This window comes from Rhipicephalus sanguineus, chromosome 7 (assembly GCF_013339695.2).
Source record: "Rhipicephalus sanguineus isolate Rsan-2018 chromosome 7, BIME_Rsan_1.4, whole genome shotgun sequence".
Classification (NCBI taxonomy): Eukaryota; Metazoa; Arthropoda; class Arachnida; order Ixodida; family Ixodidae; genus Rhipicephalus; species Rhipicephalus sanguineus.
In genome coordinates, this window is record NC_051182.1 from 45683205 (window position 1) to 45827383 (window position 144179).

A 144179-nucleotide genomic window follows, 5' to 3' on the forward strand; every position below is an offset into this window, starting at 1 on the left:
TTGTCCGGCATCCAGCGCACCTCAAAGAAGATTTCTGGTTACTTATCACATTGCTTTATTCTACAAATATTCTACAAAAGCCCCGCGTTACACGGCGGCGAAGGCATCACGCCGTCCAACTGGGAGGCTGCATGCTTTTACTAGCCCCGGACTCGAGAACAGCTATGGGCCGTCCAACGGGCCCGCGACGCAAAAGAGACTTGGTATTTCTGTTCCGACGTGGGAGCGGCCCTGTCGAGTCCTAATCCGAAACGTGCTCTGAACCCATTCCTTATTACGTATAACAACACGATTGTAGATGACGACCCCGCATTTCTGAAAGCCAGCGGCCGTTTCGGCCGTCCGCGAGTGCCGTTTTCGCTCCTTTGCATCGCATATTTGCGGCGCTTCGCGCTTGGCGCGTTCCGAGGTTCGTCCGAAGTAACCCGGTTGCGGCCAAATATGACCGAATTACCGAGCGTTCGGTGCCATTAAACAATAAACATGCTTGGCGGGACCAGAGAACACGTCCTAATTATCTGATTTTCCGAATTAATGAGTGTGGAATTAACGAGCTTTTACTGTATGAATATGGCAAAAACAGTCCATTGTTGTCAGTCAACAAACAAAACTGGAAATTCCATTCTATAAGAAAGGGAACAATGGCGCACACAGGGTCTTGATTTTTAAGTTGGCATTTAGTGTGGCACAAAATATATCCTAAACAGTTGGACAAAATTTGTTTTAGAGATGCTGAGCAATGTAAAATAAGTACCAAGTTTTCAAGTGAGTTTTGCGCGCTGCTGGGAATACATCTATGAGAAAGGAAACACAGCACAACATCTCACTTTTCAATGCTTGTTAAAAGTTAATTGTGTGATACAGCCAGCGTATACAACGCAACTGTATAAAAAAAACCCTGCCTTTACATTGATTGAGGCTGTATATAGCGTTGATGACTTAATGGAGTAGAATATAATTCTAGTCTGCTTCGCAATGGGCCTCTGCGCTGGTGCGCCTTTTGCGCACGCGCACCGAAATTTTTCTGACGGCTTTATTAGCGGCGAACAATCCAAACATTTCATGTCACTTCAACCACACCATGTATTTTTGTGTTTGCTACACGACTGGTTGGATTACAGGATTGTAACTTCTTGGTGTGCGTGCTACAGCGACGTGCTGTCCAAGACTACGGTATCGCCCGCGGAATCTCCAAATGAGCGATGAGTTATGTTTGCACTCTCAACGCTTCACGCAACCAGACGTGTTCACTTCGAACAAATGTTCTCGGTGATCGGGAGGCCGGAGAAGCAGCGCGACGCCATGTTTTGCTCAGGAATTTGACGCCCTCTCGTCCCGGCAGTGGGGTTGCGCGGGGGTGGCTGGTCATAAAACACTTGTCACTTGACGGCTGCTCCGCCCACGACGGTTCAAACGTGGCTCCGGGCTTTCGGTGCCATTGAAAACGAGGGGGGGGGGGGAGATGGAGGGAGACGACGGCACCTCGGAAGATGCGTACGCGTTTCGGCCCCTTCTGGCCGGCGGCTATTCTTCGTCAGTCAGTGGCGGTTACTTTCCCTCGTTCGGGTTCCCGGCATCGGCGGGCGCGCACCCCTCCTCAGTATTCAGTCTAGAGTCATCGGGAAAAAACGGAGTCGGATACCGAGACAGGATGCCGCGATTCTATGGATACGGAGATTCGACGACGATGCCACAGTGAGAAGGCAGCTGTCCTGTTCTTCACCGGACTTGATTGTTTTGACTTTTGAAGAGCGATCCGCAGATGAGCGCCGATGTGTCCTGACAACTCGCAAACTTTCCGCTGGATTTTTGTGTTCGTATCGCGTTCAGTAAGTCGTTTCTTTCCTTAGTCGCATGTTACTTTCCGTGTTTTTCGTACGTGAAATATGTGCTGCGTTTATTAACGTCTACATTACCGCGTATTTTCTCTAAAATTGTTACTTTGTGAATACCCATGTGGTGGGCTTTCCTGTGCGCGTCGAAGCAGGTTAGTTAAGTCCTCGCCCTTAGCGATGTTTCAGCATTTGCGTTTGTTCTTTTGTTCTTTTCTCGTGTTGTCGTGCGCCAGCTAAACATCCGTTTTTGATTTGCCCTTCGCCGCTCGTTTCGCGCAAAGGAATGATGGATCTGTAACACACAAATTTTCATTAGTTTTGAAGTTGTTGCAGTCTTTCAAGCTCTTGCCGCAGTTACCTTTTAATTAACAAATGGGCTATGAACTTTCCGCTAGTTCAAGATGGTTATGGATTTCGGCTGTATCGAATGTCTGTTCACATGTAGATGTTCATTTATTTCATTTTGCATTACGCTTCGCTTTTCACTCACTTCCTTTTGAACCTTCGGTGAACTGACAACTTAAATAAGCGCTAACAGGGAGGCTGTGTGTGTTTGTGAGTGGTCCCGTTTCCGCAATTTCTAATATAAGAGCGTTATTCAAGGTAATTAGTGTAGGTTCTGTGCAAGCGGTCAGCAGAACAAAGCGTGAAATGCGAAATTATTTTCTCTTTTTTTCCATGTTTCTTTTTTTTACTTCCCTTGACTACGGTTTTATTATGCGAGCCTATTTTCTTTATATGCACATACCACTAATCGCTCTTGTGTTGCACTCTCTTTGTAATTATTTGTTGTTTCCATTGTATCACAATTTGTGTTATTTTGTATTCACCTACTGTATATGCCCTCCTGCTATGATCCCTTTGGGATTGGCAGCATTTACAAATAGATAAATAAATAAATACTTGCAGAATCTTTGCCATATGTATACATGCAGAATAAAGTTCTGTGTACTCTCAGCTTTTGTACGCTGATTATCCCTGCTGCTTGCCTAAAAGCAAAAGCTTGGGCAACATGCATTTATTCACGTGCACAAAAATCTACCTCACGTTAAACTACACATTCAGTGGAAAATGTTTTCATTTCCAGCGTTAGACGCTGGAAATGAAAGAACGATGGTGCAGCCAACGATAAAGGCTGGCAAAAAATATTGGAGCTGCCAATATTTATACAATGTTGGCGATACGTACGACGAACAATGTTGGCTACAGCCATCCTTGCCATTATTGGCGATATGTTGGACGGACAATGTTGGCTACAGCCATCCTTGCCATTATTGGAAAATCATTGGCATCCAATATTGGACCAATGCACATTTAGGTGTAGCAAACCCCCAAAAGCCAACGCAGGACCAATATTTCTGCCAATGTTTACCAACATTGTTCCGAGATTGGTCCAATGCCGGCGTGCTGCCTGGGATGCGTTGTTTTCCCGTACGCTCTCATGTTGGAGCGCAGACATAATCAGAATTGACGCTGTTTAATTTCTGACAATTGTCATGGCCATATCCGTGGGACGCAGCACAATGTTTGACGCTGATGAATGTCATGAACTAGAAACAACAGCCGGCTTTGATGGCAATGTTTTATGCCGCCGCCGCCGCCGTTGTACGTCCGAGCTATTACGCACATTTAGAAAAAAGGAACTAGCAAAGCTGACACTAAAAGCGCAATGCTGAAGAGACAGCGGAGCTGATGGGCTCCTATGTTGCCCTGGCTTTTGCTGTTCTTTGAAGCTTTGCAAATTTTCTCTCTTTCAGCCTCTATATGTTCCTTCTCTATTTCTCTCTCTTCCTATCTTTCTTCCTCTTTCATCCCTTTCCTTGTCTCCATCTCTCACTCTATCTCCCTTTCATTAATCGTCTTTCTTTCTTTTTCTGGATTTCCTTCTGTCTATTTCTCTCTATCGTTCCTTCTGTGCAATGCTTTACTCGCTCTGCTCCTCCTCTCCCTCATCCTCACCACCACATCTCTCCTCCTCTTCACGCTCACTCCCTTTCCGACTCCCTTGCCACCCTGCAGTATACAAGGCTATGCTATGCTCTGCTGGCGTCACTAGATAGCCGAATGGCTAGCACGCTCGCCTTCGGATCGAGGGTACGCGGGTTGGGATCCCGCCTCGTGAAGAATCGTTTTTCAGCAAGAATTTCTGTGTTATCTTTCATTATATCTCTTTCTCTCTCTCTCTCTCTCTGTACTCGTTCTCTCACCCATCAGGGTTACTACAGGCCACGCCGGAGAAATCGGCGCAGGTGTTCAGGAGCGATGAAGAAGAGGACAAAGAGAGCGCGTGGCGGCTGATGATGATGACAGTTTTGGTTGACGACAGACATTTTACCTTAAGCTAGAACAGCTTTGCTGGTAAAAAGTAACGGGGTTTCAGTCGGAATCAAACCAATGCATTTTTCGTGGCAGCCAAGTGTTCTACCACTGAGAAACGGCAGTCGCTCAGAGTAGAAGTGAGTGATGAAGAAATGACTAGCGCTGTAAATAGGTGTGGACGTGACGCTGTTTTGTCTTTTTTTCTGTGTTCCATGTACTTCAATTGCACTACCTTTATTTGAATTATGAAGCCATCATCTGTCACTGTTGCCTTGTATGCGGCGGCTGCTGCTTAGTACAGGTGTTTATGACAGATTTTAGATGTGAAGCATCTTATAGCGGAGTTCAACCCGGTGGTGGTGTGCGGCGTGACCACCTTAGTGCGCATGCGCAAACCCTCTCCACGACCTCCTCTTCACACACCCTTCCCCCTCCTCACTTCCCCTCTCCTCTTTCCTCCTTTCCCATACCCCTCTGAAACGAGGGCTCTACATGCCGAAACGCTGCTTCGCATCACCTCATGGCCCCTTTAGAGGGAAATGGTTGATTTTAAAGACGATAGTCTTTCTTGGGGAACATAAACGCAGAAATTTCGGTCTGTCTCTCTTTCTGTTTGTCTGTCTGTCATCATTCAGCCTACTGGCCAAAGTTGAACCACTCTCTGAACGCCCAGCCATCTTGAACTGGTACGGCCGTTCATACTTGTGAGCATTGTTGATCAAAAAGCGAATATTACGCATATCTGAGGCGCAACATCAATACGTAAGTATTAGGTGGTGTGTTCCTTTACTAGAAAATACATAGATAAGTAATTCTAATGACCCTAATGTTTCTTAGGCTGCGCTGAAAATGCTAGTGTTTTAGACGCGAAGCATCTTATGGCGGAGTTCAAACCGGTGGTGGTGGTGTGCGGCGTGACCACCTTTACTGCGCATGCACAAACCCTCTCCACACACCCCCTCACCACTTCCCCTCTGCAATCCCTCTCTCCCTCTTCCCTCTCCCCACTCCCCCTCTCCGCTACCCTTCCCCTCTGCCCCTGTCCTCCTTTCCACTTCCTCTCTCCCCTCCCTCTCCTCCTCAGAAACGCGGGCTCGACATGCCGTAACGCTGCTTCGCATGGGCTCATGGTCCCCTTTAGCGGGAGATTGTGTGATTTTCTTAGGCTGCCCTGAAAATGCGACGCTATGAGCCAGATGCGGCGGTTGAACTTAGAGGAGGAGGACTCGTGTAGTGCGGCCGGCACAAGACTATTGTATTTCGACCATATTTGCAGCGAAGCACGCAGATACGCGGCCAATTTTTTTTTCTGCTGCTACCATGTCCTTGTATCTCATGAGGCCGGAATAGATAATCATCTTTATTATCATTATTGCCATTATTAATATTATTATTATTGTTATTGTTGTTTTTATTATTTTTATTATTATTATGATTCGTTTGGCTTGTAGGCTCAGTCATATTATCCTAGGAAAGGAACGGACAGATAACGTAGCATTGACGACAGCATGTGACAAACATTAAAGGGCCCTTAAATCAAAAACAGTGAATCGGTTTAGATTGATAAATTGTACTTTGAGAACTCTAATGTGGTTATGTTCACCATCATAGCTTTTATAATAGACGAGAAAATCAAGATCCAGGCTTGATTTTCAAATTTTCCGCTTAAATAGCCATGCGTGACGTCACGGATTTCAAAGTGCATTTTTCGTATTTTGGCCACACCGGCTGAACGAAACTTCCTAAAACTTTTTATGTTAAGTTAAGACGCCTTTAACGCGCTTTTCTGCCCTGTGTGCGAGGTTTGCAGATACTTGTCATAAGCCTGTTCAGTCTGGCAGTGTCCCAGTGGTACGGGGACAATGCTCTACTGCGAAGGCTTAAGATAAGCCTCGGTGAACCTCGCACGCACGGCGAAGAGGCGCACATAAGCGCTGTGCCTATCGGGCCTTCTCACCCTTCAAAAAGATGCCGGTCAGGCTTCGAACGTCGGGTTTATAAAAATAAGCCCTGGTTGGTGTTTTCTATTTTTTCTTAAGATTAAGGCACGTCTTTCGAGACGTATCGCGGTACTACTACAAGTTACCCAAAGCGTATCTAAGATAGTATCTAACATGTATTTTTGATGCTTCCCGGCATTGCAGTCATCATGGCTGATATTCACTTTGCTTGAAAACGAGTAGCAGAATACTGCTACTTCTTAGATTACCGTCCTGGCTGTCCCGGCTACTGTACAGATCACTGCAAAACTCGTCAGCTACTTGAACTATCTTATTCATAATATTAGTGAATGTGCCTTCCTTGTCCATTAATGCGTTCATCTGGTTTTTGCCTGTGCCCAGTTCTCTCCTCACCGCTTTGAGGCTACTCCCTTTCTTTATAGCATGTTCAATTATCTCAACGTTATATCTTTCTACGTTCGCTACTTTACGGTTATTGTTTAACTTCGAATGCTCTGCGAGTTCTATATTGTCTGTTATGTTTGAGGCTTTCATGCTTTGACGCTTCTTAATGAGGTTTTTCTTCTCTTGGGAGAGCTTGCCAGTGTCCTGTCTAAGGACTGTACCTCCGACTTTCACTGCACACTCCGTAATGAGGCTCGTCAGGTTGTCATTCATTGCGTCAACAATAAAGTCGGTTTTCTCGGTCAGAGCCGAGTATCTGTTTTGAAGTGAGACCCTGAATTCCTGTACTTGCCCTCTCAGAGCTAGCTCGTTAATTGACTTCTTGTGTACGAGTTTCTGTCATTCATTCCTCAAGTCTAGGCGAATTTGAGACATCACCATTCTATGGTCACTGCATCGTATCTTGCCAACCACTTCTGCATTCTGCACGGTGTGAGGGCGTGCGCACAGTATGAAGTATATTTGATTCATAGTTTCGCCATTAGGGCTCCTCAACGTCCACTTACGTAAGAAGTAGCGGTAGCCGAAAGGAAAGGGACATCCCACTAGCAACAAAATGGGAAGTAAAGAAAGTCTTAGAGGCAATGCAAAGAGGCAAAGCCGCTGGTGAGGATCAGGTAACATCAGATCTGTTGAAAGACGGTGGACAGATTGTGTTAGAAAAACTGGCCACCCTTTATACCAAAGGTCTCTTAACAGTTATGGTACCATAAATTTGAAAGGATGGTAATATCATCTTAATCCATAAGAAAGGGGATGTCGAGGACTTCAGAAATTACAGGCCGATCAGCTTACTGTCCGTTGTCTGCAAGCTGTTTACAAAGATAGTAGCTAATAGAATTAAGAGAACATTTGAATTCAGTCAACCAAGGACCAAGCAGGATTTCGTGCAGGCTACTTGACAATAGACCACATTTACACTATCAATCAGGTGGCAGAGAAATGCGCGGAACATAACCAACCCCTATATATAGACTTCATAGATTACGAGAAGGCATTTGATTCGGTCGAGATATCAACAGTAATGCAGGCACTGCGGAATCATGGCGTCAGTGAAACATATATAAACATACTGGAAGAAGTCTGCAGCGGCTCCACATCCACCATAGTCCTCCATAAATAAAGCGACAAAGTTCCAATAAAGAAGGGTGTAAGGCAGGGAGACACGATCTCCCCAATGCGAGTTCTTACACCGCGTGCTTATCTCCACACCGCGTGCGTACAGGAGGTTTTCAGGGCCCTACATTGGGAACAGTTAGGGATACGAGGTAATGGAGAGTACCTGAGTAACGTGCGATTCGCTGATGACATTGAATGAATGAGTAACTCAGGGGACGTGTTGCAACTCATGATTACTGAATTGGGCAAGGAAAGCAGAACCGTAGGTCTGAAATTTAATATGCACAAAACTAAAGTAATGTTCAACAGTCTTGCAAGAGAACAGCGCTCTGCCATAGGTAGTGAGGCACTGGAATTTCTAAAGTAACGCGTCTACTTAGGAGAGGTAGTAACCGCGGAGCCGAACCAGGAGGCACGCGCCACGTTTCAATTGTCACAGACACGCGCTCGCGAACTTACACAACACCCACACGCACGCACGCACATAAGCACACAAATGGGAGCCTTGTTCACAAGTAAAATGAAAACGTATCCGAGCAGTTCACTTTAAATTCGCTTGAATTCTCCCTGAAATGTGCTGAGCCAAATCACTGGATTTACCATTTCCTTTATTCACGTCATAAACGTCTTTATTGTGTGTGTATTAAATTTTTACTTTGGTCGGCACAGTGTCTCGTGTTTTCTACCTTCAGCTACACACGGAAGGATGCTGTGCTTGCCTTTAAGACGCTTAAAACGCACTCTTAACGCCATTTAATTGTCTTTCGCGTGTTTAAAACTTCACTGGCATTCATTTCTGTAGCGCAAAAGAAATTGAAGATGCAGACACAAGGGAGGACACGTAGACAGGACGGGCGCTAGACATCAACTGACTTTACTGCAAGGAAGCATACGAAAACCCGTTGCACAGTCGCGCACTCGCGACATCACACTACGAGGGTCTCTTTCTTGTGTGTGTGTCTGACTTTTTGGGCTACCAAAATGAATGCCAGTGATCACAACCAACTAACCCGCATTACCGCATTAAACCCTCACCCGTGCACTTCAAACTACCGCAGCTGAGGTTGAAGTATGGCGAGAAGTTGAATTAGCCGACATCTTGCTTATCGACGCCACGATATACCACCTACCTGCGACCAAGGCGTGACAAACAGCCCTGACTGCCATGGAGATGAGTGAATTACTGCGCACTCAGAGCTCGTCTGGACAACGCTGATCTGGGACAGTGTGTTGATGCCGCCTACATCATTTCACACCGTGATTGCAGCATTCATCTAGCATTTGCAAAGTACCAAGACGGCGACAGCAAGAAAGGGTAAACTTCTCACATAAACCTGTACGATACCAAATGATCTTAATCGGATGTTTGATAACATACGCCCAAACACCCATCTTGCAAAGTCTAACGCAGAGCAAGTACTGCCGATAACAATGCATTGTATAAAAGCATGACATGATTTTTTAATTTTTTTGACATGACCCATCTCTTACAGTAGCGTAAGCATGAGCATGAGTTCAGGTAAACATGCAGCACAAACACATAGTATACACAAGCAAACAACGCACTGAAGAGAGAATATTGCTTGCCTGTAGACCGCACTTACTGCTGTCTTTGGCCAACGTAACAACGGATGCAACCCGCTGAACAATTGCCAGTCTCAGACAAGCGGTACCCACAGGTTTATGAAATAGTAACAGCATGATATCCTACACGGGGACACACAAGAGAAGCAACACGGAGAAGCGCTTACTAAGGCCCTATGTTGTCATCAAACCGAATGAACGAATATAGCTTCGCGGCAAACTCGATTGAATGAAGTCTTTTCTTTAATAGATGTGTAAAAAAGCAGCCTTATCTCTCTGTTTTCTTTACAGACTGGTTTGGCACCGGACAACAGACTCAGCAGACGCTACCGTTCTTAGCTAGGGGCGGTGATAGTTTGTGGTTCCTGTATATGCTCCCGCGGAAACACTATGCTTTCGCTTTTTTATGATTTCAGCAAAAGATGGCACTGATCGCCTACCGCAACTTTTGTGCTCAATCTGTTCGCACAATAATTACCTTCGTATTCCCCGCTTTTGCATAACAGCAGGTTCGCATTGCTTCACGTGACCGTCTACCTGGCCTTGATCACACGGACATGGAGTCATGGGAAAAGACCGGCCTGCCCTCGCGGACTTCTTACATGCTCTGGCTTGGCTTGGTGGTAAATAAAATGCAGCGGTAGCTTTTGAGTGTCTCTAGGTTACAGTGGTAGATTTCGAAGGACCGAAAAATTTCGTTCTCGATTTTACGAACTTCTCCATTTAACGAAATAAGTAGAGCGTAGCGATCGCTTCGTTAAATCGGGCTTCAACGGAGCTTCGGCATCACGAGCCTCTGGATTCTGGCGTCGGCGCCACTGGGCCTCCGCTCAGGCAGGTCCTTTAGCAGGAGTGGCAGACGAACTCTGTACACCGGTGCGCATCAGTCGTTGCCCAGGAAGAACTGGCTCAGAGGAATAATAATCTTCAATGAAATTTCCGGAGATGTTAGCTTGGTTTATCGCCTGGCTTGCTACTGCAGGTGACGGGTGATGACTATGACATATACAATGATCACATCCCAGTAAACCACATATATCACATCAACATCCAAAAGATGTTCTTGGGGGAACCTTAGACATATCCATCAGGCGATCTTTTTTATCAATTTTACCAAGAATCAGCGTTGCCACAACCAGCAATCGGCCGCCCAAATCACGTTGAAAAAACGTTGACCACACGTCGCACTTGGACATTTGTAACATCCTCTAGCAAAAATCACCCATAGAAAATCCAATAGCCTATCGGATTATTGAACATATTGGTCTATTGGTATCATATTGGTCTATTGGTATCGTATGGGTCTATAGGTGGCATGCTGGTCTATTGGACCTCTATTTGTTTATTGGTGTATTTGTCTATTGACACTCTATTTGCGTATTAGTTGTGTATTTGTATATTGGCGTATTAGTAGTATATTTGTCTATTGGCATTCTATTTGCCTATTAGTACTGAATTTGTGTATTGGAAATCTATTGGCCTATTTCTCCGCTGGGAACTCGTAATTTTGGCATATTAAATAATGGGCATTTGAGGACTGCAACATAGCAGCGCCTCTATAAAATGAACAAATTCAATTTGAAGGGAGGCATGTGCTATATTTATCATTATTACAGGATAACTTCATCAAATCGGCGATCTTCCCCACAACAAGCTTTCCAGGCATGCTGTGCTTTCCTGTCGAATATATGCCACTGCACCGCTTCTCTAGGTAGTGCCTGAAAAAAAAAAACATAAAATACCAGGAAGTAAGAAAGAAAATATTTAGATGTGCTACTGAAAGAAAACTAAAGCATTAGAATAAAAAAAAAATATGCTCATACAAAACATTGTAGAATCGGCATAAGGGAAATTCAGGTAACAGCTTAACATGACAGGGGCGTATCTTAAATTCGTACAGCAGATTAAATTACGCTTGTGTCCCAGAAGCATAACCGCAGTCACGTGTGTGGACTTTGGACACTTGTGGGAAAGGCGAAGCAGTATTAGCACTAAACTGATCGCAGCGTGTGAACTTGGGGACTTCACGCAGAAATCTTCATTAAATATAGTGCCTCTCTACTGCAACCATGTGTGTCATAGAATGGCGTTCAGTGAGCATAACTAGTAATTGATGATGGGTCAGCCACACAGGTTTTTATTGCCAATAAACTCCTTCCCTCTCCCATAAGTGTAGTATTGAGGGTTTACCAAGGCATGATTACATAGATTCTTTACATAGATTACATAGTCTCTTTAGATTATAGCGAAAACAATGCGCAAGTCGATAACGTGCGTCTATGCCAGCGTCTGTATATGCGAACCGCCCACACGATGTTCAAAACTATTGTACTGTGGAGCGGAAAAATTAAAACAACCGAAGGGGCAAACTTAAATAAAAACTATGCCAACTTCTGACTTATTCCATACCAGTTACAATGCTAGGGCCGTGAGAGCTGGGCGTATGCAGCGACAAAATCATTTTGCGTGGCTAGAGGTATTATTTCAAGACATCTACAAAGAACCGTAAGTGAACACTGATTTATCGCTCTTGTCCTCGCTGTCCGGTGGGCACGCTGGCAGATGCGCGAATTAGTAGCACAGCAAGAGAAACTTTTACTGACCAGGAAATATATAAAAAAAAATTCGGCAGATCCCACGTACCGTGGGAGTCGATGTTATGCGAAGCATACGGCGGGTAGGTGACTGTGGCGTAACCTTTTTTTACTGAGCGACACGTCACAAAATGACGCTAAAGATTTGTATAAATTTTACACGCACACTTGTATATGTTGAAGAACCGCATATGTGTTATATAACCAGTTGTTTACGGTTGGGTAACGCTGCCAATGGCAACGTGGCTATTACCAACACCAGAAGTGGTAAGCAGATATGTAGCGCTTATACGTGTCCCCAGAACGCACGCACGTTTCACGAACCCGTGTGCATGTGTGCAAGAAGTTCTTGACAGTTTTTGAACAAGGGCATCACCACCGTGATCAGTGAGCACCAGAAGCTGGTCACGACTTGTTATAGGATCCGGTCGCGACCGTGGTGACGAGGGGTCCATGTGTAGTGAAATATGTGGTATAGTAGAGCTGTTGGAATTTGTGGATGCCTCGGTCATTTCGCCGACAAATTGTCTGTCGACAGAGCCGGCGACATGTCGGAACCTGAAGCCACCCTTCGCGTTGGTGAGGTATAGGTCGTCGAGGCTCGTAGGCCTGGATAGTGCTACGTAGACCAACATCAGTGGATGGTGTTTGTCGTTTTTGTAGACTACCTCGGCGTATGTGGCCTACGTACGTCTTTTACAAAACGGCTGTCAATCAATCTGGCGTCATCCTCGGTCAGCATGAGGCCATCGCCCAGCCTCGTAAGAAATGAACAGGACACTGCGTCGTTCTGGCGGACTAAGTGCGCTTTACGGTGCGGTGATGTGGATATCATATGTAACTTTCGTTAATGTATTCCTCCGGGGTCGAGCAATCTAAATCATAGGAATACAAACGTAATGTTTATTAGACTGCTATAAAAGCGGAGCCAACACTGGAACTACAGATGTTAATCTGATATGACGCCTGTATCGTAGGAGTAGACATCGTAGGAGTATCATGTAGTGTTTATTGCTTTCTTGTAAAATTAGATAGCCAGCACCACAACCACAATTGACCTGGCACCGATATTACGCCTGCGTAGGCTGTTTTTCCAAACCAATTTATAGACCTGGCGTGGCTCGGTGGTAGAATACCTGATTGCCACGCAGAATGCTTGGGTTCGATTCCTGCGGGGATCCTAATTTTCATTCTTTCCATTTGTTGCGTCGACGCTGCCGATGTTGGTTTTCCTTAACGCCTAGCATTTAAGTTAACAATGTTTGTTCTCGCCGTTCCTGGGTAGATATAAACTGTCAATCACCTGTGGCGCATACCCGTACACCGCGGCCCGTGGTAAACGGGTATGTGCCACACGTGTCTAGTGGAAAGGGTTTGACGACGTACGCGACAAGATTTTAACGTTATTCATCTCATGACCCGGCAGTCATATTCGTCAAATCCTCTTACCCTCCCATGCAAAGTTTGGTCTACACCAAGGTAAGGTGGCGATCATGAGAGCACCCAGACGTAGGCGGCTAGATAGATAGATAGATAGATACGTAGATAGAAACGCTCAAAGTGCCAGAGGTTCGCTAAGAAATGCTTCGTATTTAAAACAGTTCACTTACCTAACATCGGCAGGGTATGCGCTCCGAAGCAACCACCTTTGCGAGCAGCATCCTGTCAGCACACTCGCTACCACTTGCTGCTGTTTTAAAGTCCGAGACGCTTTTAGCGCTGAAACGTTTAACTTCTTTGACGCTCATGACCGACCTTGCATTGTCGTCGCGATTACACACGCGCGTTTTCGTGCAACCTTGAATAGACGTAAACATACAACATTTCTAAGCCTGACTTCGATCACGAACATGCCGCACCACACACTCGTGACTCGACTGAAAACATCCGCTGCGGCTGTGGCTGGCTGTAGTCGGCTCGCTTGCTGGCTGGCGCTCTTGCCGTGGCCATACCACAAAAACCAGGTTTTATTTTTTGCTATTGTATTGCAATATTTTGCTCTATTTCCAACCCCTCGAAAATATTCAGCTGCTGACACATTGGAAGGAGGGTTATGAAAAGCGTAGCGAACCGAAATTTCAGCAAAAAGAAAAAGAAAACAGAAGACATACAGCACCTTCACGCGACAGCTGTTATCTTCAATGAGCTCTTTTGGCAAGCCTGTGTCACTTTGGTTGCTCGGCGTTGGAACTTGGTTGCCCGTGATTTTGAAGAAACGCGAACAGCGCTGTTCGCATTTGTCTTCTCTGCGCTCTTAGCTTGGTGACAATGAAAAGACGCCAGTCTCGTGAATGTATCATGGATAACTTGTCTTATTACCAGCCAGGCTACCTGAAGAGTAATGCGACCAGCGGAGCTGGTAGATGCCGTACAGTTCGCGTTTGTTTCCATAGCGTGCTGTCGAAGGGCTGAAAAGAACGATGTGTACATTATGTGCACACATTCAAGCAGGAAGTGACGATTTCTTCCTTACATTTGACTTCGCTTATTTTCCCACCCCGTTTGCACCATGCAAGGATAGCAGTACAAATTGCTGCCTTTACGAGAACGTTGAGTACCCCAGTTAAAACATTACCTACTGTGGCGTTCCCTTTTCAACTATGATAACTTTCTCTTTCTGTAAACCTGTTTTTTGCGGGTTTATCCCACAAATATAATGCATAACCATAACCTTGAGTACAGATTGAAATTGCACAAATATACAGGCGTCTGTGTAATTATTTTGGTGAGATTTATGAAAAATATGGCTGCGATATGTTGGAACACTGCTATGTAAAACAGCTGCCGCTTTGCTCAAATACAGAACAAATCAAAAACTGCCTTTTGGCTGAATTCGCTACTGCATGACCCCGTAAGTGAATTACCATATAGGTGGCCTTTTAATACCGTGCATAACCCTGTGACTTTGGTGGCGTTTCACACCTGCTAGTTCTATAAATGACAAATAGCTGCTATTTATTGGTTCTATAGGTGACACAGAGACGTCACCTATTAAAGCCTATTGGTGCCTACTGGTTCTACAAGTGAGAAATAGCTGCCACCTATTGGTACTAACATATACATATTGGTTCCATTGGTGACAAACCGATGTCTCCTATTAAACCCTATTGGTGCCAGAACGTGTCCATTGGTTCTATAAGTGACAAATAGCTGCCAGCTATAGGCACCGATAAAAAATTTATTGGTCCTATCGGTGAGAAATAGATGTCGTCAATCGGTCTCTATTGGTGACAATCGAATTCTAATAAGACCTATAACGCTCCAATAGAGTACTTATACAACCAATAAGATTTTTCTATAAGACCAATAGAAAATTCTATTGGCATTTTTGCTACTATCAACATCCTGTACTTGGCAGTAAGGTCAGATTTACGCCGGCCCCATGCATATGTGCCGTACTGTAGAGATGCGCTAGCTATGTACGTGGCCTTCCCCTGGAATTTCAATTAGTAAGTGATGTGCCCAGAGTTCTCAAAGCTTACATTTGCAAATAATGCAATCTATATATACTTGCATGAGCTGCTAATGTAAGCTCTTAGAACTCAGTGGGCGCATGATTTACTAATCTGGAGTAGTTGTGTAAAGTTATTGGTACAATAAACCGTAGGAGATATTGGTAATCAGTTTATTCGTCATAAACGCTATCACATGTAAAATGTAATAGACAGTAGCATTTAACGCTTTTCAGCAAATGGTGGTGGCTGATAGCTGCCCGAAAACAACAATGACCCTATAAATAGGCAACTTTACTTGATGTACAGGCACACATTTGCAAACATAAGTTGGCTTGTTTTCAATGAGGGTGACCACTGATTTACAAGAGTCCTATTTGTAACGAAAATTTACAAGACAAAACTGGTTCTTAGTGTGTCTTCAAAGAAAGGCTATCTTGATTCACAAAATACTAGGGGTGTGCGAATATTCGAGTGTCTAAACGCGAAAAAGGCCTAAACGCGAATCTAAAACGCGAAAAAGACCAATATGGTGCAACTTGGTTAGGGTGGGGTGGCTAAAACTAACGCTAACGTCGCCGTTCGTTAAACTTTCATCGACACTTTGTTTCAAAAGCGAGCGCATGTTGATCTTAAAAGAGATTTTGTCATTTGCGCACGTAGAAAAACAGACAAGAAAACTGTCAAGTCCTTCACAACATCGCTCCCGAAACGAAGGCATGGACTTCTTCCGTAGTTCGGTCGCATATGCCCGCAAGCGCCGTAAAACGACCTTACTTTGGCCTGCGAAACCCTCGGCGATTGGCTTTGCATGTGAAAATTTGTTCACGCTGGGCAGTTGCCACTGCCACAGCGGTGGGGAAACCGGAATGCTGACCTTTCAGAGCATCGGACAGCCACCATTCCCTCTCCCCCACCGCCACGTCAGCCGGCACATCGCATGGAAAATCGTACCGTCTGTCTCGCCCTTTAAACAACTCTCATCGTTCCGGCGCGCAGCTAAACCCTGCTGTGAACGGGCACCCGGGGCCTGGAGCACACATGGCGATGAAGCACAACATTACCGTTGTCAGATGAGCCGTATTGCGAGACCACAAGGAAAGAAAACTAGCTGTATGTATACCGTACCCATTTCTGTTAAAAGGTTAGGAGTGGCGCTGCTGACTGGTAATGCGGCTCTGCTGACTGGAACATGCTTGGGCGCCCATAAAAGCTGAAACAAAAGCCCCTCTCGAACAAGTGCGTAATGAAGCTGTCAGCAGGCCGTAGCGTCCCTGATTTTTCTTTTGTCTGGCCGTGACTGGCGGTACACATTTCGTATAAATATACTATTCGATATTCGATATTTTCGGCCACTATTCGGCACTATTCGATTCGAATTCGATTCGAGATGAAAGTTCACTATTCGCACACCCCTACAAAATACTTGCAATAACAGCCATGTTAAAAAAACTTGATGCTAAAGAAAAAGATGCACAAGTGAATACTGAACACGAGTACAACACTGAACAAAAGTGTCTCTCTGTACTGACGTGGCCCAACAAATGCATAGAAAGAGTAGCATCTGGTATACAAGTATACATATTTAGCTTCAGCGATTCAGTACATAAAGAACTTAATCATGTACAGTCGCGCTCAATATTACTTGCAAGACGGAAGCACGTGGCCTCACGAGCTTAAAGATCACTTATGGCTTCCTCTAGCCCTTGTTCGCACAAGTAAACGCGTTCTATCACATGGAGATGATCACAAATAAGAATATACCATTCAGTTGTGGAAATGAGGGAAAGTTGAAGCTATGCGCAATCTTCGAGCTAGGGAGGCCACGCACATCAGTGTTGCAAGTCATATTGAGCTCGACTCTACATTGTGAACAAATCATATAAAAAAATGAAATTACAAAAAATATTGAGTGAAACCTTCTGCAGCAAGAAAGTTGCATAGCATAGCAGCATGACAGCTTGCCACCAATATTGACATTGTTGATAAAAAAAAACTGTTATGAAAAAGAATGGAGGACTGTAAGGCATTAGCATTACAATGCAGCACTAAATAATGGCATGCGAGATATATACACTGCCACAATAGTGAAGGAAAACGAAGCTTGAAAAAATGTACATAAATGAAGAACGATGACGAAATACCTAGAATATGGCACAATGTCAGGTGAAGTACTCCTACAGAAACGTAATGTAAAAGCTGTTGTAGTTGGGTAGCAATTTAAAAAAAATTACACCATCTCCCGCTAAAGGGGACCATGAGGCGATGCGAAGCCGGAGCACTTGCACGATCGCGTTCCGTTGGCGTTCGTTGGGCATGCTACCGACCTCGCGTCGTGGAACGCGAAGAGGGACTACGCGCGTCGTATCTTCCATCTAGCCTGCCCGTTAATTCTCACAGGGCGAGCGGGGAACGCGGTCGACAGGCGGGCGAGAGGGAGCAGCGTAGGAGAGGAGAGAGAAGGGGAGGGGACGCGCATGCGCTCGAGCTCATCGCGGCGTTGCGCAGGAGAGAATTTCGGCATGTCTAGCCCGTGTTTCAGAGGAAGAGTGGAAAGGGGGAGGGGAGAGGGGTATGGGAGAGGGAAAGTGGAGAGGGGAAGGGGAGAGGAAAGTGGAGAGGGAAAGTAGAGAGGGGAAGGGGAGAGGGTGAGTGGCGAGGAGGTGTGTGGAGAGGATATGCGCATGCGCAGTAAGGGTGGCCACGCCGCACACCACCACCACCACCGGATTGAGCTCCGCCTTAAGATACTTCGCATCTAATAAGTAGCACATTTAAATACCTTAAACAAATGAGTGAAAATGCATGCTACGGCTCACCAAGCAGTCACAGATATTGTAAATAGAATTGACTAGGTAGCAGACAAACAATACGGCAAGAGCATACATTGCAAAATACACCGTGTTTTTAGGCAATATAGATTCGTTAATAAAATCCTATGACAATAAGGCTCCCATTGTTTTTGCACACGAACTCTATGTCAAGGCTGAAATACTTTACCACAGCTAAAATGAAACTTTTGTGACTAATTAACAATTGACTTGAGGGTAGTTGGTAATATTAGAAAATTTTGATGTATGGCAATATATGGCATACCCTTTCTTAGAAATCACAAAAGGTGCACATAATTTCAAATGCTCACAATCGAATTGTAAGGGTAATACTGAAACCCATCGCATCCAGCATGCAGGAGATGCAACCATTTTTTTTTGCATCAGACCAAAACTACCAGTGATAAGAAAGTGACGAAATTTTAATGAAGGCATATCATAATTGGCCGTATCTTTTCATAGAAAGCGGCAAATCACTACACTTGCGCCAGCGGATCAGCTCACCTTTGCAAGCAGCGGTTGGTGCTTATTTGTTTATTTTGAGCTGTGTGCCAGAAAAATGTAATATCAACCTTTTCTTTGTCTGTGAAACATAAAATTCGGGCAGCCATTGTGGCACTTCTCACAGACGAGCGAAAGATTTTTTGCGCCTGTTTATAGTTTAAAGAGAAACTGACTAACATCGCACATCCCATCCAAAAATAGGCTGCCCACTAGAGTATCTCAGAATGTGTGCCGATTTGCCTGACCACATTCTGATCCAGCATGCCTTGATTAAAATTTGGTCACTTCCTTGTCACGTGTAGTTCCGTTCTCATGCAACAGAACGTTTACTGTGCGCCGGGCGCAATCAGTTTCGATTTCACCCTTAAAGTTTGATGATGAATATCTAACTACGTGCAACTTTCGCGATTTCTAAAAAAACGTGTGCCATAAATTGAGACGCACTACAAGTTTCTAGTATAAAAGACTGCCCTGAACGGCATAATTAAAAAGTTAATTAATGACTTTTTGTTATTTAGTCGCATCAATATAGTTTTAGCTTCTGAAAAGTATTTCTATCCATCTAGACATGGAGTTCATGTGCAATAATGACACGAGTGCAACTGTCACAGAATTTTTATAAATGATCCGTATTGCTTAAAAAACATTTTATATTTAAACAGGGTAGACTAAGAAGCTACAGAGCACGACTAAAATTATTTCTATGATCTCAGATGGTTGGCAGCTGCTCCGAAAGTTCACTGAACCCAGAGAGACCAGTAAGAACATTCATACTATATTAATTTCTGGGGCGTTACGTGCCAAAATCCCGATGATTATAATGCATTTCGTAATGGTGGGCTCCGGAAATTTCAAACACCAGAGGTTCTTTAATGTGCACCGACATCACACAGTACAGTGGCCTCCAGCATTTTCACCTCCATCAAAAGTGCGATTGCCACGGCCAGTAAGTACATTCACTGTACTGACAGATCGGTGTGACATATTAAGTACTAAAATAGGGAACAATTCACAATGCACAAGTAAAAATGCGACATGAGAAATGTGCAAAAGGAGAAAAAAACTGACTTGGCCCAGTGAGGTGGGCGTTTACCTAAACCTCAATGTCATAACCATCAATTCTCAAAGGTCTTGAAGTAGAAGGAGGGAAGCACTGACTGAAATGAACTGGGTATGTTGGTCATTTGAATTAATATGGCATCCTTTCTGCAAAGACAAATCACAAATGTCTTGCAAAAACACCAGCTGACATTAAGGTATCAGTTCATGTTGCAATGACAGTCACTCACTGCAGGTGCAGCTCTTTGTGAATGCTTGCTAGTTTCCATAAGATGAAATACCAAGGTCTGATGGTGTGCGGTGCATGGATGTGCTTCTTTATGTGCACACGCTGGATCTTACTCCGCTATGATACTCACTTGCTGCTGTTTAAGGCATCCAAGGATGCTAGAGAGCTTTTGCGAGATGCAGGTAGACAAGATGCCCACAACGAAATTCGGCGTGCATGGTCAGTGCATATGACAGTCTGTGCTCCATCCGACGATGCTACTTGTGGCAATTCCCTCTATGATAGATGCAACTCAGTCACTGCAGGTGCTTGCGCTCACAGGTGACCGAGAGTTCATGGAGCAGCGACCACCTTAACCCTGCACAGTTTAAAGACAGCAGATTACATATTTCTGTAATAAGAGACGTCCTATGTATGCATTGTGCAAGTTAGCTCTTGTTAGTAAAGCACCTACAGAGTCACTGAACCATAAAGCGCACAAGACAACAAGCAGTAAACATGAAACACGCTGGTGGCAATTAAGAAGCTTAGATTTAAGAGTGCACAAAAATACATGCAATACATATTCTAGATCACGCATGAGCAGCTTGCGTGATCTAAATTTTATGTGAAATCACAGGTACGAAAGCTTGTTGGGAGACAGAGACTGTATTTACACAGAGGTATCACCCCCTAGATCAATTCCACCTCAATAATTTTGTAGGTCAGTCAACTGCTGTACTTGCTAAAAATTGTACAGACTCGATAAAGCTAATTCGGTTCCGCAATGCTTTCATTGTTTTTATTTATTACAGCGTGCATCAACAAACCCTTAATGCAGCTACTGCAGTGCTATTCTAGTGTTCTTGGAAGCAATCAGTTGGAGACCTTCTGCATACACTAGCATAGTGTCCAATGCATGTTATAGAGAGCTGACTCTGCACAGTCAACTAACTGGCTGGTGTTTCGTTGTGCAAGGGAGCTTTGTGCTGCATTGTCTCACTTATTCCTGTTTACTTAGCCTTTATAATTCTTAACAAACGCTGCAGCAATCTGACCTATGAAATTATTGAGGCAGAACTGATAGATAATTTAGGTATTACCTCTAATCAACATCCTTCGATATCTCTATTTCAGTAAAACTTGCAATATGACAAAACATTTCTCCATGCTGCACACATGTGTTGTAAATTATGTTTTGCTTATAGTTGGGTCTGAAGGTTTGAAAGAACTGTTGTAGGCATGTTTCTTGTGCACTATAAACTTCAAGCATGTCCAACAGTAACATTCCAAAATGTAAAAGGAGAAGGTCTGAATTACTGTCACATTGTGTCTAACCATAAAAGAACTAATCAAAGTTTTCATGCAAAGTGCGCAAAATGAGAAACTTAATGATAAACTGTGAAAATTGAAATTAGGCAAACTGGAAGCAGACAGATGTGCATATCCCAAAATACGCTTTCCAGAAAATAATACTATGGTGGTAATGATGAGCTGCAGATAAGCTAAGCTGCCTGCCTGATAAGCTGCCTGCAGGCAATCTGGCACATTCCCTTCTTTGTTGATATGTATGTGCGCAGAGTGTAATCTGATATAGCATTCATGCTGTCCGTCACAATCACTGCTTTAACCATTAAAAAGAAACTGTGATACAGTATGTCTATGCTAAATTGAATAATGTTGTTCTTGTTTAAAGCATGCTACAAGTTAAATTTGGAACTAGAAACAACATTTTACGTGGTGTTTTTGCAAGCACAACATCTTCCAATTTAGTTCTGCCATACATGAGTCGGATGAGGCCCCATGAAATGCACTTGCACATTCCCCTTTCAAAAAGATGACAGAGGGCATCCAAAATATGGTAGTACTCGTATAACAAAGTTAGAATGCTCTTTCAGACCCTGAGCAAATTCGATATTGCAACTATTTGTTGCTCACGACTTCTAAGCCCTGTGAAATGGAGCATAAAAATTATACCCTTTCATATTAGAACTGAGTGGCATTCCTCACTAGTTCCTGTTTGGTCAGAAGCGTCCAAGGTAGAAACCACCTTAAAAAGTCACAATGACGTGTTCTGGAACATGATGACTCAGGCTGCTGCGCAGGCCCTGCGAACAAACCCAAAACACTACCTTCTCATATATGGCTCTCTTCCGAAGTGAACGACCTCGCCTCGCTTTTTTCGTCACAATGAGCAATTACTTAATGAAAAATGTCTGAGGATTTACGTGCCAAACCACGAGGCACGTCATAGTGGAGGGCTCCGGAAATTTCGACCACCTGGGGTTAACGTGCACTGACATCGCACAGCACACGAGCTTGCAGCACTTCGCCTCCATCGAAATGCGACCGCCACAGCCGGGATCGGCGCACATCTTTCGAGCAATCACTAAAGTTTCATAAGCGTGTGAGCAATCGAATTAAAAAAAAAAAAAACAGGACTACCACCATTACGGTGAAGTTCCGACGGCGTCGTACACAAGCGAGCTAATCAGACGCCTTAAACTCATAACTGAAACAGGCAAACACACTACAGCCCATTATCTACAGATGACCCAACGCGTAATAAGACATCAAGACTAGCATAAACTATAGCGGTCGGCCAATATGTCGAATATATCGAGTAAAGAACGGGGCCTATACACACGCATGCTGTGAGGCGAAGCGAAGGCACAGGCCCTGCACTTCGTTGCACAAGAATGTTGCAGAGAGGAGTACAATCAAGAAAACCTAAATAACACGCGAAACCCACTCATGCGAACCAAGTTTCGAGACTTGAAGCGTTGGAATGAGCGCAATACTTTCTGCGTGTCCCGCTCTCTCTGTTATATCAAGAGAGTGGATGAGGCAAGAGAAATGAATGTCATCAGAATGTCTAGTCCCTAAATGCGCAATGAAAAGGCATGTCCAAACAATGCGGCAAGGTAACAGCTCAAGTTTACCTGCCGCGTCACTGACACAAACAAAACGAAAACCGCCGTCAGACACACGGTAAACATACGTACACAGTTCTTCGAGGTACTGTACATGCAGTCAGTGTAACTTGGCTATGAGCACTGTGCTCACAACGCAGCATGGAGCGTGGGCAGAAGGAACGGCACCCACAAAAACGAATTAGACAAAAGCAGCCCGCCAAAAGCAATAACCGCGACAACAGCGCCAATACCGTTAAAAACTGCTAATGCGGCTAACATGTAAACTAAAAAAATTGTTTCACACATGGCGGCCGTGACGTCATTTTACGTCGGTTTTATGTCTTGCTGCCGAAAAAGTGGCATTTAAACTTACGCCAGCGCCGCGCCTACTGAATTTAATCACGCATAGATTGAGGCCATTGTGCTGCTCAGCAAGGAAAGCTTCGGGTCTCCTTGGTATTGCTTTGAATACCACGGGATCGTGATATAAAAAAGCATAGCCTCTGAGAGTGGCAGCTGAAGCTCGGAGGGCAGTTCCTTGCCTGCGCCCTGAACTTCGATTTTTGAGCACTGCAAGGTTATCGTAGACAAAACATGCTTTCAACACATCGAGCTGTGTCCAATATTTTCTTGTAATGTGACATATTATTGCGACAACAATAAATTGTTCCATTTCGAGAAAATACTTCAGTGTCTCACTTTGTTTCTATCGCATTTAACACTCAAGGTGCGTTTTTGACGTCATCGTTGCCGTTAAGTTGCGTTTCAAGTCCAATGACGAAGCATGCGAGAGCAGCCGACGATCGATACTGAAACGGAGAGAAAGCGCCGGTCGTCTTCTGTCGCGGGAAAGGTCCATGAGGGGTCCCGGGAAGGGGGGGGGGGGGAGGGGGCGTCGCTCCGGCTGAAACAGCGTACAGTCGCGCGCGATATGAAGGTTATCGCGCGAGCGTCGACCGGCCTAGCTTCCGAGGGGCCTAGCGGCACGTTTCGGAACAGTGAAAAATCAGGATTGGGCATTCTTGGCTGTTCCATGCTACAGCAATCGCCCCTACGACGAGCTCTACACCCTTTCTCTCTATTTTAAGCTTTCCATTCGTTGCGATGTGCACTCTTCATTGGCTCTTATATCCGCGGACGATAACAAATGGGCTGGGAAAATTCTGGTAAAGCTGCTGCTTGGCACTGCTTTGTTTGAACGGCTTGCTAAGTTGCACAAAATATATCGCGTTGTCATCAAAAGAAAACAAATGAAAATGTGCCTTCCTCAGACGGGAGTGATCGCAGCTTAAGGAACAGCAGAAACAATGATTGAAGTTTGCCTGATACCCCCCTCTCCTCGAGAGAGGATTCTGGGCCGTGGCGCTGTTGTAGTTCTTGGTCGACGCTCGCGCGATCACCTTCAAATCGCGCTCGACTGTACATTGAGCGGCCAGGCGCGGTCGCGCGCGTGTTATCTTGATATGTATTATACGATGGCTCATATACCCTTGTCTGTGCTGTGTTCTCATCGCTCAATTTGCGTTGAAGAGATATAACGTACGAAGGTCGCCTCGTTCGCTGTAGCGCCCGCGTTTCCCACGCCAGCCATTTTGTTGAGTTACGTCACGTCGAATGTTAAACGAGTTACCTACTGGTCTTAGTTCGCATTGTTTCACCCTTGCGACTAAACTGAATTTTCTCATGCAACAGGTGATTAATACATAGAGAGAAATGGCTACAGAGAGTACGGGTTATATACCTCTCAAGAGGAAGGTATATAACAGCTGCATCTTTCCGGTACTTACCTACGGAGCAGTAACCTGGAGACTTACAAAGAGGGTTCAACATAAATTGAGGAAGACGCAGCGAGCGATGGAAAGGAAAATGATAGGTGTAACCTTAAGAGACAGGAAGAGAGCAGAGTGAGTCAGGGAACAAATGGGGGTTAAAGATATCATAGTTGAAATCAAGAAGAAGAAATGGATATGGGCCGGGCACGTAGCACGTCGGCAGGATAACCGGTGGTCATTAAGGGTAACTGACTGGATTCCAAGAGATGGCAAACGAGTGAGGGGGAGACAGAAAATTAGGTGGGTAAATGAGATTAAGAAGTTTGTAGGTATAACGTGGCAGCAGAAAGCACATGACCGGGTTGATTGGCGGAACATGGGAGAGGCCTTTGCCCTGCAGTGGGCGTAGGCAGGCTGATGATGAGTACGGGTGTAGCTGATATAAAATATATGCGCTCTGTTTCCAGGGGTCCATGCAAATTTAAACAGACACAAGAGAAAAATTTAACTTGCAGTTTAATTTTGTAATTTGTAAATTACCTGTAAGCCTGAACACTGTAAGCACTTTCGTAATTTGTAAATTACCTGAACACTGTAAGCACTCTCGCCGAGAGAAGGTGCTCCGGAAAATAGAAAACGCGCAAAAAAAATATATATATAAATATAGATATATATAAGTATGAGAGGTGGCACTTCAAGAAAACTTCATTTATTACGTGGTCGTTTCGGTCAGAGCCTGACCTTTCTCAAGGACTTATACGGCAAACAAAGGCAACCACTCCTTCAACTATATATATATATATATATATATATATATATATATATATATATATATATATATATATATAAGAGTGAGAAGTAGGACTCACGTACGAAATGTAGTACTCATCACGTACTCATCTATCGTACCGGACCCATCGATCTTCATACCCAAAGTACTGTATATATATATATATATATATATATATATATATATATATATATATATATATACGCGTGACAACGTGGCTTCAAGTTCCCGTGCCAACTTTCGCTGACGTCAGAGATATTGAAGGGGTCGACCCACATAATTGCTTATTAATTGGTACAAATGAATTATATTGTAGAAGAAGCCAGATAATAAAATATGGGTGGTCTCGATTGTCAGACTTGAAGTAAATCAGTGTGACCAGAAAGTGAAGGAAAAAACAACGTTATAATCAGTGACCTAACGTCAACACGGCTTCGGCGCGAAACTCAAAAATAAAACTTTTCATTCGTCATATCGTCAAATAAGTCTTTCATTCGTCCATTACGAGTGCGTTTACGAGTGCTTGCAACACCCGACCTCTGGGTAACGTTCTCTAAAGGTTATCAAATAAAATCTATGGGCCGTGGAATTGTAAAGCTTCTGCTACATATATTAGAGGTCATATTACAAAATCTAGAAGCCATCTATTTTTTTGTAGAAACAGCATACCATAGACGTGCACAAATTTGAGTGCGAAAAACGAGCATATCTGGGACGTCTCGCAGATGTCATTCATAGATTTAGACATTTGGATCTTATTCGTACACCGCAGAGATATTTGTGGTTTACTGGGATATACACAAAAATTGTACGTACAGTCACAAACGCACATATATACACAAAAAAAAAACAAGGCGTTGATGAGTAGCACTGGTTTATTAAACAGAGGAACAGTTACGACAAGTTACGTGCTACTGGCGGAACCAACCTAAGCGCCGAGACAACCAAACGTCTTCTTCTTTTCCACCTGAGTGGTACCCTCTGTCTTTCCAAGTAGCACTCATCTTCTTCACTACACACAAAAGAATCATTCGCGAACTTTCGTTAAGTAGGGCGTTCCTCAAGAACACCGACCGCGCTTTTGTGTTGCTCATCGCACAGCCGTTGCCTTGCCACGGGCCGATATTTTTTAAGTATATTGCGACAAAAACAGCGTTGTGAGTAGCGCGGCTGGCTCGTACAGTCCGTTGTGCGGCACACTGCATTGATGCGTAGATACGTCGCACCGCAGACGCTGCACAGAGACCACCGCTCCTGCAGCTCTGTGTTTCCTCGGCCGCCACTCTCTTCCTTCGCTTTACTCTTCACGCTTCCGCCACCCTTCTCACGCTCTCCGTGCAGTCACTCTCGTTCATTCTCCACTGCGTTCCGCTTTCACTCCACTTCGCCGTCCCCTGAGCCATAAGACCGTTCGCTCCCTCAAGGCGATAAAGTGAGACGTTCGAATGGGGTGCTTAATAGCTGCGCTCCGAAACTACTGCCGCCGCTGAGAAGTAAAACAGTGACAACCTCGGCTTCTACTCTGAGGGTTGCGCGGAGGTAATAAACTTGGTTCCCATCAGCGGCGATCAAAAGGAACAGAATGGTTGTATGGAACTAGACAATACACGAAGAGGTTTAGGGCTCGAGTGTTCCTCAACCACGGTTGATGCGGATGGTGCCTCTTTTAGATGCTCCCCTCTTACGGGGCCCCTCAAAGCAGTAGTGTAGCGTGGAATTTCAATGTGCGGTACAGCGACTCAGATTGAAATTTAAGGCTAACATGTCGCATAGAAATAATGACACAGCATGATAAAAAGGCAGCAAACGTTCCCTTCTATTGTTAGGACTGAGCAGGAAAAAATGGTGCCCAAATGCAGATTCTACGTCATGCGTAGCTCTATGAGTCCTTGTCATATGAAGAGTATGACAGTGTCACTATTTTCGCACCATTGAATTATGCGCTAATATATAGTGACGCAAAAAAGATTTTTGACACATTCAGGTCGGCGCGCTTGTAGCGCGTTTCGTCAATGAAAAAATGCGAGCGCGCTTTGGCGTATTTCTAACTTTAAGCGCTTTGACCCCGTCGCGGATGACAATCCAAAACAGACTGCGACGTCAATTTGAACTCTGTGTGTAGCGTCCGCTCTAAATTAATGCGTGACATAAAGCGTCGGTGGTCCCATAAGACAGCATGATGTCACGAAGTAAGAAAGAAAAGACTATTTTTACTTACATTTTTTTTTCGCTGAGGTAGCAGCAGCTCACTCCTCGTCCATGTTTACATGACAACGTGATAGCCGCCGGCTTAATAGGCCGACAGAGAGATATCAGCGCACATGCTGCGTCTCCCCAATCTTCTTTGAAACAAGACACGGTTACGCGTTCTATAAGCGAAAATGTTGGGCTAAGGGTCACGGCGGAGTTGCAGCTGCTGTCGAAAGTCACACTGCATCATTCGTTTCGTTTTGATAACATATCAGCTCTAATGAAGAAAAAAGAACGAAGCGCGTTCTTTTTAAGGAACACAAAAGCTAATTAGGATCACCGCTATCGGCGTGACGTATATGCGATGTGGTATGGTATAACTGCCCATGCCATTCAGCGGTAGCTTCAGAACGGACACAATATGTACCGAGTGTCTATTACACTTGCACTGGTCGTACTGTGCACAGCGCGTGCAGTCCAAGCCAAGCTAGGTGCTCCAGGGGGACCACGGAAGCTGCCATACGATGTGCCAGACACTTTCGAGGTACTGTATTCGAAATGGTGTGCCAGCGACTGCATCAAGCCTTTCGCAATGATTCATGAAGCCCAGCTATAATTTTGTCTTCTAATCGTTCGTTTGCAATTTGTGAGATCACTAAAACAAAAAGGATAAGATGAGGCTGCCGCAGCAGTGGTGGCATGGAAGCTATGACGACCTGCCGCTTAGAACGAGGACGCGGGTTTGGTGTCCGGCGTGGGCGGGCGCGCCTAAATAGGGGCGATATGCCAAAAAAAATTGGTGAAGCTTGCACTAAGCCACGCGAGGCTTGAAACAACGCAACTGCGCGAATATGAAGACTGATCTGGTTGCTTCTAGCTTGTTTGTAGGCCTTAGTTAGGTGATGTAGGTTGTTCCTACATTTCTTCTAGGTTGTTGCTAGGCTTTAGCTAGGTGATGCTAGGTTGTTTCTACGTTGATTCTCAGAGCAGAGACGTTCGAGATTGGATGTCCAAACTGCAGAGACAGAACCTCGCGCTGACACAAAGCGTTCGCACCTCTCAGAGATCTACGGGCACATCGTCGTTGGCGTAGGCCGTCCATCGCTTTGGGGTCTTCTCGCAGCCGTCGTTGCCTTTCCCGTTCCCAAGTATTCTATCGTTGTACGTACTCGGGGCCTTCGGCTCACCGCCTTCGCTTCGCAGCCATGAGTTGGGCTAACTGTTGCCTTCTTCATTTTTATTGGCCCAGTGTTGAGTAGTACAATTTAGCAAATTTCTGCGGCACATACCCGTTTATGATGAGTAGTGGGATTTACCTATTTTCTGTGGCGCATACCAGTTTATGATAATGGCAGTATTTTGGTTCGCCGGACATAGAACGATTTGCTGAACCGCTTCGCTGTTAAAAAATCAAGACGAATGGATTTTCTCCTTCCTTACCCCTTCATTGAATGTTTTGCTTCCCCTCAGTGAACGCTAACTTGAAGGTTCGTCTTCTTGTTCCTCTTGTTCTCTTTTTTTATCTTCGTGTTGTTCTCAGTACAATGTACTGGTCGTCGCCCCTCCCCCTTTTTGAAATCTTCCGCCCCTCACGTGGTCTTGCATTGCCTCCGGGATCGGCCCAGCTTTGATGAAGCGGTGTTATGTGATGACATAGTCCAATGCTTCAGAACTTTTGGCGTCCACTGACGTCATGATGACGTCACCTGACGATGTCACGAAATCGATCAAGGTCCGCCGTCCCTTCTGGCCGATGGAGCGTAGCTGCAGTTTCAGTACCACGCGTCACATTTTAAGTGTCACTGTGGGATGATATTAAATGCTTTCGCCCTAACGCCCATTCTCGCTCCTTAAAGAACCCTAGGGTATAAAAAGGAATCCGGAGCGCACTACAAAGGTGGTTGTGAATATCATTAGTTTTGGCACGTAAACTGCCCCAATTTATTCATTTTATTTTTGCTACAGTTACGAATGCAACTTTTGGAATATGTTTTAGAGAATGCTTACACGGTGAACGGACTCGGTGTCCCAAAAAAGCCACAACACCTTGCACGCACTGAATTTACTGTAGTATTTTGTCAGAATGACTTTGACTTTCAACGCATCCGCTGAGGGCAAGCTGATTTCTTATTGAAAATGGGGAAAAATAAACAATTTTAAGGCGGAAGGCCTTAGATGCCTCATCAAAGGCGAAAATTGACCTTCGTCGGCGTGGGCGTAAAACCGAGTGACGCATGAAATCACCATCACGCGATGACGTCGTCATGACGTCACATAACGTGATGTCACATGGTGAGTCATCACATGGCATCGGCGCTTGGTCAAAGCCAAGGTGGGCTGACGATCACTGTAGGCAGTGCAGAAACAGGTGAGGTGCAGAAACCTTGCAATGCCTCCAATACTGCAGCCAGTGGGAAGCCATGTTAGGTGCAGAAAGTTTTCGTAAGGGGCCGGGGGACGATCAATACACTGACTTGAAGAAAAAGAAGATGGCTTTCGCCTTCGAGTCGTATTAGGCGAATGCATAAAGGATCCCGTGAGTTATTTGAATGAAAGCTAGACGATATAACCTAGCAAAATATGCTCTTTTTAACGATAAGAGAGAATAGCGAAGAGGGGAAGAATCATTGCGTTGCTTTTGAAAGTGAACGTAGGCTTACGCGGGCAACCTATGGGAAACTGATTTCGACACAAATGATCGGAGTGCGTAGAGTAGGTGACGTTTGCGACGTACACCATATGCAAGGGAAGCCACACCCCGTAAACAAATCGCTCACCAGCCATACTTCCTGTATGATATCCTTCAACTTAAGAATCACTTTAATAAACTCAAAACAGGGTCTATTTAAAAGAAAACCGCACGCAACATTGATCAGAAGATGTGCCAGAGCCATGCACTGAGCTACCACTGCAAATGAATCAGTGTGCGTAAGATGTGTTCCTGCGGTCATAATGTAATGCATTGATAACAATAGGGTTAATTTTGTGCGGAAGATGTCATTCGGACTGATAACTGAACTCTCCCCGAGGGACAACATATCGGATGTTTGATTGTAAGTAAGCCGGTTACGCAGGTGATCTCAGCATTCCCGTCATCCGTCGCGATATCGGACTCGGACAACGACACCATCTTCGACTGCCTGGTTGCGAACAGAACTGAGATTGACTACGAGACGAAGACGGCCACATACATGTGGACCACTGGAGGAACGGGAAATGTGCCCAAGTAGGAGTCACGCAATTCTTTAACACACATTCGCTGGACTACAATAAATCTATATGGTAAACGTGCTCCAGCTCGAGTGGAGTGTGGGACGTCCTTGAATGCATGCTGTTTCATTGTTCTATGGGTGAAACTACATCGACAGAATATCGGGCTTTTCAAGTGTAATGGGCGGAAGCATTTTGGCCACATCGTTTCAAGTGCACAAAAGAGTGAGAGAATATGGCACATAATGAATGCACGTATATTCGAACGACAGTTGGACGATCGCTGTAGTAGAAATACGTGTGTAAGGAAATAAATTGATGAGTTCATTAGTGCACTCATAAAAATTATTCTCTTTCAACCGTAGCCCACGTTGTAGAACGGCAATTCTTGCTACTTCTTTCGAAAGAAAACTGAGAGCTCGTGTATACTGTAAAGTAAAAATAGTCGTGCGACCCGTGCAGCACATAATTAGCACAACACACTGGTACACGCGAAACCTCGTGTATCGAGTGGGCTAATGAATTGGTGCAAATATCAAGAATCATTGATTTCGAAGAAAGAAAGAAATACGAAAAAAGACGTGTCGGCTGCCCTTACGGAAGCCTTCTTCAATATGAAAGCGAGGGCGAGTTTAGAATAACAGAGAGCTGGGCTAGTTGGTAAGTATTCATTCTATTACTTCATCTCCCGCTAAAGAGGACCATGAGGCGATGCGAATACGGAGCATTTGCACGATCGCGTTCCGTTGGCGTTCGTTGGGCCAAAGCCTCCTATGCTACCGACCTCGCGTCGTGGAACGCGAAGAGGAAGGCCACGTGCGCCATGTCTTCCATCTAGCCTGGCCGTTATTTCTCACAGGGCGAGCGGGGAATACGGTCAACAGGCGCGCGAGGGGGGGGGGCGTAGGAGAGGAGAGAGAGGGGGAAGCGACGCGCAAGCGCTGGCGCTCATCGCTGCGCTGCCCAGGAAAGGGGAGGTGAAGAGGGGGATTGAAGAGGAGGTGTGTGGAGAGGAGGCGTGTGGAAAGGGTTTGCGCATGCGCAGTAAGGGTGGTCACGCCGCACACCACCACCACCGGACTGAACTCCGCCATAAGATGCTTCGCATCTAAAAAGAGAAAGCGTGCGAACACGGACACAAGAAAGAAGTCAGGACACCACAAACGCCGGCGTTTGTGGTGTCCTGACTCTTTTCTTGTGTCCGTGTTTGCACGCCCTGTCATTTTAGAACGAGAGCGAGTGAAGCGATATTTATCCAGGTTTTAAAATGCGATACAAGGAGCGGGTGTAGATTAAAGGGAGGGTTCCGTCATTTTGGTTCAGTGTAATATCCGTCGTTTGAATCAGAAATGATTCCAACTGGTGTCTTGAAGACAGAGTTTTCTGTTTTTCCAAGATCGAGGCGTTATCCCAGTCGATTCGATTACTCAAGTTTTCTGCGTGCTCCGCCAAGGCATTTAAACACACTTTTTTCATGTTGATGTGAATGACATGCTGTTTTACCCGCTGTTCAAAATTACCCATCTCGCCGATACATACGCAATCACAATTTTAACATGGGATCCGGTAAACGACGCCAGCAAACTTTTCTTTTGGAAGCTTGTCTTTCACATTTACAAGCCAATGATGTGATCTCTCTGTAGGAACACGGGCTACATAGACGTTGTAATGGCGTAGAACGCGAGCCAAACCCTCGCTCACAACAGGGGCGTACGGTATGGCGGCACGTTTTCTCGCGAACACACGGTCAGGTCTTGACGGGTGAGACAGCTGGCGTTCCGCCTGATTCAACAAAGACTTCGGGTAGCCACATGCCGAGATATCTCGGTGCACTTGCTGTATGTCTGCAGCCCTGCTTCTTGGCGTTGTGCAGATGTGGTTGGTTTTGGCGACGAATGAAGCAACCACCAATCTCTTCTGGTTTGTTGGGTGCAAGAAGTCATAATGTAGGTACCTGCCGGTGTGCATGCTCTTTCTCATCACACGGCGCTGGTCATGTTTGACAAGTCCATCCAGGAAAGGTTGCTCGCTGTCTTTTTCCACATTGGCTGTGAATTTAACAGATGTTTCAATGCCATTTAAATGGGACAGGAATGAAGGAATGCTATCTGGCTGAACTATTTTTAACACATCGTCTATGTAACATAGGAAGACCTTGGGCGGCGTGTTAAGAGGCGAGTGCACGAATGTCAAGACATTCGATCGTTAAATTTGTCCTTGTCAAACGTGACCAGCGTGGTCTGACAATTTCTGTGTAGAGAAAGAGCACGCACACCGGCAGGTACCTGCATTATGACTCGGCGCACCCGACAAAACAAAAGACATTGGCGTTGCCTCACTTGTCGCCAAAACGAACCATATCTGCACAACGCCCAGAAGCAGGGCTACTGACCTACAGCAAGTGCGCAGAGATATCTGCATGCGGCTACCCTAAGTCTTTGTTGAAATCGGTTGAACGCCAGCTGTCTCAGCCGCCAAGACCTGACCGTGTGTTCCCGAGAATACGCGCCGCTATACCGTACGTGCCTGGTGTGAGCGAGGGCTTGGCCCGCGTTCTACGCCATTACGACGTCCAAGCAGCCCGTGTTCCTACAGAGAGATCACAATATCGGCTGGTAAATGTGAAAGACAAGCTTCCAAAAGAAACATTTGCTGGCGTCGTTTACCGGATCCCGTGTAAAGATTGTTATTGCGTATATATCGGCGAGACGGGAAATTTTGAACAGAGGGTAAAACAGCAATGACGTCAACAAGAAAAAATGGTCTTGAAATATCTTCACAGAGCACGCAAGAAACTTGAAACATCAATTAAATTGGGATAACCCTTCGATCAAGATACTCCATGGAATCCATTCTGATAAAAAAGGCGGATATTACATTGAACCGAAATGACGGAACCCTTCCTCATATCTACACAGCTGCTTACGTCACATTTTAAATCCTTCATAAACATCGCTTCACTCGCCCTCGCTTTCATTGTGAACAAGACTCCCGTTAGGGGAGCCGAAACGTCTTTTTTTCTTATTCTTTTTCATGGTCGGTGTGCTTCATCTAAATCTGCGATGTTACTTCCCGACCACACGGGCTTCCTTCAAAACCTGGACTTTGAATCTCAAGAATGTACTCTTTTAATGATCGTTGTTGGAGCAGAAAATACCAAGAAAAATAATTAGAAATTCGGCAGATCCCACGTACCGTGGGAATCGATGTAATGCGAAGAATGCGGCGGGAAGGAGACTGGCGTAGTTTTGTACATTGAGCGAGACGTTAGGAAATGGCGTAAATATGGGTGCAAATGATATACGCACGCACATCTGTTGAAGAGTCGCACATGTGTTGGCCCTCCACGGTGGTCTAGTGTTTATGGCGCTCGGCTGCTGAACCGAAGGTCACGGGATTGAATCCCGGTAGCGGCGGCTGCATTTTCGAAGGAGGCGAAACTGTTTGATGCCCGTGTACTTAGATTTAGGCGCACGTTAAAGAACCCCAGGCGGCCGAAATTGCCGGAGCCCTGCACTACGGCGTCCTTCATAATCATATCGTGGTTTTGGGACGTTAAACCCCAAATATTATATTAATATATATCGCACATGTGTTATACGACCAGTTTACAGTCGCGTAACGATGCGTCTGCCGACTACCCAGCATCTCCCCCCGCCCAAAAAATCAACAGAATTGCTGTAAAAAAGTGAGAAAAGGACGTCAAATACTTTAAAAGTATACCTAAGACAAGTATTCAAACTACTAGACTGGGAATATATAAGAAGGATTAACGGTAGGATATCTCAGCAAAATGCGATTGGCAGATGTCATAGTGCTCTTCAGGAATGATGGCGACGAATTGCAACAATTGAAGACCTAAACCAAGAAGGTATTCAAGTAGGGCTAAATATGAGTCTGTTGAAGACAAATGTTATGCATGCTCAAGAGCTTGGCAAAATAAAAAGAATATATGATTGTCAACCAAGCTTTGGAGTCTACTCATGGAAACGGAATTCACTGAAGAATAAAGATGGACTGGAGCGCATAATGCCGGCATTACCAACTAATAGCAGACAATCTTCCGCTATTCCTAAAGCGAAAAGTGTACAATAGTTGCATGCTGCCTTTTCTAACATATGGGGCTTGGAAGGTAATGAACTCGAAGAATGGTTAAGGACCACAGAACGGGCAATGATACGGAAATTCTGGACAAAATATTAACAGATCAAAGGACTGCACAATGGGCCAGAAAAGCAACAGGGGCAGCGGGCATTCTAGTCGACATTGAGAGAAATACATGGACCTGAGCCAGCTCCTTAATGCGTAGCACAAACAAACGGTGGTGAGTTAGAGCAACGGAATAGACGTCAGACTCTGCCCAGGCGGCGCTGCGAAAAACACCGCCACCAGCGCCCTCATCGTAGCCCTGGCACTAACTGGGTAGTGCAAGGAGAGCCGCCCGCAAGCGAATGTGCATAGGCCGCAATATAACCCTCCTCTTTCGTTGGTGTCGAGGCGCGGTTTCCTGAAAATCAAGGACCTGGAAAGCTTCTTCCGTCAATCCACGCTTCAGAAACAAAGGAAACTGATCAAAGCGAACTGGGAGTACAATGCAAAATAAGTTTTAGTTATTCCCGCGCGCTGCAACTCGCAAGTACAAGCGAGCATCACACGACACCGAGTTCGAGGCAAGCCCTCCGACATCCGTTCTCTAGAGCCTAAAAGCGTTAAAATCGGGTATATACGTATGTCACAGCGATAAAGTACCTACATACACGATCAATTTACTTAGCTATGCATCTTACGATCAGTGGTACAAAACTCGGTTCATCAGGGGCGAATGGCTCCGGCGATTTTCGCCTTTTCAGTTGCATTCTCCCTTAATTCATCTCTCGCTCCCTGTGCATTGGAGTGTTTTATTACTCATCCTTAAATGGTCTCTTGATGGTCGTCTTCCGTTTGTATGTACTGCAAATGGGGACACGCGCGTGTCCACTTTCGCGGGGTACAACCAAAGGCAAAACCATGGCCTCCGAGATAGCTACGGCAACCGCGGAGGAAACGGCCGAAACAAACCTGAAGGGGGTCACGACCAACATTCTGCGATTTACTTGTATGACGCACGTGGTGTTAGCTAGTTAGAACCAGAACTCTGAGCCTTCAAAACGTACATACGTCCGCGATGCCGTGTTGTGACGACCAACTCGTCGCGGTGTGCGTATCACGCGTCTCCAGTCTGCCTCTAGCTGCTCACTTCGTGTTACACGACAAGCACCGCAGTCAGAGCCTCTGCTGAGCTTCATAGTCAAGGTTACCACGGTTTTGCACCAGGGCTACGCAAAACAACAGCAGAGCCACACATTCATGCCACCGACTGTGGAGAACGCGGGTACTTCGCTTACCCAACACGCTCGCAACGGCCCGTATCCAGCGCTCTCGCCTTTCTTCTTCGTACGACAACTATGGAAATCGGTAAAACTGAACGTTGTTATTCAGTCTTTTACGTCCGTGGCAATTCACAACGCAACAGTGCGTCTTTTGCGGAGTTTCTTCGTAGCGTGCGGAGGGCTCTCGTCTGCTGCTGTTTTCGCCGTCGTCCAGGCGAGTGATCCAGCAAGCACTTCACGACGGTTCGGTGGCGCGTCCGACTAGCGGAGAGCAATTCACAGCTCTCGTTCTGAGTGCTAAATGCGCGAACACACGCGATATTAAGCTCAATCGTTGTTTCGCACTCGCTAGTTGCACCTGGTCCCATAGCAAACTGTACGAGAGAGTCGGTCTATGCACTACTCAATACTTCTCCGACAGGTGGCGCCACACATCTTGGAAACTCCAGAGTCTGACGTCTATGGTTACCTACGAATGGTCGACGCAGCCGAGAACGGTAGCAAGTCAGATGGAGTAACGAGATCAGCGAGTTCGTAGGAATAAAATGGAACCTGCTCGCACAATATGGGGTAAATGGGAGATTATTTGGGGAGGCCATCGGCTTACAGAGACTTAAGGCAGCCTGATAGTGATCATGACTTGTAATTACGTTGAAGTTCCTTATAATGTATATGTGTCGACGCTAAATTCAAGGTAACGGAACTAACCTAAATTAGCTCTATAAAACTGACTGCTTTCATTGTTTACACAGCAGGCTGCGCATTTTATGCCGGAGAAGTAGATTGTGCCGTTGTAGAATGAAGCGGGAATTGATTGTTGAGGTAAGACGAGATACGTGTAAAAGTTCACACTGTGGCCAAGTGTGCAGATCGCTACCTCGGTGATGGTAAATACACGTTAGGCCGATGGGCTGCGTATTCATGTCACAATATACAAGAAAGAGGACAACGTGCCAAACTGGCGTTAATTGTTATTGGAGTGGAAGAACAGAGACTGCGGGCACCGTGGACATCTTGCTTCTGCGTGGGTACTTGAAATCCTCCTCGGTCAAGCAAAGTGCGGAACAAAGAGGCGATAAATGCTAAAATGACCAGGGGCACCCAAGGACGTTGCAGTTTCTGTCAGTAACTCCTTGCGAGATGATAAATTATTCCTATATGTAGCCAAGCACCCCAAACTCATAGAAAAAATGCCTGAGGTTTAACTCATGTAAGCCCTTTTTGTCCCGAACGAAAGGAATGTTTGGCTTTGTCGAAGACTATCCACATGATGTTTCACTAAAGTTGGGTTCTATTGCAAATCTGATGGTGTATCTATTTGTGTTCTTTGAATGCTAGTTTTGAATGCTTTGAAAACTAGTTAGTAATAGGGGTAACTTTGGCTTCTCTCTAATGTGTTAATCGGGCCTGCGTCGCAATGACCTTAAGCGGCGGTTCAAGGTCACTGCTACATGATGGATGGCGTAACGGAGCTTTCGCTCTAAAACTGGTTGATTTCCGGTTGGTACGAGGACCTCCCAGAAGGACGAGGAAGAGCGCTTCCGCCGAATGGACACCACTGCTATAAAATAAAGATGTTCTCGTATAATACATAATATAAATAGCTACAAGGCGAGAGCGACGCTGTTTAGTATATCGCACCATTTCGATGAAGCTCTGCTCGTGCTAATGGAACGGGTGGTGCAAAAGCGCACTGCCGAGCTAATCGCAGGAGGCCACGTCTTCAGGAAAATGATTTGAAGCACTGCTCCTAGATGGCAACGGCGTGCCTGTCAAGATCGTAAAGTTTATATAACGTGCCCTGACTTCGGGATGTGTTCGCTTTTGCGGCGTAGTGATCAGCGTGTGAGGTGTCTGCGCTCGAAAGTTTTCAAGTCAGAGGTTCGATATCCTGGACGGGGAATTGAGCGAAAGTTTTTTCTCTGCATTGTTTCCACACCTCCCCGCGTGCCTTTTATAGACGTCGCTTCGTGACGGAAATTACGTGACCAAATTCGTGGCTGACCCCAGCATCAGGCGATCTTGTGTTTAGAGATAGAGATATAGAAAGATAAATAGAAGAACATTGTTGCTTCGCCGCGGCCTACTGGCCACGGCACGAAAGGAACGCACGTCCACATGGGTTGCGAAGACAGGCAAAGAATGACGTTTATTATCTGCAGTAGGGCGTTAATATAAGATCGTGGTGAGGGGAAAGGGAGAAGGGAACAAAGCAAAGAAACTTCACGCGTGCACAGTGGACAGCCAGTCTGTGACACAACAGCCGATAAAACATTTCTTCCTCCTAAAAGTGAAAACGCTCAACTGGCTTCCGTGTACGCGTTGAGCGTCTTAGTACTTGAGCTGGGTCCCTTGCGACTTCAGCTTCGGTGGACTGGCGGGCCGGAACTGATTAGGGGGCATGATGATCTGCGACTAAAGTTGGGGAAGCCGACCGTTCTCGGAGGCTCGCATCAGGGTGCGGCACCGATTCTTCTGGGCTGACTGGCGGCTCGTCCGTACACACGTGTTCGCCGAGACCTGTGATTGCACTTCCGTAGGTTGCAGGCGGACTTGATCAACATGCCGTCGGACAATTGTTCCAGGCGTTTCCACCGTCACGATTCGCGTCCCAGATGTAGCTATCACCTGTCCTGGTATCCATTTGCTTCCGGTACCGTAGTTGCACACGTGCACACGGCTGTTTACAGGGGGCACGCGTTCCTGGCTTGCACGTGTTGCTCCTCCACCGGACTTTGGAAAACAGGTATCCAGGCGCGATCTGATAGCCTAAAAGCATCTCTGATGGCGACTTCCCGCTTTTGTTGGGCGTTCTTCTGTAGCTCATTAACAGCCGCAACAATTTCGTGCTCCAATTTCCCTCTCTTCATCTTTCGGAGGCCATCTTTGACCGTTCTTACGGCTCGTTCAGCAGCCCCATTAGATTGTGGGAGGCAAGGGGCTGTCCTGACGTGCGATATGCTGTTTTGCTGGAAGAACGTTGCAAATTCACGACTAGTGAATTGCGTCCCGTTGTCGGAAACAATCGTTCTGGGCACGCCAAACCGGCTGAATATGTCACGTAAACGGTTGATTGTAGCCGTCGTGGTGGCTTGCTTGAGAGGGATTGCAAAAAGTGGGAATCAATTATCACCAGAACCATCATGCCTTCTACTGGTCCGGCAAAATGGACGTGAATGCGTGACCACTTTTCTAGAGTTTGTGGCCAGCTTGCTGGTGGTGCGATCGGCGGCATGGGTAAATTATTGATGCAGTTCTTGCATGTCGCTGACAGTGTCTCGATTTTTTGGTCTAGCCCCCGGCCACCAAAACAATGATCGCGCAATAGACTTCATCGCTGACGACCCTTGGTATTTTCATGCAGGAGCTCCAGTAAACTTTTCCGTGCCCCGGCGGGTACAACAACTCGGTGGCCCCAATAAACCAACTCGTGTCCCGAGGACAACTCCAGCCGGCGGTTAAAAATGCTGCCATGTCCGGCTCCACACTCTTAGATCTTCTGGGCCAACCGTGCAGTACGTCATTCTTGACGCGTGCGAGCGTCGAGTCGCGGTCTGTCAGGTGTTGTAGTTCGCGCGTCGTTACTGTGCCTTCATCAAGGTTTTACAAACAGAAGACATACTCTTAATGCTTGACAGCGCGACAGGAAACCGGTAGTGGGAGCCTGCTGAAGGCGTCCGAATTCAGCAACTGCATTCCGGGAGTGTACTGAAGCTTGTAGCGATAACCGCCGAGATATAGTGCCCGGCGTTGAAAGCGGGACGCTGCAATAACAGGCGTTGGGCGGTCGGATCTGAGCAGTCCCACGAGTGGTGGAGTGGTGGTCCGTAACTAGCGTGAATTCACGGCTGAAGAGGTAGTCCCGGAACTTCGTGATGCCAAAAACAAGTGCCAGCGCCTGGCGCTCTAGTTGCGAGTAATTTTGTTCTGCTTTCGTAAGAGTCCTTGAACGAAATCCGATTGGTCGATGAGCGCTGCCTTCTGTGTGAAACAACACTACACGAATGCCATGGTGCGATGCATCACATTTCAATTTCAGTTCTTTCAACGGATCAAAGTGAGCAAGTACTTCTGCGTCCTTCGGACATTGCTTGGCCTTGACGAATGCCGTTTCCTGTGGGTGCTTCCAGTCCCACCGTGCGTTTCCTTCCAGCAAGTGATACAACGTCGATAACGTTGTTGACATATTTGGTAAGAATCTGGAATAGAATGTCAACATGCCGGCAAACGAACGCACCTCGCTCACATTGCAAATACTCGGTGCCTTCACGATAGCTTCCACGTTCCTTTAGGTGGGGTGCAGGCCGTGTCTATCTATCCGATGTCCCAGATAAGTTACGGATGGTTGGCTGAAACTGCATTTGTCATGCCTCAGTTTTACCCCGTGTTCACGGAAGCGCTGCAAGACTGCTTTCAGCCGATCTCCTTTGTCTGCCACCTTTTCAGACACAAGCACATCGTCCAAGTACGCTTGCACTCCAGGAAGACCTGCCAGCATGGTATCCATTTTCCTCTGAAATATGGCCGGAGCCGAGGAAATACCGAACGGCAGCCTGTTGTAACAGAAGAGTCCCAGATGAGTGTTAATCACGCACAGCTTGCGTGCACCTTCGTCTAATGGCACCTGGTTGTAGGCATCTTTCAGGTCTAGCGTACTGAACACTCCCCCACCGCCTAATGACGCAAACATTACCTGGATCAACAGAAGGGGATATTGCTCCTATTTCACAAGCTTGGTTCAACGTGGCTTTAAAATCTCCGCGAATACGAACTGCGCCGTATTTTTTAAGCACGGGCACTATGGGAGTCGCCCAGTCCGAATGTTTCACGGGTGATTTAATGCCCAGGGACACCGGCCGTTCCAACTCCTTAGCCACTTTGTCACGGAGGGCATAAAGAAGTGAAATCGCTTTTCCCAGTTCCTCAGAGAAGACGTCCAGTCCCAGTTCCTCGGAGAAGACGTCTATGTATTCAGCGCGAGTGTTGTCGTGGCTGATGGCTTGTACTGTGCCTGGTACCACCCCCTTTTCGACTTGCAGTACCGAAACTTGAGCCTTGTCCAGCATGTTTACGAGGTCTCGCCCGCACAGTCTTGGTCCGACGCAGTCTAGTACTACGAGCTAGAGCACTGCACGGGCCGATTTTTCCGGCCTGGGCCCGGCCCGGCTCGAAAACGCCATGCTCCGGCCCGCCCGAGCGCGGCCCGGGGTTCCTAAATGTGGCCCGTACCCGGCCCGGGCCCGAAAGGTTTGGGCCCGGCCCGGCCCGGCCCGTTTCAGCTAGTTATGCCTTGAGCAAAAAGGAGGCACTGTCCAACCTTCGGTTATTGTGAAGATACCTCCGACAAGATATTTTCTAGAGATTGTTTTAGGAACTTCATTCAGTGTCACAACTTTCACCGGTACTGTGTATACTTTCGGTGAATTACGCGCGTAACACTCTTGCGAAGTGATTGCAGGGCAATATAAAATATAATTGGAGTCATAGCTGGCTCTTTCGTGTGCGCACGCAGTGCTAACCACGCAATCTCATTTTTGCATTTCAAAGAACAACAACATCAAAATATAATACCTGCATAAAGTGGCGAAAAAAGCATGGCAGACATTTTTAAATTGAGTCTACATCAACTGCAAACGAGCTAGGGCTGTTGAGTAAAAGTAGCAAGTCTCCTGAAAACCTCATTTATTGCACAATGCAATGGGGAAAAAACGTGCTCTATCTGCTTTTGGGAGGAATACGCCAGGCTGGGCAGCGTTACATAAATTAAAGCTGTCGTGTTGACTCCTCGGCAGGCAACTGCACCCAACCTACACTACGTTTTCGTGTTCAAATCAACAAGGTTCTTTGTCCCACCCTTCTTCCCCGAGTCACCGCCACCGTCACCGCCACTCGGGAAAACGAATGTCTCTATGGTCTGGCGCATCGAAACTAGTAATGGGAAAATCAACAACGGCGTTTGCCCTGGGATAAGAGTCGCTCCGCATTTTGCACTTCAAATGCACGAAAAACAGCTCCTGAGATATTAATGACTCACAAGTCGCGTTGGCCAGTCTACGGGCATGCGAGCGTAGCTGCATACTCGAAATGTTTCCCTAGATACAAACGCGCACATCTTATACACACTAATGTAGGCAGTTTACCGTTGTTTTCCTTACACTGTACCCAAGAACGTCTTTCACGCACTATAATGGCGGAAACTTATATTAGGCGTTTCTTGAAATCCCATGTAGCATACCGATGGAGCAAAATTGTAGACATTTTGTACTGTGCAATTTCTATGCACGCCAATGCACTCCAGGTGGTTTAAATTACTCGGAGCCCTCAACGACGGCGTCTCATATAGCCTGGGTCGCTTCGGGAAGTTAAACCCCACAAAACAACAAAAACAAAGCTACACAACGTACACACGCAATTATACCTGTACGTGTGAGACCCGGGCCTAATACGGGCCTCGCTCAGGCCCGAGCCCGACCCGAGCCCGAAGACCAAGGGCACGAGCCCGGCCCGGGCCCGATCCAAGAACCCCTTACCCGGCCCGGCCCGGGCCCGTGCAGTGCTCTACTACGAGCTTACATTTGACCGCCACGCCTTGATACGTAACCATCAGTTGAAGTTCACCTAGTACTGGTAGTCTTCCTGCGTAGCCCGAAAGGCTAAGCTGTGAAGGTTTCAATTTTGGCGAGTGTTTACAATGTTTTTCGAAAAGCTTCCGGGCGATGAAACACACACCGGAGATACTCTGTCTATCTCCATTGTCAGCTCCACACCGGCACAACTGAACGAGCACTGAATCGGCGGCTCGAGCCTTTTGTTTTCGTTCTGACCGCAACGTCCAGATATGAGCATTCTCATAGCGATCTTCCGACGTTGCTTCTTACACTGCCAATGCTTTTCCGTGCAGCGCCGGCGCCGCGGGTCCTGCTTCCCTGCTTCGGCGGCTGGGACACATTCTTACGATATGCCCACGTTGACCACATTGATAACAACGCGCCTTGATCCAGCTGCAGCTGTTAGCATCGTGTTGAAAACTTCCACATCTTCCGCAATCCCGGCCTCCTGCGTTTTCAGCGCTTTCTCCGAGATTTGTTCGTCGACGCGCCTGCATGTTTAACAGCGGTGTCGCTTCGGCTGAAATGCTTTGCACATCGTCTTCCGCGGCTTCGGCAGATATTACTATCGCTTCCGCGTCTTCCAGCGTTAGCTCTTTCCGCGTTAGCAGTTGTTTTCGTACTGCACTTGAGCGCACACCGCAAACAATCCTGTCCCGGATCATTGTGTCAAGGGAGCTGCCAAAGTTGCAGTTGTCTTCAATGCGGCAGATCTCGATAAGAAAAGCGCGAACCGATTCCCCCTCCAGTTGGGAGCGGCTGAAGAACTTGCAGCTCTCCGCAATTTCGTTGCGTTTAGGGTCATAGTACTCATTCAACGTTATGGTCACTTCGTCAGAAGTCAAAGAATTCGGCTTCCGGGGAGCTACTCTTCAGGCAAGAATTTGAACGGTCTGCGTGCTCGGGGCAGCCAGAAGAAGTGCTCTTTTCTTGCTTGACTCAGTAATGCCGTTTGCTTCGAAGTACGCTTCTGCTTTGATCAAGTACGGGTTCGACTTATCTGTGCTCTCGTCCAAACTCGGAAGCCTCTGGGAAGCCATGGACGTCGTTGGCACGGCTGCCTGCAAGATCCGAGTCCCCGGGTCTGCCTTGACTTCGTGGGGTTCGATGTTACTCGTCGCCACTGTTGTGTCGCCGCGGCCTACTGGCCACGGCACGAAAGGAACGCACGTTCACACGGGTTGCGAATGCAGGCAAAGAATGACGTTTATTATAATCTGCAGGACGGCGTTAATATAAGATCGTGATCGTGATAAGATCGTAATTTTAGATGCCAAATTAGCACCACAAAAAAGTTGAAGCACAGGAAAAATGCGTCACTTGCAAGTGATTTCATTCGCAGGAGCACATCAGGAAATATATAGGCCGCACCACGCATGCTCAAACTGCACTGCCTCCCTAATTGCTACACATGCAATTCGTGCAAAAATCGACGTGTTACATACACAATTCGCTGTTCTTTTTTTATCCAAAAAGCTTCCAATATTTCCTCCTCTATTGCCTCTTTTGTTGCTTGCGCTCCTATCGTGCCATTTTGATATATGATCATGAATTAGAGGTTAAGAAGGAGTTTTATAGTGTTTTAATAGTGCCTATAAATGCCTATTTTCAAGATTACCGCTGATATGAACGCTGTTTAGCAACAAGTTTCGTTCCCTGGTGATGTTTGAGACCGTTATTAGTGTTACCGCTTAACATGGACTGCTGGGAATTATGGGGTTCAACCTAGTCTAGTTCAACCAATTCCCGGAAACAACGACTAGCAGCAGTGAAGTGGGACACGCCGGCATTCGCCGCCGTGCTGACGTGGCGCGAGCGGATGGCGAATGCGAAATAGCGGAGAGCTGTCAGCGGAAAGGAGATTGAAGAGCAAAAGAAGAAAGAAAAATGTGATGTGCATGAAACTTCTCTTTTGTTGTCAATGTACTTTTTAAGGTGTTCCCTGCAGTAGTGTAGGCTTTTTTCAGGGTGCGGGGGGGTTCAACTGTACTTTATATAAGTTTGTGCATGCGTTTTTATGTGTGCGTGTATATACACACAGGCAACACTGAAGAATTTCGGGGGGGGGGGGTGAACTCGGCCTCCCCTCCTCCCTCGCCTGGCTACGCCAGTGGCTCACTGCCAGGGGAGATATCGGCTCTATGCGATTCGAGCCGGCAAATAGGAGAAATCCCTCCCTTCTGGTCCTTTAGCGATCTGGCTGTCTGCTCCTGCTCTGCCCTTTTCAATCATGCCGAAAAGACACCCAGGAGTGTGTTGATTCGACAGTGGACACTTCACTCACCTTGCAGAACACGGGAGAGACCGCGCTCTGCGAACCGTGCGAGACAAAACATAATTACCAGGCTATGTTAAAATGTCGGCGCCCTTCTAACATCTTAAGCAATAACATTCTTGTTTCCCTGTCGTAGATAAAGGTCACGCATGTCTTCGTTTGAAATTTTTTGCATTTATGTGAAAGTTATTGTGCCTATATTTGTGATTCTGGAGGCGAAAAACGTTGCTTTGCCAGCCTGGTTTTGGCGCCTAAAACGAGCTTTTTTTAATGCCAACAAATCCGGCCTCTAGTTATGACCACTTAAAGCGCATTTCCCCGTTTTTATGCTGCATTTGCAACTATCTGCGCATCTAACAATCATTTACGAAGAAGCTCCTCGTAGAGAAATGGTCGAGTGTATATTAAAGTGAAGGAACTTGTGATAAAGTTCAATAAAGCCCCCGTGACATGACTGCATGGGCAGTGGAGGATGCTATGAACTTTTTGTGATTTTACAGGCAGGACATTCCTTTTGTTGTGTCTCCTGGACCTACGCGTGGGACAATGGACATGCTTGTTGGAGACGGTAAGTTCTTCGATCAATTGTGCATGCCAACAGATATTGGTAAATCATTGTCTGAGTAGCAACTGAAGGAATGGCCGTTCATATTTTACAAATGTAATGAAGAAAAGAAAGTATTGACAGCACTAGGGGTAGTAGTAGTAGAAAACGTTTTTTTTTTCTTTTGCCTATGAAGTCTCAGAGGGTGGAGCCCTCTGTTCAGAGTCCCTTTCGCTGCTGCTATGCGGCAGGCCCGCTCAATCACTCTTTGCTAGTCGTCCAGGGCTGTGCTGAAGAAAGCGGCTTCCAATTGAAAAGGGGAGGGATTGAGTATTCTATGTAGGCTGGATGGGCTGGGGCATTCCCACGTGGAATGGTACAAGCTTGGATGTCCTTTACAGAAAGGACATCGGTCATGATACTCTTTAGGATAAAAAGTGTGGCCGAGTGCAAGGTTGGGGAACGTATAAGCTTGGAGCTGGTGCGAAACAGCAGCATCTGCATGGGTAAGCTTTGTGTGAGATGGAGGGAATGTTCTACGGTATAGTCTGTAGCGCGGTAATATGGCGGTTGCCACAGCGATCGCTACAGCTGCGCGCCACGTGTGCTAAAAATAGCCAAGCCGCCAACACGCCGAGGAGCGGCCACCGCCGAGCCGTCGCCATAGCAACCGCCACAGTTTCTTATACCGCGGTTCAGGGACAGCGATTTCAACGTATTAAAAGCAAGGTCAAATCATATCGGTCGCGAAACTTAAAAGAGTGGTCGAAAACGTATGGCCACTGACATCAATGCCCACCGTACGACTGAAGCGCGACTAGGTGAAGAGGGGACAAATAATGAAAACCAAAAACTCAATGGAATGTTTTCGGAATACTCTTAATTTTATATATGACTAAGTAAACTAGAAATTCACTTTACTGTTTATCTGACACTTGGCTTAATAGTTGATTGCCTTATTTTTTTTTTTTTTGGTCGAACGCCATGAATGGAGGTGTATGCAGGCAGTCTGCTACGTGGGCTTTTGTTTAGTTCGGATAGTTCGGAGCGTTGTCGGGTCCACGAAGCATCGCTCACTTTTGCGCGGTGGTTTCGTGCGTATCTTCCCTAGGGTATTTATTTGCTTATGTGTTGTCTACTGGCGTAAAACTCCAGAGAAGCTGAACTAGCTCGAGAATGTCTGTTAACCGCTCCTGTCACTGTAGACTGCTTTCGCTGGCGCACGAGCGGCATGCCTGCGCCTTTCGTGACGGCGAACGCGGCACGCTAAGCGGAGGAACGCTGTACCGTAAGATTTCGAAAATGATACTTTCAAGGTTGCTGTCTCGCTCCAGTGGTTTCCCTCGATTGGGCAATTTGAGTTTTCGAACTATTGTGTTATTGTGCTCGCGAACCATTGTAGCATAATTTTTTCTTCTGGAGAGTATTTTGGTGTACATTGCAAGTGCACTATTGGGCTGATAAAACAAGCTTGCGTCCCCAGTCTTTCTGTCGATCTTCCTTTTCTCTCGCATGCACAGTTGGCGAGCCATAAAGACGCAATAAAATCGCGTAATTATCAAAAGCATGTAAAAGGCCAACATATAAAAAAATTCAATTTCGCGCCACATAGTACAAATGCACGACCTGCTACCGCTTCCGGTTTTGACGTCATATGTTTTAAATTTTTTTGCCTTGCTGTTAGTTGTCCCCGCGATATGTTGATGGCAACGGTGGCAAGAGGCCGCCAGCTACTTGACACAGGGGCTTCTATGGAAGTTTCTCTACCAGTTTACATATACCTTGTTAAGAATGGCGAGCTTTGCGCGTATTCTTCGGCCGCTTTTTGGGTCTAGCGTGCTTGGCCGCTTCTTCGGCCAAGCACGCTAGACCCAATCGCCGCCGCCGTTGTGATTCCCGTGCTGCAGCACGGCGAGCTGAGGATGAAGCAGCTTCGCTGTGCAGAGCTCTGCGCAACTTAGCGCAAACTTTCCGCATTTTTTGTACGACAGTGAGCGCAACCAAAATGTTTACCACGAATATGAGAAAGGAAGGTAATAAAAGAAGACTTCTTCGATGTCTTTAGCAGAATGCTCTGCGGTTCTCGAGGGAAGCGAAACTGATACGCTTAATAAATGTTCTGTTGGTCGAAAAGCAATTTCATATAGTGTACTGTTGAAAAGTTTCTTGTAATTACGGCTGTTTAGCTTTCGGTCCTTAACAATTTGTGATCGCCTGAATCCTTCATGTTCCCTGAACGTCTGCCTTCTTTCTATAGGCGACGGTGTTCTTTGTCTATTTACTTATTTGTGATACCCACAGGGCTTCCTGAGGAAACAATATAGATGGGAAGCAATGTCACGAAAAGAAAATACGCTAAACCAACATACAAAGAATACAATATATTAGCTCATTTACAATATAGAAGATACTAGCTCATTTAGTAACGTTCCTTAGACAAAAAAGACAGCTTTGCGAAAGCCTAAAGGAACAGCAGAGTTGGGCAGCCTTCCTTGTTTCTGTCTATTTTCTCGCCAGTGCGCTGCTCTTTTAAACCGATGCTTCCGTCATTGCTTTAGCTCCGCCTACGCAGCTGTGTGGAATGGGTCGAAAAGTATAAGGCGGCTAGACGAAGTGCACGTGCAGCCGCGCACACGCGCCAAGTGTGCCCTTGGAAAGGTTATGCAGTGAATCGGAAGGTTATGCAGTGGCGGGAATTTTTCGTGCCCTCTTGCGCGACACCATGTAGCCAAGGTAGAGTTCTGGAAAGGTTTTGGTTGTCGCGAGGTTTGTGCCGCAAGAGAACGGGCGCGCAGAGACCGACACGTACAGGCTTCTTGCTCAGACGAAAGATTACCCGTTCTTTCTTGGGCCCGAACATATATAGGCACACAAGTAACAGGGGGCGCCACGCTCCGGTGGCAGCCTAACGAAAGGGCTGAACTGGGGCAACCTCTACATCTCCCCCCTCCCCTTGAAGCTTTATCTGTTAGAAGGGAGGAGGAAGCCAAAGGTACCGAAACTTTGACAAGTTCAAACGGCGCGGCGGAACAACACTCCTGCCTTAACGTGTCCGACCGTTGAGGTGAAACAAGTCCATTCCGAGGAATTCCGACGGACGTCCGGAGGGCCACCGAGATCGGGCTCTACAAGGTTCACGCGGGTGGAGGCGCACTGTTCGCAGCTGGTGACAACAGAGGCAATGTCTTCCTAGATGCCGGGCCACCAAACTGACTCCCGAGCTAGGGCTTTGGTTCTGTTGATGCCCTGATGACCTTCATGCAACAGCTTCAAGATCGCCGGTGGAAGGGACGATGGAATGACTATCCGGGTGCCTTTCAGCAGAAAACCATCATAGACAGAAAGCTCATCTACTACAGAGGCGTACTTTAGAGGTGCAGTGGCGTCTTGGACTTTTGCGGCCAACCATGCTGCCAATAGGATGTGAGGGACTTGCACTCGTCATGAGACGCTTGTGCTTGTCGCACATCCTTGGAGCTGAGTGGCAAGACCGCCGACACGCAGCTGACTACCTGCGCATCAGAGTTTCACTGTGTCTAGAGGAGTGGATGCCTTGTGGGTGATGTGTAACAAGGTATCTGCCGTGGCTAAGAGCTTTGCTGGCACGTGGAGCATCCGGAACTGGTATTGCATGGTCTTCAGCCGTAGTCTCTGAATACGAGGCGGCAACATGTCCAGCTCCACTTTCACCAGAAGGGAAAAGAGCGGGAGGTGGTCAGTCTCGACGTCGAAGGTGATGCCACGGATGAACTCGTCGAACCTTTCGATAGGCCACGTCGTTGCCAAAGCTTGTTTTTCGGTCTGGCTGTAACGCTGGTCAGTCTCTGTCATTGAACTCGAAGTGAATGTAACTGCGCGGTACTCTCCAGAGGGTTGAGTCTGTAGCTTCACTGCGCCGAGTCCAAACGAGCTTGCGTCTGCAGACACTGTAGAGGCGTACGAAGGGTGGTACTTGGCCATGCACCTGTCTGACGTCAAGAGTTCCTTAATTTTCCCGAATGCTCCCTTTTGCTCGTGCTGCCACACCCAACTCGCAGACTTGTTCAGCAAGGCTCTGATGGGCGCTGTGACGTCTGAGATGTGTGGCAAGAATCTGGCGAGATGATTGACCATTCCGAGCAGTCGTCTAACACCGGCGACGTCCGCTGGAGCTTCCATGGCTTTGAATGTTTCGACTTTGTCCGAATCTGACCTGATGCTCTGTGCCTAGACGACGACTCTGAGGAAGACCTCAGACACCTCGAAACGACACTTGTCTTGGTTCAATGCGACGCCTGCTTTTGCAAGGCGAGCTAGCACCTGGCTCAGCCTGGCGTCATGTTCCCGGCGGGTGCGTCTAAAGACCAGAATGTCATCTTCTTGGCCATCCGGGATTCTTGCCACCTGTATTTGGAAGTACTCTCGCGTGGAGGTGATGCCAAAGGGGAGCAGGCAAAAGCAGTATCAGCCGTATGGGGTGATGAACGTGCTGAGCTCTTGGGAATCTGCAGAGAGCTTCACCTGGTGGAGGTTTGCGGTTGCGTCCAGCTTCGAAAAAAAACTGCTGCGTCGCCGAGCAGGTCAAGGACTTACTCAACAGTTGGTAGAACAAGGCGTTTCCAGAGGTCGACCTTGGTTAGTTTAGTAAAGAAGAGGCACAGCTGGTAGAAAGCATCGTCTTTTCGGACGATGACGAGGCCGAAGCATCGCGGTGTTTGCTTGTCCATCCTGCGGATCACGCCCGCACTCTCCCATTTGTCCAGCTCGCGGCGGACGACTTCGAGCAGTGGGATGGGGATTCTGCGAGGGATGCTTAGCGAGAAAGGCACGGCATCAGGTTTCAGCCGGATGGTGTACTCGTCCTTGATAGTGCCCAATTTCTTGAATAGCTCGGCGTGCAGCGTTGCTTTTGGAGTCTTGAGTACGCCGAGAAACCTCACTACTAGGAGGGCTCGTAGCGCTGGCAGTCCCAGAAGAGGCGCGGTAAGAGACTGGATCACGTAGAGGCGCTGACAACATGTTTTCCTTTGCCACTAAAGTCGTGCGAAATACGAACGCAGCACGCGAAGTGGCCGTCCTCCAGGGGCGGTGAGCAGACTGTCGACCTGGTCGAGCTTGGCAGGCAGCCTAGGGAGGTCGCATGGTACGGCAGATACTTCGGCTCCGGAGTCGATCATAAACTGAGCTGTGAGGTTGTTGACGGCGAGATCGACGAACTTTGTCGCGGCGGGCGTACCGACGGCATGCAGGTCAATGGAGCCGAGCTTGTTCTGCTTGTTTCTCTGCAAGCGGAATACTTCGGCAAAGTGGCCTTTTCTTTAGGGGCAAAGCTCCTTAGTGCCTAACCTTGTCTGCGACCGTCGCGCTACACAAAACCGAAACCGAAACTGAACACCTGCACAATGAAAACCATCGTGACAACCTTTACCTCTCCTTGTCGGTGTTTAGGGGCGAAGCTGCTTAAGGCCTAGCGTTGTCGGCATCCGTCACGCTACACAAAACCAAAACCCAAACTGCACACCTGCACAACGAAAAAAAAACATCTTGACAACTTCTACCTCTCCTTGTCGGAGTCATTCACGTTGCACAAAACCGAAACCGAAACTAAACACCTGCAAAAAAATGAAGAACACCTTGACAACTTCTACGGGCAACGTACGGAAAATGTACAGCACCACCGAAACGCTTTCCCAGCTTCGGGCGCACGTCAGCATTCACTACGTGGATATGCGGTGATTTTCTTTGCAGAAGTTGCAGGCGGAGCGTCGCGCCGGGCAGTCCGAACGTCGATGAGGTGCGCGCTCGCAGAATTCACATGTGGACAGCTCGCGTGAGCCCTCTGCTTGCGGCTTCGGTGTAGTAGACTTAGCTCCGGCGCGATGACGAGAGGCGAAAGTGTTAGCTTATGTGGAGTCGAGGTATAGCTCGCGGGAGTGCACGGTGCGGTTTTGGCACAACTCTTGTTCCTTTCAGCGTCTTCAGATTGACGGGCCTGTGTCCATGCCACCTCGAGTGTCAGGTTCGCGTTTCTGGTCTGGTCCGAGAGATCAGAGTCACGGAGGCCGACGACGAACGGGTCGCGTACGGGTCTCTCCTCGACAGCAGCTGACGGGTAGCTACAGCACATCACCATCCTGCGCAGTTCTGCGTAGTACGTGTCGGCGCTTTAATCGGTTAGCTGAACATGTCTGTGGAACGACCAGGACTCGTAGAGCTGGCTTGCCCGAAACGCTTTGTGAAGCGGGCGGCAACGACTTGGTATGAGGTGAGCGAATGCTCGTCGAACAAGAATGCATGGAGGAGCGGGTTGGCCTCCGAGCCCATGCAGTACACTAGCGAGCGCAACTGCATATTTTCCTACGCTGTGTCAGTACCGAAACCGCCGCGTTCTCTGGGTAGCGGCTGAGTCATGTCGCGCACGTTACCGGGTTTCCGAAGTCGAACGGTGCCGGTGGCTGCAAGTTGACCCCGTGCGGTTTCGGCGGCTCACTGGTCTCAAGGGACATCGTGGTGCCGTCCGGTCATGGCTATGCGTATGGTAGGGGGCGCTATTCTTTCGCTTGTGACACAATGTCGAGTCGGCACCCCACTTCTGACACCATGTTGCGAGGTTAGTGCTGCAGGGGCACGGGCGTGCAGAGACCGGCACGAACACGCTGCTTGCTCGGTTGAAAGAGTACCCGCTCTTTTTTGGGCCCGAACGTATATAGCAGGGCTGGGCAGTATCGCGAACAAGAGTATCGCGATAGTATTTCAGCGATACTTTTCAGTATCTGTATTTCTGTATCGAGATATATTTTAAAAATGTATTTGTATCTCAGTAGTGAAATACTTTTACTAGGTATCGCTTGTATGGTGATACTATGCAGGACAATGGTATCTCGTTACATTCTCTTTTTTTGGGCGGAAATGAGCTGAGGCGTGTTTCTAAATGGGAAATGAAGGTTCTTTCCTTTTTTTGTGCCAGGACAAGCAAAGGCGCGCCGGCGGTCGGTGACATAGGAAGGGCAGCGATGGTTTCCCCTCAAGCACAGAATGGCCCATGTGGTAAAGCGGGCGGCGCCGCTTACGGCAGAATCGCGGAGATAGTATTTGTCGGACTCTGCCGATGAATGTGGCTTTCTCTCAAGGCTAGGCCAGCAGGCCTAATTTTTTTTCGGATGGCAAGCTTCGTGACCCCCCGCGCAGATGCCGCCTTGAAACAGAAGCTTTGCAACGCTTCGTGTGCGTTCATTTCTCAAAGCGGCTGCACTTCCAAAAGCAATTCCCGTAGTTGCGGCGGAAGTGCTTAGAAGATGGCTATCTTTGACGTGCTTTCATACACCCCGCCAGCGTGTCAGGGTGCGTTCCTAATTCATTTATAAGCGTGAAACGGTCTTTTGAGGTACAAGGCTCCCCCACCAACGGAGCCGACTTCGCGTGTTGCGGCTTGCTGAAATGGGTGGTGGTGGCAGCGTTTTTGAAGAGTGATGCTTTCGGACCAGGCGACGAGTGCTTGCTGTAGCCTCTGATAGGGAGCTCTGAGTAGCTGTCCCTGCTTTCACATCTGTTTAAGAGAGCTGGTAGGAGCTACCCGAGACGGCTTAAACCCGCTCACCCGCCAAGAACGTGATTTTAGGAAGCCAGTGTTTGAATTGTGCAGTTCTGGCATGCTGGGCTCCGTTGCGCGTAGGTAATTATGGCAAGCTCATATGGGCAGGGGTATTCTCAACCGTCTGGTGCGGCGCCGACCGGGCCAGATGGCTGAGGAGTCCGAAGATGGGGACCGACTTCGGCTTCTCAACGGTCAGAACAGACCCACGTGAGGGCGGAAGTGTGTCGTTACCTAGATGACCTGAGAAAAGATATCGCCATGGAGCAGGTTTATCCGGCTATGAAGGCGATATTTATTCACTATAACATGAATTTGTGCTCGTCTGCAGATGTAGAGAGACTTTTTCCTTTCGCAACTCTTAAATAATAATAATATGTGGGGTTTAACGTCCCAAAACCACGGTATGATTATGAGAGACGCCGTAGTGGAGGGCTCCGAAAATTTCGACCACCTGGGGTTCTTTAACGTGCACCTAAATCTAAGTACACGGGCCTCAGACATTTTCGCCTCCATCGAAAATGCAGCCGCCGCAGCCGGGATTCGATCCCGCGACCTTCGGGTCAGCAGCCGAGCGCCATAACCACTAGACCACCGTGGCGGGTTTCGCAACTCTTGTGTTGAGGCCGAAGCGACGCTATGTAGAAGACAGCCTAATTGAGAAGCTCCCTTTACTTAAGTGCAACTAACACAGCAGCCTTCTCAAGAAAACAGATGTTCCGTGCCAAATGAATGTATACTTTTTCTCAATTCAGTGTTGTTCGTTAGTGATTCCAGTGATTTGCTTGAACTATGCTATTTCTAGCATAGCTCATTTTTTGTCACCAAGTATGTCGACTTCGGTGCCCAATGCCTGTTACTCTTGCTGTGAAATAGTGTACTTTTTTATTGCAATTGATACTTGTAATAATGTCATTATTACCAGTTATGTACTTTGTAAACCCCCTCCCCCCTCAGTAATGTCTTAATGGCGTTGAGGGTACTGTAATAAATCAATAAATAAACTGCAAATTTCAATGCGCTGCAACTTTATTTACAACATTATGCGGCACTTAGTAAATGTGTTCTGAGTATGAGCATCCCTGAAATAAAAAAAAATATTCCAGTATCTGTATTGCTGTATCTGTATTCCGGAATACTTTTTTCGTCTTTTTGCAAAAGTATCTCCGAAATATCCTGTTACGTCAAAGGGCGATGTATCTCAGTATCTGTATTTTAGGCTTCCAACGCAGGTATTGCGATATTTGTATTCCGGAATACTTTTCCAAGTATCTGCCCAGCCCCACAAGTTACAATGGACGCCACGCTCCGCTGGCAGCCCAGCAAAAAGGCAGAACTGTGGCAACCTCTACACCGATAAGCTGTCGATTTGCCTTTTACTATGTATTGTCATGCTCACCTGAGCAATGCTAAGTAATTTCCAGGAATGTATTGGTTATTTATCCGTTATAGATTAGCTATCGATTGGCTTATCCTATGCTTTACCATGCGTGTCGAGGCATTTGTAAGCAATTTCCAGAAATTTAATAGTTATTGATCGATTATCCATTGGCTATCGATTTCAATCTTTCTTTGATTCTCTCTCTTTTTGTATTTATTTCTATTTCTGTTTTTCTTCCCTTTCTTTCTCTCTATTTCTCTGCTATGATTTATTATCTCGCCTCCTCCTTTCCCTTTTCCTCACCCTCTCCTTACCCTCACCTCTTTTCCCTGCGCCCTTGGTATACTATACTCTACAATGCTATGTCATGCTCTGCTAGCGTGCCTGGATAACCGAGTGGTTTGATGCTTGCTTTCGGATCGTGGGTAAGCAGATTCGAATCCAGCCTCGTCTAGAAATTCGCTTCGCCTACAATTTTTAGGGGTGAAGCTCCTTAGGGTGTGGGTCGTTCCCTCCTATGTAGTAATAGTAGTGTATATGTACAGAGCTCTAGTTTAGCGATTTGCTCACTAGATGGCGTTTCATGTATTTCTTAGAGCTCTAGTTTAATGAATTGCTCACTAGATGGCGTTAATGTACTTCTTAGAGTTGTTGTTTAAACATGACAGATGGCGCTTGTATAATGCGAATGGCGCATATCATTGGATGCCTGCGATCGTAAAAGGCGCTCGCTCTTGGCGCGCTTTCTCTTTCGCTCGGAATCGCCGGATGGAGGCAGACAAGGCGCTCGCTCTTGGCGCGCTTTCTCTTGCGCTCGTCGCCGGATGGAGGCAGACAAGGCGCTCGCTGCTGGCGTGCTTTCTCTTTCGCTTGGGAGGGGACACCTTCCCGGCATTTCACCGATCACAAAGCCGTGATAATGAAGGAATCACGTAAACCAACAGTACAATAAAAGTTTAATGTTTAATATATACACGGTGTTTCACACTTGTTATGTGATGTACTGGGCGAGTTTCGCGGAAGAGTTTCACGCTTTGCCGATGATTCCCTCCGGAGCTTTGCCCCACTCATCATCATTCATCCCGTGGATATGCTGTGATTCTTTTTCCTTTCTCTTCCTTTCTGTATCTTTATTTTTTTTTGTACTCTTTCTCTGGCCCATCAGAGTTACTCGATCTCTCGCAAGACTCATCGGTGCCGGTGTTCTGGGAGCGAAGCAGACGATGAAGAAGAGGAAGAACATAGCGCGTGCCAGTTCATGATGTAGATAATTTTTTGTTGTCGGATTACAGTCAACGACTAGCGTAAACTGCTCGGCTGTTATTGAGAAAACATCACATGGCAGCTAAAACCATACGTAACGCAAACACTAGTGTTGTAATACTTCAATGACTAACAACGAATAGTTAGCAAACATTGAAGCCATATGCACGAAAAAGAAGCATTATGTATATAACACAACAAGATAGGTATGAAAGAAACTTGCGCGAGAAATTAGCTGTGCTCTGCCATGTATGCTGGCTTCTACGTTAATGTTGTTCGCCTTTGCTATTCAACTGTCCAATCAGCGATAGTTTTCTGCTTGTGAATTATAACTCTGCTGAAAAATTGACATCACCGAAGAAAAATTCGCATTGAGAACGTGCTATAGAATTGGTGGAAAGAGAGTAGCGCCTGCGATGTAGACGAGAATAGGTCATCCTTCATCCTCATTAAACATTATCTTCTTTTAACATTTTTAACATTAACATTAAACATTATCTTCTTTTCTTTCTACATCGCGGGATGGGTAGACATTTAATGAATCAAGTGCAGGTTGTATGGGGAGCATTGGTAGACGCAGAAGAGCTCACGACATGCGCAGACTAAAGTGTGTAGGGCATTTTTTCCTTCCAGATCCGGACATAAAGGAGGGCATATTCTACTACTTTGACCGAAACTGCGTTGTCATGGATTTGGAGTACCATGGACATTGTAAGTCGCAAACGAGAACACAATAAATGATGATAATGTCATCAAAAGCGTTCAAAACACGTGAACACATTGATAAAAAAAATTCGGCAGATCCCACGTACCGTGGGAGTCGCTGTTATGCGAAGCATGCGGCGGGTATGTGACTGTGGCGTAACTTTTATAAAGACGATAGTCTTTCTTGGGGAACTTAAAAGCAGAAATTTTGGTCTGTCTGTCACCCGATTCAGCCACCCGGCCAAAGTTGAACCACTTGCTTACCGCCCACCCACCTTGAACTGTTACGGCTGTTCATACTTGTGAACGTTGTCGATCAAAAAGTAAATATTACGCAGATCTGAGGCACAACATCACTAGGTAAAAATTAGGTGGTGTGTTCCTTTAATAGAGAATACATAGATACATAATTCTAAAGACCCTAGTTTCTTAAGCTGCGGCTGTGCTGAATATACCATGCTATGCGCGCCGACGAACGCCCTTTGCCACGGAGGAAGGAAACCCTCTGCACAAGCCGATGTTTCCCGATGTATTGCCAGATGGCGTCCATATCTCACGCAACGTAGACGCAGCGCCCCCTCTATCGTATTTACACGGCATTTGCAGCGGAGCACACATACGCGGCCAATGTTTTACTGAGCGACACGTTACAAAATGACGCTAAAGATTTGTATATATTTCATACGCACACATATATAAGTTGAAGATCCGCATATGTATATAACCAGTTGTTTACGGTTGGGTAACGCTGCCAATGGCAACGTGGGTATTACAACACCAGGAGCGGTAAGCTGATATGTAGTGCTTATACGTGTCCCGAGAACGCACGCACGTTTCACGAACCCGTGTGCATGTGTGCAAGAAGTTCTTGACAGTTCTTGAACAAGGGCATCATCACCGTGATCAGTGAGCACCAGCAGCTGGTCATGACTTGTTAAAGGATCCGGTCGTGATCATGGTGACGAGCGGTTCATGTGTAGTGAAGTATGTGGTATAATAGAGCTGTTGGAAGTCGTGGATGCCTCGGTCATTTCGTCGACAAATTGTCTGTCGACAGAGCCGGTGACATGTCGGAACCTGAAGGCACCCTTCGCGTTGGTGAGGCATAGGCCGTCGAGGCTGCTAGGCCTGGATAGTGCTACGTAGACCAACATCAGTGGATGGTGTTCGTCGTATTCGTAGACTACCTGGGCGTATGTGGCCTACGTAGCCTAGTCTACAAAGCGGCTGTCAATCGATCTAGTCATCATCCTCGGTCAGCATGAGGCCATCGCCCAGCCTCGTAAGAAATGAAGGGGACACTGCGTCGTTCTGGTGGACGAAGTGTACTTTACGGTGCGGTGATGTGCATATCATATGTAACTTTCATTAATGTATTCCTCCGGGATCGAGCAATGCTTCAATATAGCTTGCTGAATCACAGGAATACAAATGTAGTGTTTATTAGACTGCTATAAAAGCGGAGCCAACACTGGAACTACAGACGTTAATCTGATATGACGCCTGTATCGTAGGATTACATATCGTAGGAGTATCATGTAGTGTTTATTGCTTTCTTGTAAGATTAGATAGCCAGCACCACAACCACAATTGACGTTGCACGGATATTACGCCTGCGTAGGCTGTTATTCGAAACCACTTTATAGACCTGGCGTGGCTCAGTGGTAGAATACCTGATTGCCACGCAGAATGCTTGGGTTCGATTCTTGCTAGGACCCTAATTTTCATTCTTTCCATTCTTTGAGTAACGCTGCCGATGTTGGTTTTCCTTAAGGATCTAGCATTTAGGTTACCATTATTGGTTCGCGCCGTTCCTGGGTAGATATAAAATGTCAATCACCTGTGGCACATACCCGTACACCGCGGCCCCTGGTAAACGTGTATGTGCCACACGTGTCTTGTGGAAAGGGTTTGACGACGTACGCGACAAGATTTTAGCGTTATTCATGTCATGACCCGGCAATCATATTCGTCAAACCCTCTTACGCTCCCGTGCAAATTTTGGTCTACACCAAGTTAAGGAGGCGATCATGAGAACACCCAGACGTGGGCGGTTCTCTCTGGGCGTCTTCTCTGGACCCCAATAAAGTTTGCATCATCATCATCATCATATAGATACGTAGATAGAAACGCTCAAAGTGCCAGAGGTTCGATAAGAAATGCTTCGCATTTAAAACATGATCGAAGTGATAACATTCTTGTTCAGCAGTAGGCTGAGGGAAGCGTTCATCACGAGTTAGGCTGGCTTCAGCTGTCAGACTGATGGACTGAGTAGCAGCGGAAATTGTACGGTAACTGCACTGAAAATACATGACAGGACAACCAGTCGCCGAGGACAGGAACTACTTGCGGCTTTCACGCTATCCCTCCATTTCCTGTTTGTGCTGACCCAAAGGTCGCGGGATCGAATCCCGGCCATGGCGGCTGCATTTTCGATGGAGGCGAAAATGTTTGAGGCCCGTGTACTTAGTAGATTCAGGTGCACGTTAAAGAACCCCAGGTGGTCGAAATTTCCGGAGCCCTCCACTACGGCATCTCCCATATTCATATCGTGGGTTTTGGGACGTTAAACCCCAGCTTTATTATTGTATTATCTATTTTCTGTTTGGGTGCACTTAAGGACGCTGACAGCTGATTAATCGGCGCCCAGTTTTTTATTCCACAAATGGAACTTCATTCTCGAAACTGCTTAGAGTAGCAGCGATTTCTTCGGCGATTAAAATGAACGCGACATAACGTGAGACTAGGCGAAGAAGGCCACAGGACCAGCACATAACTAACTGGAGATTTTATGGAACAGAACGTTTCTTTGAAAACGCTTAAGCCTGTTTTAAGCAGACATTATTAGAGAATATGCTTGGCTGAGGTGTACCCGTATTCCTTAAATGCGCTCCTGTATAGCAAAAAGAAAAGCTGTAACGGTAAATAGCAGTCTACTTTTCATGTTGCGCGGAAATGTAATACCATATATGTTCCTTGTGGAAAAATATGCGGCGCCTAGAGATTGGCTTTGCGGTGGCGAGCACGTAGGCGAGCGAGTGCGCGGGCAGGTTATGGAAAAAGAAATAGCAACAAAACCACTGCAGCAACTCAGAGCAAGGTCCTTGAATGCCAAATTATGCATTAAAAATAGCGCTGTTGCAACAAGAAACATATGCATAAGGTTCTCAGTGTTCCAACACACATGGAGCGTGGTACAGCATGCTTGCTCAGTCACAGCGAAAGCTCGAAGAGCGGCATTTCTAGAGCCCGTTATAAACTCTCACGTGGCTACTAATACAAGTACACTAGCAACGTACCCACTACACCACAAATCATAATTTTTGTGAAGGTGGGAAGCACCCACCACAACAATATTCGTCATTCTGCGGAGAAGCGAGGTACCATCTGTAAGGCATTATGTGCAATTTCTTGATGCGACGACTGATGACGATGAAGAATTATGACTGAGCCTTTTGTAATGGGTTGGAAGCTTTAACGCACCCACTAGTTACGCAATTCGCATTTTGTGACGCCCGGTCGTTATTGAACTGTCCCGCCACGCTTTATAACACACGTTAACGTGAGAAAAAGAGAGAGGAAGCGAATTAACTTTATTGAAACCCTGAGGAAATGGAACATGGGAGCCTTATGGGCTTCCTTGGCCAAAATAGAAGTGCACTTGCGAGGAACCCACTACGCTATAAATCATCATAATTTTTGTGATGTTGAAAAGCAGCCTATACGCATTTTTTCGTCATTCTGCGGAGAACCGTGGTACCTCCTAAACACCTGTGAGGCATTGCGTTCACTTTGCAGATGCTGTGGCTGATGACGATGAAGCATTATGGCAGAGGCATTTGTAATGGGTTGGAAGCATTCAACAACCCACTCGTTGCGCAATTCGAATTGTGTGACGCCTGGTCACAGAACTCGCGTTGTGTGACACTTGGTTGGTATTGAACTCTTCTACCACGCTACATTACATATGTTAATGTGGTTCCTTCTCGACATGAAGCATGTATAGGGTCTGTTTGCAAAGCAGTTTCAAGCACCGGCATGGCTGTGAGGTTGAACCCTGGGCTCCCACGCAGAGCGCCCAGGTTCGAACCTTGTTCCATCCCCAGATATTTTTCTTATTTAATTTTTTTTTCTTATTTCGCGCGATAGTGGTTACGAACACCGGCGGCGGCGGCTGACAACTACGGCTCCAAAAACAACCCTTGTTGTGATCCCATAACAGCTTTCCCTGTAAAATAAACAGTGGGTAAAGAGGGACGCCTTCGTGGAAGGCTCCGGTTTTCCATCTTACCACCTGGAGTTTCTTTTTTTTTCGCACTTCGTTTATAGCGTGGCCAAAAAGCATTTGTAGCATTTCGCTCTCATGGATATGTGACCATCGCGGCCGAGAATCAAACCCACGCTATTGCCCATTAGCAGACCACCATGAGTGCAGATTGACAGGCTTTGGCAGTGAACCGTATTTGTCTTCCACCCCTGTGCAGTTCTGTCCCCATTCCCTGTCAGGTGGGAGAATGATGCGCTAGTACTACGGAATCAACTGTGGAACAAAACGTAATATTTACGGACGTAGGACATTAATAACCAGAAACATCAATGAAGGACAGCACTCTTCTTGATTCCGTTACAAAAATGCACAATATGTAAATAAAAGGCGAATCCCAAAAATGGTAACCATAAATACGATGAGAATCAAGAGGAAACAGTGGATACACACACGACACTTGAAGATATTCAAACCGATATAACATTTCTTGGCTTCTATCACCTCTTTCGCTCTGCACGAGCAATAAGACGTGAGCTCAATGTCATCACCGTGCGCTTGGTTAACAGTTCCCGCGGTCCTGATATCTCACGGCCGTATCTTGCTTCAATATGCTCAATGCTGATAGTTGTACAATTTCTTTGTAGAGTGCTCTCTCTGGGCACAGCGCTATCTGGTGCACAATGTGCCTCTAGTGTGCCTGGATCACTTCGCCGACGTATGCGGCGTAGTCATTGAACCACACAGACGAGACGTCTGCTCCGACGACTAAAGAGACTTCACCTGGTCCGGAAAGAAAGCCCCTGCATTTTTTATGTTGCTTTGAAATACGAGGTAAAACGGGAGTTTTGCATCCCAGAGGTAAAAGCTGTATGTATACCGAATGGCATTAAAATTATGCAACCGATTTTTTTTCGCATTTCTCGTCTAGACGACCACGAGAACGCCCAGACGTAGGGGCTAGACAGATAGATAGAAACAGTCAAAGCGCCTTTGGTTCGCTAAGGAATGCTTCGCGTTTAGTAACATGGCATGCCTGTGGCGTACGTCAAGAAGGCTATGCTCCCTATCACGTGTGGCGCATATAAGCATAGCACGGCCACGCATGCGGGTATCCGCCGCAGGTGTTTCCAGTCTATATCAACACGAACAGCGAAACTAGGAAACGGAAACGTTATTACAAACTTTGCATGGGTAAAATACGACAAGTACGTGCCATTTTTTGTAGTTGTCAATTTTAGTTTGCCAGATAAACGCTGGAAACATGTTGCAACAACACTTAGCAGCACCTACGTGGTGCAGGTTGTGAATAGATGTATTACATCAAGGGTTGACTAACATCAGCTGTGGCGTTGCTGTTTTTATAATACGAATTGGAGTTGCAGTGCTGGCGGCACCTAGCTCTGAGGAATGCCTCAATCGAGCCTAGCCGGTGGAAGGACGCACCTCGACATTTAGTAACAGCTTAGTGGATTTAACATGTTTCTGTCTGTTTACCATTGCAAGGTTGTAAGCCTAATGGTTACAACAGTAATGGTTACTAAGGAATATCTTAGCTCGTTCCTGTAGCAAGAAGGCCTTCAGGAGCGTTAACGATCAAGTGCAGAGTCTCACGCAAGTGGATTCCTGGATTCCTTATTAACGTCCTTGACCGAAGTCCTGCTGTCAGACGTAAGAAGGAAGCTGCAGTTATGCGTCCGGCGATGAGGCAAGGGATGTCACGCAATGTAGATCGTGGTTATCGTTGTGGGACAAAAGGACACACCATGCACGCATTTTGCTTTCATAGTGCAGAGTCCATTCACGTATTGCGCTCGCTGTTACCAGGAGTTCATAGGGAAATGTTCAAGTTCCGGCTTTCGAGTTAAACTATGCATCCAAAGCCCAACTTCCTCAGAGGTTACACACACCAGGCAGGTTCTGGTTGTGCACATAACCAGAACCATGTTTTCAAAATGAATGCTGTACAACCAATAAAGCATTTATTGCCTCGGTCTGACTGCTCGCTTCTTGTGCTTCAGCTGGGCGTCAGTTTGTCCGGCCTATCAACGGTGAAGCATGTCACATCGTCGAAACTTAGGTATCGCCTCAACGCCCGCCAGCAGTCGGTGTTTAGGTCGTGCAGTTGCGTGCTACCGACCTCGACCGGTGGAGCGCACGCAACACATTCCTTGACGACTCCGGTCAATCGCATGTAGTCGTGCAGTCCATCGACACTTCTCAGACGACTTCGGACCATCCTTGCCACTTCACATGGGGCGATGCCCTCCTTCTCTGCCAGCTCCCTCACCAGCGCCGGCCGCCGTGAGACCTTCTCCAATGCGGCGGCGGTGTCCCTGTTTGCGATGATACGGATGGCAAAAAGAACAAGGAAAAAGTTACAGAGAAGAGCTATTACCAGTGTAAACAGAAGACCACATCAGACAAATAAAATCTGTAAAGCTTTTGTCAATCTAAGAAAGGGAAAATGACAGCCACCCTATTGTAGCACGAAGCCACCAGGAAATCTATACTGATTTCTCAGAAATAAAGCCTCTTAGTCGCCGGAAAATTTGTCCTGGTCCCGGGGTTCGAACCTGGGACCAACGCCTTTCCGGGGCGGTCGCTCTACCAATTGAGCTAACCAGGAAGCTAGCAATTGGCAGCGCGAGGGCGAATTCATCGACAACTTGAAGGAACTGGACACATATTGAAAATCAGTTCTGCGGAATCCCGCAAGGTGGCGGAACGGTTAAGAACTGATTTTCCGTCTTTTGTCAATCCACGTATTAGCTTTCTTTTATCTGCATTTCAGCATGATGCGAACGCCCCGAATAATATTAAGCAGAAATTAGGCCACCGTCATGAGTGCATGGATGCAGCTGAAAATGCGCTAAAACACCATGTAGTTCATTTCAACTCTTTCACGGCTGAGCTCATGCTGATAACTCTTGCTTGCGACATCATCATAGACACAATAATTCTCACTTTGTTTTTACGTCCACTGCAGTGCGAAAGCTTCTCGCAGTGATCTCCAATGCTCCCTACTTCGCACGTGCTAATTTAGTTTTATCCGTGCGAACTACTGTCTTTCATCGCTCGATCTAACGCGCTGCCGTCGTTTGCCCTACGCATTACGTGGCGAGCTCAGGTTCACTTTGTTTCGTTTAAATCAACTCTAATATAAGCTACACCTGTTCTTTGTCTCACCCGTTCTACTGTCTACTATCTTCCGATGATATTAATGTTACGGCATATCATTTTCTTGTTCCGCAGCAAGTCTGACGGAAACCGGCAGGTCTGTACAGCAGCTGGGCACACTTCAGGTGGAGGGCAAGAAAAGAAAGCAAATCATGATCAGTCAGTGGATAAAGAGTGAATTAGGAATATGTATAGATGGAATGACTACACACAGCAAACATTAGTGGAGATTACCATTGACTTGGCAGCTTTAGCCAATATTAGTCAATATTAGTTAGTGCAGGTGGTATCCTAGTGATACGGCACCTGTATTAAAGACGTGGGTTAGAGAGACTGCTTTAGCGTGCGCTTTCATCTGAATCAACGAACTTTCTGACTGCTTCCTCAGCTGAAACCGCTAAACTTCTTATGACCTGCCGCAACCCGGCCCTTTATAAATTCGCACGTTCTCGAATGCTGAAACATTAAACCATGCGAACCTCCTGAATTTAGCTTAAGTTGGCGGGTTGTGTTCCGTATATGATTAGCTCTGGGTAAGCAGTAGTTTGGCCCGAACACTCGCCCCTATGCGTAGCGCTAGCCTTTAATGCATGAAATACCTTTTAACGGTAAGCCCCATCTAAGAAACGATAATGGCTAAGTGATTAAAAAAATCAGCGGCCCATTCACTCCGTGACGATAGTTGTATAGCGAAGTTGTCTTTGCGGGTGATCCCTCTTGCGGTATTCCTTGCAGCGGTTCTTGCTGCCCTCAGTAGTGGCGGCAACCCTTCGTTGTCGTGTTGCCTCGGCTTTGCTAGCTCGCAGATCAGAGTCGCCGGCTCTCCGCTAGCACTAGGCCTCCTATTCGCGTGCTCGGCACGCTGAGTCTTTGGTACAGCGACGTCTACAAGCGTGAGTCTATATGATTGCCTAGTGAAATCACGTGCATCGTTAGAAACGCATGCTAGTGTATACAATTTGTAAGCGAGATTACTTGATGTGAATCCGCCGCTATAGATTTGAAATGCGCGTGCTGACACCCGATTGGCGAAAGCCAGATCACGTGACATGCTGGCTCAGCCAATGAACAAGTAAGGAGTTTTCTGCGGACGCCAACTACTACGATGAACACGGCAAAGGCTAGCATAACACAACTTCGCGCTGAAAAGAAAACTTACCTGTCGAGAGCGGTAGTCTGATTAAAGGCAGCCGCGCGTTCCAGCAGGCAAGTGTTTCGTCGGATCGTTTCCCTAATTGTGAACAAACAGCGTGTTGCTTCGGCGCCCACTTTAGCGTTGCACAGGTCGACTTGGAGAAGATTGTAGTTGTCTCGAATAGCATCCGACAGCGGTATTATGAAAGTGGCGGGGTCCCATTCTCGTCTGCTCTGTATATAAAACACTCGCGTGATGTACCTGCTGAGCCCGACAGTGATAGCAAGGCGGCCGTTGCATACCAAGTTGTCACCGCTGGAAATCGAGATATATCCGATGCTGGTGTTGGCCGAGATCGATTCCAAGACAAGTGCCCACCATGATGTGGAGGCGGCGTTAGCAGGTTCTGTAACGCATAGGCGCAATTCCCGAAGTACGGTCGTTGCCCGAATGTACTTGGCGAGAGCAGTGAACAAGCGTTTTTCTGCCTCAAATAAACCTATAATAATGCAAGTAAAGTGATCTAACTCAGGCAGCCGTCGCAAAGCGTTTAGTTTCGAGCTCGTTCTTCCCAAAATCTGAATCTTTGTAAAAGCCCTGAAATGCATCAGGTTTACTCTGGCTCCGTGTCTGTATTCATTGAAGGAAACACGTTCCATCGAGTTTCTTTTCGCCAAAGCCTCAAGCACAGGCGGGAATGTTCGGTAATCTCTGAGCCAGTCGGTCGAGACTTTTAGCTTTATAAGATGTTTGTTTTTTGCAAGGAACGCAAAAAAAGAAATCCAGTTGGTCGGATGCCACAAAGAGTACGGAAGCGTGAGCTCTTCCAGTGTTACGTTCTCGGCCAGCGCCTCTCCGCAGCGATTCAATGTCGCCTCGTATATGGTATTATTCTGATTTAGCACCCCACCGAAAGTAAGTTTTCTTATTGCGGCACATTCTGCGAGTACCCTAGTCAAGAAACGCACGGTTCTTTCGCCGCCGCAAAGTCTACCAATGTGAAGTGTAGTGAGAGTGCAATTACGAACGAGGGCCTCATCGAGAAACAGCCCTTCGCGATCCGTCTGCTCGCCGAAAAGTGTCAGTTTTGTAAGCAATCGGTTATTCCTGACGTATTCCCCTAAGCAGCCTGGCGGCTCGTTGGTGTTCCAGTTTGCCCACAGCTCAAATGACTTCAGGGTCGAGTTCGCGGCCAATGCGTCGATGAAGGTCTTCGGCGGCTGGCCGTTCTCGAAAACCCCGTGGAACTCTAGGGAGGTAAGGCATGTCGTATTTCTCAGAAGAGATGACACGGCGGTCACGAGAGCGTCTGTGGGATTCGACATGTAACAATCGAGCTCTTCCAGACAGTGAAGCCTGGGAAGAAGTGTCGTGATGCGGGTGTCCATGGTGGCCTGGCAAGAAAAGTACACTTTAAGCTTCTTCAGGCGGGAGTTCTCGGGAAGTTCTTCCAAGACGGCTTGGGTGTGTACGTTGACCCATTTGTAGATAAGTTCGATGCCGGTGATGCAGACGTGGGTTCTGAGCAGCCACCGAAAGAAGGTCGTTGCTCGGTTCAAAGCTGGGCCGGGAGGAGGTACCACATCGGCTTCATACGGCTGAAAGCTGACCAAGGACAACGAGTCTCGGCGTTGTTCCCGAAGCTCCATGCCAATGTCAAGGAGCACCTCGTTGCAATTTGGGAGCCATTTGCTGATCTGGCATAAATGATCTTTGTATGCCGTGCAGGCCGGTCGGCAATGGTTCGTTTCTTCGCGGTCGACCATTCCGCTGGCGTTGCCCCTCCGTGCGAAGGCAGCGTGCTAAGATTTTTATTGCTTCGAAGATATGTTCTTTCTTTAAATCCCCAGGAAAGTCAACCAAGCCAGCAGTCAGATTCAACCTGCGCAAAAAGGAAGAACGGTATACTCGGTGTCTTCCCAGGTTCGCATGTGCGCAACTGCGACCTGAAATGTTTACTGGCGGTGGAGGCGGATCGGCGGAAAAACAGAAGCAGAATATGCGCATTCTGGATGGTTTTGTATGTTGACTAACGGTTGATTTATTTCTTTCTCTTTTTTTTCATCCCTTCAATTATTCCCTCTTTCCCCTCCCCCTACCTGTAGGATAGCCAAGCGAGGCGAAGCTTGGTTACCCTCCTTGCCTTTCTCCTTCGTCTCTCTTTCTCTCCCTAAAAAGTTGGCGCAAAAATTTTTTCGAGCACTTCTACAACGAGCGTAGTTACAAGGATTTGCCGCACTCTCCTCCCGTCCCGATGAGCGCGCCAGAAGCTAGAGCGCGGGAAAAGAAAGTTACGTCGTTGCGCGTCATGACCTTCAGCGCGCGTTATAAAAGGCGATTGCGTTTTCCCCTTGAGATTCCTAAGCGCGCGAGTATGGCTACAGTGTAACGTTAGCCGAATATGGAGCGCGGTAGCGGAATGTGGCGGCACCTCGTGGCAAGAAGCGCATCGCATCGAAATGCCGCTCATATTTTACGCCGGCTTTTAGCCATTAGAATGCCATCTGCTGTTTGACGACAAACAGCAGGTGCTGGGAGCTCCGAAGAGAGTGAGCCCAGGTCTCTGTATGAAAACAGGGTGCCTGAGAAAATGGGACTTCGCGAGCCTACTCCAAACTTTCCAAGCTCGCAGATGCACAGGTGCAATATTTGGCTGAGCCGTTCATAGCAGGGTCTGCTTTCCGTAGGATGTGTCTATTCACCACGCCGGAGGAGTGATTCATGACCCCTTTAACCAATGTACTGTAGCACTGGGTGACAATAGGTACCATTTAGTCGATATTAGTCAACGCCAAGCGATGTGAAACAGCATGTGGAAAACACCGGACAACACTATGACAATGAGGAATCACTTAACCACCATTAGCCTATGTTAGTATTCGTTTAGGCAGCGCCGACAGGTGTTATACATGACGGGGCATTTCGCATCATAGCATCACACTAGGGCCAAGACCATCAAAATAATAGTCATCCTTAGCTGCCATTCAAGCAACACTACTGATAAATTGACGTCTGTTCATAAACGCTGGTCCATACCAGCCATAATCTAGTTAACAATAACGCACATCAACGGGTTATAAAACTGCTGGTGTGTGGGCGTAAATGCTGCGAGTGAGGTCGCTGGTCTTGCGTTCTGTGCACAATCAGCGACAAGTTTCTGTGACAACACAGACGAAGCTAACTGGGCTAGAGTGACCTAGAATAGGGGGAGTCTCCAAAGCGCCGGCTCCCGCATGGGCCTTTTGCGGTGAACTCCCGCGCCGCGCCGCTGCTGCGCCGGACCCGTGGGCTTTCCGCGCTCGGGAAGCGCGCGGAAAGCCAGGGGCGTCTGCTGCGCGCTGTAGTTTTTTGCGCTGAGTTTCTACACAGGGCACTTGAGGTCTACTTAATTTTTTTAATGCGGTGCGGAATGGAGCTTATCGATCTTTAAGCGTTGTGGTAGTGCTGGGGTAACAACAGAATGCAAAATAATCATGTGTCAAGCGGCATCAGCGTGGTCTGATTCCGGTGATAGAGTTCGAGAACGTTGGTGCATGCGTAAAAACGCGCAAAATGAACACGCACAAGGAAAAAAACGAAGAAAAACGTATTCTAACGGGTAATCGGGAGTATCATCACGCATGCAAGAATTAAGAGTAATAAAAAAAAGTAAAGTACACGCGCACTCAGCTGAAATACTTACGCGCAGTGACCGCTCCACACTACGAGATTTTTACTCATGGTCGCCAATGGTTTGCTAGCCATATGTACACTGCTTTATTCGGTAATTTGTTAGCCTCCCCTAGCACTTTATTATGGACAAAGCACACCGGCAAGACGTAAAGGAAGTAAGCGAAAGAGTAGAGAAGACCATACGACCGCAACGCTGTTGGCTTATTTTTGTTTCTGAGATAGCGTACAAAAAATTGGGGGACCCTTAAGCTTCGCCTTTAAGAGTTGAACGCAATAGCGAAATCCGGCCCCTAGTGCGCACTTCAACCACTAAGTGCATACTTATTAATGTGTATTGTTGCACACACACACACGCGCGCGCGCGCGAATCGTACAGGTTTTTGATCTAAAGCAAGAGTCACATGACCTCCAAAATACACGCCGCGCGCTCGCCATCTCGGAGGCCATGAAGAATCTCACAATGCCTCACAGATGGCAGCACATTATCTAGCGTTTGCTGTTTGCTTGTTGATATGTTTTCCGCTAGATGGATATAGTTGTCCATATTTAGACCTGTTTGAAAGTTCGTGTGTGTTTTTAGCTGCGATGGCTGCACTATCCCGGCCTTTTTCGACATAGTTTGATGGCCTCCCAAATGCGCCTACAAATCGCCGAATGGGCTCGTTTTCGTCGCGACATCTGTCCCACAAAATGCGTTAAGGAGACTCCTTCCACTACATGGCATTTATGCAGTGCTTTTTTCCGAAGCAGCTGCAAGTAACATCGTGGCTTTGTGGTAGGACACCTACTTGCCACGCGAACGGCCCGGGTTCGATCCTCAATGGGAGCGAAATTTTTATTCTTTATTTTATTTGCTTCTTTCTCGATTTTTCGCTCACGGTCGATTTTTCGCTCAGAACCAACGGTGCCGACGCCGACGGCGGAATTTCTGCGACACGAGCTCTCTAACGCTATCGCGTTAAAAGGCTCACCGTGCGCAAACATTTGAAAGAAAAGCAATGCCAGGTAAACTAACCCTACTCCAGGGCTGGGAAAGATACATTGAAATTGTATCGCGATACGATACAAGATACTCAGGCAAGAAGTATTTGAGATACAGATACAAGATACTGTCGCACTAATTGTATCCGATACGATACTTCGCAATTGTATCTTAAGATACTTCGATACATTTGCAAGTTTGTTATTATACATCCATATAATGTAGCAGCAAACACCTATGTATGAAAATTTCTTAACTGTGATCAACTTTGTTTCATTTGAGTGAAATATCTACTAGTATCTCAAAAGTTTTGCCCTTCTTGCTCAAAGTACATTAGTTTCCTTCCGAAACAATTAATGCGGTTTGTTTTACCTTCTTAATACGACAACTCTGTATGCACTTCGCTGACAGCGGTTCTTCTTTGTCATTTGTGCAATTGATGGGAGCCGCTGCTCCTCAACGAGAAAACATGTGCAACCCAGAAACGTCTCAGGCGTATTGTATAGTGATTGTATTAGTGATGCGCGGGCACAAAAATGGACTTTGTTCAGTGACTCCAAGGTGGCACTGCAGTCCCTTCTGTCACCTTTATGAGGCGGCCCGCACGAACAACTTGTATTTGAGATTGCAGAAGAGCCGCACCATTTAACTGAGAAAGGGCACGAAATAACTTTTCAATGGCTTCCAAGTCACTGTGGGATTATCGGCAATTAACGGGCCGATCAAGCTGCCCGTTCCGCCCATACTGAAAGCAATCAATTATTGGTACCGCTATCCAGAATTGACGCTGCACGGAAGCTCCGCGTGCTTGCTCGCCAACTCACCACGTCGCAGTGGAACGAGCCACACTTCCAGCACGCACGACTATATTCCCTGGAGCCAACTCTCAGGCTTCGAATTCCTCCAGGACTTCGCCGAGGTGCCGCTACCCTTCTGTGCAGGTTATGGTTGGGTGTCGCATTTACCTATGCGTACGCGTTTTGCATAGGAATGGCCGACACCGCAGCTTGTGACCACTGCGGAAGTGGTGAAACGATTCGACATATTCTGTGGGATTGTTCACGGTACTTCCCGCAGAGAAGGTCGCTTTGCAACGCGCTTGATAAATTGAATGACCGAACTCTTTCGGAAGAAAGAATCCTGCGCCACCGGCAGGACTTAACGTCACAGAAGAAGGCTGTGCAGGCGCTAATGCGTTTTCTGCGTTAGACCGGTCTATCAGAAGGGCTCTGATAGGAGCATCCTGCATGTGTGTGCATGTGTGCATTTTTTGTTTTGTTTTGTTTTATCTCACTCTCTCTCTCTGTCCTCTTTCCGACACCTATTTCCCCACCCCTGTGCAGGTAGCAAACCGGTTTTATTACCCGGTTAACCTCCCTGCCTTTTCCTTTTCATCTATTTCTCTCTCTCTCTGCACTAAGCGTCGCAGTACACCGCCGCTATTCGCGCTGTTGCCACGTATAGCTTCGATTACGCGGCGATTAATAATAGTAAACAAATTAGGAATGCCTAATACTGGAAAACAAATATAAGTAAAATGGAGAGGAGGTTCTGTATTAAACATTCACATTGAATGAGTGTAGAAACATGATACAGACGGCGCCCTTAATAGATATGCCAATTAAGCATGTCACTTGCTAAAGTGAGACAATAGAAAATTCAGTGCCTATAGAAAATTGCCTGAAACGGCTCGTGGGGACGCTCATGAGAAAAACGGAGCATTCGGCATAACAACGTTTCTCGAATCCTCTTCCTAACGTCTTTAGGATAGCTCCTTATAATTTCTATTATTATAACGCAAACTCAATTTCACTAATTTACTAAGCGGTAAGCAGAATGTTTTGTACTGTGTACTCAAGGCACGCCCACATAATTATATGTTTGCTTTCACAATCGCCTTGGGAAAGTGTAAATGTGTAAACAGTAGTATAAATAATGCAGACAGTTAAAAGAATAAAGCAGAGATCTTATTTCGCTAGCCCGTTAGAAAAGACACACTGCAGTGACCAGACCGGAAAAGAAACCTATGTACAGAGACCTATATAATGTGTGCGACGCAAAAGGACAGCTAAGAAAACACTTGTGCTAACACTCAAGTTAGGATTTCATAAATTCTTTCAATGAAGATAGCAGGAATTGATAGCAGGACGGTATACCAATACATATTGTTAGGTAAAGGCTTGCTTTATTAAATCTAGCATCAGTAGCAGTGGTGCTAAGAGAGAGAGAGAGAACAGCTTTATGAAAATAAACGAACCCCATTCTGGGTCCACTAATAAAAAAGGCAAGGCTTAGCCATCAGACAAGTCAAAAAGTTTCAAATGTGCGAGTAGTGCCTTCATGATGTCTGCGGAGGAGTCCGCCAGCCACTGCTCCAGGGTCGCAGGTTGGTAGGTATGTGTTTAAGGCTCTCGCCCATGGCTGCACGGCCCCCCGGACAATCCCACAGAACGTGAGCGTTATCCGGGTAGCCACCGCATGCCACGCAGGCAGGAGACCCGTCCTTGCCTTGTATGTAGTGTTGAATGTGGGGTGTCATCAAAGAGTGAGTTTGGGCACGCCTCACCATGGCTGCCTCGCGTCTCGTCATGGAGTGAAGTGGATCGGGATAAACCCTGCGGTTGTTGCGCATCTCATCTAATCGTTCGCGCTCGTCTAAACGCGCCATAGTAAGTACTAAAGTTAGAATATTATTTCCATTAAGTTAATTCATGTAAGTCAAACTTAAATCCACGAGATCCTTCCAATTGCTGATATGTAACAGCCACGAGACACAAAGCAACCTCGTTCTTGCGCGCGTCAGATTTCGTTACGAAGCAAACGCAAGAGAATATTCAACAACGACACTAGCGCAACATCAGAACTTGCGCGATAGACGCCGCATGCATTGGAGTTCGCGGCGCAGGACAGTGGCTAAGAGGAAGTGTCATGGCATTCATGCAACTAAACAGAAAAAAATCTATAAAACAAAAGGTACGTGGGCTGCGCGTAGAAATCCGCGCGCTTGTTTCTGTCGAGACTGCGCGAGCGCTGGCATGTGACTCTGCTCATATTCTGCCCTCTGCAGGACTCTGGCTGAAAGATTAATATTACGTCACAGCCCTTAGTTTTATTTAGATGGCTTAGTGGTGCCAGCTTGAGCGGAGTTTGGCCAGCGATTATTGTTGCGCACGGTTGTGTTGCGATAGCAGTATCTCGTATCTTAAGATACACGATACATTAACGAATGCATCGGAAATACAGATACAGATACTCATCTTGCGAGACGTATCGCGATACAGATACAAGATACCGAAAGAGTATCTAAGATAGTATCTAAGATACATGTATCTTCAATACTGCCCAGCACTGCCCTACTCCAGAAGTTTTTGCATAAAATGTGTAATATAGAAAATGCATTACAAATATCCAGATATCATGAAATAATGTTACAAATACCCCCATTCTTGATGTACAAGTTAAATAGCTGCCTGAGCGACAATACGGTGAGAAACTTACAAATATGAAAGTGTAATCTCTCAACCACGTCAGAAACTTGCTGAAATAGAGATATCTTTTATGTGCCTAGCCTGAATAAATGCAACATGCGATTATATATATATATATATATATATATATATATATTATATATATATATATATATTGTAACGGTAATGAAATGAAAGTCAATAATAGTCCGGCTTTCAGCACGTCAGTTGCAATCCAGCTGAACGCCTTTGTCCTCTTCTACTAACTGCCAAAAACTCCGCCACGCACAAAATAGCAAAACTGCCTCGCACAACAGACAAAGACCCACGGTATGCACGTGTCAATATATATATATATATATATATATATATATAGAGAGAGAGAGAGAGAGAGTGGGAGACTAGACGTTTCAGAGCCAGCTGTGGTCACTCATGCGTCGGTCTTTTTTCTATCTACAGGGATCACGTGCCGTCAGTATGAAATGTTCGCGCGAGCTGCGTGCATTGCATCAAGCCTTCACCATACGAAATGAAAACAGTTTCAAACAACTCGTTCTCAACTTCAGATGTTTCCACGGTTCTCGGAGGTTAGCGCTCGCGTGGTTCAGAGACCTTACAAAACATGGTGACGAGTAGTTACATAAAATACAATGTTTCCGCGGCAATTGAGTGCGCGTCAACAGGGCGCCCGACCGCCATTTCCCGCTTTTTGCTGATGAGCTCAATATTTAGCGTCCACCAAGCTTGCATGCTGAAGCTCCGTAGCTATTGAACAGCGTGCCTGGTGATCTCTTTAATAAATATAAAGAGATGACCAGACGAGCAAAGCAAGCCTCTTTTGTCCCGCAGACGCGCGCAATCAGCTGCTCTGAGTTGAGAATCACGTTTGTTTACGGGCGATCGCTCGTAACATGAACTAAGGCATACACGATGTTGCACTGTTACCATTTCATTTACTTTGGTTTGTCTTGTTTTTTAAAAGGCAGAAGCCTTAGATGCCTCATCAAACACGTACGAAAATTGATCGTCGGCGTCCCGCGTCGCCAACACGAGTGATGCAAAAAATCATCACGTGATGACGTCATAATGACGTCACAGATCAACAAAATCTGTGACGTCACTCAACGTGACGTCATATAACGCCGCCATCACATCATATGGTCATTTTGCATTGCCTCCGTGTTCTGGGGCTGATCACAGAGGCAATGTAAAAGCAGGTGAGGCGCAGAAAGCTTGCAATGCCTTCCATACTGTGGGCACTCTGAAACCACGTTATGTGCAGAAAGCTTTCGGAGAAGGGCGGGGGAGGATCACTGCATCGACTGAAGAAAAAGAAGATGACTTTCGTTTTCGAGTCGTCTCAGGCGAATTGCATAAGAGACCATGTTTTTTTTCATGTATTTTGTTCGCTTACATTTGACCTATGGATCAGTTCTTCAAATGTATGGGTAAGTCTTAAATGTTGACATCGATATTGGTGACCAACACGTTTTTATCACCTGACGGAGACAAATCGTCAGACCACACGTCGTCAGAATTATTTCTGGCCAAAGGAAGCGGGTTTGCGCGCAACACGCCATATTATTATTGTTAGTCGTTACGCAAATGGCAAGCATGTCAAATTAGTGATGTCATGGCCTATCGGTCATGTTAGGCATACATTCGTGCCACTCCGTGCCAATTTTCGTGTATACCAAGTGAACGAGACGCGAGTTACGCGAGTAATTTATTGCTTTGGTACCACGGCCACGCCGACGGACACATTCAGCTTCGCATGAAAAGGCTTGAACAGCAGAACGCGGGAGGCAGCCTTGTAAAACAAATGGAACGCACGAAATAAAAGAAAGGATATGAAGGGTGCAAGCGCATCAGCATGAGCTAGCCATTTACTACGTGTATATCTGCTACGTTCTCCTGGTTATCTCCAGTTTATTCTCTCCTGCAGCAAGTTTACGTTCGTCATTCCACACGAAATTAAATTAAGCGCCTTCTCTCACGATGAAGTGCACGCAGAAGGCGTGCCTTAAACAGCCGCGTAAATGTTGACCATTGCGGTGACAAACGAGCTGAAAAAAAATATACAAGATTTCCGTTTAACAACGCATAAACGCGTTCCCTTTGTGATGAGTCGCGGCAGTATTATATTGCAGCGACACAGCATTAAATATTGCCCAAATTTCCGCAGTTTTGGCTAACAGCGGCCAAAATATCAGGCGCGTAGCAGACGCTCGCAGCTTTGACGCGGCTTCCGCCGCGGAGAAAGCCCACGGGTCCTAGAATCACTGGAAAATCAGAGTACCGCAAAGGTAGGCTGCACGCGGGCAACATTGGGTGGCGGCGGCCATGTCCCTTCCAGACCGCCCGGCGCGTTGCTAGCGTGTGTTGAGAAGTGACCGATCTTTTAGCCTCAGTGCCGTGTTACGTTCGGCAGAACGGCATTACGTGTGTGTGTTTCTTCAAGAGGATATTAGAAGTGATTTCGAGTCATCGACAGGCATGCATCGACTGCGCGGTTAGCGGTGTAACTAATGAAACGTATGGCGAATGTTGCCATGTGCTCGCGAACTCTCTTCATGGCTTCATCGGTCTCTTTTCGTGTCACGCCCGGGCGTGTTCGCTAGGTCCGGATCTGTAAACATAGTTGCATTAGCGCAATGACATCGTGCGAGATGCCATTTACTTCGACATTTGGTGAATCTTGACTGTTTGCGCTAGCTTTGCAGTCGGTGTTCAGGTTCACTGCACGCGAGAACATTATCGAACAACATGAGCATTCAACATTGCGTCCTTCGACTGATCGCTGATGCATAGCTTGCTTGCGCACCGTGATTGCTGTTCAACTGGTTGATATGTGTAATAGAAGTTGTGTGTGTACGGTAATTGGAAGTTGTGCGCGAGGTCTTGATTCGGAACGCCAGCAGCCGAACGCACGGGCGAATCGGCGTGCGGTAGCATCTTATCTTACGATACGTAGAAAAAAGGCCATCAAAAATGATTGACATCACCACTTAATTGTTTCATTTCGTATTTCTTGTCTCCTCAATATTCCCATCGTTGCAATGAATTTGCAAATTTTTTGCTGTGTTCCGACAAACAGTTCTCTTTTTTGGCGTTGCCAGCGCGTAAACAGCTGGGGTTCGGTTTCTGCACTGCTGCACTTTTTTTTTCATAATGCACTCTGATTAAAACTTCCTCGGCACGGTGCTTTATGTTCTTTTGATCAGAAGCACATCCCGAAATTTTTAAAGCGCATGCTACTGCAACACAGTATGTATATGTATAGATAGACCTAGGGCTCGCATAAAATCGACTCCCTGAATGCGTGGGATCTTTTTTTCTTTTTTAGTGTGACCATTTCTCACCGATTATACAGTATTTTAAGGGTACGCTCGGTGCAATGCAGCATTAGCAGCATTTTTTGCAACAAATTTAAAAATACGCATGATAACATTGCCTTATACCAAGTTTATCAACAGAGTTCCACGCTTCTGTTTTGCGCGATGCCAAATGTCATGCCACAATTGCCTTTAAGGTATAACAGTAAACAGTTATTATTTTAATAAATCGTCGATTTCGCTCTCGTGCGTGACACGCTTATAACTCGGATAGCATGCGTAATCTGTTCAACAGATCGAGATATAAACAGCCGAGCAAATAGAAAGGTGTGTAGTTTTCAATATCGCTGACCACAGCGAAACGAAAAGGCGAAGTATCCTGTCGCATAAGATCTTTTCCAGCCACGGCCGGTCTAGAGGCGCGCGCTCGCTCCTTAGCGAGCGCGCCCCTCTAGACCGGCCGTTTTCCAGCAAAGTTAGTGTAGTTCACTGCAGGAAGGAGTGTTATTCGAGAGGGGCGAATTCGTTCAGGCCAACTATGCAGCCACGTAGAACGGCGCCCTTTGACATTAATTTTTCCCACACAGCAAACGAGATTCCCAGAGTAGCTCACCAGTAACGTTCGATTGATGGTGAGCTACTCTCTTCTGGCATCTGCATGCAGTGGCGTAGCCAGGGGGTGGAACACAGGGCCCGTCCCCCCCCCCCCCCCCCCGGAAAGAAATGTCTGCTTACGCCCCTGTGTGACGCGTTTAAAAAAGCGACGAAATACTTCTGGGGGCCGCGGTACTGCTAAATATCCGGCCACGCTCTGCATTGAACGCGCCTGCACCCAAAGCGCTTGGAAGGGATATGGCGGCGGGAGGTCACGTGATGCGAGTAAGCCAATCGCGTCAGCGGCGGCGCGCGGAAAACAGATGCGATACTCTGAAATTTTTCCAGTGACTCTAACGGGTCCGGCACGGCAGCGCCGCGGCGCGGCAGTTCACCGCAAAAGGCCCTCCCTCCTCCAATGTATTCGCGCGGCGCTTTGGACACTCCCCCTATTCTAGGTCACTCTAACTGGGCGAAGCTTTTGCTCATGTGTTACGAAGAAAAAAAATTCGGGAGATCTCACGTCTGCTGGGAATCGGTGTTATGCGAAGCAGGCAGCGAGTAGTTGTCTATACTGCTTATTTTGGCTTTGAGCCAAGCGTTAGGAGGTGGATCGACGTGTTTTTGTAAGCGTAGTTATTGGGTGCACATTGTGTCCTTATCAGGCACGTTGACTACACTGGCGTTTAAAGGATAACTTATGGTCTGACGTAACGTCAGCACTCACTTTAGGGCACAGACGTGAATATTATCGAAACGAAGTGCACTTAACGGTGCGATGATGTGAATGTCATATGTAACTTTCGTTAGCGTATTTTCCGCGGTCGAGCGACGCTTGCATATAGCTTGCCGAGTCATAGAAATACAAATGTAATGTTTATTAGACTTCTATGAAAGCGGAGCACACACTGGAACCACAACTGACGTTAACCCGGCATGACGCCTGTATCATAGGAGTAATGTAATGTTTAATGCTTTGTTACAAATTTGATAACCAGCACTGCAACGACAACTGACGCTGCACCGACATTACGCCTGCATAGGGTCTTTTTCTAAAACTGTCTCAAGGCGTGGTGTGGCTCTTTGGTAGAATAAGTGACTGCCACGCAGAATGCTTGGGTTCGATTCCTGTTGGGATCCTGATCTTTATTCTTTCCATTCGTCGGGTCAACGCTGCCGATCTATTTTTCTTTACGCTGTCGCATGTAAACTACCAATGTCTGTTCTCGCCTTTGCTGGGAAGATATAAACTGTCAATCTCCTGTAGAGCATATCCGCTTGCCGTATACGGGTGTGTGCCACATGTGTCTGGAGGAAAGGGTTTGACGACGTACGCGACAGGATTTACACGTTATTCACGCCGTGACCAGTCATATTCGTTAAACCCTCTTACCCTCCCATACCAATTTTGGTCTGCACTAAGGTCGCAAGGCGATCACGAGAGCGCCCAGACGTAGGTGGGTAGATAGATAGATACGTAGATAGATACGCTCAAAATGCCTTAGGATCACTAAGAAATGCTTCGCATTTAGAAAGCTTAGGCTCGCCTGAGAATCGAATCCAGGCCGTCTGCGTGGCAAACAGGTGTTCTACCACAGAGCCACTCCATTGCTTCGAACTGCACTGAAATTAACTTTAATGCTTCACAAACATACGCATCCTTTGTACAGGTGTCAAAGTACGAGATGTAATATCGCAGTAAAACGGGGTACATGCCTATATTGCCATCGGGCGTCACACAACGTGAACTGCATGACGAGTTGGTGGTTTAAAGCCGGACACCCATTACAAAAGGCCCACGCATTACTGCGCGTATTCCCTTACGAACAGGTAGTGGGTGCGTCGCAAATTCGAAAAAGTATCACGCGCGTAATTGCTGCTGGTTTAAAGCATGCCACCCATTCCAAAGAGCATAGACATTAGTGCGCGCATTCTCTTACACACACGTAGTGGATACACTGTTGACATAAAAGTGCCGTTGAAGAGGACGAAAACCTTTACCTTTACTATAGGTATGTCAAGTGTGTGTGTGTGAGAGAGAGAGAGAGAGACCGCGCGACTGAATATAATGACAACCGAAACAAAGCACGATGAACATAGGGCCGTATTACATTATCGCGTTCAACTCTTAAAAGCGAAGCTTAAGCGTCCCCCAATTTTTGGTTTAATATTGTACTTGTTTGCTTGTACTTATGCTTATGGCACTTTGTTGCTTTATTTTTCCACTTCCTTTGTGTATGCACTTTTTTCTCCTTCCATGTTCTGTTACAAGCCATGAAGAGTGAGTAAGCGCGACTAGACAGGGACGAAGAAAGAAAACAGGCAAGGGCATTTGTCTGTTTTCTTTCTTCGTCCCTGTCGAGTAGCGGTCACTCACTCTTCTGGATGCTAACCAACTAGCCCGCCAACGTGTTTTCGCTGTTACAAGCATCGGGACGATGCCTTTTAAGAGCCGGCCAATGCCACACACGCTCCATTTTTGTATGTTTTATGTTACCGGCCCATTGCACGTGTAGCTGTTGCCTTGCGCAAACCGCGCTAGAATGTCTGGGAACATTCGAGATTTTTTAGGATCATCTGTTACGCTTGAGCGCGCAAACGCGAGCAGCTGTTTCTTCTTGAACTAAGGCGGCCACCAGCGATAAGGTTCGAATGTTCGATGCCACATGAATAAATCGCAACGCGCCTTGCCGCGGGTCAGTTTTGTCGACGGCCGACGCTTTGTTCGCCGCAAGCAGTGTACAGCACTCACAGATTCAAATGAGACATCACATTTTTTAGTATAGCGACTGGTATTCGCAACTGCTCCAGATAACCACGTCATGTTGCGACGAATCCGGTCCCGAAAGATAATGTTGGCTCAGATCTATAGGCATTCTATTCGAAATTACGCCAATATGACCCGAACTAAAGGCGGTGGAGACGAAAGTATATGCGTTACTTAGCGCTAAATTGTCCTGCATCATTGAGTACTGTACAGTGTGCATTATTATATTCTTACTTTCCGCTTTCGGGCCGCAAGTTCGGCCAAATAAAGAGTTTCATCTTGGACACGGCGACTGCTGTCTTCGTCGACGTCACGACCCCATGACAGTATCATAGCAAAAAATACAACAGCCTCGGAGAGTAGCAATGAGAGGCGAACTACGTGATGATATGGTGTCACACACAATTGATGTGCAACCATAACACATGATGAACCTTCGTGCTTTCTTGTCTGCGTGTCATATGGGAGACGTCTGACCTGGAATGACGAGGCATTGGTAATTTTCTTTTCTTGGTCTTATAAACCATTCCTGGCGCTTTGATCGCCGAGATCGCCGAACGTGATGCCGCAAGTCAGCAGAAGTAAACTATCAAAATGTAATCTTCAAATTTGGATATCGCGAAATCGAACAGGACTCAGAAGGAACACAGATGCACATGACAGCTCCTGTCCTGTGTAGCTGTGTGCCTTCTTTGTCCTGTTCATTCTCACGCCATCCAATTTTGAAGATTACGAACCAACTAGGCAAGCAACGTATTTTATTAACAAAATGTATTCGCTTACTTGTAAAGGGATGCCGGTGCAGAACCCGAAGCGGTGCTCGGAACGCTGCCATGGCCGAACGCGCGTGATGGAACCCTGTGGCCAAAACCCACTGGCCGAATCCGAGGGTCTTGATTGTGATGATGATGTGACTTTCATATTTGAGCATGGAGGTGGTGTCAACACTCTTAAATCGTTGCGTGGTGCAAGGCCCATTTATATAAAAAAAAATTAAGCAGCTTTTCTGACTGAACAGCGCGAAGACTAGTTAAACAGTGGAGCTCCTGGCACCTTATTGCTATTTTATTGCTTGAGTTTGTTCTATAGTAGTTCTGCCGCCTTCTGCCTTCTGGAAAGCACGGCCTGCCCATCAAAAGTGGCAGAACAACCCTTTCAGCAGCATATGTAACGTAGAGTTGCTTTATACTGTGATTGCGGTTCACGAAGAGGCTTGCTTATCCATGAACTTTCACCGACAGTGTCGCCATTCGCACACATTGCGGAAGCGTAGTCTTGGGAAACACTCTGAATGTTTTAATAATATTATAAATATCTGATATGATTTTGAGAGACGCCGTAGTGGAGGGCTCTGGAAATTTAGACCACCTGGAGTTCTTTAACGTGCACCTAAATCGCGGGCCTCAACCATTTTCGCCCCCATCGAAAATGCAGCCGCCGCAGCCGGGATTCGATCCCGTGACCTTCAGGCAAGCAGTCGAGCGCCATAACTACTAGACCACCGTGTCGGGGCATGTGGTACGCCGATATGCGCCAAGCGTGATTCACATTCCATATACGCCCAGAAACGGCCACAACAGACATTGCATATTTTACAGAACACGTCGTAGGGGTCGATAGCGGGCAGACATACCGTTTGTTATGCCTGGTGATTTTATAGTAGGAGACAAATAACAAGCGCTGACAAAGATGCTGAAATGATCGTCAGCCAGCAGCCACGCGGTGCAGACTGTAGATAAACGTAATACATGAAGGGTTTCCTAGCATCAGTAGTGGTGGTGGTGTTTGCCGAACGTGAGTTGTGGTTCCAGTGTTGGCTATTTGCTTTGTAATATTCTAATAAACACAGTCCGGGTATGCGCCACGGGTGACTGACAGTTTATATCTACCCAGGAACGGCGAGAACAGACATTGGTAATTAAATGCGACAGCGTTAAGAAAAACCGACACCGTCAGCGTTGACCCGACGAATGCGAGTGAGTGAGTGAATGAACTTTATTACAAGATCCGGCATGTTTGTGGTCCGGGCTAGATCGCACAGGTAGACACCAGGAGACGTCTCCCTATAGCCTCCCTGGCCTGCTGGATAGCCCACCTTTGGTCTTCGACCTCCGAGCTGAGCAGCACTAGCCGCCACCGCTCCCGGAGGACCTCAGGAGAACTTCTTGATAGGTTCGGACATTCCCACAGTATATGTTTATACGAAGCCCTTTCTGTTGTGCATGGTTTGCATTTGTTGTCCGGGTACAGGTGTGGGTAGCTCCTGTGGAGGTGCACAGGATTTGGGTAGGAGTTTGTTTGTAGCTGTCGGTATGCAGGTACTTGTTTCCTGTCTAGACTCGGATGAGGTGCGGGGAAGACGCGCCTCGTCTCTGTAGGGTTGTGTGTATTCTGTGTAGCATGTCCATTGTGGTTGTTGTGCTGGATATCAAATGTTATAACAAAGCGATAAACACTACATAGTATGTACTCCTACGATACAGGCGTCATGTGACGTTAATGTCTCTGGTTCCAGTGTTCGCTCTGCTTTTATAGGAGTGCAATTGACATTACATTTGTATTCCTATATGATTCAGCAAGCTATATTCAAGCGTTGCTCGACCCCGGAGGAATACGCTAACGAAACTTACGTATGATGTTCACGTCATCAAACCGTAAAGTGCACTTCGCTGGGATAATACTGACGTATGTGCTGTAACGCGAGTGTTGACGTTACGTTAGACCATAAGTTACCATTTGAACGCCCGTGTTGTCGACATGCCGTCAGACCACGATGTGTACACAACTACTGCAATTACAAAAATACTTGAAAGAATTGTGATGAAGAAGTGCACCCTGAAGAGCTACACAGTCGTATCGTCAGCGCTACACAGCAGCAGCTCGTGCTGAACGTTGTTGCTGTTGGCGCTGGCTAGGCTTACGGATCAATACTCTGTCATATTACAGTTTCTCTTGTCGACGCCGTGTCTCAGCTTTTTATATTATTTGGTGGAGGTTGCTAGGTCTTCTAACAATCCTGGAGTTGCGCAGCCGGACTCTACCTGCCACCATGACCACCGAAATTAACACAAGCCCGCATCTACCTGCTCCGCAGGCCATCGCATGTTCCGGCGCGGTCCGTTAGCAGGACCCTCCAATATTCAGCGGCACTGATGACCACGACGTCGACGACTGGCTTTCTACCTATGAACTCGTGAGTGTCCTCAACAAATGGGACGAAGCCATGAAACTGGCCACTGTCGGTATTTATGTCGCCGGCATTGCTCACTTGTGGCTTCGGAACCACCAATCCAACGTTCCCACCTGGACCGCGTTCAAGGCTAAGTTCAGCGAAGTCTGCGGCCGTCCTGCTGTCCGCAAGCTTCGGGCGGAACAGCGCCTGCAATCGCGCTCTCAGCAACCTGGTGAGGCATTTATCAGCTATATTGAGGACGTCATCGGCCTGTGCAAACACGTCGATGCGACCATGGCCGAGGCGGATAGAATCAAGCACATCTTGAAGGGCATAGACGAGGACGCATTCCAGATGCTGATCTTCGAAGGGCCCGGGTCATTGAGCTGTGCCAAGCTATGACGAGCTCCGCCGGCAACGCCTCGTCACCCGCCGCCCTGTCCAACATCAGGAATCGTTGTTCGGCTTAACTCCCTCGCAAGATCCCGTACTTCTCTCGCAGATTGAAGCTTTTGTGCGCGAAGAAGTTGCTCGCCAGCTCTCACTCATCCCCAACCTGCCTGCGCGAAGTACGCCGCTCATTCCCGCACTACACCGCCTCATACAAGACCAAGTGTCTGAGGTCCTTCCACCAGAGCTGCCGCCACGAGCCACCGCACCGTTGACGTACGCCGAAGCAGCAGCACGACCACGACGACAGACGTTCCGCGTGCCTCCTCCGTTGTCTACTCCTGCTTACGCCACGATGCCGCCACGACCTCCGCTCCATCGAGTCGCCAATCCTTGGCGCACAGCCGACAACCGGCCAATCTGCTTTTCATGCGGTCTACCCGGACACGTTGCACGCCTGTGCCGTCGCCGACCACTACATTCGCGAGACGACCAATGCGCACCTGATTACAGCCATATGTTCTCCTACGCTTCAGACCTCGAGTTGCCCCTTCCCGTGACGAAGCCTTCGACCAGCTTCTGACGGTCGTTATCCTTCTCCTCGTCGTCGCTCGCTCTCCCCGATGCGTCCACGTTCATCTGCAACCGACACGGAAAACTAAATGGCGCAGTTCCCGAGGCCAGAACTGCGTCATCGTCGCAAAGTACAAGCCCTCTTCTTCCGCCGCCGAATGTTATTAAAGCCGTTCTCGAAGGTCTATCTGTTCTTGCTCTCACCGCAAGTTTGCGTTGAGAGCACGAAGGTCGCTTCGCTCACTGCAGCGACCACTTGTGCGAAAGGAGCGCGCTGCTCAAAGAGAAATAATTACAACTCGCGCTCACTCTGTGTATGTTCGTTCCGTGCGTCCTTTCTGCTTGAGCAGCGCGTTAGAAATTTCGAGCTGCTTGCCGTTCTTCCTGTGACATTACAACTTGTTGCTATAGGGTTCATACCTTCGCCCTTGGGCCGACAGAATGCACAACAAACGCTCAACTACGTCTGTGAAGATACGTTTCGCTTTCATGTTATACCGATTCCTATGACAGAGGGATCAGACATGTGATTTTGTTATTTGTTCTGATCGCGCATCTGCCCTTCTTTGGGTAGTCTCTTGCTGTGATGCGCTTTCATTTTTTATTCGCTCGTGTTCTCACCGATCCAACAGGACCACGTGAGGGGCTTCCATGCACGACTCCTTTCCGTTGCAATGTTACCTTGAGAATAGTGGAGCTTGCGTTCGTGTCTATCTTGTTCAGATGCAGAGTCCAATGAATCTTGTGATAGCACTAGCCACATTTCCCTCGTCCCCTGCAGTCGTGCTTTTATTCATGCTTCTCTCCCGTAAGTTATGACTGGCAAAATTGTAAATTTTCGGTTCAGGGATAGTGGTAATTAAATTGCCGGTCTTGTGTAACGAATGCCTAACAATTACGGACAAACCCAAAAGTATTCCTTGGTAAATTTCTTAAACACCGAGGGACTCCCTCGATGAATATGCTGCTCTTATACATACTTTTCTAGTCTGGTTGCCACTCTTAATCTCGCGCTTTTCACCGGTACGCCTAGCATTACCTTTGTTTTCTGCATGTCCATCTGTAACCCTACTTTACAGCTTCCTTCATTTATATTTTGGATTATGTATTGCGAATCGTCACTTTCATAGTTGAAAAGCGCGATATCGTCCGCAAAATGCCAGTAGCTGAGATATTCGCCGTTAATTCTTAGTCTTATTTTTTCCCATTCTAGTTCTTGAAATATTTATTTTGAAGGTGTCGTGAATAAAATTGAAGAGATTGTAACACTCCGCCTGACCCCATTGTCGATCAAGATTTTCCTGCCTTTCCTCAGGAATACAGTGGCTTTGGAGTCTTTTTAGATGATGGCTATGGTATCTACGGATGTTTAGGTATTCATTGATGGCGAAATTATTCCAGAACTGCTAGTGTGTGTACATATCTGTGAACTAAGTGTTTATGACCTTCCAAATCTGATGCTCCTTTATCACCCAGAAGCATGCGTAGTTTGTGCAGCAGGCCTTTCACGCTTTTTAATTGTTGTGAAGACAATATTGACTTTTCTTCTCGGTCTTGCACACTTTTTAGTTGTTGTGGAGAAAATATTGATTTTCCTTCTCGGCTTTGCACGGTTCCACACAATTATGGGTCTCAATAGCACACACACAACCCCATGGAGCGATCGTTGTTTCTACGAAGTATTAAAGGGGCCCTGCGACACTTTTGTGACTGCCTTATTTAGCACCGCAGATGCGTGTAGTTATGAATGCCGAGACGAACGCAAAAAGAATTATGCAAATTGGTGCACGAAAAGTGAAGTTATTAGTCCTCAAAGTTCAAAACTCAAGCAGACGACGACGAGAAACGTTTTTTTTTCGAATTTCACTCTCCCGCTGACGTCAAAGACCGGTTCCAATCACCGCGCGCGTCTTATAAAGACATACCGGAAATGTCACCGCATGGTGGCCTTCACACAGTACATTGCTACCCCTCTTTTTGACGGCGTTGTTACCATGCTTACGACAGACCACGTGTGTCAGCTATCAGACGCTCCCATGGTTTGTTGTGCAGTGCACAAAATGAGTGTGGAAGACCAAACAGACCTCGAGCGCGAGCTCTTGCGACGCAGCGATTGCTTGCATGTCGTGCACGCCATTGAAAATTGAAAGTGCGTCGCTGAGCCCCGCGCAACGCGAAGATGGCTCCATGGGCCCAGACGAAACGCTACGCCCGATGACGCGGAAGGCGTCGGCCGGTAAGCGTTTAGAATTTTTTTTTAGTTGACAGCATCGTGCCGAACTGAGCGTTGCGTGTTTCGCAGGTGCCGGTGTGGCCGGTGTCGCTCGATGCCGCAAAATACAAAACGCGGAAGAGTATCGTATGATTAACATTTCGCAGCGCACCTAGCGTCGTGTTCGTTGTTTTGAAAATATATCACATAGAAACAGGAATCATTTGTTTCTGAGAAAGCATAAAAAAGGGTTTTGTTCCTCTTAGGCCTCCATAATAAGGCCTAGCTTCCACCATATGAATATTGCACGTCACGTGTCGCGTCAAGCCAATCAAAAACGAACGGCCTTTGTCGTCACTGTCACATGACATCACGTCACTTCCTGTAACAGAAATAGCCGATGTGTGTCGCCATAGTGCGAAATGAAGGTAGTTTATCCCGTGAATTAAAATTATAACCGCTTCGATTTCGGCGTTGCCACTTGCGCAACAATATCGGTGCATTCCACAGTACCAGAAGAACCGATGAAAAAGACATGCTCAAATTGTGTCGCAGGGCCCCTTTAAGTACAGCGCCCATGGTGGCGAGTCGGTGAATGCCGTCGAGCTGCCAATAGGCTATTGTAGTACTGCTGGCTTATGGTACAGGAACTGCGGTAATGCTGTACTGCCATGGTCAGCACGCAGCCGTTTTACTCTATTATATGCGTATCAGCCTTTCTAATCCAGTTGACGTACACATTGAAGTTCCGGAGGGGTCGCCAAACTAGTTACGTACAAAGACGGTACAGTAATAAAGTACTTACCACACGGTAAACCGTCACCGCTAAAACACAATAATAAATTGTGCTAATGATCACACAGGGGGATTCCCAACATCGCCGGGGCCGACACCACGCCAGTATCGACTAGCTTACATAGGCCCCATGAGGGCTTTCCAACGTCGGCTCAATAACGGCAGGCCCATATCGGACCGACGCTGACTAGCCCACGCCGGCCGAATGTCGGCAAGCTCGTATCAGCTTAACGCCGGCTAGCCGACACATCGGGCTGATTTGGGTGAAAGGAGCGCGAGCGTGGTTTGCCGACGTCGGGCCAATGTTGCTGCGAACGTTGGGCCAAAATCGGTCGAATGTCAGTGTGCGGCGTGGGTATGATATTCGTGTCGTATATCATTGCGGTCGCCAGCACGCAGACGCTGATGCGCTCTCCCGCTCACCACTGACACCAGACGTGGCTTCTCTATGACCCATCTTTACCACTTTGTCACCGCTCAGCTCCACTGACATGGTTTCGGAAGAGCGCCAGGACCCACCCCTTGCCTTGTTATCTGACTACCTTACCGATCCGTCTGTTGTACCTTCCACGAGAGCATTACGCCGCCAAACAGTCCATTTTTTCTGTTGTTATCACTGTATATATCACATGTCTGAAGTAAAAATTCAGTTGAACTCTAGCGATCGTCCGATCGTAATCTTTCTTTGTCCCTTTTTGCTTTTATATATCGGCTTCTCTGGTTCACCAAATGTATACGGAATGCTTGGCCGGTGATATTTGTATTCCACTACCACGAAATTCAATGAAACCTTCATAGAAAGTGTTATCCCTTTAGGTTTCTTTTGTACCGCGGATACGACGCATTCCTGTGCTTAATATGTATTCGCATTCTACAAGACACTTACGTGAGGTCCAGTGTTCGAAACCCTGCACCACCAAGAAAATTAATTTTGTTTTATATATTTATTTCTTCATAGCAGTTATCGCCTTGCGTGATATAGGGACAGACTCCTCTGTCCCGTAAGAGAGATACAAATGCCTTCGCTGGCTAGCCAAATGTATACGTAGTGCTTGCGAAATGCAGGGAAGTCAACCAAGATTGACACATCCGGTTTGCTACCCTTGCACTAGCGGATGTGGCAGGGGGGGGGGCAGAGGAGAAAACAGTAAAGATAAGAGGAGATGCGCAAAAATAAACAAATATGCAAAAAGATAAAGAGGAAAAATTGAGTATCGAGAGTATTATAGCCTGCCCAATACAAAGGAGGCCCAATGCACACATTATCAATAAAGTGCGTACAAAACCAATGCATAGACCAGAAGTAAACTTTAGAACAAAGAACTCTCATTCTCGCACTGAAACAAACAGATGTGGGGAAGAAGGAAGGGTGTTGTCACTCCTCAGGCTTCACTGCATGCACGAGGAACGCTGAGAACACATTCTGACCGCCACTTCTGCAGTACAAATCATGCCACTCATTTAGGTGTCTCGAGAGGGCGTCGACAAAAGCAGGCCTTTCCTCGTCGTCGAGTAGCGAGAACAGCGGGTTGCCTATCTGGTATAATCCTGCGGGAAAACGGGCAAGATAACTGTCACACTCGTGGCAATACATATTTAGAATTTACATAAAAGGCATTGGGTTGGCGAAAATGGATTACTAAATATGCCTGCTACAGTTTGCACGTTGTGGCAAGCAATTGCGTTATTCGCAAGTACTGTGACAAGCGTGCATCTACAGGCATCACATTACGAAAGACGACAAAAGAAACGTGAGGTTTAACAAGTGGTATGTCCAATCATACGAGCTAACCGCGTCGTGTTGCAACGAATTTGACATCTAAAGGTTGTCTCGCATCTAATCTAAGGAGATGCCACAAAGTCGCGCTTACGTTACAAGAACTTAACGCGGTCGAATGCGAAAGTACGTGAATTAAAGCACTCATTAGCGCTTAACGTTCTGCGAGCCTTCTACAAAGTCAAATTACCGCACGATGGATACGATGGCTTTTGTGTTCCCTTGCATATACTGGCTGGTTCAATATTGTAGCTGCGTGAAGGCTGAGTGCTGGGTGAATTCGTAGTACATATTCAGCTTAGTTGCAGTCGTGAAAGCTTGACGTATGCACCCTGACGTATTGTTCTCACGGCAGAAGCACTAGAATATCCGTATCGAAAGATTTGCGCCCGAAATTATCCATAAAAACATGTTCAAAATTGCGCAAAACATTCTCAGCAGTTTTCGGCGCATGCGTAAGCATCGGCGCGCCGTCCAAGAGGGCGCCCATACGAGGCCACGTGGGTGGCAACATTTAAATAGCGCAATGAGTAGCACGATCGCACTTGTACGCGGCGCCGGGTGGTGCTGAGGCATTAGGTATCCCGTGTGGTGGAACCTCACCTGTACAACTGTGTGGACTAATTACCGCATGCGTAGAAATCTCCGGGATTCCTTTAGAATTCTTTCAGGATTCTTTCGGCCGAGAATCCTTAAGCCACTGATCGGTTCAAACATGATCGGTCGATGGCTGCGTGTGACACTTATCGAAACATATGCGACCGGATCAAACGTTATCGGTCGAGCGTTCGATCCGCGACACATTTCTTAAGTCGTTGGTTTGAGTCCTCATTTGCTATCTGATTATATGTTTCCCGTGCATTTTCGGTGAGCCGCACGCATTTCTTTGGGACTTTAAAAGCATTAATTTTTTCTTGAATTTCCCACCAATGTTGCCAACTTTCCACACTTTAATTTTTATTTTCCAATCTGACAAACGATTCAATTACCTAATTCATAAACCACGTGACGTTTAGCGACGGGAAAGAAACTGAGGCGAAGATCGAGCCTAGACATGATGAGAAATCATCGAAGTGAAAATGTCGCAGAAGCCAACGTATCCGACACCAGTTGTCAAATTGTTCATTCTAGTGACATTCTCTATTCAACAGTTTCTATGTTTCTCATGTATTTAACATGAAGTCCTACAAGCTATATTGGGCAGTTTTTTCTTGTTTATTGATAACCTTTTCAAAAACGACTCAAATGCTGGGAATCATCTAAATTTACAATGTTGTCAAGTTGCAATGATACATATTGTCCTACTCCCAAATACTTTATTATTTAAACGACGTCCGAGGACGCGAATTGCTGTGGGCTACTCGCCAAATTATGCTTTCATGCAAAAAGTTGCAACTGAACCCTATAGAACGGTCGTGATGCGAAGCATCCCGTGAACCGTTGCAGCGTGGACAATCACCGCGTGTCTAGCTGGTGTGGCAGATGCGTCCGTGGCGATACTTTTCGTGTAGCAAGCGGAGGGAAATTGGACATCTTACTATCGTTGGTGCTCTTTCTGTCGCGGCTCTTGTGTGGCCACATATTGTCACGTGGTCGTGACGTCGACGAAGACAGCAGTCGGCGTTTGCAAGATGAAACTGTTTATTTGGCCGAACTTGTGGCCGGAAAATGAGAACTAGTACTACAGCAATACACGCTGTACAAAGATAGCGGCGAACAGGGCGTCGTCCTTCGATCAACTGACAAGCGGTCAAGCGCGTCGGCTTTTATACAGGCGCTATCGAACTTTCCAGCAATATCGCTGGTGGCGGAATTATCTCTAGACAAAGCTGGAACATTCGCGTGCGGGTCGCAATCTTAACAAAACGATCTACTACAATCGTGAAGCTTCTCGAACATTGCTTCGCGGACAGCGTCGAGCGTTGATAACCGTCCCTGCCGGTCAAACCCGAATACATCAAAACAAGACAAGAAGTGGGCGTGGCAATATATTGGCAGACGTTTATCAGGTCGCGCAGCGGTGGTTTGCTGTGGCCAGAGAAAAGCTTATTTCGGAAGCAGCAAAATTCAGTTGCGGTTTACTGGCGGTCTACTAAGCAGGCGTTCCAATCCAGAAAGCCCTAGAAATGAGGTGTAGACAAGTTTCCTGAATAAAATAAAATAAATTGTGCTCATTAGGTGATATATTTGATATCTGAGATTATTAGGACATGTTCTCTCCGTTTACTGCATAGTTCTGCAGAGAAAAGTGCTAACGACCATCACACTTGTGAAAGTACCACTGATGTAGTTAGATATATTAACCGACTTGAATGTTACATAAGGTGAGCTGAAAAGCTGGTGAGACTTCTGGGAGATCAGGCGGGGCATAGTAAGACTGCGCGAGGCTCGGCCGAAACATCTGGAGAGCTTGCATCAGCATGCGGAAAGAACGTAATATCACCGCTTGTACGGTGTGGTTTGATAAAAAAATGTTGTTGGAATAGTAGGTTCATACCGTGCAAAAGGTCATAACGCGAAACGCAAGGCGAAGAACACAAGAGGTACGTCTTTCGTGTACCTCTTGTTTTCTTCGCCTCGTGCGGCGTCATTACCTTTTGCACTGTGTGGTGTGGCATTGTTCTGACTCTGGCGAAAACTTTGCTTGTTTCTGTAAATAATGAAGCTTCACGGACGCGTCTGGACGCGTCTGGCTTCACGGACGCGTCTGGCCTCATGCAACGCGTGGACAACACATGACATCCCTTGGCGTTCTTCTCCAAGAAACTCGCAGCTCGGAAAACGACCCCTTCAACCGCCAGTTCCGCTGACGAAACCATGACCACCGCCCCGACAACTTTGCCAGCCTGCTACAGAGAACTTCTGGCGATATACGAAGCAGTGCAACATTTTCGCCATATTCTTGAAGCGCAGAACTGCACCATCTATACCGACCACAAGCCGCTTACCTACGGCTGCTCTCAACGTCGCGACAAACTCCCGCCTGTACAGCAGAACAAACTCTCGTTCATTGCACAGTTCACCACCGACATCCAACATGTCAGCGGGAAAGACAACGTTGTCGCCGACGTGCTTTCACGTGTAGCAGCCATTAGCTCGGTGCAGATAACAGCGGACGTCCTCGCCGAGGCTCAGACTACTGACGCCGAACTGCAGGAACTTCTCAAGGGTAGGTCCTCACTTCAGCTGCAACAAGTCCCCATCCCAGGGTCGACAACCACAATCTGTTGGGACATGTCGACAGGACGAAGCAGGCCCTATGTACCCCTGTCCCATCGCCGTGGTCTTTTCAACCACCTCCACAACCTCAGCCATGCCGGCATACGCGCCTCGACACGCCTCGTGGCTGACCGCTACGTCTGGCCCTCCATGCGGCGGGATTGTCGCACCTGGGCGCGCTCCTGCATTCAATGCCAAAGCGCTAAAGTCACCAGGCACGCCACGACACCACTCGGAGCATTCCCTCAGCCATCTGGTCGGTTTGAGCACGTCCACCTCGACATTATAGGACCCTTTCCCCCGGCTGGCCCCTACCGCTACTGCCTCACCGCCATCGATCGGTACACTCGGTGGCCCGAGGCATGGCCCCTCGAGGGAATCACCGCGGAAGACGTCGCCTCGGCCTTTTTCACCGGCTGGATTGCTCGTTTCGGCGCCCCCCGCCGCGTAACCCCCGACCAAGGAAAACAGTTCGAGTCGCACCTTTTCAGGCTCCTAGGGCTGACCGTCGGTTTCGAACGCTTGAGGACCACCAGTTACCACCCCTGCGCCAACGGAATGATCGAGCGTTTCCACCGACAATTCAAAGCAGCCATTATGTGCCACCAGGACTCAACCTGGCTCGAGGCCATCGCAGCCGTCATCCTCGGTCTTCGCGCCACCTTCAAGCCGGACATCCAAGCTACACCAGCAGAGCTCATCTACGGGGAACCACTCCGTCTCCCAGGTGAATTTCTCGCTCATCGTGCACGCACGCTTTCCTCCGCGACGACACCGTCCGCAGGCCTTTCCAGCCACCCTACACCGGACCCTACCTGGTAGTCCAGCGCGACAACAAAAATTCCACTCTGCGCCTGAACGGGAAGGACGTCCGCGTCTCGATTGACCGGCTGAAGCCCGCATACATCGCTGCGAACGAACCGGGCAGCGCCACTCCACCCACAAGCATACATCCACAGCCGACGACGTCGCAGCCCGCTCCGGTCACGACACGGTCTGGACGTCTGGTACGCCTCCCAGATATCTACAGACCCTGAGGGCTCTGTACTGCGCGGGTGGGGGTGGGGTTGATGTGGCAACACACTGCGCACAAACCGGCGCAGCCTCCGCCTCGTCACTAGACACTTTTAGTTGGGCGTACGTATCGAGCCCACGTACGCAGCACTGCCACGGGAGAGAACTGCGCATGTGCAGTACGTAACGCATCGATTCCAGAGATGCGCGCGTACGCCCGATAAAAAACGCGGCGTGCGTAAACGTGACCAGGCGAAGCGTACGCGGTGTGACGCTCTCGCGATATCTCGATTGATATAGGAACCAGATAGCAAAACGGCAGCGATGGCGTCGAACGCAGAGAGCAACAAAGCCGGCCCAAATCGAGTTTATTTTACTTTGAGCGACGATATTGCGCTGCTAGCGGAAATACAAACTGGCGATCCGTTTAGGCACCCGGGCTACTACGCGAGGGCGCTAAAAAGCACCCAAAAGCTGTTTTATTTCTAATAACATACGTCCAGTTGAACCAAACGTATCTCGGTACGGCAATACGGGGAACTAAAAGTGTCGTTGAGCGCTTCGCATGCAGCGTACGCAACGTATCGTGCCGCGTACGTGGGCTCGTTACGTACGCCCAAATAAAAGTGTCTACTATCTAGCCCGGCGTGACACGGCTTCATACTACACCACGCCTCCGATAAGGGACAGTGCCACCGCAGCGTCACCGGAGGCTTACGTCACCGACGGTGGCTTTGAAACCAAGCTGCCAAGCTCGGAAGTAATCATTCCTTCGCTACCCGACTGGGCGCAGCGTCGGTATGCTCGCCCCGCTGCTGCTGCTCTGTTAATAAACAGTTGTTACGTTTTATGTTGGGATGCGTCCTTCCATCGACACGGCATCCCACAAAGCCATTTGCCAGTACCGCATAGTCTGTTGCACTTCTTTTCTGTGTATGCATCTAGTTTAAGAGATTTAACCGTAGCTGGTTCAATAGGGGGGTAATTTCTCTGATCCATGCATGTTTGCAGAAGTCGTTCTAAGGACAGAAAAGAAAAGAAGCTCACCATCAGTGCCGGGATTTTTACTTTGGACACATTGCTGACTGACCAGTACTTCGGCGGTGTAAGGAACCAGTCCTGCTGAAGAAAGAGCTGAATAGAGGTAGTCTTGCAGGCTTCTTCGGTTCACTATGTTGTGGCTTTTCGGCACGGCTCGCAAAAGAACCTGCGTAGTGTGAAGTTCGCAGCATTGTGCAGTTCAAAAAACGCCATGTTTCCTGTATTGTAGATATCTTTTTTTTTTCATTGTGTACATTGCGAAGACAGAACAGGCCAACATAAAAGAAGAGTAAACAGTTAGCTGACGGCGAGAGCCCGTCGCTTCGTTGGAGCACAAAGCCGACCAATTACGCGAATAAATATATGATGCTGTTATATTGAAGAAGGTCGCTCTTACATCAGCATATTTCGTCCAAGGCTCGAGGTGACTCAGTTCCTTGAAGGACTCGAACAAAAATGACCTTGCATGAAAGTACAGCAGACACTCGCCACCGCGACTCAGCAACTGGGCAATATTGCCCAGACAGCGGTGCAAGTCTCTGGACCAGTGCAGAGTCTTGAACGAGTACACTCGTTGGAAGGCACCGTGCTTCTTCGAGAAGGCCGAGACGTCGTTGTCAATGTCTAGATGTTCGTATAAGATCTTCTCGTGTGCGTAATTTTTCTTGGCGTACTCGATCATGCTTATCGAGGAATCGACAGCGACGATCCTGCGCAAATGAAAATTTCCGTGGAGCCTCATTATGCACGTGCGAAATACCGCAGAAATTTTGGCACATTCACCAGAGTGCGGACACAAATCACAATTTTACACTGTTCACACTTAGACAATATTGAGAAAAAAGGCGATAACGCTGGTATTCATTCAGCTTTTCATTCTTGTTTCTGATCTCTCTCACACGCATTGCCTCAAAAAAAAGAAAAAGCAATGTGCTGTGTAGAGCTGCCTCCATCATGGTATTCCTGCCTGCTTCTCATGCAGTTATAAGCAGCACCTTTTATGCCATTTAATGGTAGTTAATTTACTGAAACCATGAGCAGAAATAATTTTTCTTGTAGGACCACTCCGGTACCCCAATTCAGATCCACTTAAGTTGACACTAGAGGAAAGAACAATTTTGCTTGTGTTCTCGAATGACCTATAAACGTTACCAACAGTACCAATCGAAGACGATAGGTAAACTAGCGTAAGGAGAAAATCAAAAGGGAGGTGATGCCGCTGTTCTGAACTTCCAGCAACCAGGGGCGTAGGCAGAAATTTTGATTCGGGGCGGGGGAAGGGCGTTGCCGCTACCTTGATCTTAAGTGGGTGCGGGGCAGGCAGATGTGGTCTAGGCCATTTCGTGGTCTGTATACAATGACAAAAAAATTCGGGGGGGGGGGGCACGGTCCTGGTGTGTCACCCCCTGGCTACGCCACTGCCAGCAACTAAGTCGCCATGATGGAGCACTTCAAAGCCGTCTGTGAAGGTGAGCGTAAGTATTTATTGGTAAATACAAATTACGAGAGGTGGTGAGAGACTTTACATAAAATACAAAGTAGGGTGCAGTCCATGGCACAGGACTCTCCGGTCTTGAGGTTAAGGCGCATTTCAAATTCAAACATTGACCTTCGCGTTCTCTTTAGTTAATGAACACGTGATCGCGGTGCTAGAGGTATCCGAGTCCCGTAAGAGCATTGTTATCAGTTTAAAATGATGTAGGCTCATTTTCTGTCTTCCTAATTTTTTCTTGAAAGTATCGCAGCGGTGCTTGCCCTTCCTGTTTCACTGGTTCACGTTGTGGTCTCGCCATTGGTGTCGCCCCGAATGCCACGCTAGTTGGGCCATCTGTGTGTCCGCTTCATCGCGAGCTACAGGCTGATTCAAATCAACCAGTAGATGTTTCTCCCAGAATGTATCACCAACACGCCCAAATTTCAGTTTTGCTTCAGTAGATATAACTAGACGGCGGGCTGCGAAATCTCACGCCAAGGGGACATTTGCCTGCTGAAACGCAGCAGCAAAGCGACACCCGAATGACTGATTTCGGAGCTAAAGGAACACGGCTTTCGCTCGTGCTAACTAGGCTTAGAGGAGTTACACATCACCCAAGTTTTTAAAATATAATGGAATCTCGTGGTTCTTTTCGCTGTTGATGATAGGAATCCAAGGCAGCATTTTATTCTCGATTGAAATTGCGACGCTCACTTCTCTCTACACGTCCATTTCCCAGCATTTCTTCATGACAAGAGTCCACTTCACTCGTTTGCAAGAGTGTCATGCTGCGCGGATGCCTAAGTCACCGCTGAGTGGAGTATAACATGAATTCTGAATGACGATTGAGTACAGGCCGTATAGATGCTTCCGTTTATGAAAGCAAGAAGCTTTCTTTTCTTCTTTCATAATGACATAATATTTAAGAAATTCAGTTGGTTGGTTTCCCTAACGAGTACGCGCCTAGCGACAGAAATAAAACATGTAGAGAAAGTTTTCTGCAGGCCATAACTTAGTGGATCAGCATAGGGGTAGTTCCTTCCCCGCAGCGTCTCGAATTGGGTTGGTTGGTACATGCTGAATTCGAACGATGAAACAACGCAGGACAAGACGAAGACGAGAAAGCACAAACGCGGCGCTCTTCAATGTACCTAACAACAATCTAAAGAAACAAAAGACTTTTCTCGATGTACCACCTCTTGCATGGCTCGCATGACGGCAAAATCCAGTTTCGCATGAAGTCTCCTGGGCCGCAACCAATGTCTAGGAATTGCTGACTTTCATCACTTGGTGTCCTGAATGCCATCTTGTATACCTGCGGCAAAATTGCGTAATATTTGTTATTACAGCGAGAATTAGCTATTGACATAGGGAGTGTACCACTCGACCATTTCGAAGACTGTTTAAAAAAAACAAAAAAAGAGAAGATACATCGTGGCGTTGTCGACATAAGCACTAAGCAACAAGACACCGTCGCTATGCGACAGAAATACGACGAACTAATATAAAGTTCTAGCTGTAAGAGCGAGACTATATGAAGACGTTTAATTTATTACACAAAAAGAAACGACCTGGTATTATTAAAAGCCATAACAGCTCAACAATCTTGTCACTGTTCACTGTCATGACCTCTATCACAAACGCATGTTCTTTGTGATGCTGACCCTGTCACTGGCCTGCATCCTTCTTACACGTTTTGGTTTAGAGCTATTGTTGTGTCAGCATGTGCGCTAAGGTTGCCTTGGGCTTATATATGCACTGGCGTATGAAAGCACAAAGCCGTCAGCGCTTCTGTCGTACGTCTCTTTTCTTCGTGGGTGCCTTGTGCGTTTGCGATATAATTTTAGCCCCAAGATTCTGGTATAGGTGTAACGTATATACCGTGATTCTGGTTCTGGTCGTTTCTTCGCTTGTGTGACATAAGCCTACAAAAGCCAAAGCATTTCCACTAACTCGCGCCACCACGAGCCACGAGACACTTTTTTTCCTGGCCGACTGGCCACGAGTGGCCCGGCACTACAACACAAAAGTAGAGAACTAGCATGGGTGGCCAGCGATACGACGCAAACGCAGCGCGGGTAACCACGCAGCATGGCCCGCGTGTCGCATTATTTTCATTTCGCCACGTGTCGTGTGCCGTGTGTTTCACCCAACGCCGGGCAGCGCGCTGCGGAGCGAGGGGTCGCAAGTTCGAATACCCGGTCGCGCACTTGGGAAATTTTTTCTTCTGAATTATTTTTATTTGTGACTTTTATGTAAATATACATACATATACGGTAGATGACGGCAACGGCGATGGCGATGGCAAAAATCCGCCGAGAGTGTCCATATAATTGCTATCACAATTAAAGACAGTCACGAATTCCGTGCCGGGTAATGTCCCCTTACCTCAAACCATATCAATCCAATGAGTAAGCATCGAGAAGCTTATTCGCGCCTTTATAATTGAACTGGAACGAACACCGATAATAGATCGAAATATATTCGTCCGCCTCCTGCCCAATCGCCACCTTCTACCGATACAAACTCGTTACCTAGGCATACACCATTATAATACGAAAAAAAGAGTACAGTACAAACCGTGATAACATACACTGCTGAAACCTGCAAGCAGAAGCCTTAAAAAGAGGGGTTTTGTAGATTATATTGAAGAGTGGCATGACCGTCGGGAACGAGAGGAATGAAAGGAAGAGCTGGACAGCCATGTTCATTCTGCAAAGGTATGCAGAAACGTGCGAAGTTTGTTCCATTGGTGGAAGTCTCAAAACGACGACTCCCGGCGCCTTCACAATTCGCAAGGCAGATGCTGTGTGCCCCCGTGGCTAGCGCAAGCAACTGAAGAAACTTTAGCGCGGCCACACAGCACATGGCGTGCTTGCATGCGGGATCTCTTGATAATTTGACTTCACCCACAATAACATATGAAGAAATGAACTGTGAACTATGCCACAAAAACTAGAATGTATATGCAAGCGGAGGCGTGATGTATGGAAAGAATGCCATGACACATAGCGTTTTTTTTTTCTTGATTTTGGCTGTTTATACGTATTTCTAAAAGTACACGTGTTGCAGGATGCACCTTACACATCTTATCTAGGCTAGCGTATTTACAACAAAGGTGATAAATTTGAATTTTTCCTCAATTTCTCTTTCTGGGGCAAGGTGCTACTATGCTGAAGACGGGTGCTACAAATCCGGAAGGGTGCATGATTAGGTTTGTTGGTAGCGCATGCTTTGAATTTCAAAAGAGAGCGCAATGAAAACGAAGTGAATAGAGCGTTCTGTTCTCCGACTACTTGTCATGAGTAAAGGGGCACGAGGCACGTGCGAAACGTCGCAAAGTGGCGATGGTACGCGAGGAGCGAAAAATTCTGCAATGATGTGCGTCTCAGCCACGTCAACGCACGCGATTGGTTGGGGAAGGGCTCGTGGCACGTAACCCAAGCCGTGGTGAGGAACCCCAGAGGAAGAAATGGGTATTATTCGGTGGAGCGCCATACGAGGAAGGTTGAGGAAGTCAGCTTCGCACTCGCGGTAAGAGCAGCAGGTGTCCCGCTCTGGAGGCAGCAGCATGATAGGCCCGGGAAGCAGCCGTCGACCTTGGTAGACACCGAGCGAGGCTCCCCGAACTTGCAGCGGCCTCATCGCAGCAGTTCCCGGCGCGCGGGCAGCACATCGCCTTCCTAACAGGACGGCGGTAACCCACCGGACAGTCCCCGGAGCACCACGGCATCGGTTCGGCCGGGCGGTACTTAGCAGAGGCCGATGACACAGTTCGGCCTAACCTTTCAAGTCAGACGACGACCTAGACGGCGACCCGAGTACGAGCAAGGGAGGCAATCAGCAAGGATGCAGATTGATGACGACCACTGTGAGACGTCTCCAAGCCTTTCTTCCGAGCGGACAATACAAACAGTAATACTTTCGATTAGGGTGCGCGACATGTTTACAATAGCCCCAGAGAAGCCATAGTGGCCAGACTGGACGAGAGTTAGAGTTGAATTGTAACTTCAGTTGTGACTAGTTCTAGTTTCGCTTTCTACCGCATCTCGTTTGGGTGCGAGTTTGACGTTTCAGAGTGTATATTTTCAGTGTTTGCAGATTCCTTGCCGTTTTGTTGGATAAAGTGGGTTTGTTGTGCCACTGCCGTCTCCCGTCTCTCTCATTCCCACCCGAGTTGCAAGCGCTCCCGAGATACGTGACACTCCTCAGTTCTTATTGCGCTCTCTGTTGAAATTGAACTCATGCTGCAAATAACTTTTCTCGCTACAATATCTGCTACCAAATGCTCTTGACGATGCCCATTGTATTTGCAGAAAAAACGGGTACACTATACCGCTGCCGAAGAACCATTTATCGTACCCAGTATGTCCGGTCAACAGTTACCACAGTGATGCCTTTTTTTTACAAGGAATTACCGTAGATTAAAGTATACTTGTTAGCGTAGCATGCGCCAACAAAACGTAAATATATGCTACCTAATACACGTTGCTGCATATTCCATGTTCGGGCAACAGGACCTAGATTGCTGCCTCGGGCCCCTACCTGGCCCGATCTGCAGTCGGGCCGGGCAGGGTAGGTGAGAGCTTTTTTTGGATTCGGGCCGGGCCCGGGTCTCGCATTGAGTCTTGGGGCCGGGTTGGGGCGGATGCACTTCAACGAGTGCCGGGCCCGGCCCCGGCCAGTGCTATAGCTGGTATAAATGCTATATGCCGACTTTTTCCAAGCTGAACTATCACGGTTTTCATGGTTGTATATACAGTAAACGTGTCTTGATATATGCGTAACAGGCGCGCGATGCTCCAGGCAATGAAAACTCTTCTTTAGCGCTTAGCGATTGGAGGTGTCACGATGAATATGGATCGCAATCCTCGCATTTTCTTTCCACCATCCCCTACTATATTGTGTGCTGGTGGTTGGCTGCTGACGCGAAAGACGCGAGTTTTATCACGCCCTTAGTAGTCGCCATTCAGTGAAAGCAAAATACTAGAGCCCTGTGTACTCTGCTATACTAGTGCTCGTGAAAGATATCGCGACGGTCGACGGCGTGCCCCATTATCATATACTAGTTTTGGCACGTAAAACGCCAGATATTATTATATTCTGATTAGGTTATTTGTTCTGGCGCGACAGTCAAGTGCGCAGGGCTTCACTGCCACATGCTTATTCCTGCCGCTTTGTTTGTGCCAAATGGCTGCAAAAAAAGCGCAGCTGGCACTAAGTCGCCCAAGGCTGGGTCACGACACTGCTGGCGGGCACTGAGCTGTTCCTCGCTTGGCTAGGCTTTCACCCTCTCACATCTCTCTTTCCCACCCCTTGCTATACTATACTATACATGGCTATGCTTGCTCTCACCAAGAACATTTTTTGCGCCTAGAATTTCTCTATTTCTCTATCTTTATTGCTTTTTCATTCTCTCTCCCTCTTTATCTCTCCATACTAGTTCTCTCGCCCATCATAGCTATAGGGAACCCAAGCTCATGTTTGCGGCGCGACGACAGCGCCGCGCCAGCCGCGCTGCGGCTCGGTCGGAAAGCTCTGAACCTTATGCGCGGCCGACGCAGCCCCTTTCATGGTAGCGGTAGCGCACGTGCGCACGCGTTCTTCTCTCGGTGCGGGTAACTGGGGGGCCGTCAGTTGGGTACGTTGAACCGAGAGGCTTGCTGTGCGAAGCTGCGCATTTCCGCGATGGCAGAAGCGACCCCTCGGAAGCGCAAGCGTGGTCCGAAGTATTGCGGTTTAGTGGCCAGCCACAACAGTGCAGACAACACCAAGGCACACGATTCACGTGTTAAACTGTACCGTTTCCCGGGCGTGTCGTACGAGAAATAAAGGCGGCAAGCGTGGATAGCTGACAGCGCTGTCTCGCCTTCTATTTTCGCTGTCTGAGTTCATCGCTTTCGTTCGTTCCGACTACCTGAATCGGTAAGCAACGCGGCGCATGCACGCAGCGACTACAGTAATGATTACTCGCTGTCTTCTCGTATTGTTAAAGTCCAGTTACGGTTGTAGGTTAAGCAACTTTGTGTTTTGATTCCCCGTGTTCGTGAGACCTACCCGTCGTTGTTGAACGTTCACATTCGCGTTATACCGTTAGCATTGCGCGGGGTGGTTGAATTCAACTGAACTCGGCACATTGTCAGAAGTTCGGCGCCTGCATTTCACGCGTCGGGAAGGCTGCTTTATCACGCCGGAACGGACGTCTGTGCATTTTCAGCAAGCTTTGAATCGTTCTGCAGGTTTGCTTTGTTTTTGTCACTTTGTTAGGGTGATATATATTTAAGCCGCCAAATATAACTGGTACTTAATACATGCTTTGCAATTGCAACCTTGAAGTAACCACCTTCTGACTTTGTGCGATTTTCTAGCCGCGTTCGCGCAGCAGGTTTTATACGCCTGTCAAGTCGATATCATAAAAAGAGACTGCAAGCATGACGCGAGAGCCTAAAAAACGCGGCGAGCAGTTCATCTTGCTTCACAGTGGTTAAAGCTCAGCTAGCTGCCCCGTGTCTTAATCGGCGGGTGATTCTCCAGCGGCAAGGAGGACTTGGCTCTAACCTTCTCAGGAAGCAGTGCCATGGCCGTATAATCTTTTTTTCGCACGCCGCAAACGTTTGTTCACGAAAGTACACGGCTGCTACTGTAAGCATGCCATATCAAAACAACAATCATATGATTCGTAGTCCACGCCGCAGAACATCGATAGCGTGTACGGCTTCATTTCGGAGTGCATGTGGACCATTATTCATCTTAAACATGACAGAATGAGACTTACCTCGAGGTATACGTCCTACACGGTGTAATCGCGACTTGGGAAATGCATTTCGCTTTGAGTTGGGCGTCGTTGTCGTCGATCGTCTGCTCTTCACCGTTAACGTGATTGACGAGCCTTTCTTATTTTATCAAGTTCGCTTTTCGGAAGTGCCAGTCAAGCTTGAAAATCCTTTTGAAGCCGCACTGCAAGCGGTACATTGTGAGGCGCCGCAAGTGCACCGCGAGAGCTCTGCACGTGCACAGAAGCGAGCGGCAACGTGGTGGAGAGAATGGAAAACGCGCGCTGCTTACACCCCAGTTTCTCTTTTTCTGCCAGAGATGGCGCTGCCTGTCAAGAGCAGCAGCGCCGCTAAGCGTTGCTTCGGAAGCCTATTGCATCCGACGCCGGAGAAATGGGCGCGCGTGCTCTGGGAGCGAAGCAGAAGACGACAATGAAGAAGAGAGCGCGTGCCGGTTCATGATGATGATAATTTTCTATCTACGACTGACAACCAAAATCGAGCAGAGCAGCTCTGCTTTAAAGCAGCAAGGTGTCGTTGGATAAGGTACCAGATTATGGCGGAGGATGAGAACGATGACTTGAATTGAGTAAAAGACAAGTGCTTTACCGAAATGTCCTGCTGCGTCTTGTGTCGTCCACCTGAACTCGTTACCAGTGTACGCTGTTCGGTATAACAAAGAGAACAAATGAAGAATACAGAGGGATATTCCCTAATAAATGTAGGCCGTCCGTACGTTTTAATAGTAGCAGCGAAGAAGAAGAACGCTAGTGCGTCATCACCAGCGCTTGGCTGAGGCGCTCTAGCTCATAGTCCCTGCCCTGCTCAATCAATCGGCCTTGTGGTCCTTTCCTGAGCAGTAGACAGCTTTACATGCGGTGGAGCGGGCCTTAAAACACACATGCTGCAACTACGGTACCGAACCTTACGGTCAGTGGGTTAGGTGATGACGAAAATAGCGACATACTATTGCGAGAGCAATTATATGGACGCTCGCAGGTGGTTCTTGCCGTCGCCGTCACCGTCATGTCCCTCATGTCCCGCATATATATATATATATATATATATATATATATATATATATATATATATATATATATTTATATATATATATGTGTGTGTGTGTGTGTGTGTGTGTTTGTGTGTGTGTGTGTGTGTGTGTAAGCCACAGCCACAAAGAACAGTACTTTCTGACGCACGGAATCGGACGGTTGAGCTCTCGCTCCGCAGCGCGCGGCCTTAGACGGCTAGGCCACGAAGAGTACGTCCTGAATACGTCTTTCCGCTGCAAGCTAACGGCGAGCTCTATATATATATATACCATTTACTTCAGCGTGCTTTCTTTGTCATCAGCGAGATGGCGCGAAGGGCGCGAGGGGCGCGCTTTAAGGGTCGTCTTCCCGCTCGTTGCGATGCGCGCGCGCTTCCTGTCATGCGAGGTGCGCTTTGGCCTGCAGGGCATGGTCACCTGCGCGCGCGCTTTTCTTGTGAGGGAGGTGATTTGTATATCTTGTGCTTTCACCGCGACGTCCGCGCTAAAGTTACAGAGCGTACGAAGGTCACTTCGCTTGCTGCACCGGCTGCGTTTGCGAAAGGAGCGCTCTGTTCACTCAGAAAGAATTAACAACTGTACCAGTTCTTTGCGCTCGTGCTTGTATACCTGTGCGTTCATTTTGTGCGTCCTCCTTTATGCTAGAGCAGCGCACTTGAATTGTCTAGCTGTGACGCTTGATAGTTCGCGCTCGTCGTGTGTGTGTTTTTTTCGTGCGTCCTTGCCGCTTGAGCGACGCGCTGGAAATTTCGAGCTGCTTTCCTGTCTTCGCGTTACATTCCAATTTGCTGCTGTTTAATTCATTGCTTCGTCGTTGCGGCGAAACTGTGACCTTCTTTAAGGTTTGCTTCGCTGATTCAGCGTCAGCAGCCTTTTCAAGAGTCAGAAAAGAAACGTTTAGCAAGTGCATTCGAGCGATCCTACCGATTGCGATGCCGACACTACAGCGAAAATCCACCATGGTGGATTTCCGTGGTGCAGACGAACGTAAACAAAGATAATATACCTCGCGAGTGTGAGCTCTTGACACCCATTGCAGGAATGCCTTCCATAGCAGAGGAGTTGACGTCATTCGATAGAAATATTGTAAAAGAGCCACTAGATGATCCAGCGTGTTCAGATGTCCGGCATACGGAAATGCGTAAGTGGATTAGAGAAACGCGTAAGCTGGAAACGGCACTGTTTATGTTTGTCTAACGGCAATTATTAACACGTGCTTTTTGTTTTATGTTCGAGAGGCGTATTGTAAAAAAAAAAGTCACAGTTTTGCCGCAACGGCGAAGCAACGAATGCGATAGCCATAAATTGGAATGTAACGCGAAGAACAGAAAGCAGCTCGAAATTGCCAGCGCGTCGCTCGAGCCCAAAGGACGCACGAAAAGAACGCACACAGGACGAGCGCCAACTAATGCGTCACAACTCGACACTAGAAGCGCACAGCTCAAACATAAAGCAGGACGCACGAAACGAAGGAACAGGTACACACAAGACGAGCGCAAAGTAATTGTCACAGTTGTTACTTATTTCTGTTTGAACAGCGCGCTCCTTTCGCAAACGCGGCCGCTGCAGCGAGCGAAGCGAAGCACCCCACCGGCTGCCCCTTCTTTCCTCGAGATAAGCGCACGAAAGCGACGACGCCCTGTAGAGCAAAGAGCAACGGCGTTCGCAGGAGCGGAGCGACAATCTTTACAGCGCGCCACACGCGCGCACATCGCGCATCTATGTGGCCACTAAGAAAGCATTCCGGAGTGCATAGTGTATATAAATAGCTCGCAGTTAGCAGGCTACAATACTGTGCTGTCGTGGCCTAACGTCTAACGCGGTGGGCTGCAGAGCGAGAGGTCGCCCGTTAGATTCCGCGCGTCGGAAAGTATTTCTCAATTATTTTTCTTTGTGGCTATTCTATATATATATATATATATACATATTTATACATACACGGTGAATGACGGTGGCGGCGGCGACGGGGAGGGGCATTTTCCAGCCGAGACTGTCCATATAATTGCTATCGCAATAAAATAAAGATCTCAAAGACAACATATTCACCTGGAATAGATCTAGCGAAAGGTCGCAGGTATGAGCGTTTCTTTCTGCGTACATCTCAGGAGCCAGCACACTCCGGAACGGCACTGCGTCCAGCTTATTCTCTTCCATGCTGTTGAGGGCCATCACCTTGAATGAAAGAAAACTGTTTATTCTGTACAATGTGCTGGCATAGCAATGCTAAAACAGGCTTGTAGCAAATAATATGCACATGTGCTCAAGACTACCGCCGTAGTTCTGTTGTGGCATGCTGTTGTAAGGAAAATTTATGAATATTTTCAGACAGATTATGGTTCACCTGCTACATATTTATTTAAGAGTATCGTTAAGAATAGACTCAACAAACTAGCCCCATCGATCACTTCTTAATGAAATTTTCCAGCAACTGACAGAGAAGCAAGGAAAGACAGGGAGGTTAACAAGACGCACGTCCGGCTTGCTACTCTGCACTGAGGGAGAGGGATAAAGGGCCAAAAAGAGAGTCAGAGGAAGAGAAGAGCAACTGAGATCTCTAAGAAACTCATGGTCTAATGGGCACAACATAGGACGTCCCTCTTGAGAAGGTCGTGGTCAGGAACAACCTTAGGGCTAAGTTTTTGTCTTCGAGCACTAGACTGAAGTTTTCAACGCCAATTTTCGATGAATCTCTTTTACAAAGCATTGGATTACTGCACATGGGCTGTCTCCAACCAGGCTCCTTCATGACATCCAAGGTACAGCTCCTGTACGCCAGACCATATCACGTAAATACGTATCATATTACGCAAACACGTTTTATAGAGTAAATTGTTTCGGTAGGCTCTCGTGACTAACTCCGATTGCTATTTTTCTTAGCGTTGTTACCATCCACTGCTGGGTCGGTCGCTGCTATCGCCGAGATTGGTAAACAGATATTCTTAGCGTGATCGAGCCAGTTTTCTTTTCGTGTTGGAAGGTGATAACATTGTTGTGATTAAGAGAAAAGGTGGCCCAGGGTGGGTGACGTATTACGTAGGAAATATTGATGTAACTAATGGTGATGCAATCGCTGCCAAGGGATGGGATAGGCGGCCGAGGGGGGCCGAAAGTTAGGTGGTGTGGTGAAATGAAGTTACTCAGCAAAAATTGAAATGGAAGCACCGGACGTTGACGAACGTTGCGGTCCTGTTGATAAATTGATTGCTCAATGCCCCACCAACTTCAATGGAAGAAACTCCCTCACCTAGAAGAAGCAATGAACATTCATCTAGGTAACGTTGGAGATAAAGTAAACACGGTAGGGTCTTGCTGGCACATAAAAATTTAAAGTGAAAACAACATCTCAAGTCAGGACCGACCACAAATAGAAGAGAGATCACGATCACTTGTCTCATAATGCTTTTCTCATCTTTTATAAAAGTTGGGGTCCGTCCTGGTTTGCGCTGAAGTTTTCACTTTAAATTGATGAAACAAGAAATGCTGTTGTGACGCGACATGATATCTAGAGCCGAGTAACAAACTTGCGAGTGTTTAGTTGAATACGTGTTATTCTGGACTGTCGATGTGCTAAAAAATTGGCGGAACACTTTCGAAAGTGATTGTCGCGGGTTTGATCCCAGCCGCGGCGGTCGAATTTCGAGGGAGGCACAATGTTGGAGGCCCGTGTACGGCGCGATATCAGTGCACGGTAAAGGAACACCAAATGGTAAAAATTTCCGGGGCCCGGCACTACGGGCGTGCCCATCGTAGCTGGTGAGCGCCTAGCTGGTCTTGGCTTGGCTAAGCTTTCACCCTCTCATCTCTCTCTTCCCACCCCTGTCTAGAACAAGCATAGCTGGCAAGCATAGCAAGCAAAGCATAGCTATGCTTGCTCTCGCGAAGCGTAGGATGCAAGGGATGCTTGCATCCTACGCCGGATAACTGTTCGCACGTGTGCTGGGAGCGAAGGAGAAGACAAAGAAGAGAGCGCGTGCCGGTTCATGACGATGATAATATTCTATCTACGACACACGGCCAACCTCGATCATAACAGCCCGGCTGTAAAATTGTGCCACATATTTAACAAATGCTTTAGAGCGCCTGTGTGCAATATAGCCAGGTGCAGCAAAGTCGACAGCTGCGAATCCTAGGTTACGTTGTAGGCACCGACAATGGGATCAAGGAGCTGCTTCAGTGTGTGTTCTGTCGAATACAGCCATGGCATAGATAGGTCAGTCATTTGTCGACACAAATACACACGTACAGCTTACGTTTAGGTTTCCGCTATGTGCAAAGAATTTTCAAGCCTTTTCAGACATGCGAACGCAGATGGCAAAATTGAGATGCAGAGAAACACTTGTGCTGGCATGGGTGACTTTCATAGTAGAAATCTAGCGCAAAATGCGCGAGGCATTATGTGCGAACGCTATTAATATTATTATTATTACTATTATTATTATTAGGAATGCTCCTACGTTAGCCAGAAAAGCAATTACCTTTAAAACCATAGATAAATAACCATCTTTTAAAAAGAATACGCACAAACATGATCGAAACAGGTTTGATGCTCTGTGTTGCTTTTAAGGCTCGGAAATTAGTCTCCGCGAGCTATAGTTAGATCTACGTTATCACCGCGATGTATTTTAGTCAAGTTGTCTTGCCGCCTTGCCACAACAATTACGTCTCAATACATGTACTTGTAGTTTAGGATTTTATGCAGGCAGAAGAAGAAAACGGCAAATACGGTTCTGAAACCTGAGGGAAAATATGATTTAAAACAGCTTTACTGGGATACGCAGACCGTTAGCATGCCTACGCCCATAAGTCAACACGTCCCAAAGGCAGGGTCAAAACGACCACCGCCCCTGACGCATTCCCCTTGCTTTTTGACATTGCGATGTTGGAGCGTATTGTCGAGCCAAAGGGCATCTACGCCGGGCAAACATGGAAAATGTGAAGGGTGCCACGGATACGTGACGAACTACAAGCTCATATTTAGGTGCTGATTCCTACGAGTATCAGCCGCATTCATCAGCTTCAAATTAATGTTGTTCCGACAGCCTTTTCCGCGTGAAAAGTACTGCTGTTCATCAGGTGCAAGCAAGTTTAGATTATATGCGATCCTCTGAAGTCGAGAATGTAACAAATACGTCCCACTTTATGAGCGAATCTTTTAATAACTCACAGATTTCGGCGCCGTCGCAGCCGTCGTACGCGAGTAACCTTGCGCAGGCGAGTGTACAGAAATACGGCCCTTTAAGGTGCTCAGTTCATAAGCATATTTGAATGAACCGATTTCCATTAAATGATGCTCTCCCAATTATGGGCTTCTCGGCGATCAGCTTTTTCTGATGTGGAAATGTTGATGCTTTATCAATGTCACTTGTAATTTAACGTCGCCACATTTCATCGTTGCATTGATATGAAAGATATGACCGTCGTTGTTGCCTGTAGCAACTGAACTGTTGCGCTGCTTAGCGCGTGGATGAAGGTTCAAGTCCCGGCATGAATGAAGGAAACAGTTGAGAGAGAGCATTAGCTCTATGAGAAAGAAAGAGAGAAAGAAAGAAAATTAGTACCTCAGGCACGGACACGCAAAGCTTCGCATGTCCCCATTTTCCCGATAGGGCAAGGGATCCTGAATTTTTTGTTTAACAATACAACACTGCTCGGCTTTCTCACTTCTTTAGTAGGCCAGACATTTGGGCGACTTGTTTTTGATTAATCTTGAAAACAGCGCAGCAACAAGAGGACGAAGAAAGGTAGAACGGGATGGCGCCCGTCCCGTTTCAAGATGAATTCTTACTTCTCGTTTTCGCAATCAAGAAGTGATAAATAGCTCATTAGGAGTGTTTAAACATGAAAACCTTCATTTACAAAAAATGCAAAATATACAAAAGCAGGATAAGCAACGGTGATATCGGAGCAGTCGCGACTAAAGCGGCAAGCTTTCATTGCAGAAAAGCCGTCAGTGCGACCACAATAAAGAAGCAGAAAGCAGGCAGCGCGATTTTTTCCTCCTTGTAGAGCCATTAAATGCAAAGGCCAGTGCTTCCAAAGGAGGGTCGTGGTGAAACAATGAATGCTGTTACTTATATAACGAAAACCTCTGACTGTATAGGAAAATCTACAAAACAACTACAGCAGAAATTGACTGCCGCCAGTTATCATTGTCCTCGTATTTAATGTGAAGGGCATAACGGCACCACGGTGGCACTGCGTCAGCGTTGTGAAAACTCACCAATCGGCTAATCTTCCCGCAACTTCAGCGTTGTTGGTAACACGCCAAGCGTCGGAATGAGCTTGCTTGCAGCTGGTACGTGCTGACGTACTCTACAGCGCCGGAATAAGCCCGCGCCTGAGCTGTAGCGCTTACGGCGCAGAGCTTCGGTAAAACAGGCTCAGGGTTTCAATTCAGTCGGCATGCATTCCTAACGTTTTTATTTGTATATATCTGGTGCACACATGCGCTGCGATGACGTCCCCAGCTTGTGTATGTGCGCATGTGCGTGGGGCAGGCGGGACCAGATGTTAGATGTCAGCGAAATCTATTGGATGCTGCATCAGTAACTCACCGAAACCCCTTTGTGCTAGCCGAAGAATTGCTCTATCCATTTAAAAGTTGGGTGCTCTAAGTATCATCATTGATTTGTTCTTAGTGCGAATGCTTAGTTTTTTGTGGGGTGCAATCATGTACTATAAGTAAAATGCAAATATTATATATTGTTCCTGTCCGGAATCGGATGCATTCTTTGTTCGCAGTAGCTGCGAGGCGAAACATATGTTTGTCCCGTCCGCTTGTGCCGTCCTCTTCTCTTGTGTGCCTTGTCAATTTTGTGCGCTGCGTAAAGATGGACGTATGTTTAAGTTGAGCCTTGCTGCGTAATACACATTGATGGTATTTCATAGATGCCCACGGATTTATAGAGTGCTTCGCACGCATTATAAACGTGTTATCTATCTATCTATCTATCTATCTATCTATCTATCTATCTATCTATCTATCTATCTATCTATCTATCTATCTATCTATCTATCTATCTATCTATCTATCTATCTATCTATCTATCTATCTATCTATCTATCTATCTATCTATCTATCTATCTATCTATCTATCTATCTATCTATCTATCTATCTATCTATCTAATGCTTGTGGATGCTATTTAGCATTTGAGCTCAAATATAGAAAACGTGCAAGAAATTCTTGCTTTCTTTTTTTAAAATACAATGTAAGTCGTAATTCGCAAGCTTGGGGCATTCCCCGCAACGAGTAAGATATATGAATCCTATGAATCCTGCAGTTATGATCCTCGTCAGCAGTCTCGGCAGTAATGAAACTACAATAACTAAAGTGCCTTTCGCTGCAATAGGCAATATAATTAATCACTTTAAGTGAGCAATATAAAAAAAAAGATGCGTACTGCTGTAAAATTGTTTTTGTATAAAATGCAGTGTCCGCTTCCCTTATTGCACCTAAAATTGACCCAAACAAGGAAAGAAAGATAATAACGACAAGTGAATCTGATTGCGAAACCTCAATCGTAGGAACGATGTACGTCCGTGCATCTGCTACACAACAAATACCTTCGAGGTTTCAATGCATGTGTGTTGCAGGCAAACTTTACATGAGCATGAATGATTGACTTTTGTTGAAGTAAATTCAATACAATTTCATTAATTTTGAATTGAAATAGTAACCTATTATTAGGCTAATGTTACAAACTACGGCTCTGTCAAAGGAATGTCAGTGCTTTCGAAGAGCCTTAATTTGCAATGTACGTTACGTACCTTTTAAATATTTCTAGAAAAGTAATTAGGAATTTAATTTAATTACAATGTGCGACTCTTCCCGCCATATCACTTGGACGATTGTTTATGGTGCGATCATCCTGGCATATCATTCCGGTCAACAGCAGGTCGGACGCTTACATAATAAATTTATATCATAACTTGAGCAGAAAGAACTGCCGTGTGAACAGGGACAAAAGAAAAAAAAAGATAAGAAAGAAGAAAACACAGAATTCTAATAAAAAATACAAATACGACTTAAGTTCTTTAAAAAAGAACTTGGAGGACGCTTGAGCTTCTAATTCAAGATTATTCCGTGATAGCGTTTATCGCACCTGTTCGCATCGCCTTCTCTATCGCTAGCCTGGCCTCGCTTTTCTGTGGACACCTCTACTGTGCCGCAAGAAAATGTCCCAGTTTCGCCGCAAGGGCAAAGCAATGAATGCGATAGCGACCAGTTAGAATGTCACACGAAGAACGGCAAGCATCTCTATACTTGCAGCGCGCAGCTCAAGCGCAAAGGACGCACGAAAAGAACACACACAGGACGAGCGCTAACTAGCAACGGTCACAGGTCGACACTTGCAGCGCCCTGCTCAAACACAAGGAAGGATGCTCAAAAAGAACGCACAGGCATACCCAGAACTTGCGCAAACTGTCACCGTTGTTACTCCTTTGTGTTTGAGCAGTGCGCTACAACCCAAAGTTCTTAGATACGTTTTTTTCTTCTTGAAAACTGCTGCGCGTGGAGTGACCCCTCCACGTGTCCTGCCGCGCGGTGGAATTCGACGCATTCTCTATCCAGCGTTCCAAATCGCGAGTGGGTACAGAAATAGGCCACCTTTTGGTGCGCGTCTCAAGGGCAGTTTTCAAAGTGAAGCAAAATCTTGGAATAGAGAGCCTCTATAACCAGCCGTCCGTTCATGTAGGCTCCCTATCTAGGATTGTTTTAAATAGCACCCATCGGGCAACGTTGCGGGTGATACTGCACACGCTGAAGCACCTGCGAGCTCTGCGCACCGCCAGCAGTAAATGGTTTATATACATAGCTCGGCGTTAGCAACGCAACCACGAACGGCGCGTGGCCGAGTTGTCTAACGCGGCACGCTGCGGAACGGGGGGCCGCAGTTTCGAATCCCGGTGGCGCGCTTGGGAATACATTTCTTATGATTTTTATTTCATTGCGGCTTTTGTTTATACCTACATACATATACATATCCGTGACATGATGGCGATGGCAAAAAGCCACCGAGACTGTCCATATAATTGCTATCGCAATAACAGGGGCGTATGCTCGCTTGTAAATCGGCCTATTCAAACTATCCTAAATGCCTACTGCAAGTACAGTTGCGAAGTGCCCGCTACGACATAATTTTTCTTTCTGCGAATCAGACAAGTACCCACTAGGGTGCGTAGGGCAACACGTGCACTAGCGCAGCTACACGCGTCGTTGTTGCTACTGTTGATAATGATAAATAATTATACCCTAGCGTTGTGTAATTCATGGGCCTTTAAGCCAATCACTCGTAGCGAAATTCACTTGTTTTGACGCTTGGTGTAAGTGAACGCTTCTGCCACGCAATAATACAAGTGTTAATGACACTCCTCGCAATACATACTATTCATATAGTGTTATTTCCGAAACAGTTTTAGCACGGGCGTGGCTCTGAGGTAGAACGCCTGGTTTCCACGCGGAAGCCCTTGGTTCCCACTGACACCACAAATTTTATTGTTATTTCTTCATTTGTATCTATCTCGAATTGTCGCTCTCGGCAAACGCTGATTTTTCGCTCATTACCGATGATGCCGACACCGACACCGAAAATTCTGTGGAACGAGCTCTTTAACGCAATCGCTTTAAAACACATCAGGCTGGCGGCCGTTTGGACTGAAGTGATATGCTGGGAGACTTTCTTTATGTGTGTGACTGATGTGCTAGTAGACAAATCTGTCTGCCTATTGAATCAGTAATTTTTTTCACTATGTGTGAGCTACTTTACAGAACAGTAGGAGTCAGCAGAAGACACAGCTATGAAACTATTGGAGAGTGTTATGATCGGACTTCACGGCTTCGCGCCGCTGGGCCGTTGGAATGGTATGGCGGCATCTGCCCTGCTTTCTTCGCCCTCAACGTTCCGCGAAACGCACCAGATGCGGCGACAACCCTGCCGTAGTGTCCTGGACCCTTCAAAGCTGTCAAGTCCCATCGTCAATCGTCTTGGACACGCTTGGCTGTGTTTGACGCTTTTATGGCCTGAAAATGAACTATTTGCAGTCCAGGCTGCTAGGAGGAGGCAGTCGCTTGTGCACTGCTTTGTTCAGGCTTCTGCGAGATGCACCGAACAATTAGCCGAACGCCGGAGATTCCTCATCGGGCACCTTTCCTTCACTACGCGGTGTCTGCAACTTTGTGGCCCGACTAGGAGCTGACCGTCACCTGCACCGGCGACGCATCGAGGCAAAGAAAGACTTGCAACTGTCAACACACCTGACATCACGGCCAGTTTTCAGGACTGTGCGCCGCAGTGACCCGTTCATTGTATATGGTTCCTTTGTGGCTTTCTGACCCGACTAGGAGCTGGCCGTCCGCTGCGCCGACGGCGATATCGAGGCAAGGAACGACTGCACCTGATAGCACACCTGACAACGCAGCCTGTTTCCAGGAGTGTGCACCGCCGTGATCCCTTCTTTGTGTGTATAGTGTCTTTTGTTTGCCTCCCAGGCGCCGTCCGCCGTCCAGGTGCGTCGCTTCTCTCTTTCCTGGAGTGCGAAGGACGCGGTGCTTACTTTTCGTTTAGTGGGCGGAGATGAAGCCAACGTGATTGAACATGATTGGACTGTCCTGGACTTCATTGTTTTCTCTAACAGAGAATCATGGGAAGGCCCAGGCTTTATAACGCGAGCGTCGACGCAGCGCCGCTAGACGACGTTACGACACGCTACCAACTCATCATGTAAATAAACGTTCCTGTTATCAACTCCAGCTCCTGAGCTCAACTTCTCCCTGAGGCCAGGCTGCTCCCCGGTCCTATGGGCAGACCCCCGACTACATCAAGAGTTCGGATATGGTGCTTTCCTATAAAAGGAGAGACATATACCGGTATTTATATACTTATATATTTTTATTGGGACGTATACTTGCCCTTGAGACATAATATCTTGCGTGTATATGTACACTGGGTGTTTCAAGAAATGTGTGCGAAATTCTCAAAAAACGGGAAATCGCGATATTTGTTGTGGGACAGTAATTACGAAAGTTAAATTATTAACTTTCTAAGTGGTGGAGTCAGGCGGTTATGTAAGATGAGAGAATTCAAGTTCCTCATTCGTAGAACCCATTGCAGCTTTCAGATTTATAAAAAGCGGCCTCTAGTAATAATTGCGAAGGAATGAAATTCACCAAAATTAAGTGGCGAAACAGAAACCGCAACGCGGAAGAGCGCAACTGCCATATTCTTCCGAGAAGTCCAGAATAAGTGAGCGTCATTATATCAACCTTCAAGGACTTCGCTTTGTGGGTGTGCGTGCTGCGATTGCAGTTATAGCACATATGACGCACAGACGTCGACGAATGCGGCAGAACTACACCTCTGTAATCGTTGTATCGAACAGTGACGTTATGCTGGTCGTATGCTTGTTGCATTCATCGGTACTTCGGTTCCAGTTCCGCCGTTTATTTTATTCGAATTTTATTACGCCGCAATAGTTACTAGAGGCCACTTCTTCTATATCGCAAAGCTGCGATGGGTTTATCGTAAGACGAACTTCATCGTAAGAAGAACTTCAAGTTAATTACTTTAACTTTCTTAATTACTGTCCTGTCCGAAATGATGTCTTTAGCGATCTGATGGTGCCAGCGGCTGCAGAAAAAGTAATAGGAAAGGCATCGAACAAATATCGCGTTTCACAGACTGTTCAGAATGTTGGACACATTTCTTGAAACACCCAGTATACTGATGTATGCTCGTGCGCTTAGAGTTGGAAATATTGCTGCAAGTGAGTTTGTTTGTGTCGGCAAAAAAGGAGTACCAAGTTCAGTCCTCAGCCGAGCGACGCAGTTCGCGAGTTCTTAGTGGTGGCTTGTTAGATAAGAGCTCAAACATGGCTCTACTATAAACGTGGAAGTTTCATTTCTATTTGAAATGTTTGTATTGCAAGTTTGCCTGATGAGTGAGAAGTGTCGGGCATAAAAACTGTTTTCTGATCTGCCTAAATTTTAACCTAGTGTGGAAGTCGAATTATGCTATGGAGTTGAGGCACCTCAATATGTTGTTGACTTTTGATGCCCTCATTTTTCAAAATTATTCATCCACGTAGCAAAGAACGTCGTTATGTCTCTTGTCAGACGTGTTGATGGCTGTGTCTTCGATGTTTGCCATAATGATGTGTACCAAGATCGGTACCCTCGTTTATTAAGGCGATAGCCTTAGATGCCTCATCAAACGCGAAAATTGACCACTGGCTTCCTGCATTGGCGGCGTCAACACGGCGTCCACTCGAGTGGCTATGACGTCACATAACATGATGTTACATGATGACGTACCACATGCCGTCGTCGCTTGGACAATGGTGCGCCGATCACGGAGGCAGTGCGAAATCAGATGTGGCACAGAAAGTTTGTAGTGCTCCGATTCTGGAGGCAGTGCAAGCCATGTTAAGTGCAGAAAGCTTTCGGAGGATGGCGCGGAAGGACCAGTACAGCGATTGAAAAGAAAAAATAAGACATTCGCCTTGTAGCCGTCTTAGGCGAATGCATAAGGGACCCTGTGAGCCTTTAATTATTCTGTGAGCATAGCAAGGTAAAAAATTAAGAAAAGGCGTGCCAGGAGCGTTTCGATCATATTCCGCAAGCTTAGCCCTGTGTGTGTTCGCATTAACCGTACCTATCTCCTTTTTCTTCCCTCGTTCTGTCTTTTCTCTCTCATCTGTTATTCCCACAACCCACGTGATAAGTAGACAACCAGCCAATGTTTGGTTAACCTCCCTGCCTTCCCCGTTTATATATTTCTCTCTTTCCACTGTGAACGTTTAAACGTTGCACCTCGCCATCTCCATCACCATTCTTTGTGAAGAGAGATCTGCGGTGTCTCCGAAACAGCGGACGTATAAACCCTTTCTTTTATTTGACTATGTCAATGTTCAAATGATCAACACTTTGTGTGAACCGTTGGGAACATACGCCTGCGGGCAGTGGCGTAGCTCAGGGGTGACCCCCCCCCCCGCCCACACATACACCCTAAATTTTTCTGCGATGAGATAGAAAGCACGAAACGACACGCGACTGCACTTAATAAATGGCCTCCGCCACTGCCTATGGCTACTCATTCTTGGACGAGTTGAGATCTCAGCTAACCCTAAATTCTTTAAGGTAAATGTTGTACAAGAGTGCCTCGAAGACTGTTTTAGCATTTCGCAGCGTTTGAGAACAATAAATATAATTCAAAGCTGCACTTTAGGTGTTATACCTGCTAGCGTGTACATCAATGTCCAAAGTTTTCGGAAAAACAAAGGGTGCACTAACTCTGCTTTCATTTCGATAGCAATTATACATGGACACTCTCGGTGGACTTTTGCCGCGGTTGTCATGTAGCGTGTAAAGCCCAAACCGATAACATTACTTTACGCGCTGTATGTTGTACGCGCAAATGAAAGCACGCCAACGCTGGGAACGAACACAGCTGAAGCAGAAATGAAAAACGAGCGGGAAATCTCTGCCCCACGAAGGGTACATGCGATAAGGTCGTCCCATGTGTGAGGCCTGCAGCCGATGGATCCACAAGCAGACAGGAAACGCACACTGCGAATTCTGCTCATAAAGGCGCGGTCGCAAGCGCTGGCGTGCGCACTATGTCGCAGACATCAGGAGGCGGCTCGTAAAGTTGCTGTGCTCCCAGCGGTTACTTCGCGTTTAGAGGAGTGACAGCACGAAAAGCGCTTCCATGCTTGGAGCGGCCACATTCCCCTAAACCAGCGGCTTGGTGATTTGCGCGAGATCGGATACAAAGGAGTTGGGCTGCTAGCCTTCTTGGTATAGCATTTCAACTTGTTGCTATCGCGTTCATCGCTTCGCCCATGCGGCGAAACCCCTTCACCCTCCCCCCTACCCGAGAGAGCTGGGAGGCTGCCCTGATCGGCTGCGTGGCCTTCGAGGGGCAACAACCCTTGTGGTCAGGGCGCCTGCCGCCGCCGAATGCCGCCGGATTCCCGGACTAAAGACTTCTCCGAGAGTTTGTACAGAATCGGCCCTTAAGGCCGCCCCTATCTCTCATTTGTGCATAGTCCAAATAAATATTGTCACGTAGTCGTGACGTCCACAAAGACAGCAGACGGTGCGTTCAAGATGACACTCTTTATTTGGCTGAACATGTGGCCGGGAAACGAAAACCAAACTACAGCAATACATGCTGTACACTGATAGCGGCGAGCAGGGCGTCTGTTGTCGGTAAACTGAACCACGGCAAGACGCGTCGGCATTAATACATGCGGCATCGAGCATTCGAGCCTTATCGCTGGTGGTCGCACAAGCTCTGGAATAATCTTGAATATTCGCGTCATGTGCGCAATCTTAACAAAATGATCTACCACAATCTGGAACTCTCCCAGATTTTCTGGCGTGGCTTGCGCAAGGCAGTAGTAACACGTGTAAGTGGCGGTAGCGTGTGTGGCAATATTTTCACCACCGCGACCATACCGGAAGACGGTCGCCGTTCTACGTGGCTTTGCTGAAGGTTGTAATGTCGGCTCTCGGTCGCTTTCTGGCTCTTGATGCGCAGACAGACGAGTTGTCTGGCTTCCTCGGCGTGCTAAAAGTAGGCGGGGACGTCGAGGTTTTCTTCGTTGGTGACGTAAAGGTAGCATGGCGTCTTGCTTCACTGCGGGGCTCCTGCCCTAAACAAGCTTGAAAAGTGCCATCTGCGTGGTCTCTTGTACCACCGCGTTGTAGGCGAAAGGTACATTGTCCGTCAAAAGTTCCCAGGCCACGCTGTCATAGGAATACATTAGACAGTGGGCTGTAAACTTTTACCGGACCCTCTACATATGAAACGCCCCAATGCTTGTCTTCGACATCGACCTACATCGTCAGCATGTGGGCGAGTGTTTTATTTGGACGTTCAAATAACCAATTTGTCTGCGGAGAGTACGCACTTCGCCTGTGACTTATCTTGCTGCAGTACAGCATAGCTTGAAGAAGGTCCGCAATACATGCTGTTCTTCGGTCAGTGATGAGGACCTCTGGGGCGCCATGTACTAGCAGAATGCTCTCGACGAGAAATTTTGCCACTTCAACCGCACTATCTTTCGGCAGGGCTTTTGTTTCGGCGTAGCGAGTGAGGTAGTCGGTGGCCGCGACGATCCATTTATTCCCTGACGTCGACGTAGGAATTGGCCCCACTATGTCCATTCCAATCTGGTGGAATGGTCGACGAGTTGTATCGATCGGCTGCAGAAATCCGACTTTCCTTGTGGGCGCTGTCTTGAGTCGCTGGCGTTTTCGGCATGTCTTCACGTAACGTGCGAAGTCGGCAGTGAGGTGCGGCCAGTAATATTTTTCTTGTGTCCTCGCTACCGTGCGCAAAAAACCGAGGTGTTCAGTGGTAGGGTCGTCACGCAGAGCATGCAGAGCCTCTAGCCTCAATGTTGAATGCATAACGAGAAGGCAGTCAGTTCAGACTGGCGAGAAGTTCTTCGCGAGAACGTTGTTTTGCATAATAAACGACGTTAGTCCGAGTATAATTAACTTTTGCACAACCGCGCTCTTGCCCTTCAAGTACTCATCCACGCTTCTGAGTTCCGGGTCAGCGTGCGGCTGTTCTGCGAAATCGTCTGCGCTCAGTTTTCAGGGAAATGTCGTCATCCTGAAGTAAAGATCATGGGGAGGTGGGAGGCTAGTTGGTACGACACTGAAACAAGTAGGCTAAAAATGCGCAGGAGACGGAACAAAAGTAGAAGTAAACATATCTGCGCTCATCCTAATTCCTCTACTTGTATTCCGTCCACTGCGCAGTTTTATTTCAGTTTCAATGCCGTCATCGTGATCACTTGCGGCGGCGGGTGATTTGGGGTGCGAGACAAGGAGTCGTCATCAGCGAGCTTTCGTCAGGAATTCTACACCACGGTGATGTGAGATTCTTGGAGTGAGAGACTACATCGTGCGAGGCGGCCTGAAGAGTCCTTTAAAGCTCAGGATTACAGAGCTCAGCTAGTAGGTTGGTATCCGTGTAAAAAAGAGAGGGGTATTAGATGAGCCAGAGAAGCAGGATTGTCGATATAAGTAGGAGAACACGGAAAACCGCTCACAGTACTAGAAATGAAGTTTATAACCTGGAACTGAGCTTGTAGGTAAGTATTCATGTTAGAAAGACTGCGTATGCATTGTCTGGACTTCTCTCTAGTGTCCATGCATGCCCGCCCTGTATTTTTAACATGGGTCCTTTTAAGTTTAGCAGCCAGCACAAGGCGTGGTCGTCACTTTCGACTTTGAAAGGCCTGTCGTACAGGTAGGGACAAATCTCTGATGTGGCCCAAATGATAGCAAGGCAATCGTTTTCCGTTGTGGAATAATTCGCCTTAGCCTTCAATAACGATCGGCTAGCGTAAGCGATAACTCTTTCTCCTCTGTCCGCTCTCTGTACAAGCACAGCGCTGAGTCCTACGCAGCTTGCGTTGGTGTGCATTTTTGTATCAGCGCTTACGTCAAAGTGGAGCACAATAGGCGGCAACTGTAAGCGTCGTTTCAGTTCTTCGAAAGCTTCGACCTAAGGAGTTGCCCACTTCAGATCGGCGTCTCAATTGATGATATGCGCATTTGTGCAAAACTGTAATATCAGTAGCGAAGGACAAAATTTTCAACAACCATAGTTCCAACATGCTCGAAAATGACACAAAGAAATTTTGGAAAGTAATTAATCCGAAATACATATCAAATTCATCTGTATAATTAGCGAGAGATGGGAATACTATTTCTCCTGCTCAGGTTGCTGTAGAATTTAACGAGTTCTTTTCATCTGTTTTTACGAATGAAAGTCTATTGCAAAATAATACTGAATTTACTCATTGAAATTCGACCATGCATGGTGTTTTTATCACTTCTGAGGGGATAGAATTCGCCTAACTTTGCCACTGGTCCTGACGGCATATGCTGTAAACTACTCAAACTAACCAAACCTACGATATGTAAAATGTTTGCCGCCCTATTTCAACAATTCATTGACACGGGATGTGTTTCAAGCGTATGGAAACAGGCTCGTGTCGTTCCCATCTTTAAATCTGGTGACCCGTCCAACGCCTCTAACTACAGACCGATTTCATTAACAAGCACGTGCTGCAAAATTTGGAACATATCATTTCATCCACTGTCAAGAAGTTCTTAGCAGGACATAATTCCTTTTCTATATATCCGCATGGATTTTTGTGCGGTCGATCCTGTGAGACGTAACTGTTTGAATTGTTCACTGACCTCTAACACTCTATTCATTCATTACATGATGTTGATGCTATATTTGTCGATTTTGCGAAGGCCTTCGACAAGGTTCCTCACTTGCACCTAATACACAAGCTGACATGCCTCAACATCAATATGAGAATTATGAAGTGGATCACCAATTATGAAGTGGATCACCGCTACCAATCAGCTTTTTGTAAATAATCACTCTTCCCCGTTGCTCTATGCTAAATCTGGCGTCCCTGAGGCCTCCGTGCTCAGACCCATCCTGTTTTTAATTTATATTAATGATATTACTAATGGTTTGTGTTCTACAGTGAGATTATTGGCTGATGTTTGCGTAATTTATAAAGAAAATATTAGCGCTGTGGACGCTTGCTACTTACAATCGGATTTAGAAAAACTCGGTTAATGATGTGAAGATTGGCAAATGGAAATTAACGTAACCAAGACCAAAGCCATTCGAGTCTCGACAAAACCTAACCAAGCTATATCCAGCTACACAACAAACAATACGTCCATAGCCTCAGCATGCTCTATCAAGTACTTGGGCATTCATTTGTCATTTGACTTGACATCGAACGCCTAAATAGAAGCCATGGTTAGCAAAGCATCTACAACACTTGGCTTCGTTTGGGGAAACTTAGGTTTAGCGAATACCACCACTAAACTTCTCGCTACAACGCTTTGGTACGTTCTAAAATCGAATATGCATCACTAGTTGGGAACCCGCATCAGGCATACCTGATTCATAAATTGGAATCTCTGCAAAATAAAGCTGCTCGATTTATCACCAATAACTACCTGCGAACATCAAGTATAAAAAAAAATTAAATCTTCAGTTGATCTTCTTCCTTTGGAAAAATGTAGGCTGGCCACGCTTCTTTCATTTTTTCATTAGATTTATCACAATCAGTCATCACGCGCTGCTTTTCATATCAAACAAACCCGTCGTGCATCCTCGCGACTTGATCATCCGCTTAAAGTCGAGCCCACCTTCGCCCGTACAAATCTTAACTCCCCGCTACTACTTGCTATCCGTTACTGGAATCAGCTTCCTGCTGACATTGCAGGTATTACTAATCATAATGCATTCGTAAACAGTCTGAAATGTTACTTTGAAGCTTAAAAGCATTGCACGTCAAACTTCCTTTTTTCTGCTCTCTTCTTGACACATTGCATATTAAAATGCAATTCGTAAATATTTTTCTTCTTAGTTGCATTTTGGTGTCAGATGTATTCATTGCTCAAGAGGTATTTGTGTATGTCTGAGGTTTTTTTTAAATATTTGCACATTTATTTAGTTCTGCTTGTTAAAAAACTGTGTTAAGTCGTACTTTTGGTTGCAGTGTCGCGTATATTGTTCGAGCATTTCTAAATGTCTGAGGTGTTTGAATTACAGCAATATTTAATATTTGCCCATTATTTACTTTCATAGGACATTGATATCGCTGCCACGAAAGTATTGCTGTACTATATTAGCTATTTCTTTCCTATGTTCTGTTTGTTTAGAAACTGTTTTATGCAGTATTATTCATAGTTCTGTCCCCCTATGTAATGCCTTCGTGTCTTTAGGGTACTGGAATGAATGAATGAATGAATGAATAAATAAATAAATAAATAAATAAATAAATAAATAAATAAATAAATAAATAAATAAATAAATAAATAAATAAATAAATAAATAAATAAATAAAAGTTAATGGCTGGGCTTTGCGGGAGAAATCCTGCACAAACGGCATATAATATGCGCTAAGACCAAGAAATCTGCCCACTGACTTCATGGCGGCGGGCTGCAGGAAGTTGATCATATCAGCTGGCTTCTGCGGAAAAGGATGAACACCGGATTTTCTGATGACGTGGACGAGGAATATGAGTTATTCATACGGGATGCGGCCCTTTTCAAGCTTGAGGGTGACATTCGATGACTGGGTTTCTTGAAGTACGGCTTCAAGTCGTCGGAGATGCTCATCAAAATTTGCGGTGAAGACGATGACATCATCCAGGTATACAAGGCATGTCTGCCACTTCAGGCCTGCCAACAGTACGCCCATAACCCGGTGAAATGTAGCCTGCCGGTGCGAGCAAAGCCTAAATGGCCGTCTGGCGTGATGAATATGGTTTTTATAGATCCCTCTCGTCCACTTCAATTTGGCAGTAGCCCCTCTTCGAGTCCATCGACGAGAGATGCCTTGCGTTGCACAGTCACACCAACGTGTCGTCTATCCAGAGGAGACGCTACGCGTTATTCCTAGCGATATTTGTCTTGCGATGTATGGGTGACAACAGCGGGATATTGGCAAGACATGAAAAATTATGAGAGACAAGAAGCGGTTGACATAGGTGACGTCCGTTGTTTCTATTTTAACCAACATAACAGGTCTTGCCTTTCCTCAGGCACCGGGCTTTTCTGTGCTCGAGCGAGCAAATGTAAGAGAGAACACAATGTAATTGCCTTGCGTTTGATTAATTCTCCACGAACTGTTGCTTTTTCACGAGCGCAGTAAGTTAACGTTTTTTATGTAGTGGTATGCATGCCGCATTCCACTTTTGCCGCGTGCTTTCTGTGAATAGCTCTGTATCTGACGCACCATGAGCCTCCGGAGAGCATCGACCAGTTTGTCGACGCCTGCGGCGTAGCTGCTGATCTGCAAAAAAATTACACCATATCCGCGGGGTGAATGATGATGACTGCGGCGAAGCTCCGGAGGGAATCATCGGTAAACCGTGAAGCTCTTCCGTGAAATTCGCCCAGTACATCACATAAACAGTGTGAAAGACCGTGTATATATTAAACATGAAACTTTTATTGTAGTGTTGGTTTACGTGGTCTCTTCATTATCACTGCTTTGTGATCGGTGAAATGCAGAAAGTGTCCGCTCCCGAGCGAAAGAGAAAGCGCGCCTTGAGCGAGCGTGACTCCGAGCGAAAGAGAAAGCGCGCCAAGAGCGACCGCGTTCCCCGCTCACCCTGTGAGAATTAACGGTAAGGCAAGAGGGAAGACACGACGCGCGTAGCGTTCCTCTTCGCGTTCCACAACGCAAGGTCGCTAACATGCCCAACGAAAGCCAACGGAACGCGATTGTGCAAGAGCTCCGGCTTCGCGAACAATGCACGGCGTTTACTGCACATAAAGCGTCTCAAAACCACACATCTTGCTCAAGGTGTGCTTGCGTTTTTCGGAGAAATAATTTCTTTATCATGTATCTACAGTACTGAAAGTTGGGCGAGTTGGTACTCATTCATGACTTCTTTTGCGCAAAACGTACACGGACATGTACATTGAGACGAAAAGTTGAAAGCTCACTAGAATATATCGGCCGCAAAGTATGTATTTTAGTGTGACTAAATCAAGGAACACTACGTTGTCTTGTAAATTATATCTAGTGAATTCCTCATCTACTGAGCAATTCATTAATCTAGAGCTGGCTACATACATACTGCTACTACTACTACTACTACTACTACAGAGGAGGGAACGACCCACACCCTAAGGAGCTTCGCCCCTAAAAGGGACCTCTGCCCCTGCAACTAAGGAGGCTTCTTGGGAGTCCGGAAAGAAGGCACATGTGCTCTTTATGTCGCTTTCGAATGGAATATGGAAGGGTAATATTTAACTGCGGTGGTTATAAGAGTTCAATGTCGAATTGCAATAAACTTGCTTTAACAGGTTTTCTTTTCCGACTTCTGTGTCCAGGTTCGCAAATTTTGAGATTGTTCAACTGAACAAGGAAACTACGGAGTAGGAAAAAAAGTCGCCTCTGTACCTTTACAGCAGAGCTTTTCTGGTCGAGGTTTGCCGTGCGTCGTAGATAAAAGATTATCACGATTACGAACGATCTCGCGCTCAATGAGCGCCCAAGCATTCTGCAGCAATGATTAACAAGAGAATCTGAAACGTTGTGATATTTGCCCAATTTTTGCGGCACATAGGTGGTATAGGAATTACACAGCAGAGCTGTTATGGTCGAGGTTGGCCGTGTGTCATAGATAGAAAAGTGCCATCATCATGAACCGGCGCGCGTTGAATCACCGCCTAAGCATTCTGTACTAATGGTTAACAAAAGAAGCTCAAACATGCCCACCAGCTCTGCTGTGACCCAGCCTTGCGCGACTTAGTGCAGCAAGCTGCGCTAACTTTTTCACGTGAGAAAGCGTATGCATGGGCATGTTGGTAATTCGTGTTTCACTTGTGTCCGCGTCGTTTTTCGTCCCTGTTCTTTTGTGCGCTCAAAAAGGGAAACAATTTTTTCACATACACAAGCGCCCCTTCCTTAAGTTTAGCTGAATGCACGAAGATTTACAATATCTGAAGACTGCAAAGTTGCAGATGCCAAGCTTAGAGACTGTCCGAAGGTTTTAAAAATGTCGCACATTTTCGTGTGCTTTTAACAGAACGCCAAAAATATTTCATGCCATGCCGCAGGAAATGAAAGCGACCGACATCGCGCCTGCATCCGGCGCCCTGATGCGAGCAGGTGGCGTGAGCCCAGAAAAAACCCTGCTCAAACATGGAAAAACATTCCCTCAGGGTCAATGCAACTATAATAAAACATGGGGAGCTTCGAGGACAAAATAAATAGAACGGAATTTGTTTTCAAAAAGGTAATATTTTTACAATATATGAAAAGCTATCTACAAGTCGCGAGTTACGCGCACGCTAGTGGGCAGATAGATGGGCATGTCGCGCCTTAAAGCTGCAAATGAGGTAGTGCATGGTGGCATTTGTTGGCACTGCTTGGAACGCGGTGAAGCGCAGATCACTAGAAGCACTGAGTAAACCTGAGAATATGAATGAAATGAAATAGGTGATTCAAATGCGCAAATATATAGCGCAAATATATTGTAGTTTCTATCTACAACTATACATGTGTTATACAGGGTACTCTTAATTAAGCTACATGACCTTATTCAAATTTAGAATTGCAGAGCAGGTGCAGGACACCTTTGTAATTAAGTTATGTATACGGGGGGACACGATGCCAAATTGCAAATAGTGCTTTCGGCCACCAATTAACTAAGATGGAACAAAGAACCTTTTTAGCGACTGTAGTAAGCTTGTACAAAAAGTTATAAAGACCAATGTTTCTCCACAGTTCCACGTGGGAGAATTCTTCTAGCATGTTTTTTTAAGGTTGTGTAGCGAAAATGAGGTCAAGGGACACAGATGAAGAAGACGCGCTCTTAGAGCCAAATGAAGCTTTATTGTGGCCTACAGTATTTTTACAGGAAGAAAGCAAAGAAAATATTAGCGCAGCTCCGCAATAGTGGTACCGATCCTGAAGGATTGGAGGAGCTGGGCAGCTTGCCTTGTTTCTCTTTAGTTTTCTCTTTCTTTCTTTCTCTCTTCCTTCCTTTCTTTCTTTCTTTATTTGTTTCTTTCTTTCTTTCTTTATCACTATATCTTTGGGTCTTTTTTCACTCTTAACTTGTATTTATTTATTTATCTCTATATATTTTGTTCTCCCTCTTGATCTTTCTATTTTCTTCCCCTTCTTTCTATCTTTCTATCTATTTCTCTCTTGATCATTATGTCTCCGCTTTGGTTTACTCTCTCCCGCCTTTCTCACCCTAAGTTCTCTTTCTCACGCTATTCTTTGTTTCTCAACCTTTGTTTTTGTCTCTCTCTCTTTATTGCTCTTTTTCTATATTTCTTTTCGTTTCCTACTTTACATTCTCTCTCTCGCTTAACGTTTGCTTCCTCGTTTCCTCTCTCGCTCTTTCTTTTATTCTTTATTTTTCTTACTTTCTTTCTATATCTCTATCTCATTCTTTTTATGGTATGCTTTACTCTCTCCCTTACCCCTTTTCCCTCCTCTTCATCTTCACATCTCTACTCCGCACCCTCACTTCCCTTTCCCACCGCCTTGCTGTACTATACTATACAAGGTTATGCTATGCTCTGCTTGCCTGCCTGGATAGCCGATTGGTTAGATGCTTGCCTTCGGACCGTGGGAAGGCGCGTTCCAATCTCGCCTCGCCAAGAAATATTTTCGTAATAAATTTTTCTTTCTCTTTCAGTCTTTCTTCCTTTGTTTCTTTCTCTACATCTCTGTACTCGTTCTGTCAGCAGTCAGGGTTATTACTGGCCACGCCGGAGAATCGTCGCACGTGTTCTGGGAGCAAAGCAGAAAAGAACGAAGCTGAAGGATGTAGAGAGCGCGTGGCGGTTCATGATGATGGTCATCTCTGTTTCCGACAGACTAATTACGACAGCCTTCAACACCTGCACTGTTAAACATTGGGCAGATCCTACGCATTGTGGCAATCGACTTCATGCGAAACAGTCGCGAGTAACAGCCTACGGCGGATTTTTCGCTCCCTACCAATCGTTGCGAGGTGGATCGACATCATTGCGTAATCTGAGTAGTTGCGCGCATATTTGTAAACTCAGTAGTTGTGTCAGTAGTTGTGTGTAAACTGAGTAGTTGTGTGCATTGGATTACTAGGCACGTAGACTACACTAGCGTGGACAGGTTAGCCCATGCTCCGCCGTAACAATGCCACTCACGTTACAGCACAGCCATCACCTTCTTCGAAACGATGTGTACGTTGTGGTGCGATGATATTGGAATGATTAGCCAGTGGTTGTCGGCTTAATCGTGCAACGCGTTACTATATCTTGCCGAGTAACTGGAGTACATATGTAATGCTTAATACAGTGTTACAAAAGAAGATAGCCCACACTGTTACCGAAATTTGCGTGGCCCAACTTGACGCTTCTATAGGGCCTTGAAAATCAGTTTGAAGGACTGGCTATCTATGTGGTAGAATAATTGACCGCCATGCAGAATGCCTGGGTTTGATTCCCGCTGGAGCCACGAATTTTATACTTTGCTTCCATCGAAATTTCTCCATCATTGACAAGGCGCCGACGTTGGTACAGGTTTTTGAGCGACGCAGGCTCGTTAACGCTGTCGCGTGAAGATTTTCAAAGTGCATTCTCGCTGTCCCCAGTATAGACTATGAGAGAGAGAGGGAAAGAGTGCTTTATTTACAGAAAGGCAGAGAGGTCGGCCTGAGCGATAGTATGCTCTAGTCTGCTACTCTACCTGGGGGCAGGGGAGAGGGAAGGAAAAAGAGTGATTAATGACGATGGCGAGTTAGAGAGGTGAGTATACTCAGCCCCGTCAAGTTGACGCTGTCATATAGCCGCGCCTCCAGTCCAGTGGCCTGCAGGAAAGCCGTGACCGCTTGTACCACGACAGTTGCACTGATGGCGTCAGGCCAAGGGCCCAACACAACCTCACCAGTTAATGGCCTCTTATAAAATCGTTCAGTCGCGGAAACCAATTTCTGTCGGTTAAGTGCATATGCTGGGCAGGTACAAAATATGTGCTCAAGTGTTTCTGGCACCTGACAGTGATCACAACTGGGACCGGTGTCACTGCAGCCGATGAGGTGTGTACAACGTCTTGTGAAGACTATGTATTATCTGTGGCGTATAACCACTTTCGACGGGCCGTGGCATGCGGATATGTGCCGCACGTTACTAGTGAAATAGGTTTCGCGACGTACGCGGCAGGTAATTCACGTTAGAGCACTGCACGGGCCCGGGCCGGGCCGGGCCGTCCGAAGCGTTTTCCGGCGGGCCCGGGCTGGGCTCGGGCTTGAAAGTGCGGGCCCGGACCGGGCCCGGGCTTGAAGCCGCGGGCCTGGGCCGGGCACGGGCTTGAGGCTGCGGGCCGTGCCGGACTCGGACCCGCTCATTAAAAGGCGTAAGTCGGGCCTTCGAGCACACGCGAATGTTATACATTCCATGGTCTAAGGTATACTGTGCCAAGCTGAAGTGACACGTATATATATAAATATTAACAGCACTAACAATGGGCCAGATCACGGTTGTTCCCACGGGAGGCATAAAGATTTCGGTCTTTTATTCGAAGTTGACACGTACGACACATTTCATTTATATTCCTTGGTATCACGTGCCAGAACCACGATATGATTACGAGGCACGCCGTAGTGGCACCAGATCAATTTCGACCACCTCGAGTTCTCTAACCTGCACCTAAAGATAAGTATATTAGTATAAAGTGGTTATGCGCCACAGATAATACATAGTCTTCACAAGACGTTGTACACACCTCATCGGCTGCAGTGACACCGGTCCCAATTGTGATCACTGTCAGGTGCCAGAAACACTTGAGCACATATTTTGTACCTGCTCAGCATATGCACTTAACCGACAGAAATTGGTTTCCGCGACTGAACGATTTTATAAGAGGCCATTGCACGGGTGTTCTTGCATTTCGCCCCCACCAAATTGCGGCCGCCGTGGCAGCGGGAATCGCACCCGCGTCCTAGGACTTTACAGCAAAACAGCTTAACCGCTGAGCTACCACCGTGGGCAAAGCAACATTTCGATGCATATACACGGTGGACTTTCTGTCCGATCGCCCGCTACAAAGCGCACGGCATTACTAATAATCATCAGCAACAACTAATATCCTCTAGCGGGCCCGGGTCGGGCCTGGTCATCAACAAGCGCGGCCTGGATTAGTTTAGTAATGAACGCCAGGGACGGGCTCGGGCTGGGTTCGGTCATGTACGCCCGGGCCCGGTCTGGGCCCGGGCCGTCAAATCCAGCCCGTGCAGTGCTCTAATTTACGTTATTCATGTCGTGACCTGTAAATCGTGTTCGTCATGCACCCGTGTCCTCGGCAAATTTGGGTGTATGCCAAGCTAAGCAGACGACCACGAGAGCGCCCAGACGTAGGCAGCTACATAGACACCCTATCGAAAAATCTCATATGAAACGCATGACACATATCTAGGGCTCCGTGTTTTCGGTTTTATCCGAGAACATCCGGTAAACCTTCGCCGGTAAAATGTTTGACAATTTGGATTTATCCGATAAACTCTGATTTCAAGGGCCAATATGACCTGGTTCCGTTCTTTATCGAAATGGCAAATTCTAAGTGCTCATTGATACGTCTACTGATTTGACCGATTTAAAGTTTACCGCGCGTAGCCGTATTAAGCTACGTAGCTGTATTCTGCTCCGACTCAGCTTGCTACACGCAGAAGCTTCACAAGGACTTGCAACTCTTTAACCCCGAATTCAAGGCGCTTCTCTTCAAAGATCCGTGCCACCTACTCAACAACGCTCTGGTGGATGGAATCAGGACGAGCTCGTTTAACGTAGTTCAAGACTTTGTTGGGCACTTTCCTGTCCGGTTGAAGTCGTCGCGGGATCTGAGCCGTAAGTTCGGTCTTGCGTGCTTGACCATGGGCATGTCCATCAGGTCACTGAAAACCTTATGTCCGTCGAGGTGGTTCTCTTTTTATGAAGCTCTAGAAGATATTTGGACTACTGACCCGCCATTTTGTCTTTCTTCAGAAACGACGAAGCCAAGGGAACGAAGTGTCAGAAGCTTAAGAGTCTTATTTCATCGCCAGAAGCTGTGCACGACTTGCTCGTTAACATGCGGTTTCTGAAGACCAATTCATGTGCCGTGCTCTCAATGATTAAGGAACTTGAGGCGGAGAGTACCCTGGTACACGAAGTTTATCCCATACTGGGGGTTCGTTTGCACGCACTCATCAGTCAATGGTGTGATCCAACCGAGGTTTTCGCATCAGATGTCACAAGCCTGTTGGACCTCCTTGACGAGACTGACCGCTTAAGGACTGTCGCAGACTTTCACGGATACTACGCTGCTGTCGTCGAAAAGTGGAGACAGAAGTCTGAGAAGAACCTGTGCGATCAACTCCTGTACACCAAAGAATCGTGTTGGTGATGTGTTGAAATTGTGAATTCAAATGTGAGCCAGCTCCTGAATGATCTTGTGAACCATCAGTGCTTTGAAATATGTAACATCGTTGAACCTTTGTCGTTTTGGAAACTTCACAATGTCCAATGGTCACTGCTTCCTCGCTGCGCGCTGCGTCTTCTGGCGCTTCCTGTTTCTAGCGCTAACGTTGAAAGGGCATTTTCAAAGCTGAGAGTCGTCAATCAAAGGGAGCGCGCTTCGATCACTGACAGCAACCTCGCAAAGTATGCTTGCGTGTTTTACAATAAGCTTTAAGCATAAGGTTGGTATACGCACAAATACAGGTGTTTGTGTTCAAGTATTTCGCTTGTGCGTATATGTCTTTGTGCAATCAAGCCTTCTGGAAAAAAAAATGTGCTTCGTGGGTTTTTATTTTTTTTGGTATTCAGATATGAATTTACCTAAGATTTTGAGGTTTAGAATAATGCAAAACTCCGAATTTCGGAGAATTCGGGATTTACAAGAGATAAACTCCCATAAACGCCGAATTTCCGCCAAAAGTATAAACTCCGATAAACACCTGCCGATTGTCAAGAAAAATAAACACCGAAAACCCGGAGCCCTACACATATGCAATAACCTCGACCTCGTATGATCATACGAGAACACATATGATTCATATGTGTTCATACGAGATTATTGGATACGAGGCGTATGTGTCATATGAGAATTTTCGATGGACAGACAGACAGACAGACAGACAGACAGACAGACAGACAGACAGACAGACAGACAGACAGACAGACAGATAGATAGATAGATAGATAGATAGATAGATAGATAGATAGATAGATAGATAGATAGATAGATAGATAGATAGATAGATAGATAGATAGATAGATAGATAGATAGATAGAAACGGTCAAAGTGCCTTTGGTCCGCTACGAAGTGCTTCCCATTTAAAAGAGAAATAGAAATAGACAATAAGATTGTGAAACGCTACGTATAAAAACGTACTCCCATCGCCCAATGTTCGTGCTCTTGTTTTAAAGCATTATGGCAGCCGTCGTTTGGATGACAGATAAAGAAGACATGCAATAGTGACATCTCCTTGCCGGAGTGCAACCCACTCGTAACTCGTATTTTGCGCTTACGGTCCACTCACACTCAGACTGATCCAAATATTACTCACCCGTTTTACTATTTTAGCGCACTTGTTAAACCAAACAGAGTAGAGAAGCACGACACCGACACTGTCCTCTGTTTGATTTAACAAGTGCGCTAAAATAGCAAAATGGATTACCAACATGTCCAACCCTACGCTCTGTCATATTACTCACCAGGACTCACTCAGTCTCAGACTCACGGCTAGATACGAGCCTGAGTTGAGCCAGAGTGAGTCCGCTTATTAGTGCGTTAGCGTACAATAAACTTTTTCGACGATGGTGTCAATGCTCTTTAAGATCAAAATCTCCCACGGTCGGTGCACTACGCGGCAACTTTTGCTCTAATGCCTTCAAATACGAGTTATCAGTGGTTGCAATTCAGTACGGAAATGTTTACGAAAGACACCACACAAAATATTTTTACCAAGAACTGCCCGTGAAAGACGTTGCAGGGGGGAGGTCAAAGCAACCCACTCCCCTCTATTACTCACCACTCTGATTCATAAATATTGAGCGAGCGTATGAATGCTCGCGTGTTAAAATATGTGTGAATAGACGGGAGTATAAGCATGGGCCGACATAAGGCTGGTAGTAATTCTGAAGTGTAGTATGCAGGGACCATTATTCGACAAAAAATGTGGAGCTCACTCAGACTCACTCTTCCGCGATGCAGCACATATTGCACAGAGCCAGAGATAAGTTTTATATCCTATCCCGGTGACGCGCAATATCGCCGAGAGTGGCTTGTAAAGGCCTAGATATAGTCCGGCGCAGCGTGCATGCGCGACCACGCGCGACGCAGTTAAGTGACGCCAGCCAAAAACGGAGAACTTATAGTCTGGCGTCACGGCGTAGCAGGCGCGCCCGGCGACATTCGGCGCGCTCTGCGTGGCCGGCGCGGAGATAGAGCATGTTCCTATTTCACGCGCTCCACACGGCTGGCGTTAGACCACAATGCACTGCGCGCGGCAGCGGCGGTCGGCAAAATGGCGGCGTGTGGCCTGCGTTCGGAAAGTGCGGCCGCGTTTTACTCCACATTGATCGACGATGACGTGATTGCGCGCCTACTTGAAGGGATTATAAATCACATGTGCGTGTAGACCAGCAACAGCATGGACTGCTGCGACACGGAGGGGAGAACGAACGCCTAGGAAGCCTGCGGAATTCGCTCTCGTGTGTACGTACATACATGATCCGCTTCCGTTTCTGATGCAAACCAATGTAGCTATTTTCTGGCTCCCAGAGCGTTGAATGCAATGCTTGTGAGGAAAGTCGTTTCCGATGCGAAGCCAAACAGTGCACATAGCGAGAAAAAACACGTGTGTCAACGAAAAAGCGCGCGCAAAATCACGGAGCAGGCTGGCGTAGCCGGCGTCGCGTAGCGGAACTCGTCGCGCGCGACTTTGTGCGCTGAGCGCGCCGGACTATATCTAGGCCTTAAGGTGTCGGAACGGCAATGTGCGTTCCGACGCTGCGCGGCAAGCACTTCGATCACGGTGGGCTCAACCGTTTGCTGACAAAAAGTGCTCATGCTCAATCAAATACGCTAACACGTCACTCACTCTCAGTCTGTAATCTGTGCATTCATTCCTGTTGCATGCGTAGTTCATGTGCGCTACATGTGTGAACACGGTTGCAGCCCGCAAAAGATGGTCGCGGCTTGGCCAGGGTGGCCTGTTATGATTTGGTTACGCTTTTACGTACTTCCGCAAGTTAATCAATCGGGTCTTGAAGTATACAACTCGTTCTACATCCTTCTCATGCCACTTTCGCCGTGAATGCAAGGTTTGTTCGCACTAGCTGCGAGTCCTTTTAAGCGAGCGTCACCAAGCCTTACTGCAGTTTGCGCGCTTTCCGTCGCGCATACTCAACTACGAAAGTAGTTCCCAGTGTTTTGAAGTATAATTTATGGGCACTGAAATTCGACCAGTTTGTGCATAATTTCCGACAAAGCAAAAATGAAATTCTTTTTGCGAGCCAGGAACGGTCGGACAAGGTAAGCGAGTTTATCGCCACTGCTCATGCTGATGTATTTGTTCTCAGAACCCCTTAAATGGATCTTCCAGAAATGGTTGAGGCCTGGTAGATTACCGAAGTTGAAGTTAGCGTATATTTGATGAGCAGAAGGAGAGTCGCGAGGTGAAAAATTCGGCAGATCCCACGTACCGCGGGAGTTGATGTTATGCGAAGCATGCGGCGGGTAGGTGACTGTGGCGTAACCTTTTTTTACTGAGCGACACGTTCCAAAATGACGCTAAAAATTTGTATAAATTTTATACACACACTTATATATGTTGAAGAGCCGCATATGCGTTATATAACAAGTTGTTTACGGTTGGGTAACGCTGCCAATCGCAACGTTGGTATTACCAACACCAGAAGCGGTAAGCTTTTATGTAGTGCTTATACGTGTCCCGAGAACGCACGCACGTTTCACGAACCCGTGTGCATGTGTGCAAGAAGTTCTTGACAGTTCTTGAACAAGGGCATCATCACCGTGATCAGTGAGCACCAGCAGCTGGTCATGACTTGTGGGATCCGGTCGTGATCGCGGTGACGAGGGGTCCATGTGTAGTGATGTATGTGGTATAGTAGAGCTGTTGGAATTCGTCGATGCCTCGGTCATTTCGTCGACAAATTGTCTGTCGACAGAGCCGGCGACATGTCGGAACCTGAAGCCACCCTTCGTGTTGGTGAGGTATAGGCCATCGAGGCTGGTAGGCCTGGATAGTGCTACGTAGACCAACATCAGTGGATGGTGTTTGTCGTATTTGTAGACTACCTGGGCGTATGTGGCCTACGTAGCCTAGTCTACAAAGCGGCTGTCAATCTGGCATCAACCTCGGTCAGCATGAGGCCATCGCCCAGCCTCGTAAGAAATGAAGAGGACACTGCGCCGTTCCGGCGGACTAAGTGCACTTTACGGTGCGGTGATGTGGATATCATATGTAACTTTCGTTAATGTATTCCTCCGGTGTCGAGCAATGCTTCAATATAGCTTGCTGAATCATAGGAATACAACCTAATGTTTATTAGACTGCTATAAAAGCGGAGCCAACACTGGAACTACAGACGTTAATCTGATATGACGCCTGTATCGTAGGAGTAAACATCGTAGGAGTATCATGTAGTGTTTATTGCTTTCTTGTAAAATTAGATAGCCAGCACCACAACCACAATTGACGTTGCACCGATATTACGCCTGCGTAGGCTGTTTTTCCAAACCAATTTATAGACCTGGCGTGGCTCAGTGGTAGAATACCTGATTGCCACGCAGAATGCTCGGGTTCGATTCTTGCTGGGATCCTAATTTTCATTCTTTCCATTCGTTGAGCCAACGCTGCCGATGTTGATTTTCCTTAACGCTCTAGCATTTAAGTTAACAATGTCTGTTCTCGCCGTTCCTGGGTCGATATAAACTGTGAATCACCTGTGGCGTATACCCGTACACCACGGCCCGTGGTAAACGGTTATGTGCCACACGTGTCTAGTGGAAAGGGTTTGACGACGTACGCGACAAGACTTTAACGTTATTCATGTCATGACCCGGCAGTCATATTCGTCAAATCCTCTTACTCTCCCATGCAAATTTTGGTCTACACGAAATTAAGGAGGCGATCATGAGAGCACCCAGACGTAGGCGGCTAGATAGATAGATAGATAGATAGATACGTAGATAGAAACGCTCAAAGTGCCAGAGGTTCGCTAAGAAATGCTTCGCATTTAATAGAAACATTTTGGTACGCACCACGACGAACCATATCCGAACGATCTGAGGTTTCATTAGCATCCTGCAGGTATGAGTAGTTCAATTCTGCTAATGTTTTCTCGTCAGTAAATTTGTAGACGTTTTTTGGCTCTTTGCTAAGCCCGGAATGCTGGAGCATGAATGCTACAATGTGCACGGCATCGTGAGAGCAGCACATAGAAGGGACGACACTGAATTCAGTGATGTGGCCCTCCGCAACAAGTCTGTCACTATCAAAGATAAACGTCTCATGCTGGTGACACAGCCACCAAAATGAGTCAGAATTGTGCTCAGAGGCAAGGGTACTGTGATACAGAATTACAAGTGTTAGTGCCACAACCTGCTGCAAAGCGTCCCGTGTGCGCGGTGCGGTCGCATTAAACAAATGCTTTTCACATCGCTACTAAATAAACAAAAAAAGAAATGACTGACTTTACGAACTTCCATTGCAAAAAGGAAAGAATGACTTTACTCAACATTGACCAAATCATCCCTGCCAACTTCCATCGCGAATTCTCCAACAACAAGCGCAACACACTGTGCTGCTGGAGCGGCGACGGGCCAGCGGCATCCACACTTCGGGGTTTCGTCTGTTCGCCGCTAGGTGTCGAATGTGTTCGATCGCGGGGCGAATGTGGTTCCAGATTGAAATATATTGCGAAGGTTTATCCCATAAAAATAAAAGATGATTCTGCATGATAAAATGGTTATCAACTTCCCCTTTTATTGCTGGCACTGTGCCGAAACTAATGGTGTCCCTGTGATCATGTTGCGTCATGCGTAGCTCTATGAGTCCATGTGGTATTAAGAGTGCGGCAGTACCATTATTTTCGCAATGTTGAATTATCCGCTCATATATAGCGACGCGAAAAGATTTTTGCCCCTTGAGGTCGTTGCGATCATGATGTTTTAGAGCGCATGTTTTAGGCGCCCGTTGCTGCGCTCAGCGGCGTCGCCGTTGCCGTTGTCGGCGTAACCCGTAGAGTGAACGAGCACGAATTAGAGCGAGCGAGCCGCTGCCTTAGCGTCTGCAGTGACTCGTGCCTCCTCGTGCTTCTTGTGACACAGCAACGCCTGCCTCTCGCGCACGGGCATGAGAAAGTGGGTTGACGTGCGAGGCTTGGTAAATGAAGAAGACGAGCACAAGACTCCGTGCAACGCTCCGAGCGACGCGTAACTAAGGGCTAGAAATGAAACACACAAAAAACAAGCAAATAGCTGCTCAGCGATTCGGACGCAAAATTAAGGACATATAAGGACGTTTCTCTGTTTATTTGTAAAGCATAAAACATCTTCAATTACTATTCCTCGTAAAAACAAGAAAATTCTTTTCTGAGTGGTAAGAACATTGAACGAGTTCTTCATGCGAATGCATCTACTGCAAGAAGTCTCGCTAGCTTCCACAACGTTACACATGATCTGTGAAGCGGAGCCTGCAATGCACAGAGTGGTGTGCGTAGCACTCGAACGCTGGCAGTTTCTGTGACAATATGTAAGGAATGTTGCATTGCTACAACTGCGGATAGCCAAAAGTTGAAACACAGTTGGTGTTGCCCCAACACGAAACTGCGCTCAGAATTCGCATTAGGCAGTATCGTAATCATCGGTGAATTTTCTCGTAAAAAAATGTGTGCGCACGCTGGCGTGTTTCTGTCCGTAAACAATATTGTCCGGTAACGGATGACAATCCAAACCGGCTGCGACGTGAATTAAAGACAACGAACTTTTCCTAGGACTTGACGAATGAGATGCCGATGTAGAAAACCTTACCATGTCAGTTTCAAGTCTGTGTATAGCGTCCGCTCTAAATTAGTGTACGTCATAGAGCGTCGGTGGTCAAATGAGACAGCTCGATGTTATGAGGTAGGGAAAAAAAAGCACTCTTTTTTTTTCTGATATTTTATATTGTCCAGATGGAAGCAGATAACTTGCTCGTCCACGTTTACATGACAGCTTGATAGCTGGCGGTTGAATAGGCCAACAAAGCGGTACTAGGCCACATCATGCGTCTCCATAGTCTTGTCCCGAAAGTGACATGAGCATGTGGTGAGTAAGCGAAATATTTGGGCGAAGGGTCACGGTGAAGTAACAGCTCCATCACTGTGGTTAAATCACTCCATCACTCTGGTTAAATTGCACACAGCAACCAGCATTGGCTTCAGAACGGACACAAAATGCACCAAGTGCCTACTACAGTTGCACTGGTCCTACTCTACACAGCTTGTGCAGTCCAAGCCAAGCCAGGGCCACCAGGGGGACCTCTGAAGCTGCACTACGATGTACCGGATGCCTTCGAGGTACTACTGCATTCTACATGGTGCGGCAGCAACTGCATCAAGCCTCTAACAAAGATTCTGAAACCCAGCTAAATTTGCAGCAAATAGGTTCTGGAGAATCCTGCCAGGTGGTGGAAGGGTTAGAAAAGAAAAATCGACAACCACCCGTTTGTAGCACGAAGGCACAAGTATATCCGTACGGATCTCTCAAAAAGACCGCTTCGTAGTTGCCGGAAAATTCGCGCTGGTCTGGGGATCGAAATGTAATAACCAACGCCTTTCCGGGGCGGTCGCTGTACCAATGGAGCTAACCAGGGCACAGCAATTGGCAGTACGAGGGTGAATTAATCGTCACCTCGGAGTGCAAGGACACAGAATACTGCAAATCGCTTCTGCGGAATCCTGCAAGGTGGCCGAAGGTTTAAGAAAGGGAAGCTAAAGTTACGTGTTGTAATAATTTCTTCGCCTTTTGTAGGGTCACTGAACCAAAAGGATCATATGAGGTTGCAACATCAGTGATGGCTTAACGGTTATAACGACCGGCTGCTAAGCACAGGAACGCCGGTTCGTTGCCTGGCCACGGTGAGCGCGCTTCAATTGGGACGAAAAAAAAGCCAGGGTCTTTAGGTGCTTCCCAAGAAACATCAAGGCATAGTCCTTTTCACCAGCCTTGCCCATTCACTGAATCTTTTGCATGACCTTCATCGAATCCTCGAACCTTCTTGTTCTTCTTTTTCTGGTTATTCTTTTTGTCAGTTGTATTGATAGTCGCACCCTACCTACCTGAAGCCGTCGGCCCCCCACGTAGTGTTGCACTGCTTCTGAATTTATAAATGCAACCGTTGAAATAGGTTTCAGAGAATGCTTACGGTGAACAGAATTCGAGGCCCAAAAATGTGAACAGCTTGCAGACACTGAGTTTACCGCAGTATTCGGTCAGAACGTGTGAGTCTTGCAACGAGTCCGCTCAGTATTATCGATATCAGTTTTGCTTATGTAGTAAAGTGGACGAAATGAACAACTTTCAACGGAAGCTATGGGTTACAATCTAGAACAATATGCTGCTTTCGGCGATGTATAAAAGTGGTAAGGAACATTTCGTTGCTTTGGAAAGAAAATGCAGCGCTTTGCTACCCTTCGTGAACCATATATAACGACACAATTATCGGTGATGTATCCGACAGAATAATAAAACCAAGGCCGCTGGGAAGGTATCTGATACGAAAGTTTGTCTCAAAGTTTGATAAAGATAAAGTACTTTAGAGCGAATGACGTGAAAAGTCTTTAGAAGTGTCGCGAACAGGCCGCCGTCAAGAAATCTGTGAGGTGGCGTTGCGCGAGGCACCGTCGCGCTGTAATCATCGCAGTCGCCGCAGGGAGGAAGGGAAGAGCTTTGTTCGTCGCAGGCATAGTCGCAGCCTCTCAACGCCTCGCAATACGAGTTTTTGCCCTTTGTGCGTTCATGAAAGGTGACACAGAGTAACACCAAGGCGATATCTATAGATGTGAAGCAGCGAAATCGAAGGGATTGCCGGCAGTGTCTCAAGATTGGAAGAGAGACAGAGATAATTAAAGGTTATTTTACGACCAGGCGCGCGAGCTCTTCGCCCAAATGTGGGTGACTTCCTTATTCCTGGTAGCCATGGCTGGCAGCCTATGCCCGAGCCCTGCCCACAAGCCGGAGCTGGTCCTCAGGGCTTAGTGACGTTAGCAACGCCCCCTATTTGTCTTCCGGAATTTGTTGTACGCTCGGTTGGCCTATGGAAGGGATACATTGATATTTTCAGCATCCCCGTGCCATGGGGGACAGGGTGTTAGCAGTCTCTGGGCCATATGTGCAATTCCTGCTGAAATTTGCCGGGTGCATTGCGCGGAATAGGGAACCGGGTGGATAGGCACCTACCTGGAGCCTTCTCCAAGTCACTGCATACCCTCTACACAACCTTATTGGGAAGGCTCAAGAAATTATATGGGCCTTTGCCGTCGACGATTTAAACGACCCTGAAGGCTGGAAATGTCCTCCAGAATTCCGACTTTTTTCGCAAATTCGCGACTTCTTTAAATGTATTTAAAGAATTTCGTGGTTTTTTATACCGCCTTTCATGAAGATTTCAGTTAAGGAGTACAGTAAACCGGGCTAGCTGATATTCATTAATTCAGCGCTGTGTCCTGTCCTATGTGTGCCTTAGAAAATTTTCCTCGTCGTTTTCGCGCTGCTACATAATGAACGATTTCGCTGTTGCTCACCATGACTTCCATTAGAAGACCCGTATTACGTATTGCTCGTGAGTAACTAAGCCTGAAGTCTCACCCTATAGAGTTGCAGCATGTTGCTCATGGTCAAATCGGCGCCAGTACGGCAGGCCGACGTCCATGTACAAACAGTTGCTGTAGAAATGATTGCTTGTTTTACTAGTACTTTCTAAACCAATTTAACGTCTGCAGGCGTCACTGTACCGGCTTGACTTTCCTTCAAACACGCTGCAAATAATATAGAGCACGACTGTACATGCAGGGGGAGACATGAGTTATGTCGCAGATTGGAAGGGAGAGAGATAATTAAACCATCTTTGACGACTTTATATTTTTACCGGCCCAGATATAACGATAACCAGTTATAACGATCGAATGTTCTGGTTTTGTGATACTCTTCACATATAAGACGCTTGGGGGGTACGTCGCAACGCATGTTTAGAGTGACAGAGTACGCCTGAGAGTATTAACTGACCAGTATTTACTGCAGAATGGTGCGCACATCAAAGCACTACACTCTAGGCTCCACAGATCCCCTGAGAGACTTTCGAACGGGCTCTTAAGGACACACTGTAAGAAAAAAAGGACTAAAAGGGGTAGGGAGGTTAGTCTTTTTGCGGATAAACTGATTTACCACAACGAATAGTGCCTGTGGGGATGAACTGCAAGGGTATAAACAGTTAGTCTTTGAAGGATTAACTGCAAGAGGACTAACAGATGGTCCTGTAAGAGATAACGGTTGCTCCTGTGAGCACTAACGCTTGACCCTCGGAAATGATTTTTGGGAGAGCAAACGTTAATCCCTCCGGATGAACCGCTGATCGTAAGAAATCATGCCTGGGAGAGTGTATGTCATTCTTTCGGGATTACCTGTGGATCAATTTGAAAAAAAATTCTGACGGCACTAATCATTAATCCGCTAAACATTCGCCTGTGTTTGACCTGGCCGTCCTCACCAGACTGACGCGCTCAGGTCAGCTGTGCTTTACTCAGTACTGCATGAATGAGTAAGTGTATGAACGAGAAATTGGACAGTTCAATTCAGAACTCGCAACGTTTATTTTCCCAAAACAGTTCGCCATGCGCACAAGTGGTGTTGGTTGTAGGCCGCTCTCCACCTTGATGAGTCAGCACAGCAGGCCAAAAGACCACTGTTTTATTATGTATAACGGCTTCAAAATCTGCCCTAACGAGAATTTTGAGTTGCATGCCCTGATCTTTCAGTTCTTAAAACGCATTCACTCCTGCGAACAAGATAAAAACTTCACGAGAAGGGGCAAATTAAGACGTGGAAACACATGTCACACGAATGACACCCCACACACGCACATGTGCAGTGACGCAGATTGTCAAAAGTTTTGATTTGTTCATTGTGTAAGTTTCAGACGACCTTCGGTATTCTGTCAAGTGTTCAAGAAAAAAGGAGAGCACGCATCAATTAATATCCATCTTTATTTTTACGAAAACGCCAAGATAAAAGAATGCCATTATTCAGTTGGTGTAGCGCCTGTTTCCCAAAAATAGGGCGAGTCCTACCTGGAAGAAACTCAGAAAAGAAAATTTTGTTATAAAAATAAAATAGCTAGAAGAAAACGGCTTAATCACGTAAGCCCCAATAATTACGAAGTCAGGCTCATAAAACATGCGACGCAGAATGTTTCTTTTTTTAGTTGTCATATGAATTATAATACAATGCGCAAAGGCAATAGAAATGACAAAATTACCCTAAATTTAACAGAGGCACGTGGTTTTCAGAGCTAGCAAACCCAGAAAATGGTGATCACACCTTAAGGTGACCGCTTGCATCTGTAGCGGAGAGGTAGAAGAAGAACGATGCTGCTACATTGACGTACGAAAACCAACTGCTTTATTCCAGGGCCCACGCGCTCGCCTTGCACGCGCCTGCGCTGACTTCGTCGTCGTCGGTGCCTCCGCACGCCAGCATGCGGCAGGGCCCTCCGCCCTATAGACGGAGTCTCAGTCCAAATGTGTCCGTTTGGCAGTCCTTGTCGAGATGGCGTAATGGCGAACTGGTGCTAAATTTTTTCGGGGAATCGGGGCCGAGACTGGCGCAGAGGACGGATCGAGAAACCTAGTGGATTTTGCGAGCCGTTCTGCTGACGGGCGGCGCTGCGTAGAGACGCTCCAGGAGGGCCGAGTGGGTCCGCGAGAGAGCGGTCGCACGGGGCGCGCTCGTCGACGAAGGCGTGACCGTCGTGGCCACCAGTACCGGGGAGGGTGCCGGCGTAGTCATGGAGGACAGGGTGCTGCCGTGAGGGTGCAGTACGACGCTGCCGTCGTCCGCCAGCAAATCCTGTATGCGCTGCCTGCTGGGAAGACACTGCCGCAGTCTGCGAAGCCTTGTGCACCACAACCTGCACGCTCTCTGTGACTGGTGCGGGCGCGACGGAAACCTCGACTGATATGATATTTTCTTAATTGAACGTAGGGGATTGCGGAGGCGTAGACTCCGGCATGATTCCATGCTCCTTCAGCTACTCGGCCAGGTCTACCGTGGGCACTTTCACGGGCTTCTCTGCGGCTGCTGGAACCGTTGTAGCAGGCGCCTGTGGCTGGTGGTGTATAGTCGACGACGTCATGGGCGCGAGACAGACACGGGGAGATGTTGCGGTGGCGCCGCATGCAACACCGTCATGGTGGTCATGACGGGATGGTGGGTGACGATGTTGGCAGCGGGCGCAGAGGACACCATACTGCCGCCCGTCGAGATGAGGGGCGCCGACAGGGTGCCATGATGGTGGTGATTGTGGTGGTCCTGCGCCAGTAACCGCGGCTGGGTGAACGTCGGTATCTACACCAGGGACTGGTGCTGGTCTGTCTGGAACGCACCCAGTGCGGGCTTGGCCAGCATGGTCTGCACGTGCAGCATGGCCTGTAGCTGTTGTAGTGTCAGGGGCTGTTCCGGGGCTATGACAAACGAGGGGGGCAGCTCATGCGCGGCGGTGCCAGAATGATGTTGGGCCTTGGCCCCATATTCGGCGGGATGACTAGAAGTGGGGTGCCAGGTGTGGCCTTGTGCTGGTCCGCCCGGGGAGACTGGGACTGGGTGGTCGCGGTCGGTGCGGGCGTCGTCACGTTTGCGCTGCCGCTCGACAGCTCGGGCAGCATCTGCGGTCGGGACAGTCTGAGGCGGCTCGGTTAGGGTGACACCTGTGGTGTCACCGAACACGTGACAGGCAGCCCTGGTTTGGGTGTCGCACACATGATCAGTAGGCGCTGATGCCGTCAGGCTCACCGAGGTGTCCACAGGCGTTGACCACTCTACCAAAGGCTGTTCGTCGGCGATGGCAGGGGCGGCATGCAAAACAGTGGTGGCAGGCGATACTGAGTCGTGGCACGTGACGTGCACAGTGTCGTCCTGGGCGCCGCGTCGAAAGCGATGTCTTGCGATGGCTCCGTGGTTACGTTTAGCGTGGCAGGAAGTATGTGACGTGGCGCTGCTGGTTGCGGTAGGGCTAGAACGAAGCCTCGAAGTTGGTCGTACGCCTGCGGCACTGGAGGAGGCACAACGCATCGCAGAGCAGGTGGAAGCACAGCTACCGTGATGGCGTACATGTCCTGCTGCGAGACGATGTTTCGCAGGTAGAAACTAGCCTCCATCTTGATAAGCCAGATGGCTGTACATCGCGGTCAGAATTTGGGAAACTCCGGCTGCAGCAAGATGCAGTGCGCCGTGTTTTCAACTGGTCTCAGTGCCATCGTGATAGGCGTGTCAGTGGTCGGTGGACTCGGCGAGAACGTCCGGAAGAATCTTCTGGAAGGTCATTCCAAGGTCCGGGTCACCACTGTAGCGGAGAGGTACAATAAGAACAATGCTGCTACATTGACGTACGAAAACCAACCGCTTTATTCCAGGGCCCACGCGCTCGCCTTGCACGCGCCTGCTCTGACTTCGTCGTCGTCGGTGCCTCGGCACGCCAGCATGCGACAGACCCTTCCAGCTTTGCAGAAAGGAAGCTGCGAAGGAGTCTTACATGTAAGCTGAGGTGTTCTTTTCTCCGCAGGAAAGTTACGATGCTGGCCGCACTCAACAGTCATTCCGCAGAAACAAACTTGCATTTGCGTCCACAATTGAAGCACAGCCAACGAAGTATATTCCTCAGAGCTGTGTTGGTAGTCTGTGTGAACGCGGCCCTCGCTGACCCCGATAGAAGAGCAAGAGAGATCATAAGTCATGATCACGAGCCGCACTCTACACTCGGATGAGCGATTCTGAAGAAGAGGTGTGGAAGGATACACAATATAAGCGCTGCAACGTCCACGCTGGCCTGACACTGAATTTGTTGACTGACTGACTGACTGACTGACTGACTGACTGACTGACTGACTGACTGACTGACTGACTGACTGACTGACTGACTGACTGACTGACTGACTGACTGACTGACTGACTGAGCGG

At 47.0% G+C, this 144179-nt stretch overlaps 1 protein-coding gene and 1 long non-coding RNA gene across 2 annotated transcripts; both read right to left on the reverse strand.

The window, feature by feature from the left end:
* Positions 1-10587: 10587 nt before the first annotated feature.
* On the reverse strand, positions 10588-114727 carry LOC125759280 (uncharacterized). The gene is made up of 3 exons (XR_007416858.1): positions 114714-114727; positions 13467-13688; positions 10588-10980 (listed from the first exon to the last, which is right to left on the reverse strand). It is a non-coding gene; the product is annotated as an uncharacterized LOC125759280 (long non-coding RNA).
* LOC119400677 (juvenile hormone acid O-methyltransferase-like) lies at positions 87985-109823 on the reverse strand. Its single transcript, XM_037667692.1, has 6 exons — positions 109610-109823; positions 105436-105561; positions 96762-96880; positions 94489-94801; positions 94098-94257; positions 87985-88588 (listed from the first exon to the last, which is right to left on the reverse strand). The coding sequence occupies exons 2-6, from the start codon at positions 105556-105558 to the stop codon at positions 88416-88418; spliced, it is 888 nt and encodes a 295-aa protein (XP_037523620.1). The 5' UTR covers positions 105559-105561; positions 109610-109823; the 3' UTR covers positions 87985-88415.
* Positions 114728-144179: the final 29452 nt, after the last annotated feature.

Coding starts and splice junctions, on each gene's coding strand:
- LOC119400677 (XM_037667692.1), bottom strand. CDS start 105,558: ATGGCCCTCAACAGCATGGAAGAGAATAAGCTGGACGCAGTGCCGTTC. Junction 94,802..96,761: donor TCATGCGAGCCATGCAAGAG/GTGGTACATCGA, acceptor TCATTTGCGCAG/GATCGTCGCTGTCGATTCCT. Junction 88,589..94,097: donor TAAAAATCCCGGCACTGATG/GTGAGCTTCTTT, acceptor GTTTTCCCGCAG/GATTATACCAGATAGGCAAC.